Source organism: Sorex araneus, chromosome X (assembly GCF_027595985.1).
Source record: "Sorex araneus isolate mSorAra2 chromosome X, mSorAra2.pri, whole genome shotgun sequence".
Classification (NCBI taxonomy): domain Eukaryota; kingdom Metazoa; phylum Chordata; class Mammalia; order Eulipotyphla; family Soricidae; genus Sorex; species Sorex araneus.
Window position 1 is genome coordinate 324,150,966 of NC_073313.1, and position 108,702 is coordinate 324,259,667.

Genomic DNA, 108,702 nt, shown 5'->3' on the forward strand with positions numbered 1-108,702 from the left:
AGCATGAACTGAGAACATGAAAGCAAGGCTCCAGTTTTTCTTTATAGGCTTTTTTATACTTCATTTGTATTGTATTAATGTATTCTGAGTTAAATGAATTAACTGATATTTGCTTTTAAGCAAATTTAGGTAAAACCTGTAATGGCTATGTCATTGGAAAACATATTTTCTTATTATTTTTTGAAGCACATGGGTCAAAGGGACCCCTAAGGGGTTGTCTAGGGCTTCTTGGAGTTTCTTAGATTTGTATGAAAATCAAATTTCTTTAAAATGCTAAGTTGGGTGGAAGGCAGTTGAAGTGAGCTTTCAAGGTATGGGAGATTCTCTACATTTTGTACTATTTGAATCCATACCTTTAATATTGCTTATCATTTGGACAGCTCTTCTTTCTTTTGTGTCCTAAGTCTGTGATCTCATCCAATTTTGTACTACCAGTTCCTAATTTTACTGTTAGCTTGTACCTGTTTGCTGAAGTCCAGACTTGGAGCTCATTTTATATATAAGTGCGTATTTGACATCTTATTACACCTAGAAATCTAAATTAAAGCTCAGCTTCAACATATCTGAAACCAAGTTCTTGATCTTTGCTCCCAAACTTCTCCATCAGCCCATCCCAACTCAGTAATGGCAATGCCATGCTTCTAGTTTCTCAGGCCCCAAACCTTGGAGGCATCCTTCCTTTTTGTTTTCTTTATTTTATCTTACATATCTAATCCATCAGCAGGTCCAGGAGATCCTACCCTCAAAACATATTCAAAGCTGACCACATCTTTTGACCTCTACTATATCCTGTCTGGGTTAAAGTGATAGCCAGTCAATTTTAAAACAAGTCAAATCCTATTTCAAACCATCCAGTGCTATTTGAAGCCATCCAGAGCCACCATTCAAAACCATCCAGTGGCTCCCTATCTTAAAGATTAAAATTCTAAAACTTGGCAAAATCATACTCCCTCTTCTCTTTCACCTGCATTTCCCCTGTGGCCTCGGGCTCCTTTTTAAAAACACCAAGTACATTTCCTGCCTCAGAAGCTTTATACTCTGTTCTCTTTGCCTTGAATGCTTTTCTCAGAGAGATTTGCAGAGAGCATACTCCTTGCACCTTTCTATCTCACTCAACTGTGACCAAATCAATAAATAACACAGCACTTCATGTCCCCTTCCTTTACATTTGTTTATAGCACTTAGCATGATCACATTTTATTTAGCTTTCGTTTTTTTGTTTACCTTTCCGAGAATATAAGCTCCATGAAAATGAAAATTTTGTTTGTTGTATCCCCTGTTCTACATAAAAATGTCAGTTGTCCATACTTTTTGTCTTCTACATATTAAGTACTCGTAAATACAAAGTAAACACAGATAATAACTAGTAAAATCTTGTTTTTTGAGAGTATAGCTTTCATTTTTAGAAGTTTATGATTTTTATAATTTAACATGGCATTGGATCTATGAGAATCATATATATTTACGTCAAGGATTAATGATGGTAACCAAATTGAAAACAAAATAATCCCACTGGCATGATGATTTGAACAGTAACTTAATTGTGATAGAACTGAGTTGACATAATTAATATACTAAAGACAATTTCATAACTAGAACCTACCACAATTGTTGAGTGTATTTCTAACTAGAAACCTTATGTCATTTTAATAGCATACAACCAAACCATAAATCTGTTGGAATAATTAAACTTAATAATTAAATTAGTCATAGTGTGAAGCGTATGAATACCATAAAACTGACATGGGGAAGTGGAAAGAAAAGCAAGAGGTGATTTGGAGTGAGATTAGTATAGAAAGAAAAATTAAAGACACCTCACTACCATGATATCTCACAGTTTCATGGATACTTCATAATTTTAAAATGAATCACTTATTATATAATTTTAAAAACAGTACACACATAGCATACATTAGGAAAACTTACTAGGAATAAAGAAAAACCTCAAGGCATAATTTCTTTCCTCTTCTTTAAAGTAAAAACTCAGAATCTCTCTAGTGACTGACAGCTGTTTAATTTTTTTTAAAAAATACAGAATCCCATAATCTTGTATTGACTAGCTCTGATCAATTTAAACACTGCTATAATAACTTAAATAATTAAAAAAATAATCAATTGACTGTTTTACTGTTTTTCTATGTGAAAAAAAATTATGGTAATCTGAGTTTAGATTATCTCAATAGATCTTTTTTCCCTTTTCAGGTGCTATTTACTGATCATAGAATCTTATTCTTTAAGAATTTGACAACTTGCTACTTTTCATTCTCATAGCACATTTGTATTTTTACCTGTTTGTGAAACACTTCACTCTTGTTCTGAGGGAAAGCTGACTTCTGCATGTACACTGGATCCACCTCTTCACTTCCTCTCTCAATACTTACATCATCATTTAATGATGCCTTTCTTTGATCAAATGTGGCAGATGTCTTCTTTAAGAGGAAAAAATACCCTTTATGCTACTTTTTTCAAATTCATGTTTATAAAATAATTTTAATCTCCATTTCATTATTTCTGTTCATTCTCTTGACAATCTTTCTCTTCACCTACTATTACATCTTGGGATATTCTAGGGAAAGTGACCATAGATATTTTCCCTTATCAGAACAGTGCTTTCCTGTTAGTCTTCACACTGCTTGTCTGGGTCCCATCACCTTCTCTCCATCTCTCTCTGTGTACCCCTTCAAGATCCTGTGGGTGTTGAACAAGATTCCTCTCTAAAGTGGTTTTCGTTTTTTGAATTCAACTCCAGCCTTCAGATGGTGCTATTTTTGCTCCTGATCACTTCATCACCACCCATAGCTCTAGCTTTCTCTCCAGCTACCTGGAAACCTTAAAAAACAATGCTCCTCCTTTCATGTCTGCTTTCTTTTATTAATGGCATTACCATGTACCCTGCCACTCAAGAAAATAGGAACTTGAAAGTCACTTTATTTCTTTTTCTCTCTCATACTCATACTCAGTCATCAATCCTTTCAAATCTGTCTCCCAAAGAACCTCTTACATTTGCCTCTCCTTCACTGCTGCCTTTTTTTTTTTCTTTTTGGGTCACATCCAGCGATGCACAGGGGTTACTCCTGGCTCTGCACTCAGGAATTACTACTGGCGGTGCTCAGGGGACCATATGGGAGGCTAGGAATCGAACCCAGGTCGGCCGCATGCAAGGCAAATGCCCTATCCGCTGTGCTATTGCTCCAGCCTGCTGCTGCTTTTTAAGTTTATGTCTTCTTTCTTTTTTTCAACAAGAATCATTCCCCTATGCTTTGGTTTAAAATGATCATTCCTTCTTACACTTTATGACATAGTGTTCCTTATAAAAACTTTCTCTGGACTTCCATGCCTTGAATATGTTCTCCAGGGAACTGGCTTAAAGGGCTGGAGTACATGCCCTGCCGTGTGGGAACCCGGAGTTCAGTTCTCAGTACCGCATAGTCCTCCAGTGCCACCATGAGTACCTGCACCCAATCACATGCTAGCCCCTAGTCACCCTTGGGTGCAGCCCCCAAACAAAACTTTTGCAACTGAAAACATATTCTTTAAAACAATGTTTGCCCCAATGTTTGTACATGCTTCTGTTGGGAAACTATTTGTACTGAATTTTAGCGACTTAGGATTCTCTCATTCATCTTTAGGATTCCATCACTTAGAAAACTCCCTGACATAATTTGTGCTGAAAAAAAAAGGTAGCTATTATAAGATAAGGGTTGATTACCAAAATTTGGGAAAATTTGTTATTAAAGTATACCCTTAAACTGGCAGACTTGTGAAAACTTTATCCTCTGCCTTCTGTATTAGGCAGAACTAAATTAAATAGAAATTTAAGATTACTATGATTGATTTTGTCACTGATTTTATTTCCTTGTCACTTTACCCATGCACACACACTCCAATATTTCTGTAACCCATAACATTTCCCATTTTTGAATGTGTAAAGTGCAAAATATTTTAGGTGCTAGAAATGATAAAAGGTCAGTGAAAGCTTACTCTCAAATATGTTCATTTAAAAAAAATAAAGTGGATTACCTTTAACTGCACAGAGTGTTCTCTGTACATGTAAGTTATCATTTCCGGCACCTTTTAGGTTTTCTTTTTATCCTTCTAGTCTGCCTGCTCCTCAAAACCATTATTCTCATTTCTGTCATCAGAAGCTACTATCTTAATGGGCTTTCATGTTGGAACTTTGCTTCTCTCCGCAAAACTCTAGTGAACAGGAACATCAGGGTTGTCAATTTCTAGCCTAATGCTTCAGAAAAATGAAATAGACATTTCATGCTAAATGTCAAATAATTTGCTATTTCACAAATTAGTTTGTTGAGGGATTAAAGAAATTCCCATGGGATATTGAATGACATAAAGAAATAGATTAGGGAATTTTTAGCCAAAAAGTCTAGATTTAAATCATCAGCTCTGCCATTTCATAGTAATATGTAGTAAATCATACCTTTTGTGCACATACAAAGTGCAGGTAATACTGAATTTACCTACCTCGCAAGGTGTGTTAACCGTATAAAAAGTAATACTGCCAATTACATAGTGTTAATCTAATTTTGTGCATAAATCAACATCTCTATATAGCCTCTATCCAGTTCATCTCTAATCCAAACATTCCTTCCAGTTGTCTAATTCAAGACAATCAAAAACAGTATCTATGGAAGAGGAAAGACTTGAGATATATTTCTTAGAGTGGCTATTGCTGAGACGTAGAAGATAATTAGCCTATTTTTTCTAGTGCCATTTTCTATTCTAGCAAAAGTATTGCCAGTCAATACTGTCCAGTTCTGTAATTCTGACAGAATTTCTTTGCCAAAGTTGATTATGAATTGAAAGTAGTTTGACTATTTCCTAAAAGGGAATATTAGCATAGCTAGTAAAGTTGCCCCAGAGATTTCTGATGTTTGGGCTAGAAAGATAGCCTTGCACCTGATCAGCCTGTTTGGTCCTCAACTTGGCAGCTGGACCCAAGTACCCAAGTACTGCCAGGAGTGATCCCTGAGCATAGAGCCAGGAGTAAGCCCTGAGCACAGTCAAATGTGACCAAAAAGAAAGAAAGAAAGAAATTTCTGATGTTTCATTTTCAGAGATTGAATATGAAAAGCTCAAAAATTAGAATGCACATAATAGAAATTTTTTGTGCTATTTAATATAAGCTAAGGAGTAGGTAGCTAGTCAGATAAATGTGTGAGGCATCTGTATTCATTATGGCATTGTTTGTCTAGGATTTAGCTTAACTAATATTTTAACAAATACAGGTTAGCAGTTTAGTTGAAACCTAACATCAGTGGATAAAACTGAATCTCAAAAGCAATCAGTCTTTTTTTTATTTTTTATTTTTTTGGCTTTTTGGGTCACACCCAGCGATGCTCAGGGGTCACTCCTGGCTTTGCACTCAGGAATCACCCCTGGCGGTGCCTGGGGAACCACATGGGATGCCGGGGATCGAACCTGGGTCGGCCGTGCGCAAGGCAAACACCCCACCCGCTGTGCTATCACTCCGGCCCCAAAAGCAATCAGTCTTCTTTTAAACATACAAAGGCACAGGCCCCACTACTCTCACCAATAAAAAAATATATATACAGATATAATTTTAAACAATTAGTTTTTCTGAATATTTTTCTATCCTAAATGTGTTGTTAGAAAAAAATACCACCTTAAGTAAATAAGAGTCAGAATTTATTGTATTCTAATAATATTACTTCCAAAACTTCACTTTACTATTGAATTTTCAAAAATCAAAATAAAACAATATTTTTGTGTATGAATAATAATCCTAAATTAATACAAAGAGTTGGTGCTTACAGAACTTCTGATATACAGGTAGATATAATTTTTTTTTTTTAGAGCACATGGATCTTGTGCTATTTTTCTTCTTAAACTTTATTGTCTCATCAACTATTGCAGCTTTGCATAAAAAGTAGTTAAAAAACATGAATATGCAGCTGAAGTATTTGGGAATCCATTTGTGAGATTCAGTCCAGGCAACTTCACTGGTGGTGCACTTGGTTGTACTGGCTAATTAGCTGAATGTCAGTCTATTGCACAGTTCAGTTAGCTTTTAGACATGATGTAAAGAAAAACAATGTCTTTGGGTAACGCATTCTTAAAGCACAGTGCAGAATGAATGTATCCTACGGAGATGACTTCTGTTTTAAAGGAATTGATTTAAAATTAGTGTTGACTTTGATGAATCCAGATCCCTGAAGAATGGGACTAGTCTATATTTTGACTATTTTAAATATTTTTATATGTTTCATAATGACAAATGAATTTCAAGGCCCAGAAGAATTTTCAAAGTTCTCAGGTACTGTTCAATTATTAAATGTCAAATGTGGTATCATGAAGTCATTTTTAAAATGTTAAAATGCCTTTTATTGTACATAATATTTTATTACTTTTGTGATATCTTTATAAACTGATTTTTGCTTGATAATACAATAAATAATAGTTTAAAAATATATAGTCCCTAAAATTTTATTCCTGTTTAAATACTCAGAGATTATTTTGTGGGGGTGGGGTTTGGGCCACACCTGGCAGTGCTCAGGGCTTACTCCTGGCTCTAAACTCGGATTACTTCTGGTGGGGAATGAGGGACCATATGACTGGTGCCGGGGGATTGAACTTGGGTTGGCCACATGCAAGGCAAGCACCCTACCCACTGTAGTATCACTCCAGCCCCAATATACAGATTTTAAGAGAACATTTTGGAAGATACTTATAATCTCTCCCATAGAGTAAAACATAGAAACAGTAGGTATTTTATGTAGTACTTGAATATGCTTGCATATGTAACTCTTCTTTGACAGTTTTGTAAAGTACTAATTCTGTAGGGCAAGACATTTACAAAATGCTCTAAACATTCAACATTTTTACTGACTTCCTGCCTGCCCTTCCACCTTTCTGAATGTAAGATGGGCCATTTGCTTGGTGTGCATTTGGCATAGATACCTAGTACCACAGTGGGGAGAGTGGGTGCTGGCCTAGCGTGAGGTTATGGTGTGGAGACTGAAAGTGTGTGAATGCAGTAGGGAGATGGGGAGTTTGAATGCTTTGACATGAGGGTGCTGTGATAGGAGCCTGGTTACTTATAAGAAACTGATGTATCAGTATATTAAAGTTGGCAGGGATCTGGCTCAGAGGTAGAGCATGTGCACGTGGTATTTGTGAGGCCCTGCATGTGATTTCCATAGCCAGCAACATCACCACAACAAAGAGCTGACGGGAATCAGTTCTCTCTGTCAGAGAAAGAAATTACAAGTATGAATAGGGAGAAAGAAAATAAGCCTGGAATTGAAAGCACTAGCATGAATTTATAACATTTGATATACTAGATACTTGCCTAGGTGTATATGTGCATATTCATGCATGTGACATAAGAGAGTTTGGGTGAAGCAGCAGCCATGAACATGCCTTCATACCCACTGGACATGTATTGATTACTAATATTAATTTCCACTAATTGGAGGGATGGATGTTTGATCATCAGATGACTAAAACTCAGACATGAAAGTTTTGTAACTGTAGGTCTGGAGCGATAGCACAGCAGGTAGGGCATTTGCCTTGCATGTGGCCGACCCGGGTTCAATTTCCAGCATCCCATATGATCCCCTGAGCACCGCCAGGGGTAGTTCCTTAGTGCAGAGCCAGGAGTAACCCCTATGCATTTCTGGGTGTGACCCAAAAAGAATAAAAAATGTTTGTAACTGTAGCTCATGGTGAGTCTTTAAATAAAAAGAAAAAAATATTAATTTCCACTAACTAGGACCAATTTTTATTGAAAATAGCCCTTTCCAGGACTGATGCAGATAAAATACAAGATATGCCTAAATAAAAGATATGCCTCTACTGCATTAGAAAGTAAGACTATGCTCTAAGACTGATGGGTGCCTGTGAAAGGGACACAGAGCCCAGTTAGAAGAGGCATGCACCAGCCAAATCAACACTTGGAAATCCAAATAAATGCTTGGAACAAAAAATAAAATAGTAAATCCAAGGAAAGTGGCAATAGCTCAGTGATAGAGGGCCAGTCTCTCAGGCAGGAATTCATTCTCCCACACCACCGACATGTTAAGTGCAATCCTGGCAGCTCTACCTTTGGGATTCATAGGCCACACACACACAAGCGCACTCTCTAACACAACAAAACTGCAATGCTCAGCGAGCACAACAGTGTGAGGATCTCAGCCAAGTACATGACCCCCTGGTGAGCACCACAGCCAAGTGTGTGTGTAATCCATCCCCCCAAATGCCCCTGTCATCATAAAAGCAAAGGGAAGGGAAAAGGTGTCACAAGTCCACAAGAAGGGGGAGTCCCTTCCAGTGTGGAATGTCAACCAACAAATGGCATGATGGCATTGTTAGTTTTTGATAATCACTGTAGTAATGACGCTGGTGAAAATCTGCAATGAGGGCTGGAGAGATACAGAGGTTAAGGCTTTGCATGTGGTTGACCCAGGTTCAATCCTCTGCACCACATAGGATCCCCTGACAGGAATAAGCCCTGAGTACCACCAGGTGTGGCCTCTCTCCCCCTGAGGGGAAAGAAATCTTCAATGAATGCTAAAATTGGTGAGGGAAAGCTTGGTGGTCTTTCTACAAGACACTTATTAAAGGGGAAAAAGAATAACTATACCAGAGAAGAAGTTTGGCAGACACAATCATCAATTGGCCGAAGTTTTCACTGGTAACCTACACAAATATAAACTGATACACTGCAAAAAGATACTATTCCTGGCATCACTGAGGAAATACACAACCTGGATCTAATAAGAAAAGGATAGATGAACCAAGAGCCGCGGCACGAGAAGCAGAGCCTCCCGCCTACTGACTGTGATCCTGAGGTCTCCTAACCCATTTTGGCACCAGAGCAGATTCTTGGAGCCATGCATTTTGACTGCGAACTGAACTACAACCTCGTGCAGCCCGGGGAGGGATTTTTTTCCCTCTCCACCCCATTTTTCTGAGCGAAAATGGCGGCAGCGGCAGCAACCACGCGGTGAGAGCCACCCTCTAAGACCCCTACACCAGGAGGTAGGACTTTCTTTAGTGACGTAGCCTGTAGGTGATCCTGGGAGGGGAGGTGTTCCCGGCGCGCCTTCCGCCCAGAGATGAACCAAGAGCCGCGGCACGAGAAGCAGAGCCTCCCGCCTACTGACTGTGATCCTGAGGTCTCCTAACCCATTTTGGCACCAGAGCAGATTCTTGGAGCCATCCATTTTGACTGTGAACTGAGCTAAAATATTAGAAACCCAAAACCGCGCGGCCGCTATCGCGGCCGCGCTTACTCAAAATCTTCACCTTTACCAAGGAAGAGAAATTATTAGATGATGCTTATTCAGCAGGCCTGATTGTTGGGGAAAATTTCCAATCAACAATAGTGAGTTCTGTATGGAAATATGAAATGTACTCAATATATAGAGAGAATAATGGGAATATCATCAGCTACTTAGATGGGGGGTGGGGTGGGAGGGGGGTGTATTGGGGTTTTTGGTGGTGGAACGGGTGCACTGGTGAAGGGATGGTGGTTTAATCAGTATTTGACTGTGACTTAAACCTGAAAGCTTTGTATTTTTTTTTGTTTTCACGGTGGTTCAATAAAATATTTCTTTAAATAAAAAAAAAAAAAAAAAGAAAAGGATAAAGCACTGAAAGTCAAGGAAAGAGCATTTATTTCAGATTAAGACTAAAGAGACATAACTAAATGCAAACTGAGATCTTTTAACTACAAAGGACCTTCGTTACTGACTCAACTGGTAAAACACAGGGTCTGTGGATGAGATATTGGAAGACAGTGTTAATTTCCTGGTTTTGTTATACTATTGTGAAATAGAGCACCCTTTTTTAGGAATCCATACTAATGCATTCAAGGTGATGAGACATCACTGGCTCAACAGTTGCGGGGACAAAAGGTTCTATTTACTTTCCTCCTTTCTTTATTCCTGTTATTTTTCTTTTCCGTAAAACTTTCCTGAACATATGAAATTATTTCAAAATAAATTTCAATGTCTATAAAAATACATTTCCATAATAAGAATACCATTTAAAACTTTATTCAGAAAAGCTTTCATCAAAGTATAAGTGTTATTAAAAAGGTATTTAATCAGTTATCAGAGATCACAATTTGAAAATAATTTTACATAACCAAAAATGAAGCTATATATATGACTCTCATATAGTAATGTTCTCAGTTCTGCATAAAACTACATAAAGACTTTTCTTTGTTTTGAAAAGTTCATATCCCAATTATCTGAATGTTTGAATTAAATATTTACAAGTTGTTTGAAATCTTGCATAATCTGAGAAATAGCGATACAGGTCTTGAAGTGTAAGTATGCCAAAGTCTTATATTTTGCAGATTCATTGAATTCAAAGCTGAGCCAAAAGGAAACATGCAAAAAAGTGATTTCCAGATTAGCTCAGCAGGGTGGGGCCCAGGCTTTGCACAAGTGAGGCCAGATTTCATCCTCAACACCACGTGGTCCCTCTACAAACAGAGGGGTGCGGTCCTAGCTGTTACTGTGGTTTTGATGGCCCCAAGCACCACCAAACTAAGGCCTGCAGTGCAGGGACAAGTATTGCCAGGAGAAGCCTCACAGCCTCTGACTAGCTGGGGAGAGCCTTATTTTTTTTTCTACAAAAGACTATATCCAAGATTATGTAAATATCTTTTGTAGCATAATATCCCCAAATCTGAGAAATAATCACACAAAAGTCCTTATCTTCTCATCAAAAGCTGATTTCTATTGTCCCTTTCTCATTTTCTGGTATTGAAAATAGTGAAACAATGATTTACTATTATTCACACATATAAAATGAAATGCTATGCCATTTTCCTGATTGTTAAAAAGAGTAATTTATCTTAGCATCTATGAACTGTGTTACAATACAGACAGGAAAGTTGAGTAATCTAATACTATCCAAATCACATGTGTTCTAAAGCTCAAACAGCTGAATCAAGGTGATGGAAACTATACTTAAATCTGAAATTTGTATGAGATTTCTAAAACTTTTAATGATAATGACCTAATGTCCCGTTTTGTTTCCTTTCTTTCTGTGCTGGGGATCAAACCCGGGGCCTCACTCATGCCAAGTATGACTCCACCACGAGTCACTCCCTGGCTCCTGTTTTCTTTGGGTTTAGATTATTCAATGCTTTCCTTAGTCACTGTACTAATGATTACTCATATTAACACATGGTAATCATAGTAGATCATATGAAATACAGCAGGGTACATTTTCAGTAAGTTCTTTGATTTGGTATTTAATTTTCAAAATCAATTCTCATGATTGTCCACATTTAAATGACCCCCAATACCCTTAGCTACCATCTTCACACAGCAGCTGTTCCAATAATCATCTTGAGTAGAAAGAAACTTCAGATCTCACCCTAGCTATGGAAATAACTAGCAATGTGAGATCAATAATTGAACTTCTTTGGTTTTCATATTTATAAAATGGAAGCAATAACATCCTGTTTACCAGATGGGGAGGTTAAAAGCCAGATAATAGATCAAAGCACACTGGAATAACATCAGTTTACCTTAATAATCTCAATTGTTCAAAATCTCCCCTGGGATGAGGTTATTGAAGGCACTTGTGTTTTGTTGTTTAAAACATTAATGAATATTTCTTTGCCTGGTATTCCTAAAGTTTCATTTTTCCCTCCCTAGGAATTACTGACAATCTGGATTGTCAAAATAGTAACTTGAAGTGATTAATATTTGTGACAGATTAAAAATAATTTCTCTTGGCAATACCTTGGCTTGAAGCTTAGTGGGAAAATATAAATGATGTCACAGATTTGCATTTGATATCATCTGACATAATAGCATGCTGTGCTACATAAATCTAGACATACCCTTTGTCAAAATTATTTTTAAAATTTATAAAATGATTGTAAACATGGTCTGTCTTGTAAAAATATTGCTGAAATTACAGGTTTTCATCACTTCTTGGCCTTTGGCTAAGATCAAGTAATGAAATCACAGCTTTTCAGAAAATATATCCTGTTTTGTATACCTCTTTAAATGAAAGAATAAGAAAAAATTGATTTTATAATTTGACTTATGAGAACTGGGAAAGGGAACAAGAAAAATCATGACATTCTTTAGAACGGTACAACGAAATATACACATATGTAGATCCTGAGATGTTATAACAAATTAAAAAAATATATACAGATCAACATGATCCAGATAGTTTCCAAGACACTGTGAATGATGGGCAAACAGCCATTTTATAGTCCATACTCAATGGATGTCCACAGAGTTCCAGAAAATACTTCATTTCTGTGTCTGAAAGCTAGTCATCCAGAGCAGGCGGCCAGTCGACATCTACAGACTAGAAGGAAGAAAACTAGTCAGTAAAACACATTACTTTTCTAGTAAACATTTGCTGGTGATGCTATATAATTTTAACCATTTCAACATAACAAAGAAACTGCATTGGAAGGAAGGAGCCATTGAATACCATAATCTAATCTTAAAATCCATTCTAGAACTTGTTCCTTAAATTCAGTAAGTCTTTGGTTTTTCAACTGGTTATTAGTTGTGCCTCTTAACTGATAAGAGACAAAACAGAATATAACTGAGACTTAAAAAATATTATCTATTGGAGCAACCCATATGATGCCCTAATGCCAGGAGTGATTCCTGAGAGCAGAAGAGTCAGTTTAAAAGCAGCCATCTACTATGGCCTGGAGCTTGTTAAGATGCACTTTTCCTTAAGAGGGCATCATTTCGGAGAAAGTTAGTGTTTTTTAATTCACTGTGCCTATATTGGTTTTTGAGACTTAAAGTCTAAAACCTGAAATGATTTCATAAAAATGATTTTTAAACTAGAGCCGAGAGCAAGTACAGAGGGTAAGGAACTTGCCTTGCATCCAGCCAACCCTGGTTTCATCTCTAGTACCACATGTGGTCCCTGGAGCCCCATCAGCACTCGGTCCTGAGCACAGAGCCAGGAGTAGCCCCCAACACTGCTGGGTGTGCCCCATGCCCCTCCAAAAAGATTTCTCTATGTACACCAACTAATTGTTTTATTTTTAATTTTTTTTTAATTTAGAGGTATAGCTGTATATCCAAGCCACAGACTCAACAACAATAGAAACAAAGATCCAATGACAACCACAAAACTATATGGTGTACCTGGCAAGGTGGCAGGCTGTGGGGGTGGGGAGGGTATGGGAGGGAACATAGATATAAAATTGTTTTTTAATTTTTTAACAAACTATTGAGATACTGGGATTTACAATACTGTCAATTACACTCTTCATATGCATATATTATTCCAATACCACATCTACCACCAAAGAACCTGCTTCCCTTTACCTGTGTCACAATGCTCCACCCACCCACCCATGTGTAATCTCAGCTCTATAAACAAATTCTCTAGTTCTAATGACTTTCACCATTTGTTGTTCCCTTACTATGCTTCCTAAAATTTTTTTTTAATTAATCTGTGTCACTTCATGTACCATATTTTGAAAAAGCAGCATTAGGAAAACCTAAAAAGTGTTTCTATTATATATAAGAACATAGTTACATACTGAAAGGCTTTATTTTATTGGGCCTACTCACTATATGTTATATGTCTCAAGTCTGAAAATCAAAAATTGCTTACATGCTCTAGGACAGGGAAGTAGGCACGGTTGCAGTGTTTAAAAAGCTCCATCTGGATTCCAATAGACAGGTGGGTAAGACACTGCTCTGCTTTGGGTAGAAGCAGGTGGGTAGAATCTCCATTTCTATCGTATTTTAAGAATCAGGATCAATGGATGGATTTTCCTCTAACAAAGGTCGTCGTCCTCAAAATGACCATCTCAGGGAGGCCAGCTTCGAAGATGCCCCCACAGACTGTTCCACAGGAGCTGTGTAAACTTTCATCTGAAAGCACTCAGCTGTTTTAATAATAACTTTCCTACTCCTTTTTGCAACTAATATTATTCCAAACAGCAAAATGTTAGATTTTCCTACTTTTTTTTTAATTATAGGGTAGAAAGGGTTGAAAGAGAAGATTATGGGGGTCCTTAAGGGAGGAGAGATGTTGGTGATGGCTATGGTGTTGGAATTATGTGCATGAGAAACCATAATTAACAGTATTGTAAATCACAGAATCTCAAATAAAAAATAATTATCATTAAAATATTTTTAAATAATAAAAATAAATCATGGGGTAGATGGGCCTAGAGAGGAACTCTTCGTAATCAGATCAAGCAGATAATACTACTTTATCTTTAATACTTAGTACCCTTTACTATCTTTTGATGTCTAAATGAGAAAAATATATATGGGGCATTGTCTGAAAGATTCAGTCTATCCATTATTTTCATGAAGATTTTCCTTGTTTCCATTTGGACAATAATAACAGAGAATTTAGATCACATCATAGGGATCCATAATAGAGCAGTATTTTATTAATGACCATCGGCTAATCCCATTTTATTTCTGAATAAGCTGCCTTAAATTCTTTATAAAATAAAACAGACACAAACTCTCTAGAGTCCAAAGAAAGAATGTGGGAAGGACATCTTAACTTAATTTTTTTTGCTTGGGTCCTGGATTATGAGCTCATGCCATATGTAAATACATTTAATATCTTAGCTGTATATTTGCAAGAATCATAATGAGATCAGATTTAAAATAAAAATTCTGAAGAAAATTCATTCCTACAATACAATGCTACTATGGATTTTGACCATTTTCAAACATGTGTTAATGAGAGCACTATTATTTAGCGTAAAGCCAAATGATAAACTTATGAAAAGCTGAATTAAATATGCAAATAGGTACTGCCACAGTAATATGCTTTACCTCAACATCTAGCTCAAGTATATCTGCGGTGACCTTCATCAGTGAGCCAATGTTCGGCTTCGTTCTCCCAAAGTCTCCATGCACAAATTCTTTAATGTAGCTGAGATTTGTTTAAGGAAAAGCAATGCTACTATGGATCTTAACCATTTTCAAATATGTGTTAATGAGAGCACTATTATTTAGCGTAAAGCCAAATGATAACCTTATGAAAAGCTTTGTAACTTTCCACATGGTGATTCAAAAAATAATAATAATAATAAAAAAAACTATGAGGAAAAAAAATGAAGAGAGCCCTATGGTATCAGCTTTTTGCTGAGATTTTATAGCTGAGAAGAAAATGACAGACAAAAGCAAAAACAGTTTTTTAAGAAGTTATTTCTGGGGCTGGAGTGATAGTACAGTGGGTAGATCCCTGCCTTGCATACAGCTGACCAGGTTCAAGCCTGACCATATAGTTCATGAGCACCTTCAGGAGTAATTCCTGAGGTCAGAGCCAGAAGTTACCCCTGAGCACTGCCAGATGTGGTCCTAAAACATCAAAATAAAAAGAATATGTAAATCTGTATCTGTACCCTCATGGTGATTCATTAATAAAAAATTAAAAATTTAAAAAATTAAAAAAGCTTTCAGACTTAAGTCTCAGTTATACAATGCTCGAACACCCATCCCTTCACCAGTGCACATATTCCACCACCCTAAGCAGGCCTACTCTGCTACTTTTTCCTCAGTTTCACCAACACACAGTGCTGATGCTCCCCCTTCACACCCTTCTGCTCCTGTTTCCAGTCACAGTAGCAGGTGTCTGTCAGGTACTGGGTTTCCTGACAACGGGACAACAGTGTGACAGTGCTACTCAAGACTGATTTTCTGTCCCAGAATATTAAATTATTTAAATAAAATTTAAAAATTAAAATCTGTGTACAGCTAAAAAAGTCAATGATAGAGAACTTGCTTTGCATGCATAACTAAAATCCATTCTAGAACTTGAATCATCTCTCTAGCTAACTCTCTTTTTAAAGGGACAATTCTGCATTTTCTCCATTGATCACTAGTGATTATTATTATTGTAGCACTGTCATCCCGTTGTTCATCGATTTGCTCAAGCGGGCACCAGTAACGTCTCCGTTGTGAGACTTGTTGTTACTGTTTTTGGCATATCAAATATGCCATGGGTAGCTTGCCAGGCTCTGCTGTGTGGGCAGAATACTCTCGGTAGCTTGCCGGGCTGTCCGAGAGGGATGGAGGAATCAAATCCAGGTCAGCCGTGTGCAAGGCAAACGCCCTACCCGCTGTGCTATCATTCCAGTCCGATTATTATTATTATTGTTATTTATTTTTATTTCTTCTGCCAGGGATAAAACCCAGGCCTTCAGGCCTTAGACATATAAAGCAGGTTTTATACCACTGAATCACACTCTGGCTTCAACATGTCTTCCAATGTCAAAGTTAATTACTTTGGGAACTGTTAGTTACATGGGAACATGAGAGAGCTCAGAGAGAAAAATGAGTAAAGTCCTGAATTTGATCCCTGGAGCTGCCTCTAGGACTGCCAAAAGTGCCCTTAGGGGTCTTTGAACAACTTGGGCCCCAGAGCACTGATGGGGAGGAGGCTCTAATTAGAAAAAGTACAGTAGGTAGTACACTCGCCTTGCATGCAGTCAACCTGGGTTTGATCCCAGCACCCCAAATGGTCTCTGAAGTTTCGCCAGTAATGATCCCTGAGTGCAGAGCCAAGAGGCATCCCAGAGCAGCACTGGGCGTGGCTCTCCCACACCTCCCCCGCAACAACAACAACAACAAAAACACGCGCGCGCACACACACACACACACACACACACACACACACACACACACACACAAAATACTGAGCCAGAGAGACAGCATTAAGGCAAATGATTGCATGTAGCAGATCCTGGTTTGATCCCTGATAGTACATGGTCTCCCAAATATTGTTGGTTGTGACCTTGGAGGTCCCCAAGAACCACCAGATGTGTCTCTAAAGGCCCCAAACACCACTGGGTGACTCAGCATTGAGGGGCCCTTGTATTAAACCGCTGGTGTGGTTGGCTGAGAATGCTGGGAGCAGCCCCAGGCCCTGAGAATCACTTGGGAGGCCTAAATACTAATAACTGGCCCCTAAATACTAATACTAAAGACCATGGGACTGGTAAAGCACTGATATAAGGTCCACGTTCCATCCCAACTCTGCCATAACCAAGAGTGTGTGGGTACAAATGAAGTGTGAGAATACCACAACCCAGTATTGCAACATGGACAGCAAAGGGAGGGAAAGGAAGAAAGTCAATGACTAATTCTAGCAATCACTGTAGGTCCTACGCAGGACTCTGCTCAGCCCTAACAATATCTATAAATGTGTTATTTTGTGCTCCACAAACCACTTATTATAAAATTTTTTTTATATAATATAATAGGAAAAAGAAAATATTCTAAGATGACAAATAAAAATGCATACCATAAATCCTGGTTTGAGAACCCTCTTTTCTTTCTCACAGTTCATAATGCTCCCTTCATAAAGTGTTCTGATTCAGGCGTAAGACATGTAATTATCTAATAACTGGTTTCTTTGCTAATCACTGCACAATAATTCAACAACTGTCATTCTTCCCTCACTTTAGAAAATACTACTTATGAGTAACAATGCCAAGGGAAGATGACCAAAAAGTCTCTGAATAACCAGTAAAAAAGCCCAGAGGGTCTTTTATTCATAGCCTAAGATAAGTAAAATAAAATTGAGTAATAAAAATTCATATACTTCTAAGGAGCTGTGAACATGAAAGAGAGTCTCTTCAACAAATGATGCTATGAAAACTGAATAACTACATATAAGAAATTAAAGCTGGATCCATATCTCACACATTACACAAAAGTTAATTCAAAATGGACCCAACACCTTGAGATCCAACTGAAAACCCTAAAGTTCTGAGGAAAAGATAGGCAGAATGCTCCGAGATTTGGACTTCAAAGGTATTTTCAATGATCTGATACCACTGGCAAAGGCAACAAAATTTAAAAAATAAACAAATGGAACTAGATCAAACTAAAGAGTTTCTGCATGGCAAAAGAAACATGGGCTAACCCTAAAAGATAAAACTAAAACTGAATTGGAAAAGATATTTGCGTCCAACACATCAGATAAAGGATTTGAACCTATCTTCTAATACGCAACTCTTCTAATATGATTCTGGTTAAATTACAGTAAAAGGTGAAAGGATACGTTCCAGCTTGAGTCTTAAGGTAGAGGCGAAAATGGTGCTCGTCCACGTAGTGTGTCTCCATGGAGTGGATGACGCGCACTCTCACAGCCAGGGGCCGCCGGTGAAGGACACGGAGAGGGGTTTTCTGGTCAATCTTTAAGTCCTAAAAGGGGATAAGATGCACAATCTTGGAGTCAGCACTGGTGCCCACTGACACCTGTCATGTGTCCTTGGTGGCTCACCACACGTTTTGGATTCTATCACTGTCAGTAAGGAACAACTAATCCCCTTCTGTTCAAATTCTAGGACTTGTCTGAACTTACCCTTTAATCTCTCAGACCTTGGAGTAAACAGTACTCAATGTCTCTGCTCCAAATTTTAAAACAAATTGGTTAGGATCCTAGAGCTCACACAGCATGCTAGGGACAGAAGGCACAGCCTTATGCATGCAAAGCCGGTGTTCTATCACTGCCCTTATAACTGTCAACCTAACCCTTTAACGCAACTCTAGAAGGCATGTTCCTGCCATTTCCCCCTAACCCATCAGAGTGACCCAAATACTGGGAACTTTAGGCCAAGGTGAGAAGTGTTTCGCTGTGGGTGAGAGAGACATCACTGTCATGTGTGTGAGCAGTTTGCTGATTTTAAAGAGTCAAAAGTTGTCTTCCTGCTTAATCGAAGGTACAGATAGAAAGTTAGCAGTTATATGACTGCTTAAAGTGGCATTTTAATATAAAATTCATAAACAAGTATAGAGTAATAAGCCACAACCCCCCAATATTAGTCGAGTTTAAGTTATTTGCGACAATTCAGATTTTTATGGGGGCAAAAGCTTATTTTTCTCACAATTAGAGACTTTGTTACAAGATATAAAACAAGAAGCAGAGGTTAATAATGTAGTTAACTGATTTTAAGTTTTAAAAATATATATATATTGGACATAACTAGAAATATAGGTTCATAAGAACTTTGAATTCTTTGTTATTTCTTGTTGAAACAACTCCTTTCTAACATACATGAAGCATGAACGCCTGAAGCTTTGCTAAGGAGAGAGAGTTTCTGCCTGGCCTCCCCTCTAGCAAGCTCTCCACGCAGAAAGAGCAGGTTCTGACAAAGACACACTTGCAAGAGCGCGGCTCCTGCTTTCATCAGAGCTGCAAATCAATGGTCCTCCCAACGTGTGGGTTTTATGATCCTGGGATTCTTTGATTTTAGAAGCACTTTGTTCTGATGAGATAAGCTGTCTCCTTAAGACTTGACATTTCATGTCTCCGGTCCAAAATAGCTCCAAGAAAAAAAGAAAAAAAGAGAGAGAAAAGAAAACTAAAGGAAAAAGAAAGAAAGAAAGAAAAAAGACAAGGCTGGATTATGCAGGAATCTGTCAAGGTATGGCCTTCACCTTTGAGTACAGAAACGGCCGGCTCCTGAGTGAGGACTCCAGAGAGCACTTCTGCCCTGTCCACCTCTGCACCCCCAGGGCTCCCACTCTGAGGCTGTCCATGGAAATATTGAGTGACGAGACCCACCACCGTGTCCAATATAACAACCAGCTCCACATTTTCTGGTCTGTTGGACTCCGGCAGACAGAAGGAAACCAGTTCCCTTAATATCACACAGCATTCTGATGTTCCCATTCTGCCAGCTTATCAGAAACACAGGAGGGAAAAAAGATGACGCTTCCCTTCTGATAGAATTGGGCTTTATTTTAAAAAGAGGAAACCAGAGAGATAGGCAAGGTGCTTGCCCTGAACAGCCCACCCGGGTTCAATGCCTTAGCCCTTGTACTAGCTCTCCAATGACCTTTGAACTACAGAAAGAGAAAAAAAAAGACCCCTGGGAATGATTAGTCTATTCCTTTATTTGATAGATGAACTTCTCTAGCAGTTGAATAAGGTGTATCTTCAATAAACACTCATACTACAGACATCATTCCGTCCTTCCATTTTTTTCCACATAATGTATAACCATTCCTACAGTAGATGTAGACCTATCTGTTTTTCCCCCTCAACATATATATGTATGTAATGTGTACACACATACTAACAGAAATTAACTGGGATCATATGTTGTTTAAAGTTTTTCAGTAGTTGTATAATATTCTAACTTGTTCCACCATTTCCTTATTATTATTATTATTATTATTATTTTGGCTTTCTGGGTCACACCCGGTGATACACAGGGGTTACTCTTGGCTTTGCACTCAAGAATTACTCCTTGCGGTGCTCGGGGGACCATATTGGATGGTGGCCCCCACCATTTCCTTACTGAAGTAAATTATTTCCAATTTCTTTTTTTTTTTTTTTTTTTTTTTTGCTTTTTGGGTCACACCCAGCGATGCTCAGGGGTTACTCCTGGCTTTGCACTCAGGAATTACTCCTGGCGGTGCTTGGGGGACCATATGGGATGCCGGGGATTGAACCTGGGTCGGCCGCGTGCAAGGCAAACACCCTACCCGCTGTGCTATCGCTCCGGCCCCTCCAATTTCTTTTTTTAATTTCCAATTTCTTATTGATTTTACCACTTTAAACAGAGTCAATAAATATCCTCAGGCACACATTATTGTGCTCTTGAGTTTTTGTTTTACAGGCCAGACTATCAATAGTGACAATATAGTCCTGGGTAGAAAACCAAAACATTTTAGTTTTTTTCTTTTCTTTCTTTTTTTTATTAGTGAATCACCGTGAGGTACAATTACAAGCTTATGAACTTTCATGTTTGCAAAACATTTTTCAGTTTCAGTTATTTCTTATTGTTTTCCATAATAAATCAACAATTCATTTCTACTACAATGTATGCAATTAACATTTTCCTCTACTTCAAAGAGCTGCAATTGTTATGAGAGAAATAAAGTACTGTTCCATTGTTACGTCAATTTGGAGGTAGAAGAACTTTTAAATGATTCTTGGCCATTTGGAATCGCTCTTTTCCCACTGCCTGTTCATAGCCTTTGTATATTATTCTCTATTGGTGTATCTATTTTTGGTAAGCATAAGTCCTACTTATGATATCTTTTGTCATGTAATTTGATTTTTTCAGTTGTATGTAGGAATGTTTAATTCACAATATTTCCTCCTCTATATACACTTAAAATTTGTTGTCACCCCCCCCCCGCCCCTTAGCATTTATCTGGGAACATTTTCCTTTGTCATTAAGTACTCATCTCCCACATAATTTCTAATAGGTGGCTAGCAATATTTCATTATACTATTACTGGGGCCAGAGCGATAGCACAGCGGGTAGGGCGTTTGCCTTGCACGCGGCCGACCCGGGTTCGATCCCCGGCATCCCATATGGTCCCCCAAGCACCGCCAGGAGTAATTCCTGAGTGTAAAGCCAGGAGTAACCCCTGAGCATCGCTGGGTTGTGACCCCCCCCCAAAAAAAAAAAGCATTATACTATTACTAGCCACAACATTCAAACAAATCCCTCTAGTAAGTAATCTACATTATTATAAACAATAGCCCATTTAAAAATATAATAACAAATATATATGCATATATATAAATATAAACATACATACATTTATGAACATCCTTTATGCACATCCCTTGTATTTGAAAACAAACTGCTGGAAGAGATATGGCAGGAAGGAAGAAAGATGCAAATGAACAGACAGACTCTACAGTGACATGCTTCTCTGAAGGAAAACCTAGATCTACCAAATTACATGTGCTTTCTGTATACTGGCTTATTTTATTTATTTATAACATGTTTTACTTATGCAACTAATCCTAGCATCAAATCATTCAATAAGTTCTGTTTCATATTTCCTCTTTATGGATGATCAAATAACAGTGCTGCTATTCTTGGATGTGTATGTATGTGTGTGTATGCACATGTGTAACCACTGAGCACCACATGCGTGCTTTAGCCCACCTCAGTGGTGATCAGTGGTTGGGTGTGTGGAGTATGTGGCTGGATTCGAACCCATATGGGCAGCATGCAAGGTCAGGACCTGCTGTACTATCTCTCCAGTGTACTGCACTGCTCTTTTTTATGTATCAAAGTCTTCAAAGTACTTTATATGATTAGTTTATTTAATTCTTTTTTTTTCTTTTTGGGTCACACCCGGCGATACACAGGGGTTACTCCTGGCTCTTCACTCAGGAATTACTACTGGCGGTGCTCAGGGGACCATATGGGATGCTGGGATTCGAACCCAGGTTGGCTGCGTGCAAGGCAAACGCCCTACCCGCTGTGCTATCGCTCCAGCCCCTTAATTCCTTTCACTAATTGTATAGATAAAGAAACTGAAGCATCAAAGAGGGTAAGTACCTTATCCAACATCACAGGAGCTAACAAATGCAGATTCAGGACTTGCCTCAGGTAACCCAGTTAGCCTCTCTGTCACTGGCTGCACTGCCTCTCCAATGCGGAAAGGAGCTACCCTGTTCAACTAGCAAATGGCAATGCCAAAATTTGAAATCAATACCACAACACCTAATTAGAGAGAACAAAAGGGAATACCCTGCCACAGTGGCAGGGTGGGGTGGGGGGAGATGGGATTGGGAAGGGTTGGAGGGATGCTGGGTTTATTTGTGGTGGAGAATGGGCACTGGTGAAGGGATGGGTTCTCGAACTTTGTATGAGGGAAACATGAGCACAAAAATGTATAAATCTGTAACTGTACCCTCACGGTGATTCACTTATTAAAAAATAAATTTAAAAAATAGTGATTTAATAATTTTAAAAAATCATGGTAACTATTCTATATCAGCTTATAAAATATATTACATAAGTATATTCACAATGAAGACATTACTGGTGCCCGCTCAAACAAATTGATGAACAACAGGATGACAGTGACAGTGCTATATTTTTTACTGTCAGTTTTTTATTATTTCCCATTTCCCCCTGTTATCTATGTTTTCTGTTGGAAATGTGTGACCAGTTCTTCATTCCACTCAGCCAGTTGGGCAGCATTCTATTTTATACCAAACTTAAAATATAGTACCTTAAATAATCTGAAAAAAAAAATAGGTAAAATCAGAAAGAAGAGTAAGATGAAAAAAGAAATAGAACACTTAAACTACCTTTATTTCATTTAAGAATTCAATATCGTTCTTCTGTATGACTTTATTTGTCCATATTAAGGCACTATAGGTCTTGGTCTTTTCCTCTTCACCTTCTTTCATATGTCCTATTGCTTCTCTAAACAAAAATGAAAGAAAATGTCTGAATACATGAAATATGCACCTTCATTTCCTTAAAATGACTTTACTGAGATACAATTTATAGTTCCTCTGTTTTAACTACAAGACATTGACTTTTTTAGTATGTTTACAGAATTATGCAACTAGCATCACAGGCTCAGTTTCAGAATACTTTTATCATTCCCGAAACACACTCCATACCTTCCGTTTCTATATTTTCATATTTGCAGCCATCCCCTCCCCGCTTCCCTCAGCTCCTGACAACCAGAATAGACAAATTGCTATAAATTTAATTTCAACCTCTATAGATTTGATTCCTATCTCTCTGGATTGCTCTATTTTGATGGAGTCATACAATACATAGTATTTAGTATTTGGTTCCTTTCTCTTCATGTTTTCAAAATTTATCCACATTATCACGTCAATACTTCATTCCTTTTTCTTACTAAATGTTTTCTACTTTTTTGGCTACTTGAACAACAATACTATAAATATACATGTGGAAATCTTTATATGGATTTACATCTTCATTTCTCTTGGATATATATCTAAAAGTGCAATTGCTGAGTAACTCTAACCTTTTGAGAAACTGTCAAGCTATTTTTCAAAGTGTCTGTATTAACCATCCCACCAGCAATGGTTGTGGGTTCCAATTTCTCTTTCTCCCTCTGGCACTTGTTAGTTTCTGTCTTTTTGATTACAGCCATCCCAGTGAGTATGAAGTGAGATATCAGTGTTATCAATGTGGTTTAGGCCTGTACTTATTTAATGACTATTGATATTGAGCTTTTTTCTCCCCCCTCGTGTATTCAACAGCTACTTAGAGCTGTATCTTCTTAGAGAAATGTCCACTTAATCATGTCTCCATTTATAGTTGAATTGTCTTATTATTACTGAGTCTCAGAGCTTTTCATAATTTGGAAGGCAGCAGTATTCATCAATATACCACCAATGCTCTTTTTTTTTGCTTTTTGGGTCACACCCAGCGATGCACAGGGGTTATTCCTGGCTCATGTACTCAGGAATTACTCCTGGCGGTGCTCAGGGGACCATATGGGATGCTGGGAATCAAACCTGGGTCGGCCACGTACAAGGCCACGTACACAGCCCTACCCACTGTGCTATCGCTCCAGCCCTGACCAATGCTTTTTATATGATCGGGACACAAGTTCCTTATCAGAAACATCATCTATAATCAAAACTTTCCCTTTGTTCTCTGGTGGTTCTACACTTACCTTGTGACAAGCTGCAAGTCACGAACTTGGATTTTGTTAGACGAACTATTAATTTTCTGTAGTAGCAGAAAAAGAAAAATAATCAATGGCTCTGATTCAGGTACAGAGTTGCAGAAACATGACGAGTTCCATGTCATGAAGTGGTTTACCTGCTGAAGTTCCTTAATTTCTTGTGAAGTGAAATGTACTCTATGAGGATTCATCAGCTCAATTGCAAAGGGCCTTCCTGGCAGCACACACCCCGTCATGAAACAGAAACGTGTTGATGGAGTTAACATTTGGGCTAATGCAAGAGGGTTAGGAGGTGTGAAAATGAGGTGAGCACTAGAGGACTGGAATTTAGTGACATAACTACAACTGGGGAGGAAAGAATGTGTGAAAAAATCAAGGGAATTTCATGGGGCTGCTAACCCTCCAGTAGAAGCGACATGTACAAGTAACTGCTCTTTCTCAGGGTCCAGGAACAATTCTGTTAATTACATAGCAAACTCCTAACATCCATGGACTTAGTTGCAGCTAAATGCCCAGGTCTCCTAAGTTGAACTCTATCTTCTTGGCCTAATTCACCAATGACATGGGAAAACCAAGATTCCATAAAAGGGAGAGACTATAAATTTCAGTTATCTCAGGATTACTTCTCATCTTTATTGTAAATAATAGAAAAAATTGAAATGAAAGGCAAGTGAGCAGAACTGCTTTTTAAATGAAGATGTGCATTTGACAACTGTCCTGATAACTACTAAATGTTGTTAAGTGGAAATATTAATAATAAGCTTTTAGGGGGAAATCAGATATCACCTTGCTAATGCACATTAAAGACCTTTATATCTATATGCAACAAGGATAGGGTCTAAAGAAATGATTTCTGCCACAACAAACTAATTCTTTATGATGGTAGTTTCAAAATCCACAAGCCTTCTCCCTAAGATAAGCTCTGGGTTCTGCCCACTTTGGTTTGGACTAAGTTACAATAATAAACCCGCTGTCTGGAAAAGATGCCAATCTCAAAGTCAGTTATAATCAAGTAATGTTATAATCTTACCATTTCCTAAAGTCCTCACATCTACATCTTCTCTTCCAGAGGATGAAAAATTAAAACCTTTAGAAGATAAAGAAAAAAAAAAGAGAGTCAGGCATAACATCCCTAAAACATTAGTCCCCACCCCATAGTAGAAAATTTATTCTGAATGATCCATAGGAATCCCCAAAGGATAGTGGTCATCATCCCCCACCCTCTAATTTTGTCTCTAGTGAAAATAACAATACTAATAAACATCAGTGACTGATGTTTGAGCTAACATTTTCATGTTCATTATTTCATTTAACCCTTATAAAACCTTATGAAGTAGTTAACAAATAATTATGAAATTGGGGCTGGAATTATAGTGCAGTGTCTAGGGAGTGGAGTGATTCCTGAGTGCAGAGCCAGGAGTAAGGCCTGAGCACAGCCAAGTGTGCCCCCATCCACATGCACCCCCCAAAAAAAAACACCACCCATAAAGTTTCTGAAAGGTTACATACTTTCCCAAGGCCACACAATTAAATGTTAGGGCTAGGTGTCTGAACGTCAAAATAAAAGTTTGTCATCCCACACCACATCTCATGGGAAAGCCAACACCAGAACACTGCTTAGAGTTCCACCACTACCCAGACCACAAACTATTGTTGAAAACTCTATTATATTTCCTTAAAGCAAAACAAAGCAAGGCAAAAACATTTGTTTGAGCATGAAACTGTATGAAAGGAGTTGGAGGAGAGGATTGCCTCTAAAAGCAAATTTATTATGCAAGCAAAACTTAGCTGGAACTATGACAAAACCAGTGTACATTCCAAGACAGATGAATCATCAGAAACTAAAACTGCAAATATTGGAAGGGGAAATGATTCTTCTAAATTGTGTGCATGCTAATGATAACTCTGGTACGCAGAGAACTTACTGATTACATCATAACCACAGCAAATATTACCAGAACAGGCATTAATGCTTTCTATGCAGACTATTATCATCCCTACTTTATCACAAAGGAAGGTACAAGTGAGACAGGAAAAGTAATTTGCCTAAGCGTCAGATCATTGGTAAGAGGTAGGATAAAGATTTGAACCAGGTAGTCTGGCACCGGAATCTCTTAATCATTGTCTATCCCAGTTTTCAAACTTTTCATAACTGTGAATGGGCAGCAGTCCAAAAATCATGGTCAATCCTACACCATCGTAGAGACACAGCCAGAGAAATTCAGACTCATGTCCACAGGAATAAACAAGACCATACTTTTGGGAAAGGTTGAATATCCAGGGAGTCCTGGCCAATCATCAGAGTAACTGTAAAGTAAAAGGTCTCCAGGTGTAGAGGCTGAAAATTGAGGATCACCCCGTTATTTACTCATTCAGAGGAACATTATCTACAGGCTGCAAATGTGAGGCACAGAGGAGACAAAGGCAAACAAAATGGCCGCAGGTTTTCTTCTTTCTTCCCTCCCTTCTTCTTCCCCCTCTTTCTGTATCAGGAATCAAACTCAGGCTCTCATGCATGCAAGGCAAGTACTCTACTCCTGAGATACACACCAAGCCCATGACAGGCACAGTTCTTACCATAACAGAACTTCCTGTTTATAGATGGGAGTAGGCTATCATATAGGGGGTAGGGCTAGGACAGGAAAAGCACGGGCGCACTCCTGCACACAACGATCATGATATATATCATGGGATCTGCGTTTACACTTCAGTAGCCCAGCCACTGTGGAAATGACAGGATGGGGAAAGCAGGAGGGGAGGAGAGTCATTTTCCTCCAAGGAGAGATTCTAAATGCAAAGGCCCCATTTAGATTTTAGAAAGAGGAATCTAGAATCAGGGATGTATTCTAGATTCCTCAGCAGTACAGAACTTGCTTGGTATGTATGACCTTGGGTTTAGTCTACAGTATTACAAAAAGAAAAAGAAATCTAAAATTTAGGCTTGAAAAAACAATAGTGAAAGAGTTAGGCCCCTTTCTAGAACATTTACTTGTAAGGAAAGTGATTTCACTTTCATTCACCTGTAGAAGACCCTTTAGTAAAGTCAAAGTCATACCAGGCTACAGGCTTCCATGCTCTGCAAGCAAATCCCTTACCTATAACTAGTACCTTACTCATGTGCTCATGTGCTATTATGAATAGCTGACAATAAAAGAATAAAGAAGTCAGGACCTTAAATACTAGGAAATGTATGACTAAACTTTAGTAGTATTTTCTAAACTCACACTATGCCTCGTCTTCTCCTAATCCAGAGAGCTCTTTTGTTACAGAGAATCAGATGCAGGCACCAGAGAGATTAGAGTGAAAGCCAAGGTTTATTTACATATGTGGACGTGACTTGGCTAACACCAAAATGAATCAAGTCATGAGCATAGTTCACATGAAGCTTATAGTTAGATACAGAATACACCAATCCTATAGGAACAATTTTCTCTTCTAATGCACACAATGGATGCTAACAGATGTAATGTTGGGTACAATCAGTGATTCACACATTGTCTTTGGTTCCATATAGACATTTATTACCTGTTTCTGTGACCTTATTCCATTCCTGCTCAAGCAACCTGACTCAATTGGCTTTTCTGCTTTGTCCTGGTCATGACTTTATGAGTTATACCTATTCATTTTTGCTCAGCTCCTAGAATAGGTCACTTGGAGGCCCTGCCTCTAGTTCTCTGCTTCTGCTCCTAATTTTCCCACAACACTTTGAGCAATTTGCTTGAAGGAACCTATATTCCAAGAACAACAAAATCAAGGGCGAGAAAAATCATGAAACTATCTGTACAGATAATTGGCAACAGTCCTCACACCCAGGACAGGCCAAAATGGAACTGAAATATAGCAAGAACCAGATGGTGGAGCTTCAAAACAGCAAGTTTAATCATTTGGACCTGACTGCCTATAGCCAGACATGGAGTTTTCCACAGGGCACTGACAAGGCAAATATTCTGTTAGTGAGGTAATAAAATTTATACTAAGAAAAATTTCCTAGACATTGATCTTGAGCGTGTGTCAAAGCTCATTTCTTAATAATTAGTGAAGAGGCAAGCAGATAACATGCTGCAACAGTTTGAAATCACTGGAAGTAAGGTTGTATCTCTCGAGTAGGGGAAGAAACTTTTATATAAGTAGCTATACTGTTTCCCACAATATTGATTTGTTTCCATAAAAGTGTAAAACAGAGCTGTAATAATCAGAACCATCTTCCCAGACCTCTCAGACGTGAATCATTACTCAGAAGTAGCAGTAACGCAACTGAGGAGCACAGTCTTATCAAACTGATGCTATTAACCAGGCATCTCAAACAAGGTTCTTGTTGGGGGGGAGGTGGGGGCAGGAGCAGCACATCTGGCAGAGCTTAAGGCTAATTCCTGGCTCTGTGCCCAGGGATCACTCCTGGTATACTTGAGGGATCATAAAAGTGCCAGGGATTAAACCCTAGTCAGCTGTGTGCAAGGCATATCTGCACTCTCTCTCTAGCCCCTCAAAAAAGTTTTATACCTGGATAAGGAACCAGTTTGGAACAGGGGTCCATGTCTGTTTTTTCCTCAGTGAATTTCCTCAACACATAAGTATAAATGCTCAACACAGCTTGTTTTAGTTTTAGTTTAGGGACAATTTCTCCGCCTTGTATGGGAAATGACCACAAACCACCTTCACAAACAATCGTGAGGGGGAAACCCCTGTTACAGAACCCCTAAGCAACCCAACTTACTATAATGGGGGCTTCTTTGAAACGGAATTAATCAGAATGGAAAGTTTCTTGAATCATATATAGTAAGGGTGTTGGATGACCCCAAAGAATTTGGAAGATATTTTTTGTGTGTGTGCTAAAATTTCATTTCACTTCTTCCTAAGCTTAATAACTCTCAATGAGATTTAAGTATCAAGTAAGCATTAAAATTAAGTGCAGAAGAAGCTCAGAGCAATAACCCAGTCTTCACTATTAAAATTTGAGAAAATACTATGTTGCTAGGTTACTCTCATCTCTGTTCAGTAAGCAATTTCTTAAAGACCCTTGCAGTGCGGGCCCACCTACTGCTAGGCAACAGTTTATACAGAAGTGGTTTCAAGGGCTTTCCTTTCCTCTCAACAAAGCACAGAACTAGAACAGACAACCTTATCTCATCTCAATCATCTTGCCTTTCCTAAATCGGGCTTGTCTGACAGTTTTTCAGAGAGGGCAAGTTGTCTGACTGGTCCCTCAAAAAAAGGTGTTGCAAGTATGCTAAGGAGACTCATTCCAAAGAGTAATATATTTATTCACTGCTTATAGTTTTTCCTGATGTGCAACATGATTTTCTATGATTTAAATTGTAGTCCTTTTCCTCTAGTCTAATCCTGAGTGAAATCACAAGGTTTACACTGTCTTTGACCTGACAGGCTTATTGAGACAAAGAAAACAGCCTGACAGGATCTGACTCATCCAACAAACCGAGGCTCATTCATACCTAGAAAATCAAAACAGAACAAAACTGTTATTAAGTCTTTTAAAATAGAAACTGTTGATATGTTTTCTCTAGGCCAGAACGTTATCTGAAAACATTTTAGCAATGAAGATGGAAGGCCAATACTGGCCAGTGATTAATCTTGAACAGGTATTGGACGTGGACTTTTGTGTTTTAACTTCCTCATATTCCTTGCAAACAGCCGAGGGCATCAGTGCATTCATTTACAGTAGTTTCAAGAGGCTGGAGAAATGAGTGGCAGGTAAGGCATTTGCCTTGTATGTGCCGTATCATGACTCTGGGTGGATCCCTGGCACTGCAAGTGATCTCCTTAGCACCACCAGTGGTCAACTGCTGAGCAGAGCTAGGAATAGCCCCTGGGCACTACCAGATGCAGCCCAGTGCCAACTCACCCAAATAAGTAATTAATTACACTAAATAGTTTCAGTCGTTTGAAAATAGCCCAGGGAAGAGGGTCATCTGAAAGAAAGAGGGAGAAAATTTTGCGGCATCTTGGTGCAAATGGAATCCAAGTCCAACTTGCTCAGGACCCAACAATCACTAATCACAGGAAACTGGCAGGCGATTTGCTGGTGATTTACAAAGTATGAAAATCCTTCCAGCCATCTCTACGAGAAGACCTTTTTTGAATGACATGGCAGTTAAATAAGAACACTTACTCTCTGCTTTGAATACTGTCAAAAGATGATCTGAAATTAATTCTTCCACTGAAGATTCCAGCTTTCTTTCTCCATCAATTATCCAAGGAGTTTGTGGTAGATTCCTGGAGTATTTATTGTATCTTCCTGCCAAAGAAATATCAGGTTGCCTGAATGGAATGATATGACTGACACAAAAGGATTTAAAAAAAAAGTGACAACTCTTTATTGAGTGCTAATAGCCTGGAATACTAAAACATAAAACAAGATTTAGCCTTCAATGAATGTGCAATCTAAAATGAGGACCCAGGAGCCAGAGCGATAGTACAGTGGGTAGGGCATTTGCCTTGCATGTGGCCAAGCCAGGTTCGATCCCTAGCATCATATACGGTCCCCCGAGCAACACCAGGAATAATTTCTGAATGCAAAGCCAGGAGTAACCCCTGAGTGTAGCTGGGTGTGACCCAAAAAGCCCCCTTCAAAAATAAATAAATAAATAAATAAATTGGGGACCCAACACAGAGACATATAGATAAATAGGAAGATTTATGGTAACAAAAAGAAGCTAGAGATATATTCTCAATCATTAAATGAGTTCTAAGAGAATGCTCAATGTCATTAGTAACCTGATCAACTGACAAAAATTAACAGTACTAGAGAAAGATCGTTTATACAATACTTAATAGAGTATGTACAAAATAGAGTATGCATGAAAGATCATTTCTTTAAAAGAACAATTAGTACTTTTAAGCTTGATCAATACTACTTTCAATGTAGTACTCATTGGTGATAGTTCCCAGTAGTTCATATATAGGAAATTCTGAAATCTTTGTAAGTGAAAAGAAAAAACCCAAAAGAACATGACTCACTGCTTATGAAAAACAACAACAGAAAACCCACATGAAGGCAGGTCTTGCTTAACTACCCCAGGGCAGGGTACTCTAGTCAAGACTAGAGAGCAATTTCAGGGAGCCAGAACAGTAATACTGAAGCTAGGGCCTTTGCCTTGCATGCGGCTGACCCGGGTTTGATCCCTGGCATCCCATATGGTCTTTTGAGTACCGCCAGGAGTAATTCTTGAGTGCAGAGCTAGGGGTAATCCCTGAATATTGCTAGGAGTGACTCAAAAAGAAGGGAGAGAGAGAGAGAAAGGGAGGGAGAGAGAGAGAGAAAGAGAAAGAGAAAAAGAGAGGAGAGAGAGAGAGAGAGAGAGAGAGAGAGAGAGAGAGGAAAGAGAGAGGAGAGAGAGAAATTTTATTTCATTCTTCCTAGGAAGCTGTAGCTTATAAAACAAAAACTGTCTACTCTTCAGAAAGTCAATTGCAGCCCTTTTTCTTCAGGCAGAAGTCAAATGTTCAGTCATTTTTAAAATGATAAAATTATTTTTCAGGTTTGCTTTCATATTATAAAACATATTCTACATAACTGTGCTTCTTCTACCAGGTTTTGATCTTCACCTTGAGCTACCACATCTCCACTTGTCCCTGGGAAGTGGTATGGAGTTTCCTTCTCTTTGGTGGGACATTTTAAAATAACAAATCTCCTGAGTTATTCAAAAGAATGCCTACAGAACCTAAAATAAGTTAGGTTATCAGTTTTCTGGTACCCCAAAGAGTTAATTAATTAGAGCCTAATAACAATAATTAGAAAGTTTACATTCGATAGTAAGTTGCTAGTTAAGTATATTTGAGACTAAATATATTACCAGCCACAAAAACAGCACCATGGGCACATTCGATTCCAAGAACAGAGCAAACAGCCTTTGGTGAACTCGGAGGACAAGGAAATTGTCTGCAAAACAAATGATTTTGTTTGTTTTTGGCTTTGGGGCCACCTCACAGGTGCTAAGGGATTGCTCCTGGCAGGGTCTGGGGAACCATCTAGGGTACAAGGGATCAAATCAGAGTCAACTGCATGTAAGGTAAATGTCTACCCATGGGGCTGGAGAGATAGTACAGCAGGTAGGGCATTTGCCTTACATGTGTCGGACCCGGGTTCAATCCCCAGCATCCCATGTGGTCCCCTGAGCACTGTCACAAGTAATTCCTGAGAGCAGAGCTGGGAGAAACCACTGAGCATTGCTGTGTGTGACCCATAAAAAAGCAAAATAAATAAAAATAAAGCAAATGCATTAGAAAAAAGAATGTCTACCCATTGTACTATCACTCAGGTCCCCAATATGAATTTTTATAGATACTATTTTCTAGAAGTGATACTCGGGCTGGAGGTATAGTATAGTGGATAAGGCAATTGCCTTGCACAAGTCAACCCAGGTTCCATCCCTGGCATCCCATCTGATCCCTCAAACACCGCCTGATGCAGAGCCAGGAGTAGCCTCTGAATAGCACTGTGTGTGACCCAAAAAAAGCAAAAAATCGAAGTGATACTGAATCACATAACTACACTGAATGAGCACTGTCTGAGACACAGCTTGAACCTGAGTCTCTCAAGAACTCAGCCTTTAATCTGGAATCTAAGGGTCCCTTGGGCCCCGGGAAAAACATGTTTAACATATGAGAGAGGCACTATAGAAGTTGGGGTGCTGCTGCACCATGTGGCCCCATATTCCTAGATGATAATTGCCTTGAGTCTTGGGAGAGAGAAATCCACCTATAGAAAATGAGAGACACACCTGCTTCTTTGACCTTCCAGCGATCCAAAACACTTGCTGCTGGTTTCGAAGTCCTTAATCATTTGAGGAAAAAGTGCTTAGTGAGAGAGTAAATGCCACTGATGGCAGCTGGAGGTGGGGAGGGGGTACTCCATTACTTTTCTCTCTTTACCCTTCTTTGGAGTCAACTTATAAACAACTAGCTGCCATGGATTTAACCCCAAATGTGAGGCTTGCAAAGCTGCTCTAGTTCCCCGATTTAATTAACACAGAAGTTAAATTCGGGAAACACTGCTTATAGAAAGTAACCATCTTTTGAAGCCAGGCAAAGTGCTCAAAGGGCTAGGGAGCCTGTCTTGCTTGCCCAAGGCCCCGAGCTCAATCCCTGGCATAGCACGACCCCAGCACCACAGGATGTAGCCCTGTGACACCCAGCATGGCTGAGTCCAAGCACTCCACGGCCAGGCTCTGGTACTGAACCCTCCCCTCAGGGGCTCCTGAGCAGAACTGGGATGATCCCCCCAACCAAACAAAAAAATAACATCTATATCACTGTCACTGTCATCCTGTTTCTCATCGATTTGTTCGAGTGGGCACCAGTAACGTCTCTCATTGAGAGACTTATTGTTACTGTTTTTGGCATATCCAATACGCACGGGTAGCTTTCCAGGCTCTGCCATGCGGGCTCCATACTCTCGGTAGCTTGCCAGGCTCTCCGAGAGGGGCGGAGGAATTGAACACGGGTTGGCTGCATGAAAGGCGAAAGCCCAACTGCTGTGCTATCGCTCCAGCCCATCATCTATATATACATATATATATATATAATTCTTTTTAAAAATGATATCTGAGGCACCATGATTTACAATCTGTCTCTAGAGGGTTTCAAGAATACCACATTCCAACAGCATATCTCCTCCAAAGTGTTCCCTTCTCTACACCATACTTTAAAAAGTTTCATTAAGGTAGTTCAATTCTGAACCTCTTTTTTTGTCAGTCATCCCACTGCTCGTGGATTTGCTCGAGCAAGCACCAGTAACGTCTCCATTGTGAGACTTGTTACTGTTTTTGGCATATCGAATACGCTACGATAGCTTGCCAGGCTCTGCCATGGGGGCAGGATACTCTTAGTAGCTTGGCAGGCTCTCCGAGAGGGATGGAGGAATCGAACCAGGGTCGGCTTCGTGCAAGGCAAATGCCCTACCCACTGTGCTATCACTCCAGTCAAATATACAAATCCCTCCTGGTGTTTGAAGTGTATTAAAAAATATTCTAGATGAAAAAAATATTCTAGATGAATATCTAGAATATTTTACTAAAATGAATACCATGAGGATTAAAATATAAGGTTTGCATCACAATTATAGGGGTGTTTTTTGGGGGGCTTACAAGGGAGCACATTAAGTATCAAAAAATATATATTTAAGGTTTATTGTATTTCATCATAACTGAACAAATGCGGAGATATGAGTCTTTTCATTCCTTTTCTGGAGCTGGAAAATACTAAGAAATGCCAGATTAGGGATATAATGGAACTGTCACTGGGTTAGAGTGTCAGGAAAACTGTCTTAGATCTGTTCTCCATTAACCCATAAAAATATCGTGAAGATGGCGCCAGAGATACAGTACAGTGGGTAAGTTCCTTATCCTGCAGATGGCAGACCAGGGTTCAATCCCTGGCATTCCATATGTCCCCCAAGCACAACTAGGAGTAATTCCTGAATGCAGAGTCAGGAGTAACTCTGAATATTGCCAGATGTGACCCAAAACCCAAAATCCACCCCCTCTTCCCTATAAAAAAAAAAGAAAGAAATATCATGAATTTGGACTTCATTTATAAATTCAAATATTAAGCTGACATCTAGTGAATACCACTTCATGCTAGGGACTGTGACAGGGATCAGGAACTAACAATGACTAACACAATCCTAGTCCCGGATATAAGCCAGTCCACTGAAAATGCTGGTCTAGATTAACTTTATTAAATTCCATGGTTTCCTCGTTTTTAATACTTATACTTACTTGAGGAAATCCTCTTCTTTTATTTTATTCAAAGCTTTCATAACCGCCATTCTAGTGAATACTGACTAAATAAGGCAAAATAGAGAAAAGACATTTCTTTATCATCTAACCAAGAAAATAATAAATGTGAAAAACATTAACATAAAAAATTGTATTATTTCAAAATCATAGTTATAAGCCTTCAGTGTCTACAAAAATTAAAATGTTTTCATAATGCTGGTTCTGCAATCAGTATACTTCAATTACCCTTCTCTTCAAACCAATCTGTAACAACCGGTAAGAACATACAATGCTAGAATAAGCCTTTACTGCAATATCCCATTTCCCTCAAATGTAGTATTCTTCAAGACAAAAATCATGACACCAAGTGATGGACATTGTAGAGTAAGTAGGGTACTTGCCTTGCACATGGCTGACCTGAGTTCCATACCTGGTACCCTATATAGTCCCCAAGGCCTGTCAGGAAAAAATCCCTGAGCACAAAGCCAGGAATAAGCCCTGAACACTGAGGATGTCCCAACCCCCTGCACTCCTGCACACACACCCCCGCCCACACACACAAAATTAAATGTCATTCCTTTAGTTTACAAGGGGAGCAGGACAAGGTTGGGGATACCAAGAAACTTCATGACTATCACTCTCAACTTCGAGCAGTTTCCCCTGTTAGCCTGAGAATGCTAACAATACTGTCTAGCTGAACCGTGTTAAGGGAGCAATGGTTTAGCCTTGGTCTGCATTTCTATTTCTGGATTTGTTACACATTCCCTCCCCTCCTTCAGTTCTAAGAAGTCCCAGCAATTATCAAGAAAGAGGAAAGGCCAATGGATGTATCTTTGCCAATAAGTTTATATACTTTTTAACAACTACTTCAGCAAAACAGATGTCAGTAAACCTAGGAGTCACCACTTTTCACAAAACCAGTTTAGTAATGAGGGTGTGAAAGATTCCCAAAAAATAACCTGACATGAGATTCATCTAAACTGCGTAATTCTTGGCTCATTAAGAGAAACATCAGCCAATATTAGAGAGTAAACAGGAACTCACCAATGTAAATTAAAATAGACTATGTTAACTAAGGGCTGTTCTAAATAATCCAGTTTGGATTATATTTTATAAACACCAGTTTCTACTAGATAAAAGTTTGGAATGCTGAAATAACATGGATTTTCCAAAATGATGTCATTTGGAAGATTAAAATCTTAGAAGCTGAATTTCCCCAAATGGATATGAGAAATACCACTGAAACAGCAATTTTAAATTTAATAGTAGGGGAACAACTCAGACAATGAAATAAACATGAGCATGTTTGTGTGTTAAAACTTCCTAGTGAGAGGCAAAGGTATTGAGAATTCAGAGGAAAACATAAGATGATTCTTAATATAATAGATGATCACATTTCTAATGTATATCCTTTTTATTGGTAATTTGAATATTCAGTTCAGAAAAAACTCACTAAAGAAGCAGCAAGAGTCCTTACCTGTTTGTTTTTGGCTGGCTTGAAGCAATCAGGGCATAATGCACGTCTAAAGTAAAATTTAAGTTAATATAAAAAGTTAATATATTATTTGGAGGTGATATAATTAAATATAAGTTAGACAACATATCTACTGAGGATAAACTCAGGATTTCAAAAGCAGAGAAAATAAAGTCCTTTCCTAGCTACACTGGTATGTCTACATTAAAGAACACACTTTAAACCTAGTAAGACATAACAAGTATTGTTTCCATTAGAAAGTGGAGCAATACTGTTTTCATAAAAGCCAAAATCATTAAAATATTACACAATTGAGTTTTATTTACGTGGCAACTTACAGAAAGTAGCAATCCTCAACTGTTTCTGGGTGAGCAAAGACCACACTGACTTCAAACAAGCTCTAAAATTATAAAGACAGTTTTAAAATGAGCAAAAAGAAACCAACATTAACAACTTATAAATGGAAATAGAAGTTAGTAATTCTCAAAGATTGGCTCAGAAAAAAAGAGTGAAAAGGAAACTGGAAATACTATTATTCTCAAACCAGCTTGTTCTCAGGGCAGCCGTGAAGAAAAGTTCTTTTTTTTTTTTTTAACTTATAAAGCTCAATCTTTAGTGATTTTACCAAAAAAAAAACCACCCTAGAGCACATTTAAAATAAATTTGTATGACTTTAGACAAGTGCATAAATTAGGTGCAGAGGGGGTAGGAGAAAGTTCATAGAGCTAGTGTGTATAATTTGCATGCTGGAAGGCCCAGGCTCAATTACAGGCACACACACAAAAATGTTAAATAAATAAATTAGGTGTGGAATATGTGGAATAAATTCAGGGAATTAATAAAAAGTAACTGAAAAAAATCAAAAGAATTTGCTTCTGACAATATTATGATTAAAATTATTTACAAGACAAAAGTACTTTATATATGTGCAAAACTCTACATGAGGCAGGGGCTGCAGACATAGTAAAGCAGGCAGGCACTTGCCTTGCGTGGGCCCAACCCAGCTCCAACCCCTGGCACCTCATATGATCCCCAAGCTCCACTAAGAGTGATCCCTGAATGCAGAGCCAAGAGTAAGCCTTGAGTACACCCAGGTGTGCTCCCAAACCAACTCTACATGAGGCTTTTTAACATAGTTTCAACCACACATACACATACACACACAAAGTACTCATGGGTCCAAAAATCTAATACAGGACTACAGTGCTTGCTTCGTACGCAGCAGTCCAAGGTTTGATTTCCAGCTTCACATATAGACTTCTCCACCGCCACGAGTGACTACCTGAGCACAGAGCCAGGAGTAAGGCCTGGGCACTGCCTGGTGTGCCCTGCAGCCCCTCAAAAAATAAAACAAGCCAAAAAAGTACTCAAGGGCCTCAGTGGTAGAGCTAATGCCCCACCTATTATGTCCCTGGGTAAAATTAATCCCTAATATCACCAAAAAATATACTCAAACTTCCTTATAAACTTTAGTTTTAAAAAAGAGATCTAGACTTTTTGAGTTATTACAAAAGTGAGACTTACAAATTGAAAAACAAACATGAAATGATTTTTCCATCCCATACAACTGAGGCAGAACCAGTAATTGTTTATGCGTTCTTCTAGCCATTTTTATAGATACAAACATATACTTCTTGGGAGATTAATTATAGCCATCTTTTCAGTTCTAGGGACTATCTGTCATTTAAGCTAATAGATAAACATTTAATATAATAGATGATCACATTTCTAATGTATATCCTTCTTATTAGTAATTTGAATATTCAGTTCAGAAAAAGCTCATTAAAGAAGCAGCAATTTTTTAGAAATAAAAATTTATTTTTATTTTATGTGATTTTATAAATATAAAATATTATTTATTTTATTTTATTATATATAAATTATATATGATATATCCAATTAGAAATAAAAATCTCTAATGGGGAAATTTAAGCTGTACTAAGTTTTTCTTCTAATTTCAGAGATAAGTTCAAGGGGCTGAGCACAGGCTTTACATGCAGAGGGCCCTATGTGCAGTCCCAAGTGCCTAAGCAATGAGCTAGATTTAGCCCCCACACAGGGATAGGCCAGAAAGAAAAAGGGGGAAGAAAACTGAAACAAAAGTTTTTCTCTCATTAAAAAGTTTTACAGAGGTCAGTGATGTAGCTCAGTGGTAGTGCCTCATGTGTATGAGTCCCTGACTTCTAAAATGAATATATGAATGAATAAAATAAAATAAAATAAAATGTTAACATTATAAAAAAAATCCACCTACATAGAAAAAGCACTATTTTATATTCTACATACATTTTTCTTCATGGAGAATACACAAAATTTCACACTGAGGAAAAAAACAGACAACATGTTGTAATTTTGTCTTTTTTTAGTTTGGTTTTTATTGTTTGTTTGTTTGATTTTGGGCCACACCCCTGTAAGCTCAGGAATCATTCCTGGTGGGGATAAGGAGATCAAATGTGCCAGGAATCGAACAGAAGTCAGCTGTGTGCGAGCTAAGTGTACCCGCTATACTAGCTTTCTAGCTCTTCATCTTTTTTTCTAGCTTTGTATTTACTCATTGCATTGGATGGTCAATAAACTTACTAGCGACTCTATAATAATAATAATAATAACAAAAATAGTAATAAAATTTCCCCTCTCTAATCTACAAAATGAAATTATAATTATGATGCATTACTTTTACACAAGAAAACGTCCATATATCCTGAGTCTATTTAGTCATTATTGCATCATTTGTTTTCTGTGCTCATTGATTTGACATGAAAACAGTAACCCACAAAACTGAAATCTGAGGGGGTTGGAGAGACAGGTACTATTGGCAGGGCACTTGCCTTGCATGTGGCTGATCTGCCTTGCATGGGGCTGAACCTCAGCACCCCATAAGGTTTTTGAGCACCGCCAGGAGTAATTCCTGATTACAAAGTCAGGAGTAACCTCTAAGCATTGTTGGATGTGCCACCAAAAACAAAACAAACAAAAAACCTTCAAACTGAAATCTGAGGTGAAAAATAGTTTGCATTGAAGACTGAGCAAAGCATAGCAGGTAGAGTGCTTGCCTTGCACAAGGCTAACCTGGGTTCAATCCCCAGCACCACATACAGTTCCCCGAGTGCTGCCAGGAGTGATTCCTGATTGCAGAGCCAGGACTAAACAACACCAAGTGTGGCACAAAAAGCAAAAACATGAAACAAAAACAAAGAAACAACTTGCGCTAATGACTTCTCTAATTTCCAAAGTACTTTTCTTTTTTAACCTCTTTTCCTCTTCATACTATCTGTGAAGTGACTGTGTTTTCGATTCTTTTAGTACTGAGTTTAAAGGAGAGTTTATTCTTAGGAACAGGGGTAAATAGCTATATAAATCAGAATGAGGGGAGGGGAAATTTTAACTATTTAGCTTTGGGAGGTGCTTTTGTGATTTTGTTTAAATAGGAGTATGTCTAATATTCAGGGAATTTCTCTCGCACAGAAAATGAAGCAACTGAGGTCAAGCTATTGGAATCTCATTCAAGATGAGCTGATGAGTTTCCTGTTTATCCGGAAACCTGTTCTGTTCTTCCCTGAATCAAGCAACTGGGGTAAGTCTGCTCTGGAATGGAAGAGACGGCTTAGTAGACTGCTCTCCAAAGCAGAGGTTATCTAAAATCAAAGACATCCAGCTGCCACTAACGTGAGGTAAACAGAACCCATGCTCACTGCAGTAGAAGAAGTTGCAACTGTGTATCTGCAAACAAAACTAGCCCAAATAACAAAATTAAATCATCTAGAGTTGGCTCACTTGTTCACAGTTATTTGTGAGTTCTTTTGCACTAGTCAACCTGTCTCTTTGATTAAACTATAAATATCTTAAAAGGTGTATATTCATTTCCAACCTTTTAAAGTCAATTAAAGTGCATGGCATCTATCATACTCCTAAGTGTCTTGAATCACAAGAGAGAAAATTTCAATTAAAGATTGAGAAATTATCATTTTAAATCCATAAAAATCCCTCATTGGATTATTAAAAGAGAAAATTCTTTTGACACCCAAAGCTCTGCCATATAACAAAGTGAATCCATTAAAATTAGAGAACGGAATCAATAATGCTGATGACCCAATACCTTTCCATCAATGGGAATACCCAGTTCCTCTGAAAACAGGGGGTGAGTTATCCACTTGTAGGCTTCTTTTAGCTGAACTATATCATTTCTTCCCAGCGACAGACTCTGCTTTCTGAATAACATAAAGATTAATTTGCTGAGTGAAAAACTTCACTTTTTCTACTAAAGACAAGATTTTATGCAATTATTAATATTTTAAAGTGTCTCCTACCTGCCAGGCTCTGTTGCACATCTATAGAAAGAAGAGAACAGAGAAGACAAAAATCCCTCGGCTTATGGGCCTTATATTCTAGTTGTATCAAGGACCACATTTTAAAATGGCATATAAACAGGGTTGGAGGTAAGATGTGTCAGGAAAGGGACCACAATAACAATGATATGGAGAAATGGTCACTCTAGACCAGGACTAGGTGCTGAAAGCAAGTGACATGCATGAGGCCCTCTCAGTAACATTATTTTAAACCAGAGTGCCTAAAAGGTGAAAAACTGGGAAAAAAAAAAAGTGCCTGCCATAGAGGCAGGCTTCATGATGGAAAGAAACCAGAGACACTGATGAAGGGACAGTTATAAAGGGATTGGTATTTAAACACTGTATCCCTGAAACTCAATCATGAATAACTATGTAACTTAGTAATTCATGGTGATTCAATTTAAAAAATTTTAGATGAAAGGAATACAGGTATATAAGGTAGTATATAAGTAGTCTTAAAACTTCAAATACTTACACACTAATAAGTTTTTCTGAGTTACCACTGCCAAATTCCAGAATTTATACATCATAAACAAAAAGATGAAAAGAATCGTACAACTACAAAACCGTATAATAATTTAATCTGAAATAAAACTGTTTCTCTTTTTCAGAATAGGTTCTTAATTTTGAGAAATCTAAGTAAAAGCTGGACTTCCCCACACACACACCTTCATTGCTGAAGAAGAAATACTAAATCCTAAACTATGAGTGTTCTAAAAAGCTTATCAATTTAATATGGATAAATATTTAGAAAGAAGTCTAACATTTCCCAAACTCTAACAAATTAGTTTGGGGGGAATCCCAATTAAAAATTCTAGCTTTTAGTTGGTACCTTAAATTGTGATAGAAAGGAATTGAAGTAAAAAAGAAAGAAAACATGATATGTTATTCAAACTGCTCTATTCCACTGAGAACAAAGAGACATTACTAATAAACTGAAAAGTTTACATCATTCAAGTAATGAAAATTTCAAATTAACCTTATGGCTATTTTCAGAGCTGCTTTTAACAAGACATGTTAGCATCAGCTTATGAATCATCTCTTTCAAGGTCTAATTTTCACTTAGAGAAATGGTTACTTAAGAGTCAATATTCTTTGATATTTAATTTTTCAAGATGAAAGAAACTACTAACTGCAGGTAGAAAACAAAAAATAGATTAGCTTAGTGGCTATAATTAATTGATCTAAAAGGATAGATATAAAAACCACTGGTCCTCCTTGAGTGCTTTCATAGGCTCTGGGATTGCAGTTTAATAATAAAATTCTCAGAAGCCCTACAACTGAAAAATAATCTGATAACTTTTCTACATTCAATAGCTTATTAAAATAGTAAAATATCTGAGTTTCCTAAACTTTTCCTAACTCTATGACTGTTAGAAACATTTTCATTTTTTAAAAAGACTATCGTGAGGGGCCGGAGTGATAGGACAAAAGGTAGGGCTCTTACATTGCATGTGGTTGACCCAGATTCAATGCCCAGCACCCAATATCACTCCCCAAGCCCCACTAGGAATGATCACTGAGTGCAGTCAGGAATAAGCTCTGAGCACTGCCATGTGTGGCCCAAAAACCAAAACCAAAACCAAAGCAACAAAAAACAATACTATCATGATATTGTCTATCACAATATTGTATCAACATTTTGATATTTGCAAAATAAAAAAGATAAATGAAAAGTAATTACTTGTGTAAAAACACTTTAAAGAATAAATATTTTTAAGAGAAAAGCACAAAAAGCAACAAAAATTAAAATGAAGAATATTTTGAAACAGACAACATAAGAATGGGGAAGGAGAGATAGCTCAATGGGCTGAAGTGCATGTTACATATACAGGAGGGCCAGTTTGCACTACACAGTTCCCCAAGCATGGTCTGGAATGATCCCCAGGTATGCCAAACACCAGGCCAGCGTAACCTCTAAGCAATATGGGTATGGCCCCAAAACAAACAAAAAAGAAGAAAATACCCACAAAAAATAAAAATGACTTAAAACTGTTTAGCCTGTTGCAAATGCAAAGCCCTGAATTTGACCCCGGACCCCAAATCATCCGCAACAATTCTGCTGGTCTAGTCCTGACAGACCCAAGCAGCGCAGAGTGGCCTCCACAACATTTTTTTAAAAATTATTTTAAAAATGATTATTTAAAAAATGTTGTATTCCAGAGAATAAAAAAGGTTGTAGCGAAAGCCAACTCTAAAACTGGGTTATATATTACTGACTAGATACATAAGAAAATCAGTATTATAAATCCTTCATAGTCGCTGAATTATAATTAGCTCATAAAAAACTCCAACTCCAGATATCTTTTCTTTCTAGATCAAAGAGGTCAAGGAAAGGGTTAACAGACATCTTGGAAATTTTGTCCTTAAATATAAAGCAAAAATACTTTAAAATGTCATCTTTGGGGCTAGAGCAATAGCACAACGGGCAGGGCGTTTGCCATGCACGCAGCCAACCCAGGTTCGAATCCCAGCATCCCATATGGTCCCCTGAGCACCGCCAGGAGTAATTCCTGAGTGCAGAGCCAGGAGTAACCCCTGTGCATCGCTGGGTGTGACCCAAAAAGCAAAATAAATAAATTAATTAATTAAATAAAATGCCATCCTTTCAGTCCTGCAATTGAATGCAGCTAATAACTTTTCCAATATAACTTAACAATAAATGTTTTTGGAGAGAATCCAGCATATGCTTGGTTGTCCTTCAGAACAATATTGATCAACTGTTTCTCAACCTGTTCCCCACTTCCTTACCATTGCTCCCGTGTCCTACTGGTTGGCTCCCTAGACTCATTAATGCAACTTTCACCTGTGGCCCTCTTAGAATATCCTGGGGGCCCTTCAGGGGCCATGTGGCTCCCAATTGAGATATATTGCTTTAAATGACCAGTAATTTAGTACTTAGTAACTGTATTTCTTACTCTCCTTTGTCAGATAACTATGAGGATGTCAATAGTATCATCTGCACTCTTGACACACTTTTTTTTCTATATTCGTTGGGTCAATTCTTTAAAAAGCAATCTCTTTGTAATCTTTTGAACACAGAATGAAGTAGGAACACTTGGAAAAGATTTGTGCATTTGTATCAGTTTCTCTGTGTTGATCAGGACCCTTCAATGAACGAATCTCCTTTTCTATCCTTTGATAAGGAGTAACAACCAGAATTCACTGTCAATGAAAACTTAAAACCTTTAGAAAACAAAGCCAGGTCACACCAGCAATGTTGGTACTCAGGGGTCTCCAAGGTGCACCGACGGGGGACCATGTGGTGCCAGGGATCAAACCTGGGTCAGCCACATGCAAGGCAAGAGCTTCAGTACTATCTCTCCTGCCTAAACATTTAAAACAAATTTGGTGCAACTCAACTAAACTCTAAAACCTTTGAAATATGTGGTAGTTACTTTTTAAAATACAGACATTAAATACAAAAGTCAAATACTTTTTCTGAAAATCACATAACCAAGTATAAGATTCAAATATAGAAATATACACTTTTTCCAGTGCTTTTCTCTGCAGACGATGGAGGAACCAGTGTCTCACGGCCATTTTTAGACCTATTCTGATTTTTACTTTCAAATCCAAAAACCTCTGCAAAATTAGGCAACCAAACCATGATTTGATCATGTGCAGTTACTCAAAGATTTTGTTTATCTTTTATTTTATTTAGTGGTACTATTTACGTTGCACTGAAGAAATTATTAATCTTGTAACTATTATGAAATATAATACACTATCAATTACATAGTGCCATCCCAGAACCTAAAAGGGAAGAGTATGTTATACATACAATTTAACACCAGACAACTTATAGGAATCTAAAACTTTCTAATTTCCACAGCACATAAGGTCTCTTATAAAGACCTTTGGGTCTTTATATCATTTTCTTTTTGTTTCTTTGTTTGTTTGTTTTTGGGTCTCCTCTAGTGGTACTTAGAGGTTACTCCTAGCTCTACACTCAGGAATTAATTTTCCTGGCGGCGCTTGGGAGACCATACGAGATGCAGGGAATCGAACCTGGGTTGGCCCTGTGCAAGCCAAGTGCCCTACCTGCTTTGCTATTTCTCCTGCCCAAGTTATTATTCTCTTTGTATAATCTCATTGTGTTCTGCCTTCACGAGGATTTTATATTTTAAAACTCTTATAGCATAATTAATTTTACAATTTACTCTCTACAATCAATATAAAATGTATTCTTTAAAACAACTTTCCAAAGTACATTATTTAAATACCTGATGCATATAAAATATATAGTCACGTTCCGTCTAAAAAATAGGTTTTGCAAATAAACTCATTAAATAAGCCTTGACTACTTTCACATAATTAAAAATTTCTCAGTGCCAATTTCTCTAGTGATGGTGAACTCACTCTATAAAAAGAAATAGTAGTAAGAGTACTTTACAAGTCAAGTAACATATTTAAATGGTTGTAAAAATTCCCTACCTAAATTACTTACCCCATTTCCTGTTTTACCAGCAACCATACTGCATACTGTAGCAAGTTAGTCACACCCAGAAAGAAAAGAACAGAGAGAAAATGCTCATTGAAATTATGTTCCAATATCACCTCTAAAACACTTAACTCATTTGCTAATCAAACTCTTCTTTTTAGCAGTGAGGTTAATATTCAGAAATGTGGCAGAGAACTCCGTCACTTAAACAAGGATAGGGTACACTTTCCAATGATGGGGTGTAAGAATTTAAAAGGGATATTCCCCCTCCTCCCTATAGATTTTTAACTCTCATTAATAAGGCATTAATGTTTTATTTTCTATCATATATGTATCTCATGGTTTATATGAAATGTCTTATATATCTTACATCTTAAATATCTTATATATTATCTTATAATATATTTATCCCATGGCTATATTGCCTTTTTAAAATATTTTACTACATCATTAGGGGAATGTCCAAAATGACTAAATATAAACTATGTTCAGTAAGCCTCATTTTTTGCATTTTCTTAATAGAAATAACATATTTTAAACTCTAACTTATAACACCTACATATAAATTATTTGTTTGTGGTACCAAAGACTGAATGCAGAATCCCACACAGGTACGTATTCTATACCCTATAATCATATAGGCATATCCCTGCCTATAACTCACTTTGGATGACAATAAAAAACTGAAAAAGTTGGAGCCCAAAGAAATGGCTCAAAAGACTGGAGCACATGCTTTATACTCCAGAGACCAAGGTTTGATTCCTGGCACCCAAAGGTCCCCTCAGCACTGAGCTGTGAGTACCCTCCAAGCTTCAGCTGGTATGATTCCTCTCCCCCCTTCCCCCAAAAAAAGAGCTGAAAAAACTGCTAAAATGAAGGTAGAAACACTTACAAGTCACAGTTGTTATAAGAATTAAATTAAATTTATGAAAACTTCTTTGTAAAGTAAGTCTGTAGCAATTTCCTATTAAACTTCCACAACTCTCACCGTAAAGACATAATTTCTTAAAACATGTCTCCTTCAGGATGAGGCGATATCACTGGAGCGATAGCACAAAGGCTAGGGCAACTGCATTGCACAAGACCAACCCGGGTCTAATCCCCAGCATCCCACAGTACAGAGCCAGGAGTAACCCCTGAGCATAGCCGGGTATGGCCCCAAACAAACAAATAAACCAACAACAACAACAAAATATGTCTCCCTTAGTAGACAGTATTTTATGAGCATGAAGGAAGCGAAGAAATCTAAGTGAATAAAACATCATTATGTAGTCTCCACTTCTACTTGTTACAAGACTGGCCACATTCACTTACAGATCTGGGCATATTTGTATTGTGTATAAATGTTTGCGTGTGTTATCTGTCTAGTGTAAATGTATCATTTTATTTTTGGTTTTGCTTTGGGACAATACCCAGTGGGGCTCAGAGGCTACTCCTGGCTTTGTGCTTGGAGGTTGCTCCCAAGGGTGCTTAGCGTGGGGATGGGTGGGGTAGGGCCTGGAGATTAAACCCAGAACTCCTGAAGGCAAACCATGAACTTCAGTCTGTTGAGCTATTTTTCTAGTCTGAATAATCTTATTTTCAATGGATATTTTCAAGGCACTGGGAATTTTGAAGACTCATGACCTCTGAGCATCGCTGGGTGTGGCCAAAAAACAAAAACAAAACGATTTATAGGACTGATTCCTTTGCCTTGAATCCCAGTTCTGCTCTATGTAGTTCTGAATTTCCCTAATCAATGAAATCTGCAGGGGTATATGAGCTATAGAGAACTTGCTGTTCCTTTGGGGGGGGGGGGGAAGAGACACACCTGGCAGTGCTTGGGGCTTACTCCTAGCTCTGCACTCAGGGATCATTCCTGGCAGGGCTTGGGGACCGTATGGGGTGCCGAGAATTGAACCCAGGTTGGTTTCATGGTCCCTTGTTTGTCCCTTCATTGTCCCTTTTTTAAAGGGACTTTCTGTTTTGTTTGGGGGCCACACTTAAAGGTGCTCAGAGTTTACCGCTGGTTCTGTGCTCAGGGATCACTCTCTTTTTGGTTTTTGTTTTTGAGCCACATCCCATGGTGCTCAGGGGTTACTCATGGCTCTGCACTCAGGAATCACTCCTGGCAGTGCATACAAGATGTCGGGGATCAAACCCAGGTTGGAAGCATGTAAGGCATGTGAGTTACCGGCTGGATTATCTCTCTAGCTCTGAAACTCAAGGCATTTTTGTCCTTTTTTTAGTGACCTTCTCTTCTCCTCTTTTAGGGAAAACTCAGTTCTCTGCAGTCACTTATTCCAGGTGATACCATCGTGTCTGCAATGCATGCTGCCATTCTCTTATTATAAAGCAGAGCAGAACTGGAGGTTGCCAAGGGAAATCAGATTACCACGTGCAACATGTAAAATTAGATAGAACATCTTCAGTATCTGAGACTTGCTAGAGGGCTTTCCTTCCTAATCTTCTGCACACTCACAGCTCAAACATGCCAGCAGGTTAGTCCAAACGAATCACACAGCAGGGGCTGTGCTAGTAGGGAAGGCACCACATCTGTTTTCTTCCTCTCATCAACATCTCATCATAGGCTGTCCCACACTGATGTAGCAAGGGAATTCCCCACAATCCCTCTGAACGCCACTCTGCAATGCTGTCCCAGAGAATGGCAAACCAAGGAACAATTCCACACACTGTGGAAAGCTGAATTTCAAAGAAGTCAATGTTTCTCATTATTTAATTTTCACTACGTGCAATATTGCCCTGGATCTATTTCTGCCTAGGAAAAAGCAGTACATTGCTTTCAGATAATCAAGATAATTTTAATAAATATTCTGTTTTGTACTTGGTCTAAAAAAGATCATTCTCTAGAGAAAGTCATTTAACTCTTCCTCCCTTAACAGAACTAAATAGCATTAAAATTATCAATTTTAGAACTTAGTCCTATACTAAGTACCTCCCCACTGGGGGAGCTCCTTTTCTTTTCTCTACTACTTTCCAAAAAAGAAAAATTATCCATTTTAATCAAGTTCAATACCAATACCAGTGCCACCTCCTGAAAATTCAGGACCACTCAATTTAACCTGAAATTTGGCTTTTACTTTATTAGAGAATTCTAGGAAAGATCTAAGTGAGGCAATTAAATACTTGAATAACATGCTTGTTGGGGCTGGAGCAATAGCACAGCGGGTAGGGAGTTTGCCTTGCACGAGGCTGACCTGGGTTCGATTCCCAACATACCATATGGTTCCCTGAGCACCGCCAGGGGTAATTCCTGAGTGCAGAGCCAGAAGTAACCCCCATGCATTGCCAGGTGTGACCCAAAGAGCAAAAACAAAAACACAAAACAAAAACTTGCTTGTTAAAGTCCTTTTTTACGTTGTCACATATACACATATACACATGCGCACACACACACACACACACACACACACACACACACACACACACACACACACACGTGGAATCTATTTTCTGGGAATGGAAGTCCATCCAGCACCGGAGTATAGAGTCAGGTACTAAGGCTGATTAAAGCAAAGTTGGCAGAAAAGAAGGGCAGAGAAGCATTTAAAAAAATGCATGCCGGGAAAGTACAATTCAGTTCAGTTAGAGATTAGGGTATATGTGTTTAGGGTATATATACAGAGAAAGCGTTTTGATGGTTTTTTGTGTAGAAATGTCAACAGGAAGTCATTCTGGAGAAGAAAATGGAAAGGTCAGGAAACCAAATACTGAAACCCTAAGATGGCAAGTGCCATGTTTAGGTGTATATAAAAGTCCCACGGCAAGCACAAAGAAGGAACATTTTATCTCTGATCCAGCAGATCACAACAGAATCATGATCATCAAACTACTTTTTTTCTTATGTGGCGGCTTTTTCTTATGTGACTTCTTACATGGGAACAAAAATAAAATTAAGAGTAATACAGCAGTAGGGGCCATAACAGGAATATCTTTAGAGGGACAGGTAAGGCACCTTTGGCTCAGTCTTGAAGTAATAATTGCTAATGTGAATTCTGAGAATTAGTGATTTAGAGTTAATTGGGGAAAATTTGTTCCAAATAGAGGAAACCATTCTTGCACAATGGCCAAAGAGCCTGATGGCAGTACTAAAAATTACAGGTCAGTAGTCCCTGAAGAGCTGAGTATGTATGGCTAGAGTGTGCAAAAGAGGAAGCAGGACTTAAAAGCACAGAATCACTTATCCGTAGTAAGGGGGTTGGATTTTACACTTAAGGGTAAAATAGTGTCACTGAAAGATTTTAAGCACTGGCATGGCATGGTCCTACTTATCTTAGGAATGTTCACTCTGATTGCAGTGTGATTTATGAAGGCATTCAGTAAACCAAAGCGGCAATTCAAGCATGGAATTGTTAATCTGTTACAGTAGTGTTGTTGAGGAATGGACAGGAATAGGCAACTTTAAGAGATAGTGAAGACACAGACCAGCAGATGTGGTGATCAGCAGTGATATTTAGGGTTTCTGATTCCACTAATACCTTTAAACTCTGAAGTCTTTTAGATACCATACATCTAGAAAATTTATGAAAACAAATTTAATGCAAATATAGAATTGTGATTATTTTGTTGGAAGGAAGTTCTATAAGGGTGAATAGAAGAAATAAGGAAGAGGATCAGAAAAGACAGAATGGAGGCAGGAAAGGGTGGCCAGAGTGATAGTACAGTAAATAAGGCATTTGCCTTGCACGTAGCTAGCCTGGGTTCAATCCCCAGCATCCCATAAGGCCCCCAAGCACTGCCAGAGTAATTTCTGAGTGCAGAGCCAGTAGTAACTCCTGAGTATCACCAGGTGTGACAAAACAAACAAACAAACAAAGACAGAATGAAGCCTGGAGAATAGAATAATGGCCTACTGCACCTGCTCGCAAGTTACGGCAACAAATTCAAACGCCCTGCCCCAAGTGCCAAGCATGGACTAGCAACTCTGTTATTCACATACCTCCACTAATTTTATACATTATGGCACCAAAATAGAAGCTATAATTAATATATAAGGTGTATTTTCAAGAGATGAAAAGTTAATTGTTAAACACACAGATGAATCTAATAGTAATAAATTTTTCTTTTTTTTTTTTTTTTTTTTTTGCTTTTTTTGAGTCATACCCGGCGATGCACAGGGGTTACTCCTGGCTCTGCACTCAGGAATCACCCCTGGCAGTGCTCAGGGGACAATATGGGATACTAGGAATCGAACCCGGGTCAGCCGCATGCAAGGCAAATGCCCTACCCGCTGTGCTATTGCTCCAGCCCCTCTCCTTTTTTGTTTTATTGTGAAATAGTTTTAAATTGTTTTGAGGGGAAGGGGGCAAATCCAACAGTGATCAGGGGTTCCTCCTAGCTCTGTACTCAGGAATTACTCCTGGTGGGCTTGAGGGACCATATGGGACAAAAGAGATAAAACCCGGGTCAGCTGTGTGCAAGGTAAGCATCTTACCTACTCACTGTACTATCTCTCCTGGCCCAGTAATAAATTTTTCTTACACATTTTTTCCAATTACTACTCCTAGGTTACAAACCTCAGCCTTTATAAATATTCTATTAGGTGTGACCATTATTATTCATGGATTGGAAAATATAATGTCAATTTTTTTATATATAATCTGCAAATTCAGTACAAAACTAATGAAAATTAAAACAACATTTTTTAAAGAAAAAGGAAATTGACAAGCTGATTCTAAAACTTAAATAAAAGTGTAAAGTACTAGAATAGTTAACAGAAATCTATAGAGGAAAAGTATTTTAATGGATTACACAAAACATCAACTTTCACTTTGTAGTATGTATGAAAATTAACTGGGAATGAATCATAGATCTAAATGTGAAAGCTAAAAGTAAGAAGCATTCATAATAAAACATAAGAAAAAATCTTTGCAACATGCACTATACAAAGATTTGTTACCTAGGACACAAATAATATGCGTCATGAGATTAAAAAGTTGATGAATGATTGTCAAAAGTAAAAACTTCTCTGACAGATATCAATAACAAAATTTTAAAGTGGGGCAGAGATAGTATAGGGGTTAAGACACTTGCCTTGCATAGACCAATTACTGTCAAATCCCCTGCATTGCATAAGTTCCCCTGAGTATCATGAGGAGTGACCCCTGAGCATAGAGCAAGGAGTAAGCCCTGAAAATAATCAGGTGTGGCCTCAGAAAAGAAAAGAACAACTAAAAGAAAATTAAAATGCAAGCCACAGTATTTGCAGCACACACATATGTAATAAAGAATTTTTATCTGGATTATAATAAATCTTAAAATTCAATAAAAAGAAAACTAACAAATCAATTTTTATAACTAGGTTAAAAAATGAGACTTCACAAAATCAAATGTGAAGAGACATGAATAGCAAGTAAGTACATGAATAGATGCTCAACATTATTAGTCATCAGGAAAACAAATACACATCCCTGACATACTGAGAGACCAGTTCAGATGAAAGAGAATGACAATAACAAATGTGGAAACGATGCAAAGCAACTGGAACAGTCACAATCTGTGCATTAAATACAAATTAAGAGGGGGTGGAGCGATAGTACAGCAGGTAGGGCACTTGCCTTGAATATGACCAACCCAGGTTTGATCCCCTAAACCCTATATGTTACCCCCACAACACCGCCCCCATCCACCAAAGCCTTTCAGGAGTGATCCCTGCCAGGAGTAAGTCCTGCGCACTGCCAGGTGTGGCCGCCCCCACTCCCAAAAAGAAATGCAGATTAGATTGGCAAATTCATTTAGGAAAATTGGTAATTTCTCATACAGCTGAACATGTACTGACAGCTTTACACAGTCCAATCACAGGTATTTAACCAAGAAAAATGAACACATTTATTTGTACAAAGAATTGTATGTAAAAGTTCCCATCAGCTTTATTAATAATAGTAAAAAATCTGGGCAACCCGGGTTTCTATCAACTGGTAACTGGATAAATGAATTATATTGTATACATAAATGCAACTCTGCTAAACAATAAAAAGGAACTACAGATATATACAATAACATAGGTAGCACTCAAAATCATTATGCTATGTCCGAGTAGGCAAAGAGAGAAGAATATATTCTGTGTGGTTCCAATTATGTAAAATCCTTTAAAATGCAAACTTGCAGAGAGGGGGTAGTTGGAAGGAACCTTGAAGTACCAGTGGAGGGAATTTGATAATGATGGTGGGATTGGTGCTGGAACACTGTATGTCTAAAACTGTTATGAAAACCTTTGTAAATCATGGTGCTTAAATAAAATAAAATACTTAAAGTTTAAAATATTTTATAGAGAATGAAAAATTAAAAAAAATAAAACTAAGATATAAGGAATAAAAAGAAGATCAGTAGCTGGCTGGAACTGGGAGTGAAGTCCTGTAATAGGCAGAAAAACTCCAGCAGTGATATAAGTAATCTATACTTTGTAGCAATGTTACTTGGACATACACATCTGTGAAAATCTGTTAAAATACTCAATCAATGGTATACCTTAAATAGTTGCAGCTTATTGCTCATAATTATAACTCATAAACTTAAAACACACATATATAATGGCTTTAATACTCACTGAAATACTTATATTGAGAAGACTTCCAATACTCTGATTTAGTAATGAAATAAAATTAACAGTAACTTTCATACACTGTTGATGGGAATGAAAAATAGCACAATCACTTTGACAAAGAACTTGGCATAATCTAGTAAATAAAAGAAATGTATTCCTTATGACATGGCACTTCTACTCCACACCATATACCCTAGATTAAGTCCTGCAACATATACCCTCAGATACAACTACAAGAATGTTTATGGTTTTACAGGTGAAAGTTGTCAAAACTAGAAATGACTATTCATTAATAGTAATATGAAATGCAATATATTCAAGCAACTGAATACAATAGAACAATAAAAACAAACTACAGTTCCATGTAGCAATATCAACAAATCTGTAAAAGAAAATCAAATGAGAGGCCAGGGAAACAACACAAAGGGCAAGTATATATGCTTTGTATATTGGAAGCCCAGGTTCCGTTTCCAGCACTGCCCCATTCCAGTACTGCCCGTCAGTTTCTACTGTCCCTTAGCACTACAGGGAACAGCCCTGAAGCATCGAGCTGGGATGGTTCCTGAGCACCACTGGGTGTGGCACAAAGCAAGCCAAAAATTACATAATCAAAGGAAGTCAGATGCAAAAGATAAATCAAAAGATAAATCACATTCTGATTCTGTTTCATGTAAAGTTGAAAATTGGGACCAAATGCACTTAGTTTAAGGAATAATGACATGTCTACTTATAATGAGAAAGATTTAACTAGCGATGAATATAAAAACCAAAATATATAAATTAAATAAAATAAAAATTTCAATTGAAGACAGATTTGAACTGCAAAGCTCACATCAAGTCCTCTGCTCTTCACTTGAAATGTGAGAAACATGAAAGACCAAGCAAGTTAGAAAAAAAATCTTACTTAAAATAACAAAAAAAAAAAATAAGGAGTGCATTTCCAAGGCTAACATGACAGCTAAAAAGATGAGCAACATGTATAAACAGCACAATAATAATAATAATAATAATAATAAAAAGACAAGCAACGTGTATAAGCATCACAAATGAGCAGGACACAAGTGAGCAGATGTAACAGTGTATCGTTACCTCAACAAAGTGGACAGGCCCCATGAGCGTATGCCAACACCACAGTGTCAAGAGAACAAACCTCGGTAAGCACCAAAGCCAAGGATATGAGCACCACAACCTGATGGGAGTTCCAAGGCAAGCACCAGAGCTAATATGTGCAAACACCACAATCAGATATGTGTGGTCAACTCTCAGTAACTGTAACATCTACAACATCACTGAAACAACAACAGGGACAAGGGATAATTAATAAAGCAAAAGTTATGTGAGTGCCACAGCCAAGAAGTACAATCCTTATCAAGCATGTGTGAGCCCCAGTGAGCACACTCCATAACTTGGTCATGCACTTCAACCAAGAGTGGAGCAACAACAAGCCTGTGTGCCAGCACCACAACTAAAGAACTGCAATCATCTGGAAGCACCACAGCCATGTGTGCTAGTACTGCAACCTGGTGTGTAACCCAGGGAGCACCATGGCGAAAACTATGTGAGCACCACAACCAAGTTTAGGTTAGCAAACCTAATCACCCCAACAACATCAACACAATGAAGAGAAGAGGGAAAAGGAATTTTTTTTAAAAAAAAGCTTATCTGAACACTCATCTCCGAGTCATTATACTATACCTGTAATGAATGTGATTAAAAGCTCTTTAGAAAATGTGTGCAGCGCATCTTAATCTTATTTACAAAATAACTCAGGTTACCTCTTGAAGTAAAATGTTATCCAACACAAGTACCCCCGAATGCATGTTGCTTGCATAAAGAAAATCTCTGGGAAGACCAATTTAACATTCATATGTGAGGACTGATTTATTCAACGGGGCTTTGAGCATACATGCCCACTTCCTTTGGTAAAAGATTTTTGTGATACTTTCAGCAATGATCTAAAGTCTGAATAAATCGCCATCTCATGATCTAATGCAAATTTAGTGAGATCACCAAACTCTGAGAATCTATACACACCCTAGCTTCATCAGAAAATTAAATCCTAGAATTTGATCGTTCTTGTTTTAGTTTGATGTGGTTTGGGTTTTGGCTACAACCAGTGGTGCTCAGGGCTTACTCCTTACTCTGGGTTCAGGGATCACTACTGGCGGGCTAAGACTTATGGGGTACCAGAAACTGACCCGGGACAGATGAGTGCAAGGCAAGTGCCCGATCCACTGTACTATCTCCCCAACCCCTCATGACCACATATAAATATTTTCTTTTTTCCCCACCTAATTTAGTGCCCCTAAATTATCTTGGTACAGCAACTCAGTGACGTGTTTCACCCACTTCAAAGATAAACTGAAATTCCACCAGAAAAAAGAATCAAGTTTCTATCATACCAATATTTCAACAATTAATTATATTAATCAACTTTTCAAGTAAGAGTTAATAAAATTATTATTTAATATGGCATACATTACAGATGCATGTATATGTAATATTAAATAACCATAATTTTTAATTTTAAAAATAAGCATATTTTTTGCATTTTTTAAAATTTTAGTGAAAAAATCTGCCTCTTTCTTCTACCAGTAGCTGCTCTGGACATTCTTGGTTGCCATGTTGTAGAGCCTGTCACATACCCAGCATTATCTCTGACTCACTTATCACACATCCAGCCCATCTCTGACTCATGAATTATTTAACAAAAGTCATGAGCAAATAAAAGGAAGTAGCAGGGTAGAGCTACAGTACAGCAGGTAGGGTTTGCCTTGAACACAGTCAACCCAGATTCAATCCTTGGCTCACCATATGGTTCCCCAGGAGTGATACCCTGAGTGTATAGCCAAGAGTAAACCCTGAGCACTGCTGGGTATAGGCCCTCCCAAAAAAAGAAATAGTTGCAAGAAAGACAGTATAGGGGAAAAAGCACTTGCCTTATTTGCTGCTGAGCCTGGTTCAATTCCAGGCACCCCATATAGTTCCTGAGCCCCTCCAGAAGTGATCCCTGAGGATAGAGTTGGTTAGGAGTGAACTGGGTATGACCTTCAACCCCACTGTGATATGATAATTTAGTATTCAACTAAAATCTCTGGGTAGAGTTTATAAATGATCTGTGCAAACTGGTCAAAAAATATTGTCACATGTTAAAAAACTAGACAACTCTGCACAATGAAAAAACTCAATACAGGGGCTGGAGCAATAGCACAGCGGGTGGGGCGTTTGCCTTGCACAAGACCAACCCGGGTTCAAATTCCAGCATCCCATATGGTCCCCTGAGTACCGCCAGGGGTAGTTCCTGAATGCAGAGCCAGGAGTAGTAACCCCTGTGTACCGCCGGGTATGACCCAAAAAGGAAAAAAAAAAAAAAACTCAATACATTTTGCACATGGGGAAACAGTCAAGTTCTCCTTAGGACAAAAAGTTCTAATATTCATTTCTACCTGGATTCTGGAGAGGTATCTACTATAAAAAAAAATAGGGTCCAGGGCTAGAGACATGGAGCAGGTAGGACGTCTGCCTTGCACAGACCCTACCCAGGTTCAACCTCTGACACTCCATATGGTCCCCCAAGCTCACAAGGAGTGATCCCTGAATACAGGGCCATGAGTAAGCCCTAAGGATGGCCACATGTGACAATGTGATTTTAAAAAGCACGGGGGCTGGTGCAATTGCTCAAAGTGCACCTCCTTTGCATACAGGAACCCCAGGTTCTATCCCCGGCACCACATGGTTGTCTGAGCACTGCTGAGAATGAGCCCCCCAAGCACTGCCAGGTATGTTCCCCCAAGTGAAAACAACTCCCCTGACAAAAGAGGTTTCTGATGAGCTGATAATGAAGTTGGATGTGCCTAGCTTCAGGGCACTTGCCACTAGTTTCCTTCTTCTGGGTATCTGAACATATTCATGATGAAAGGACATGATTGAAAGCCACACTGGCATTCCCATTTCTATTTATTAAGGAACTTTAATGTAATTCATTAGACTCACACACAGAGACATACACAGATACATACCTTCCTAAGATAGGAAAATCAAAAATATCTACCCACAAAATGATTTCTAATTCCTCTGCTTTAATATATTTATTGGGGCTGGAGAGAGAAGTACAGGAGTAAGGTGCCTGCTTACATTCAGCCAACCTAGTTTGATCCCAGGCAGCACATATGGTCCTCCAAGCCCCACCAGAAGTGATCCTTGAGCAGAGCCAGGAGTAAGCCCTGAGCACCACCAGGTGTAGACCAAAATTAAAAACAAACATAATAAAAACAAAATAAACATGTTACTATTATATATGAAATGACAAAACCCTGAACCTGCCCCGAAGTCTAGTTCTATGTTCTTAAAAACACATTAGCTCTGCCCAGATTCATCATTCTGGGCATCCGATCTTTCATTATGTTCTTAAACATATGGCTTAATAAGTGGAGTAATTAAGAAAAGGCAATGCCCACAGAGTCAAGGTAGTTAGGTAAGTAAAACAGACAAAAGTACCAGAAACAGTGCAGGAAAGACAAAACAGGAGTTAAGGCACTTGCCTTGTATGCATTCAATCACCAGTACTGCATATGATTTCCTGAGCACTGCTGGTAATGACCGAAAAATAATTTACAAAAAACAGAGAAATGGCGTCATTCAAAAACAAGCAGAGGGGCTGGAGTGATAGCTCAGCGGGTAAGGCATTTGCCTTGCACACGGTCAACCCGGGTTCGATTCCCAGCATCCCATATGGTCCCCTGAGCACCGCCAGGAGTAATTCCTGAGTGCAGAGCCAGGAATAATCCCTGTGCATCACCAGATGTGACCCAAAAAGAAAAAAAAAAAAAAACTAAACAACAACAACAACAAAACAAGCAGAGAGGCACACCCATATTTCAATACACATAATACACTGGTTAATGGAGTAAGATGATTAGTGAAGTGGTTGCAGTCAGAAAAACTGCAAAAGTCATCCAAATAGGAGGCTAGAGCCGTAGTACAGCAAGTAGGTTGTTCGCCTTGCATGCGGCCAACCCAGGTTCAATCAATCCCCAGCATCCCATATGGTCCCCCGAGCACTGCCAGGAGTAATTCCTGAGAGCAGAGTCAGGAGTAACCCCTGAGCATCACCAGGTGTGACCCAAAAAGCCTAAAAAATAAAAAGATAATAATAAAAAAAAAACTCATCCAAGTGTATGTTCTTTGCAGTGCACAGACACTGGGGATCCATTAGACTTTCTGAGGTTAAAACCTTATACACAAAGGTTAGACACTCATTCAGAAATTCTTAAGAGGCATAAATAGATTTATAATTAGGATTGTAACATGGTAAGAGTAAGAGTTCTATCAAATCACAAACGTGTATCTACCATTTTCCAGAGATTTCTAAAAAAAAAGAAAGAAAAATACATAAGGTTAGATGTGCTTTTCAAGGTGTCAGGCTGGGAGTGTGGAAGGGAACTTGGGAATGGAACAAAGCTGACACTAGTAAAGGCATTGGTTTGGGAACATTATATGTCTAAAATTCAACTATTAATGACTCTGTAAATCATGGAAGCCTGCCTTATGAGCAGGGGGGAGAAGGCAGCTGGGATAGAGAAGGGATCACTAAGTCAATGATGGTTAGAGGGAATCACTCGGGATCGGAGATGTATGCTGAAAGGAGATAAAGGAGCAAACATGATGGCCTCTCATTATCTGCATTGCAAACCATAATGTCCATAAATAGAGGGAGAGTAAGAGGCAAACTGTCTGCCATACAGGCGGGGGAGGGTGTGACAAGGTGGGGGAGGGGGTTCTGGGGACATTAGTGGAAAATATACACTGGTGTTTGATCACTGTATGACTGAAACTCAAGCAAGAAAGTTTTTTAAGTACAGCTCACAGCCGTTCAATTAAAAAAAAAAAATCTACAGCTTTTAGACTGGCTACTTTTCTAGGGGTTATGGATTAAAAAATATTGAGTGCAAAGCATGGAGATAATATAAAATATAACAAATGGAAAACTGAATTTGATAAATAAAATTCCAACTATATCAAACTGTACACCAGTTTGTGTTTCATACAAGCAAAGCAATCTTTAAAAGACAATTTTTCATTCAAACTCAACAGGGTGAGAAAACTTTCCCACACTACCAAACTGACAGTACAATATTGCCCTCTACTGGACTCAATAAATAAAGAAAAACCCTGAAGGAGTGGAACTTCAAAGCATTTTCTGTTTTTGTTTTTGAAGTATTGAAGTATTTGAAGATTGAACCCAGGGCCTCACTGAAATATGAAAAAAGTATTTTTTTCTGGGATAAGTATTTTTAATAACACAGATGATCAGGCTGAGTCACCTAGGTAATTCAGGATATTATCTCTCAGGACTCTAAACCATACTCACTTACACTTGCAAAGTCCCCCCCTTTCACAGGAAGTAAAGTAGTCACAAATTTCAGGGTTTAGGCTAAGACTGAGACAAACTGCCTTCCCATTTGTCTTCATTCCTGATAAAGAATGCCCCACCTGAATGTCACTCACAGAAGACCAGCACTGAGTATAAGTTGTCAGTTTAATCTTCTCAGATACCACACATCTAATGTCTGGACTAAGACCGAGAGAGCTTATTCCGATTATAACCCATATTCTTTTGGGGTTAATTATGAAAACCTCTAGGCCTTGGGTATAAAGATAGCTTTTAAGGCACTTCCATCACACCCTTTGCTTGGTAGCTGTTTCTAAACCTAAGAACTTATCTTCATTCCTGTTATGTCTCCTCTTGCTTCCTCATTTACACTGCTGGGATCAAACTCAGGGCCTCACAAATGCTAGTAGGCAAGTGCTCAACCACTGAGCCACATCCCTGGCCCTGGTTTCCCCATGTTTGAGCCATACTGTCATTATATGATAACTGATCACATTTTCCCATATTATCATTGCTATTAAAACTTGTGAACAGGACAAGTCACTGTCACTGTCATCCCGTTGTTCATCGATTTGCTCAAGCAGGCACTAGTAACGTCTCCATTGTGAGACTTGTTGTTACTGTTTTTGGCATATCGAATATGCCACAGGTAGCTTGCCAGGCTCTGCCGTGTGGGCGGGATACTCTCAGTAGCTTAATGGGCTGTCCGAGAGGGACTGAGGAATCAAACCCAGGTCGGCTGCGTGCAAGGCAAACGCCCTACCCGCTGTGCTATCGCTCCAGTCCGTGAGCAGGACAAGGTATGAAGAAAATCCTACATCAGAAAAATCCCTGAATTTCTATGATTCTTGCATCTCATATGTATACAAACCACTAAGGGTCTTTTATGTCCCATGTCTAGAGATTCTGATTTAAAAGGTCTGAGACCAGAGGGAGGCCTGAGGTAAAGCTCAGCAATTTGCAATGCTTGCCTCAAGTGATCTTTGTTTTGTTGTGATTTGTTTCATTTCAGGTGATTGATCTGCATTCCACGTTGGGAGAGAGACGATGTCCAGTTCAATACAAGTCATTAATCAGCACCTTTTGTGTGAGGCCAATCAAGCACAGGCTGCCCAGTTATTTGCATATCCTGCTCTTGTTTCCTGCCACTTTGAAAAAATTATTCCGAGAAGAAACCTGATTACATTATCAAATGCATTGCAGTATTTCCCTGCTCTACCGGTTCTGCTAGCCTGTGAGAGGAAGAAATGATGCATAAGTGGTTTTCTTAGGACTGTATGAGGTCAATCTATGATAAGTCGAGGAAGTAGGGGCCAGAGAGATAGTACAATAGGTAGGGCATTTGCCTTACATGCACCTAACCTGAGTTCAATCCCCGGCCAGGGTTAAGTCCTGAGTAAAGAGCCAGGAGTAACCCCTATTGACAAGGTGTGGCCCTAAAACAAACAAAAAGGAGCCTAGGATGTTGTCTTACAGTGCCTGATCTTCCCTTCCTAAAGGAATGCAATGTTAAAAGGTTACTTATTTTTCACTTAGGACTAGATTTGTCCCCTTAGATTTGTCCTCCATTATCCCTTGGACCTGTGGTTTTCAAGTGTGGTCCTTATACAAGCAGTACCAGATAACCTGTGAAAATCTCGGCAATATAATTTGTGGATCCCATCCACCTTCTGTATCATAATCTTTCGGGGACACGGCTTAAGAAATGAGTCCTGTGCATACTAAAATTTGAGAACCACTATTTAGGAGAAGCTTCTAATCCAAAAGATGTCAGACAGGGCTGGAGAGATAGTACAGTATGTAGGGTGCTTGCCTCGCTTGCAGCTGACCCAGGTGTCACATAAGGTCCCCCAGGCTCCACCAAGAGTAATCCCTAAGCACGGAGCCAGGAGTAAGCCCTAAGCACTGCCAGGTGTGGGGGAAATAATAAAGTCAAATGATGTACTTTTAACCAAATGCAATTTCTAGCAAAAGCTTAAACACTGTGAGTTCCTCAGGCAACTAATCACATTAGTACTTTGTGACTATCTTGTGTCTCCAATTCATCACCTCTTCCCTCAGCATATTTCTATTCTATTTCTCTTTTTAGTCTCCTCTAGAAGAATTCAAGCATCTCTCTACCCTTGGTGTCTCAGATCTCAATATATATACATATATATGTAAATACATACATATCACCATATTACACCACTGTGTTCCTCTGTTTAACAAAGATGAGTCATAAGAAGATTTAATCTTCCATTATTAGATTAAAACATGAACCCAAACCCAGAAAGTCATCATTATAATCATGAAATATTTATTACTTTCCCTTGTAATCTCAATATTATTTATCAAATTTTGCATACTGTGCTCAAAGATCCAGAGATTCTAAGTTTTATGTACGACTAGTCTCCATACTATTGCCTTCTTTAAAAATTCCTGAACTGGGGCCAGAGAGATAGTACAGTAGGTAGGGTATTTGCCTTGCATACATCTAATGAGGATCAATCCCCAGCATCCCATATGATCCCACAAACACTACCAGGAGTAATAACTGAGTGCAGAGCCAGAAGTAAGCCCTGAGGAGAGCTACAGTGATCTCCCCTTGCAAATAAGTCTGAAATAATACTTCCAGTAATTTTTAGAAGGTCATACTTGGCTATCTAACAGGGTTTCATCAGTTAACCTGCTTATTTTTCACCTTTTTAGCATAGTGTTCAGTCTTAAACTGTCCGGACTAGATCAGTTAGTTTCTTGAAAAACACATTCAGAAGGTAAATACCTCCTCTCCCTCCTTATAATCCCAAACTCAGGAGAATATGGTGATTATAAGACCTGCCCCTCACCACGCCCCCCCCCAAAAAAACCCTTCAAATTGGCGCCTTTTTTTTAAATAGTGAAACATGTTTAAAATACTAATTAATTCAAAAGGATATTTGAGCAACTATGTTCTTTGTAGTGCTATTATCACTAGTCAAGATCAGGAAACAACCCAAGTGACCAGCAGATGGAGTATAAAGAAACTGGTATAAGCACACAATGGAATACTACTCAGCTGCCTAGAAGGAAAAATGAAATCTTGTAGTTTGCGGCAATATGGACGGAAATGAAGAGTATTATGCTAAGCAAAGTGAGTCAGAAGCAAAAGGACTGAGATCATACTAGATGATCTCATTCATTTGTGAAATATAAAGAAAAAGCAAGAGACCAGACAACAGCCAATCAAAAAAAACAGAGCTCCTGTCTATGGAACTGAGGCTGCCCTGCCCTTCTGCTTGCTGCTCCACCATCCCAGGTGAGGCCTGCCTCCAGCTGATATCACTGAACGTATTCCAGAAAGGGGGAGAGGGGGCACAGGGGGCACAGAAGCAGAACCTCTCATTACCAGGTGGGCCCTAGCAGCATCCAAACACAACCTGCACCATATTAAGGGGCTGCATCACAGAGATATCTACTCAAAAACTTACATGCTGCTCATAGTTATTCTTCCTGTCATTTAGTGAGGATGAGCAGAGAAGACAGAGGGCAATCTTTAATCCCTCAGAATGTTCAGGAGTGAGGGGGATACTACAAAGACCCCCTCCCAGCACAAGAAAACACTAGAAAACCAATGGACGTAACATGTACAAGCCCACGAAGCTCCCCAAAGACATAAATAACATCAATAACATCAGTAGATCCTCAGGCAGTGCTTTAGTGACACTATGATGAGAATGTTTTAACAAGTTCAAAGAAACAATAGCACAGGCAGTCAGCAAAGTACAAGAAAGTATGCATTGAAATGAAAAAACTACACAGACATAAATGACAGAAATGAAGAACATGTAAGTGATATAAATTTTTTTTATATTTTTATATATTTTTATATATCAACAGAACCTCTGAATAGCAGAATCACAAAAGTTGAGCAAAAGATCGAGGAGCTCCAAGATGGGAAGAAGAAAGCCACTAGGAAACAGCAGAAGCTGGAAAATAGTCTGAAAAGAAATGAATGCCATACCAGTGACTACAGGATTAGTTCAAGAGAAACAATAACTACAGGATTAGTTCAAGAAGAACAATAAAAGAATAATCGGGGTTTATTATTTATTATTTATTATTATCGGAGAATAAGAAACAGAAAGGTAAGTGTGATGAAGAAATAATAGTTAAAAAAAATCATCAATAAGAACTTCCCAGAGTCTCATAAGAAGATCTAAGAGAACCAAAGAAACCCAGTGAAAACAGACCCAATTAGGAAATTTCTGAGACCCAGTATACTCAAAACGACAAAATCCAAAAATAGAGACAAAATACTGAATACAGCAAGATCAAAAAAAAAGAATTTATAGACAAAGAAAAGTTCATTAGATGTACAGCATCTATCAAATGAGATTCTATAAGCCAGAAGATGAAAGGATATAGTACAAAAACTCAATAAAATGAACATCTCACCAAGAAGACTCTATCCAGCTAGATTATCATGCAGATTTGGCAGAAATACAGAGCTTCACAGACAGGCAACAGTTTAGGGAAGTCATAGCCTTGAAACTAGCTTTTCAAGAATCATTAAAAGAGCTCCATTAAAGGACAGGAGAAAATTCCCTTTATGTGGTATTGAGTATGGCACTCACTAACAGTGCATATAGTACTCCTCTGCTAGATTAAGAAAGATTAAAAACAGAGAGCATTCATCATCACAAATTGACTTTTATTGATTAATTTTGTTATGATTCTTTTTATTGGACCAAGTAATAGGAAATAAATTTGTTATTTATTTCCAAGTGGGTAGACTGGAGGGTGGGAAGAAACCCGAGGATACTGGTGGAGGGAAGGGGTCACTAAGACTGGGGTTGCTGTTGGAATGTTGTATGCCTGAAACAACGATATTATGAACAACTTTGTAAATCAGTGTCTCAACAAACATTCCTGGGGAAAAAAAACCCTGAGTCTGCCATGGTAGGGAGAACTGGAGACAGAAAAGGACTTTTAGAGGGGCAGCGGTAGAGGGATACTAACTTGATGCAGCAGTCTAAAATACTAACATAAGCTGGAGAGGTAGTACAGTGGGTAGCACTTGTGTTACATGAGGCCAACCCAGGTTCAATCTCTAGTACCCCATATGTCTTTGGAGCCTGCCCAGGAGCAATCCCTGAGCACAGAGCCAGAAGCACTGCCAAGTGTGATCCCAAAACCAAAACAACAACAAAATATTAATATAAATGAAACTGTAAATGATGATACCTTAGTACAAATTTTAATTAAATAGTCTGATTTTTTTAATCCACTGACTGAGGTTAAGTTCCTTTCCTTTGGCTCTTTTCTAGCATGAATATTATAAATACCCATATTGGCAAATAACTACATGTTGATATAAACTACTTGCTCGTGAATGTTAATAACTACTTGCTTTCAATAAATAGGTGTGATAATAATTTTCTTCCACAGAAGTAGAAAATATGGAACATTCAAATGGACTGAATTGCATATTCTACTCTGAATGAGATAATTATTATAATCAACTAATTCCACGTATAATGATGTTTATTCTACACATAGGCAAATAAATTCTAACTTTTATACAGTCTAGGTTGAAAAACCACAATACAGAAGACATGTGGTACCAGGAAGTCACATTTCATATTCAAAATGCACAAATATTCTGAACAGATAGAAAATTCATTTTAATTAGATGTGGAACTAATAAGGTAACTAATTTGAAAAGCAAGTTACCTTCTTCTTCTCCTGTATGTTAGGTACCAACCCTAATTCTTTCATATTCTTCCACCAATTATTTTGTTGTCAACAGAAATACTATTTAAAATGACTAGGGTGGGGTTAGAGTGATAGTACAGTGGGTAGGGTGCTTGCCTTGCACACGGCTTACCCAGATTCTATCCCCAATACCCCATATGGTCTCCCAAGACTGTCTGGAGTAAGTCCTGAGCACAGCTGGCTGTAGCCCAAACATCACCCCCACCTCTAAAAGTATATATATATGACAGTGATACAGTGATATATATATATAGTATGTATATATATATACACAGTGATGTATATATATGTGTGTGTGTGTGTATATATATATATATATATATATATATATATATATATATATCACTGTTCTTTTCCACTTTCCAGCACTTTTCTACCACTCACTTCAGTTTCAATAAGTCTTAAATCAGTCTTTAGACTTTGGGGGACTAATAAACATGCTCAGGAAGAAAATGAAGGCAAACAGTTTAATGTGCAGGTGACACTTCGGTGTTCTTAGGGCAGAAGATGCCTCACAGATGCAAGTGGATTTCCTTAGAAGTCATTGTTGATACTTCTAAGAGTATCATTTAACAGAATTAAAGTTTTATGTTTTGTCAATTTTGACACTCAATGTTACAGTACTACTGTATTCAATTTTTTTAAACTAAAGGAAGGAAAAAGTCCATACAAACATGAACAGCTTATCCTCTTCCTTTTTCTACACTAGAAGAGATACCCTCTTTTTACATTTTATTCCAGAAAGCAAGTTTTATTATTGAGATGTGTCTCTCCTTCTAGGAACATTATAAAATGCTGCATCTGCCCCAAAGGTCTCCGGATTCCCAGTTAAATCTCTTTCTCTGACCAGTGTTCCTCACACAGAGCTAATACTTAAATATCTGCTACCAAGCAAGGCAATCGTGTGAATAAACCAACTTGAGCCAATAATTTTTTTATTCATTGCTCAACATTATTCAGCAGTGATAAGTTGCTTTCAATTATTCAATAAACACACAAATTATGAAAACCGAAACAAGGCAAGGGATTGTTTCTATGTCCCCGTTGTTGGAGAAATATCTGGCACATGCATTTTATGAAGTTTTCTGTGTGTAAGGGAAACTTACCTCTCTGACTGACAGCTGTGGTGGGAAGGAGACAGAAAACACCAAGTTGGTGAATTCAAACCCAGAAGCCTCAACCTTTTGGCACACCTAAAAAGAGTGTTACAGTTACATGAATTCCCAGAAATTGCTGACATTTTTACTTAACTAATTTTCATAACATGAATTATCAGAAAACGGAATGGCAAAACTTCTAAATTTTCAACTCTGAGTAGTGAACTCTCACAGATATTCTGAAATCAAATATTTGCTCACATGTCTCAGAATACTGCTGTGTCACAGGGTGCCAGGACCAGCCTGTGGTATTTAGTGAATATCAAAGAATTTCCTAGTGAGTTACAAATGATTTTAAAATAAATAAAGCCAAATATGGTTGTCCTGATAGCTGGAGATTAAAGGCAAGCCTACATTCAATCATGCTTCTGCAAGACTTTATTTTTTTTTCTAGATATTTAAATGTATAAATGAAAAACAATTATTCTCAGGTTAAGGAGATAGCTCAAAGGACTACCATGCATTTTTTGCATTCTGGACACCTGGGTTTGAGCCCCAGGAGCATTGGAAGTGGGCCCCCAAGCACCATGGCAGGCAGAGCCTCTGAGCATCACCCAGTGCACTCCCAATCAAAAAAACAAAGATAAAGAAAAACTCTCTCAAACTCCTTAGCTATGTTAAACAAACAGCCCACCCTGCCAGCAAAAAAAAACCCAATATATTTTGGGGTTTTTGACCACTGAGCATAGAGTCAGGAGTCAGCTCTTGAGCAATGTGGGATGTGCCCTTCCCCCTCCCCCAAAAAGAGAAAATTTCTACGCAATGACACTTATAACATAAACTAGATTATTTACCTGTTGAATGAACTCCTTTTCACAGAACCCTTGAAGAACTCCTAGGCATACATTACATACATTTAAATTTGAGTTTTGGGAAGCAAAACTTCCATCTTCAACAGGGGAGATCCTTCCCTCTCCGTTTTGACTCAGATTATCAATGCCTTTGGTCCCATCTTCTAATTCTTGAAGTCTCATTTTCTTGGGAGGTGGGTTTGGAACATCCAAATTTAATTCATTTTTTTCAGTTTCCAAAAATTTCTGTAGTTCATTAAGCAACTCCTAGAAAATTAATTTTAAAAAAGATTTGACAATGACTTTATGAGTAAAATAAATGTGAAAAGAGGAAAAAAATTATGAGACCACCAATTTTTATCATTAATTTATATAAATTCTGGAGCAATCAAATAATTTTATTAGCCAGCATTAGCTTTCTGAGAAATAAATAAGAATTAGCTAACATAACATGTATGTGAATGTTTCTTTAAAAAGTTTAATCTAGCCTCTTTAACAAGTGGTGTTGGCAAAACTGGACAGCTACATGCAAAAAAAATGGACTCAGACATCTATTTAATGCCATGCAAAAAGTCAGATAAAAATAGATTAAAGACCTCAACATCAGACCCAAATCCATAAGAAAATGTAAGCAAAACCCTCCACGACACTGAAGCTAAAGATATCTTCAAAAATGAAACACCACTGACCAAGAAGTGAAAGCAAAGATAAATAAATGGGACTGCATTAAACTAAGAAACTTCTGTACCTCAAAAGTAACAGTGACCAAGATACAAAGACAGCCTATGGAATGGGAAAGGATATTCACCCAAAACCCTTCTGATGAAAGGTTAATATCTAAGACATACAAGGCACTGGTTGAACTCTACAAGAAAAAAAAAATCCCACCTTACCAAAAAATGGAGAGAAGAAATGAACAAACTTTCTCGAAGAAGAGATTTGAGTTAGCCAAAAGGAACATGAAAAAATACTCTTCATCACTAATCATCAGGGAGATGCAAATCAAAATGACAATGAGATATCATCTCACACCACAGAGACTGGCACACACACAAAAGAACAAAAGCAACCAGTGCTGGTTCAGATGTGGGGAGAAAGGGACTCTCCTTCATTGTTGGTGGGAATGCAGACTGGCCCAGTCTTTTTGGAAAACAGTATGGATGTTTATCAGAAAACTAGAAACTGAGCTCCCATTTGACCCAGCAATACCACTTCTGGGAATATACCCTAGGGGTCCAAAAAACACACAGTAGAAACACCATCTGCACTCTTATGTTCATTGTAGCATTATTCACCATAGCCAGAATCTGGAAAAAACCTGAGTGCCCAAGAACAGACGAATGGATTAAAAAAAAAAAGAAGAAGAAGAAGAAGAAGAAAAAAACTTATGCACATCTACACAATGGAATACTATACAGCTGTTAGGAAAAATCAAGTCACGAAACTTGCCTATAAATGGATGGACTTGGACAGCATCATGCTCAGTGAACTGCATCAGAAAGAGAAGAGCAGATATAGAATGATTGCATTCATTTGTGGTATATATTAAAATATATATATACACACACATATATATATATGTAATAGAAGACATATCCATAGTCAGGAAAAACAGGGATTAGAAGAACTGGTCAATGAGTGGAATCAACCACAAGTGTGTGAGGGGTGGAGGGAAGGTATGATAGAGAAAGGCAGATTGACAATAGTTAGAAATGATCACACTGGATAAGAACTGAGTGTTAAAAGTAAAGAGATATACAAGATAATCTTTCATTATCTGTATTGCAAACCGAAATGCCTCAAAGATGAGAAGGACAGAGAGAGAGAGAGAAAGAGAGAGTGAGAGAGAGAGAGAAGAGAGAGAGAAGAGGGGGGGAGAGAGAGACAAGTGCCTACCATAGAGGCAGGCTGGGGGGGAAGCGGGAAGGAGTGATGAGAGGGAACCTGGGACACTGATGTTTGGAAGTGTACACTGGAGGAGAGATGGGTGTTGGAATACTGTATGACTGAAACCTAATCATGAACATCTTTTTAAGAGTATATCACAGTGATTCAACAACAAATTTTTAATTAAATAAATAAAATAAAGTGCTAGGGAAAGAAAAAAAAGTTTCATCTATCAGAAACGCTCAGGAGGAGGCCCAGAGTGATTGTACAGTATGGCATTTACCTTGCACATGACCAACCCCAGTGCCACCAGGAGTAAACCTGGCACACAGAGCTAGGGGGTAATCCCTGAGCATCAACAGATGTGGCCCCAAACCAAAAAGAATATAGGGTCTGGAGAGATAGTAATGTGGCCTTGCATGGGGCAAGTCAGGGTTCTATCTCCAGCACTGCCAGTTCTTATCTGAGCAAAGAACCAGGACTAAACCCTGAGCACAGCAGACTGTGGCTCAAACAAAAACAAAACAAAACAAAAAGAGAAGTACTTAAGTTCAAATATGAAGCATAAAAGGCCCTATTAATAATTCATTTACTTGGAGTTCTATTATAAGGCTCATTCACTTAGTAATTTCAATTACATTTTTCAATTCTGGAACCAAGAAGACAGTACATTGGGTTAGGTCCAAACCCCAGTTTGATCCCCCACAACACATGGTCCCTTGAGCACCTCTGGGTGTAGTCCTGGAGGGCCGCAAGCATTGCCTGTAGGGAACAAGCAGCAAGTCCCTAGGAGGTAGCATCAAACAGGAGCATCACTAGGAGAGTCCCCAACCCCTTGAACATTGCTTGGGAGGCCCCTCAAAAATAAAATAAAGACCTTAATTCTAATTATTAACAAAAGAAATGCAAGGAACAGAGGCCAGAGAGATAGAAGGTAAAGGGCTTGTCTAGCAAGCAGCCAACCTGGATTCCATCCCCTGCGCTGCATATCATCATCTATTACTGCCACGTGTGACCCATGAGCACAGAGGCAAAACTCAGCCCAGATTCGGTGTGGTCCAAAATTGGAAGGAAGGAAGGGAGGGAGGGAGGTGCAGAGGGAGGGAGGAAAGAAAAGAGAGGAAAGAAGGGAAGGAGGGAGAGAAGAGAGGAAGAGAAAGGGGAGGGAAGGAAGACAGTCTGGACGAGAGAGACAGCAGAGCAGGGCAAGGTGTTTGCCTTGCATGCAGCTGACCTGGTTCAAGCCCCAGATCTCATATTATCCCATGAACTAGGAGTGATCTAGATCCTGTAGGTACAGAGTCAGGAGTAAGCCCAAAGCACCAATGGCCCAAACCACCCCAACCACCCCACACCTCGAAAAATAAAAGAAATACAATCTGAAATTTTACCCTTGCTAGATAATTTAATAGCCTCACAATTGCTAAAAACTCCAATAATATGATTAATAGTTATTTCATGTAAAGTCTGAAAAATCACAGTCTCAAGTAAAACTGATTCTAAGACAAATCACTAAATAAAACAAATGTATCATTTTGTACCATGATAAATAAATCACTCCTATGTATTAACTGAAAAATGCCATTACCTTATGATTTACCTAATTTCAGTCCTTTTTGTATTAAAACATAAAAAGTGGCATTCTTAGGAAACCATTCTCATATTTTAGACACTCCACTAATTGAGATACTCAGAGGCTGTTTATTGTTTTGCCTAATTTGTACAGATTTTATTATTCAGTTGCTGAATAAATACTCATGAAATTCACTCAGATTACAATTACTGAATCTAAAAGGAAAAAAATCTTTTACTAAAACTTAATTGATTTTATTATTGCTTTCCTATTTTATTTTAAAGAAACATTCATATATACACCTATAAATATATATCATAACACACAAAGATGTCTATTATTATCTAAAATCTACAATATCAGTGTAATACATATATGTGTCCACATGGCTATATGGATAAGTCAAAATTCAAGTAAATTTACCATAACAATGTTTTTAAAATATTTCCATATTTAAACAAAATGATACAAACAAAATTTGGTAACACCTTATAGCCTCTTTATGTAATACATATTTTAAATCTTAGAATATCTTAGAACAGCTGATAATATATTTCAAATAATGTGAACAAATAGTTACACAGAATCAGTGTTGTAATTTTATAGTTACAGCTGAGTATAAATGAACATACACACATTAATCATCATAACATACACACCATTTCCAATTTTCAAAGTATTTTCACATACTTTATCAGTTATTTTCTCTTAAATTCTTGTGAGATAGATGCTATTCCTTTTTACTTAAGTTGGAAAATGAAGGAACTGGGATTCAAATCCATGTCTTCTAGCTGAAAATTCTAGGTCTTGAATTCAGAGAGACAGTTCACATTCCAGTTTGCTCACTTAATAGTTGTGAAACTTTAGGCAGGTTACTTAACCTCTCTGTGCCTCAATTTCTTCATCTGAAATAGTGACAATCATAGTATGTACTTGCCTAACAGGTTACTAAAGGATTATATAAAAGCTTGCCATAGAATTCTAAATGAATATTGGATATAATTATTAGCTCCAAAATAAGAGAAATAATGAGGGGAAAAGTTGAAAAATGCTCTCATCAAGTTCTGGGCAACTTTAAATTACAAGAAACTGAAAATGTTTATATTCATGAATATCTATATACCTATAGAGATGCCTTCATTTATTGTTGACAACAGGTTCTCAGAAGCTATGACTTATTTTTATTTATTTTATCAAGTCAATAAGACTGTAAGATTTTATTTGTAAGATAAATGTTTCAGGGTAATTTCATACCTCTTCAAAATATATTGTACTGGGCCAGGAGGCAACACAAAGAGCTGACTGCATGTTTTAAATGCTGGAGCCCTTGGTTGGATCCCCCATTTGATCCCTGGCACTGCATGGCCCTGAGCACTGCTGGGAATAACCCCTGAGCACTACTAGAGACAGAAGATGACCAGGTGTGATCTGAAAACCAAGAAGAAAACAACAACAACACTGTGGGGCTAAAACAAGGGAGTAAAACAAGAGCTTTACCACACATCCAAAAGAACAAAAGCAACCGGTGTTGGCAAGGATGTGGGGAGAAAGGGACTCTCCTTCACTGCTGGTGGGAATGCCAACTGGTTTAGCCCTTTTGAATAACAGTATGGACACTTCTCAAAAAATTATAAATTGTGGGGGCTGGAGCAATAGCACAGCGGGTAGGGCATTTGCCTTGCACAAGGCCGACCCGGGTTCGGTTTCCAGCATCCTGTATGGTCCCCCGAGCACCGCCAGGAGTAATTCCTGAGTGCATGAGCCAGGAGTAAACCCTGTGCATTGCCGGGTGTGACCCAAAAAGAAAAAAAAAAATTAGAAATTGAGCTCCCATTTGACCCAGCAATACTACTTCTGGGAATATATCCCAGAGAGGCAAAAAAGTATAGTAGAAATGACATCTGTACTTGTATGTTCCTGCAGCACTGTTTACAATAGCCAGAATCTGGAAAAAACCTGAGTGCCCAAGAACAGATGACTGGTTAAAGAAACTTTGGTACGTCTACACAATGGAATACTATGCAGCTGTTAGAAAAAATGAAGTCATGAAATTTACATATAAGTCAATCAACATGGAAAGTATCATGTTAAGTGAAATGAGTCAGAAAGAGAGGGACAGACATAGAAAGATTGCACTCATCTGTGGAATATAAAGCAACAGAATGGGAGACTTACACCCAAGAATAGCAGAGATGAGTACCAGGAGGACTGCTCCATGGCTTGGAAGCTGGCCTCACATGCTGGGGGAAAAGGCAGCTCAGATAGAGAAGGGACCACCAAGTAAAGGGTGATTGGAGGGTCCACTTGGAATGGGAGATGCGAACTGAAAATACACTTTAGACCGAACATAATGGCCACTTGATACCTCTACTGCAAACCACAACACCCAAAAAGAGAGAGAGAACAAAAGGAAATGCCCTGCCACAGAGGCAGGGCCGGGAGGTGGGGGGGTGAACAGGGGGAGTGGGGGGGTTGGTGGTGGGAGGGATACTGGGATCACTGGTGGTGGAGAATGAGCACTGGTGGAGGGATGGGTACTCGGTCATTGTATGACTGAAACGTAAACACTAAAGTTTTGAAGTCTGTAACTGTACCTCACAGGGATTCATTAAAATATTTTTACTTTTTTTTTTTTTTAAAAAAGAGCCTTACATGTATAAACCTTCTGTGGTCTGAGTCCCATACCACATATGCCACCCCCAGCACTGCCAGGAGTGATCCCTGAGCACCGGGTCAGGAGGAAGCCCTGACTACTACCTAGTGTGACTTGAACTAACTCCTCTTCACCCCCCACCACCACCTCAAATATTTGTCACTATACCATTCTGACTACAAAAATACCAATAGCTCTCCACAGTCCACTGGAACCCCCCCCACACCAGTTTATCAACTCTTCCTCTCTGGTAATCTCAAGTCTAAGGTCAGAGTAAAGAAATACTTTTCCAAATGTTCCATGACTTTGAGACAAACAACCTACAGTGAAAGCAGGTCACTGAATAACATTGTTTCCTTCCAGTCAACTACACTGTACATTGTTCTTTTATCAATATGTAACTAAATAACATTGAATGAAACACTATTCAGAGATATGTTGCAATTCCAATCTGCCTCTGAAAAGAACATCACTATCAGAACAAATCACATTCCAAAACTACATGCCATATAAATTTTATGTGTAAGTATTCCATTCAAGGTCAAAGTTCTCTGCATGTAACCAAGGATGTCAAAAATCTCTACTTCTTTTGTTTTGTTATTAATAGTAGTAAATGATGGTGATAAGTACTAACTTTCGGGGGCTACAGATGGCAGTATAGGAAAGAAAAAAAAAGGCAACCAAACCCACAGTGCTTCCACTGAAAGGAAGACCACAGGACTATCACCTACTGGTTCTGTCACATCTTTCTAGTCTCCAGTGAGAAACACTAATTTCTGATAATCTGTCTGGAAACTCTTTTGAAAGGTCACAAGAAACATTCAGTGTACAAAGATGCACTTCTTTAATTCTTAGAAATAACTGCCTAAGAAGGCACTTAAACTTTTCAGACTTGTTTTATTGCAGCAATTACAGCTGCTTTTTAGTTTTAGTTATATAATGATGTTGTGGATAGAAACTTTCCCTTAGTTACACAGGTAGCACTGAAGCACTGTCGTCCCATTGTTCATCGATTTGCTCGAGCGGGCACCAGTAACATCTCCATTGTGAGACTTATTGTTACTGTTTTTGGCATATGGAATATGCCACAGGTAGCTTGCCAGGCTCTGCTGTGCGGCTGGGATACTCTCGGTAGCTTGCCGGGCTCTCCGAAAGGAACAGAGGAATCAAACCTGGGTCGGCCGTGTGCAAGGCAAACACCCTACCTGCTGTGCTATCACTCCAGCCAGTTACACAGGTACTTATGGAGAACTATAGAACTTTTTAATGTAAAGAGGATCAGGAAGCTAGCTCTAAGGGTTGGAGTGCAGGAGACCTGCTTATATCCCGTCACCAGTGTCCTCCAGTTTGGTCTCCTAACCAGTTCCACATGATTCCCAGGCCAGCACAGCCAGAAGTAGCTCCCAAGCACCGCCAGATGGAGCCCTGAAACAAAACAAAACAAAACAAAGCAAAAACAAAGGAAGTGCAGTACCTTGTGGCTAAGTTTGTAAGGTGCATGAAAATCCACACCACAGAATCTGAAGATACATCTTGGACAGGTACCAGTACTGTATAACAACTGGGCCACTGGTTTATTTTCCGCAGTCAGTGGAAACATGCTGGATTGCTAACTAGAAAGAAAGAAAAGAAAGCAAATGAGCATTTCTGGTGTTTTATTTCCAGAAAAATGTTATCATCTTTAGGGATTAAAAATTTGCTTTTGTTTTTCAAACTTTTTTTTTCTTTCTGGGTCACACCCAGCGATGCACAGTGGATATTCCTGGCTCTGCACTCAGGAATTACCCTTGGTGGTGCTCAGGGGACCATATGGGATGCTGGGAATCGAACCAGAGTCGGCCGCGTGCAAGGCAAACGCCCTACCCGCTTTGCTATCACTCCAGCCCCCTGGAAAACATTATTTTGCACTCTTCAAAAAAATTCCTTGGATGCACAATGATACATAAACTTGAGGGAAATTCAGAGCATGAACCAGGCAAAGTTTCTAATATTCAGGGGCCAAAGCTAATACAGCATGGAGGGCACTTACTTTACATGCAGCAAACCCAGATTCGATTCCTTGCACCCCATGTAGTCCCCCACGCACTGCCAAAAGGGATCACTAAGTAGAGTGAGGAGTAAAGCCTGAGCATCACTAGTGTACCCCCCAAAAAGAGCTTCTAATACTCAAGAAACTGAAACATTTTGGATTATGATTAAGTACATCAATATAACTAAAAGAATTAAAATAATGCAAAACATGAATACAGAGCAAATTTTTGTTTGTTTTGTTCTGGGTCCACATCCGGCAGTGCTCAGGGCTTGTTCCTGGCTCTGAGCTCAGAGATCACAGCTGGCAGTGTAAAAAACTAAAGAAAGCCGAGGGGCGAGTGCACTCTCCGGGCGGCTCTGTCTCACCACCCGCGTTCGGTGCCCTGGAACCGCAGTGTGTGGACTGGATCAGGACGGCCTGTGGTCAAGGACAGGCGAAGGAAGAACGAGGACCAAGCTGGTTGCTGATTAGTTACCGTTTGTTTATTCAATCTTTCATCTTTCTCATCTCCCACACTCCCAGCTCCGGCCTCTCTCAGGATCTACTGCTCAACTGCTGCCTCTCTCTGGCTTCTCTCTCTCCTCCTGCTTGTCTCTCCCACCTTGCCCTCTAGGCTACAACCAGCCAGGTAGCCAAATCAACATAAGAAAGCCCTTCCTGAGGGCAGGGCACTCCAAAGCCCTTCCTCACTCTTAAGGTTTTTTTCTTTTCCTTAGTCCAGGAACTTATTAACATCTCAATACTAGTTATTTTTGTATGGACATAGCAAGGGATACATTGAGGCTTGCAAGGCAGCTCTCCTGGCAACATCTTGCCACAGACTCAGACCACAGCACTCAGGCCAGATTAATCATTCCTCACCCTAGCAGGGTCCAAATCTAGTATCACTGTTTGGATCATGACAGCATTTGCCCATGATCAAGCTCTTAACTTATAGTTAAGCATTAGGCACTTTGGCCAGGCCCATCTCGATGCCAGGGTAGCACACAACTCACCACTTGCCCTGGGTCCTTCTTGTCCCACATCGGGACCGTGCTTTGGGGGTGCTAGGAAGTAAGGGCAGCTGAGGCTTAGGTCAAGAGAACAGATGCCCTGGAGGAAAATATCATGTAGAGTCAAATGACTCCCAGGTTACAAAAGCATAACATTTGTTAAGTCTTCCTGTGTCCATACAAAAAGGACTTGCTCTACTAAGCAATCTAGTAAAAACAGAGATCAACAAATGGGACTACATTAAACTAAAAAGCTTCTGCACCGCAAAAGATACAGCGACCAGAATACAAAGACTATCTACAGAATGGGAAAGGATATTTACACAATACCCATCAGATAAGGGGTTGATATCAAGGGTATATAAAGCACTGGTTGAACTCTACAAGAAGAAAACATCCAACCCCATCAAAAAATGGGGCAAAGAAATGAACAGAAACTTTACCAAGGAAGAGATACGAATGGCCAAAAGGCACATGAAAAAGTGCTCTACATCACTAATCGTCAGAGAGATGCAGATCAAAACAACCATGAGATACCACCTCACACCACAGAGACTAGCACACATCCAAAAGAACAAAAGCAACCACTGTTGGAGAGGATGTGGGGAGAAAGGGACCCTTCTACACTGCTGGTGGGAATGCCGGCTAGTTCAGCCCTTTTGGAAAACAGTATGGACGATTCTCAAAAAACTAGAGGTTGAGCTCCCATTTGACCCAGCAATACCACTGCTGGGAATATATCCCAGAAAAGCCAAAAAGTATAGCCGAAGTGACATATGCACTTATATGTTCACCGCAGCACTGTTTACAATAGCCAGAATCTGGAAAAAACCCGAGTGCCCTAGAACAGATGACTGGTTGAAGAAACTCTGGTACATCTATACAATGGAATACTATGCAGCTGTTAGAAAAAATGAGGTCATGACATTTGCATATAAGTGGATCAACATGGAAAGTATCATGCTAAGTGAAATGAGTCAGAAAGAGAGAGACAGACATAGAAAGATTGCACTCATCTGTGGAATATAGAATAATAGACTATAAGACTAACGTCCAAGCATAGTAGAAATAAGTACCAGGAGATTGTCTCCATGGCTTGGAGGCTAGTCTCTCATTCTGGGTAACTCAGGGAAGGGACCACCAAGTAAAATGTGGTTGGAGGTCATGTGGGGGAAGGGTGATGCGGGCCGAATACAGACTAGAGACTGAACACAATGGCCACTCAACACCTTTATTGCAAACCACAACACCTAATCAGAAAGAGAGAACAAAAGGGAATTCCCTGCCATAGTGGCAGGGTGGGGTGGGGGGAGACGGGACTGGGGAGGCGGGGAGGGATGTTGGGTTTACTGGTGGTGGAGAATGGGCACTGGTGAAGGGATGGGTTATCGAACTTTGTATGGGGGAAACATGAGCACAAAGATGTATGGATCTGTAACTGTACCCTCACGATGACTCTCTAATTAAAAATAAACTAATAAAAAAAATAAAAAAAATAAAAAAGAACTCAGCATCATTCCAATAAAAAAAAATAAATAAAATTTAAAAAAATAAAAAAAAAGGACTTGCTCTGAATAAACTATGCAAAGGACTCAAGGAAAAGAGAAAAACATTATTTACAAGTCAACAGAACACCAAGAAAGAAGCTACAAATAAACAAAGAGGAATAGGAGCACTGTAACGGGAGTAACCCAATAAACCTAAACTACTGAGGCTATGTTATCCTACATGGCAGGAATTAGGCTATGATATGGGGTTCCAGAGATCAAACCTGGGGTATATGAGTGCAAGGGAAGTATCCTGCTTACATACTATCTCTCCAAACCTAGAGTCAATTTTGCATTTTATTTTGTACCATTTAGCATTATTTGGGATCACAGAGTAATAAATTCAATTAATTTTTTCCACTTGCAAGAGGAGTTTGCTAGGGGAAAAATCAGAATTGTCTATATTATGTAACATATAGACCAAAGCAATAACATCTGTTCATCTTGGGGCTAAGAATATAGTAGTGCTTACTGAGCTAGTAAGAAGACCTGGGTTCAATTCCCAAAACACACACACACACACACACACACACACAAAGTTTAGCTTATTATGACAAAGAGTTAAGCATTTAAAAGAAATTGATCAGTATTTCACAAACATCCACTTTACTCTGGTGAAATAACTAAATGACAACCAACTAGTAGTAAAATAAGAAAACTATGCTCCTTTTATGAAAAGTGAAAGCTCTAACAAAATGAAATTAGCTTTAAAGTACTTCAGAGTGACTACTTGTCTAAAATAAGTTCCTAACTCTTCCAGATTGAACAAACTTGTAAGGAATACTAAGAAAGGAGAAACAATCCAACACAAATCTCTTATTACCAGGACAGAAGATGATGTAGTGATATCTGGAGCTTTGCTGATGAAAAGGATTGATTCAACAACAACAACAAAAAAAAAGCATGTAGCTGCCACAGAGAGAGTGCAGGAGGGAGAGCACTGGCTTTGCATGTGATTGTGGCTGCCATGACCTTGGTTCAAATCACCAGAAAGGAGAAACAATCCAGTATAAATCTCTTATCACCAGGACAGAAGGGCATTATATTTTAAATTAAAAAATCATTTCATTTGGCAAAAAAAAAGTTCTGAATAATTAAGTAGTCCATACTACTTCAGATGAGAAACATGTTGGGCCAGGAAAATAACTCAAAGGGCTGGAGTGCATGTGAGAACTCAGGGTTCAATTCCTAGCAATCATATGTTCCCCCTGAGAATCTCCTGGAGCAAACCTCCCCATCCCCAAACACTGCTCCAGGAGTAGTTACCAAATGTGGCCTAAAACCCATTAAAATAATAGAAGTAAAAGGAAGAGCTGAACAGTTTATAAAACAACAACTGCACAACAATGTTGCAGTATGGCACAACTGTGGTTATACAGATATAAGACAGCGGTACTTCTTAATATCCACAGTGTCATAACTCAAATAAACCTCCTTTGAAAATTGTGAATGGGTGAAGCTTTTACCAACTTCTCACTATGAAAATGTTTCTTGGAATTAGTTTGTGTTTTGCAACTCTTCAAACCTTGCTGTTTCCTGGCAAGATTTTTTTTTTATTATTATTAGTCACTACTTAAACAGAGAAGTGGATCTTTGACACAAAATAATGAGAAGATAGGTATGTAGTTTGTTTGGTTTTGCATGGGGCCTCAGCCAGCAGTGCTCTGTTCAATGCTCAAATGTTCCTGGTAGTACTTGCAGGACCACATAGTACTGCAGATCTAACCCGGCCACGCCACCCACATCAAACCACGTACTAGTCCTCCAAACTATCTCTGGCTTCCACAGTTTTATAAAAACTCTTTTTAATCTTAAAAATCAGCTCAGGGGCTAGGGAACTAGAGAGCTAGCACACAGGGCAGGGTGCTTGCTTTGCACATAGCCAAACTATTCCATCCTGGGCATCCCCTGGGCTCCCCTGAGCCCTGCTGAGAGTGCTTCCTGAGTGCACAACAAGAAGTAACCCCTGAGCACCACAGGCTGTGACCCAAAAACAAAAACAAATCAGTTCAGGAACTGGAGAGATAGAACTGAGATTAAGGTGCTTGCCTCAATGTGGCCCATCCCAGTTCAGTGCCTGGCACGTGTACATGGTCCCTGAGCCCTCCAGGAGTGAGCCCTGAGCACAGAGCCAAAAGAACTGAGCACAGATCATATAGCTCAACTCATACCCCTTCAAAAAAGAAAACATACCAATAATCAGTTCAGCTGCCAGGATTGACTCTGGCTGAATAGGTGAGATGACGGGGAAAAAAGAAAACCAGGCTTGTATGGACACACCAGTGAGAACATTTAGACACCAGGATTCGGAAACATTGATTCCGGGTTGCCTAGTGAAATATGAGCTCTAAGCTGTACTAAAAAACACTAGAGGATTTTGGAAAACAATATAGACATGCCTTAAAAAACTAAAAATTGAGCTTCCATACAACCCAGCTGATACCAGTCCTGAGAATACACCCTAGGGGATCAAAAACACAATTTAGAAAAGCCATCTGCATTCCTATGTTAATTGCAGCACTACTCACAATAGCTAGAATCTGGAAAAAACGCAAATGCCTGACAACAAATGGGAAATTATGGTACATCTACACAGTGGAATAATATACAGTTGTTAGAAATAATGAAGTTATGAAATTTACTTATATATGGATAGACCTGAAGAGCATCGTGCTGAGTGAAATAAGTGAAAGGGAGAGAGTAGGGACTGGAGCAGTAGTACAGTAGGCAGGGCATTTTCCTTGAACGCGGGTTCAATTCCCAGCATCTCATGTGGTCCCCTGAGCACCGTCAGGAGTAATTCCTGAGTGCAAAGCCATGAGTAACCCCTATGAATCGCCAGATGTGATCCAAAGTGAAAAAAAAAGGGGGGAGAGGGATAGACATAGAATGATTGCACTCATTGGCAGGATATTAAAAAAATAGTATGAGGCTAATACATAGCACTGCACTGTAGCACTGTTGTCCTGTTGTTCATCAATTTGCTGGAGCAGGCACCAGTAACATCTCTATTGTGAGTTTTATTGTTTCTGGTTTTGGCATATCGAATACGCCACAGGTAGCTATGCGGGCAGGATACTCTCAGTAGCTTGCTGGGCTCTCCAAGAGGGACGGAGGAATCAAACCTGGGTCGGCCAAGGCAAACACCCTACCCACTTTGCTATCGCTCCAGCCCCAAGGCTAATACATATCCAATAGAAATGGATATGACTAATCGAAATGAGGGCAGAAGGACTTGGAAACTTGCCACAAGTGGGGGGAAGGGCAGTTAGGACAGAGAAGGGACCACTATGACAGTGATAGTTGGAAATGATCACCCTGAAAGCAGAGTGATATACATAATAACCTTCCAGTACCTACATAGTCACCTGGTTGACCTTTCAGTACCTTCATTGCAAACCATAATGCCCAAAAAGAATGATGGGGAGAGGAGAGCAGAAAAGTATTCCACACAGAGGTAGGCTGGGGGGTGTGGGGTGGGAAATAGACATTGGTGGTGGAAACTACATAAGTGGAGGGACAAATATTGGAACATTGTGTGACTGAAACTCAATCATAAACAATTTTGTAACTATGTATCTCAAGGTTATTAAAAAAATTACAGAAGGGTCAGAGTGTGACAACTCAACACAGAAGTACATGCTGTGCACAACAGGGCCAAGGTTTGTTCTCTGGTACTGCGTAACTCCCCAGAGCACTGCCAGAAGACCCTGAGCACTGAAGCTGGAAGTAGCCCCGATCATGACCGAGTATAACTGCCACACACACAAACTTCACACAGTTTGAGGACAACTAAAGTGTGCATGTCCCTCCCCCACCCCCGGTGATGATCACAATCAAACACATGCAACACAACCACTAAAATAAGGGGAGGTAAAGGGACAAAAATCACAAAGTGTGTAGTAAGTCTTCAATAATGAAGCTTTCTATGGTCATTATTGTTTTCCAGTGGTATCAATCCCATTCCATTTCCAACTTAATCAGCTAGTTTGATACTCAGAAGGGATTAAGAGATTCTATGATGGGCTGATAATCAACATTAAAAGTATATCCATGATAGGGCTGGAGCAATAGTACAGTAGAGTGCTTGCCTTCCACATGGCCGGCCTGGGTTTGATCCCCGGCATCCCATATGGTCCTCTGGGCACCACCAGGAGTAATTCCTGAGTGCAGAACAGGAGTAACCTCTGAGCATCACAAGGTGTGACCCAAAAACAAAAACAACAAAAAAATGTATCCATGAGTACTGTTTCTGTCTCAGTATCTTTTCATCCTCTTTCCATTAGCTAAGGTCCAGGATTTTATTTCATTCAAAATTCATATTTAGGGCAGGACATAGCTAAATGGCCTAAATAACTCAATGGGCTGAGTTGGATCCCCGGAAGTCCCTACAGTCCCCTGAGCACTGCCAGGAGTGATTCCTAAGTGCAGGCAGAGCCAGGAGTAATCCTGAGCACTGCCAAGTGTGGCCCAAAAACTTAAAAAACAAAAGCCTCCTATAAATAAATTAATATGTGCTGAAAGAGACACTTCGCATCAAAGATTTTCTTACTGACTTAAATATTTTTTATTAAAATGCTTTGTTCGCTTTCCTTTTGGCTTAAAGACTCAAAAAGTTTATTTCTTCAATTCATGCGAAGTCAATAAATGAAAGACTGCAATTTCTTGGCTCTGAAAAGTTTCCAAACCTGTTAGGAATGAGGAAATCACCTGTTTTGAGTATTACAAAGAGGACTTGAAAAAGAGAATAGAAGAAAACCTCATGTGTGCTAATTTAGTAATTTAACAGAATTACAAACTTCTAAAGATCATTTCCTCTAGCAACAATCTAGCAACTTCTCAAGCAAGATAATCTTAGAAGGAAAAAAAATGTTTTGAATTTGGTTGCTTCACCTTGATATACAGCCCTGATGTAGTATCCATAAGCCAGCAGAAACCAGTTGCATATGAGATTTATGATCTATGAAAGTAAGCCCTGAGAAATGTAATCCATGCCATGTTAGGATTTTTGCTTGTCAAACAAAATGAAAACAAATTTAGCAACGGGGATTGGAGAGTGTAAAGAGAGTCAATTAACTGGTAAAAAGGGTCTATGTATGGTGGTGAATGAAATGACTTTTGATGGAAATCATAACGTAGCATTTACAAGTGTCTAATGCTATACACATAAAACCAGTGTTATAAGCAATGTTACTTCAATTAAAAAAATTAAAGAAGCTGCTGAGATAGTATAATGGGTCCAACGTGCTTGTTTTGCATGAAGCCGATCCACATTTGATCTCCACCACCACATATAGTCCCCAAGGGCCACTGGGAATGACCCCTGCACACAGAGCATAGAGTCAGCTCTGAGCACAACTGGGCATGACCTATGACCCCCCCCAAAAACAAGTCCAATATTCAAAGTTATAATACAAGATTTATTTTTAAACAAGAGGAAGGGGCTGGAGCAATAGCACAGCGGGTTGGGCATTTGCCTTGCATGAAGTCAAACCGGGTTCAATTCCCAGTATCCCATATGGTCCCCAGAGCACAGCCATGAGTAATTCCTGAATGCAGAGCCTGTCCACCTCCAGTGTTACCCAAAAAGCAAAAATAAATAAACAAATAATAGGAAAAGTTAAGCAATTGTTAATAGATTGTGATGTCTTTTGCAAGAATTGTCTTTAGGGGTTAAGAACAGCTTGTACATAAAGTACTACATAAGCAAATCAACTTATTAAAATAATGTAACAACAGAAATATAACAACAGACCACTTAGCAGCAGCCCGATATCTTATAGCCTACTTCTCCCTCTGGGAGAACCTGGCAAACTACTGGGAGTTTCCTGCCCACATGTGAGAGCCTCGCAAGGTCCCCATGGTGTATTCATATGCCAAAACCAGTTACAAGCTGGGTCTCACTCCCCTGACCCTGAAAGAGCCTACAATGTGGCATCGTTGGGAAGGACCAGTAGAGAGAGGCTTCTAAAATCTCAGGGCTAGGACGAATGGAGATGTTACTGAGACCGCTCAAGAAATTCCACGATCAACAGGATCAGGATGATGATGATGATGATGATGATGATGATGAACAACAGAAAAACATGGCCATCAAAATATTGTTTGTGTCAGAAGCAATTTTTCATACAGCCCAGAACATAAACTCAAAAGAGCAAAAATAAAATGTGTTAGTGCTGAAAATATGCCTTTTAAGTAGAAATCAGAGAATTAAGAGACGAAGCCAAACATATTCAAATAGATTAACCTAATAAGAGGATCACAAATAGGACAGGGGCTAAAGGATTTGCCTTGCTCTTGACCAACTGCTGTTTGATTCCCGGAACCATTCATGGTCCCAGGAATGATTCTTCAGCACATCCCAGTGTGCCCCAACCCATTCCCTCCCCACCAAAAAAAAAAGCAAAAAATGTTGATTTATAAATATACATCAAACTCAGTTTGAGAGTGACCTGCAAATCAGAAGTTTGATCAGATTTCCAATTTTTTCAGGTTTATTGTTAAACAATAAGAGGAGAATTTTGCAGAACATATAGAACCCCACCAGAATAGGCAAAAAAGCGATATTAAACTCAAACTACTGTGATAATACTGGAAAGACAAAAAATGCTTTAAATATAAGACATCATTTTGAACTTTGAGAGCACAGACTTCATGATAGATTTAATATTGGAACAGATACCATAGAACGGGGAAAGAAGGGGTGTCAAGTTTATTAAAGCCTAGGATTTTAGTTCGAATCTCTGAGTTAAATCACAGTGATTTAACCATTGCAAAATGTTAAAAAAAAAAAAAAAACTAAAAGGAGAGGTCTGAAGAGAAAGAAATCCAAACTTGTGTGCATGTGCATGCAATAAAAATGTAAAAGGAAAAAAAAAAAGTTTTGCCCTTCGTTTGCCAATGTTTGCTTTAGAGAAGGAACTGTGAAACAAGTCATTGCAACAGAACCTGCGCCCACGTGTCAGGATCCCTACCCGGGGTGCGTCTCTTCCTAGCCCAGTATTCACGAAACCGGAGCAGGGGGCGGGCTCCCCGCCCCCCTCTCCCCCTCCCCCCCGACTCAACGACTACGGAATATGACTCGTTATCAGAGGGAAGGGGAAGGGTGATTTCTTTCTTTATTTTAACCACCAAGATGACCAGGCTGTGTCAACACTCCCGTGATCTTGTAAAACTCATTTCTCTACAGATGGGCGTCGCTCCTCTAATGGAACGGGGTGGGGGTGAGTTTCCAGAGTGGGTGCTCACAACTTCGGGGCGCGACGGAAAGACGCGGCGATGGAAGGAACCTACAGTCGCCCCCGGGAAAGTTCACCCCCGCTCGAACCTCCACTTTTTTTGCTTTGACCAAGCAAGCCTTTACCTTCTTCGATCCGGTCCGAGAAACTTCCCCCTCCTTGCTAACGGGGCGGATCCGAGCGGAATGACACGGTCCCGTCCCTCCACACTCGCTCTGCACCCAGTCCGCATCCCCTCCTTCAGACCTCCCAGCCTCACCTGCTCCCACGACGCCGCAGCCTCGGATTTAACCCCTTCCGATCCTCGGAGGGAACGGGGAAGACTAAAGACAACGCACCCACGGAGCCTGGCAATTCTGTTCCCAGAGGAAACTAGAACTTTAGAACGAAAGTACCACTCTCTCCAAAGGAATCAGTGAACTGTTCCCTACTTGATTGTGAGGGAGCCAGAAGAACTGCCTGGCCCGTAGCCACACGCAGATCTCCGCCAGTGTGTAATAGACCAACAGTGCGGGGGACCTGGCTCCCGGCCAGAGCCTGACCCGGCCCGGAAAGAAAAAAAAAAAAGAAAGAAAGAAAGAAAAATCTCCGTAGGGCTCCGAGGTCTAGGCCACCGTAGTCGCTGACAGAAATATCGATGAGCCTTTACTCTCAGGTTCTGGGTGAAAATGCATTCTGAGGCAAATAAAATGGAAGTGTCTTCCTTCCAGGATTCGTGGTCTCTCCGGTCCCCGGTGGCGGGAGGTGGGAGCTCTGCTCGGCCCGGGGTCCCTCTCGCGGGGGCTGAGCGGGGTGGAGGTCTCGGCGCTCTGCTCGTTGGGCCTGGCGCTCGGGGTGCACTTACACCCCGGCCGGGCGAGTGCCACAGCCCAGGGAGCTGAGCGGAGGCGCTGGAGATGGCGTCTCAGCCGCCGCCGCCCCCGAAGCCCTGGGAGACCCGCCGAATTCCGGGGGCCGGGCCGGGACCAGGACCCGGCCCCGCTTTCCAGTGAGTGCGGGATTCATCAGGCTGCTGGTGTGGCGGGCTGGAGCGGGGACCTGTCTGGCGGGCGGTTGAGGCAGTTGGGGGGCGCTGTCCCCTCCCCCTCTCCACCCGCCCCCGGGCCTTGAGGGGGCTGAGGTGCAAGCCCGGCGCCAGCGAGAGGAATTTTACTGTCAGAGTAGTGATTTTTTTTTTTTTTTTTTTTACTTGGCGTGTTTCACAGGCGAGGTTTTCCGGAGACCTGGGCGCCTCGAGTGTCAGCGTTTGAAGCGAAGGGTGAGGGGCGGTTTCCTGCGCTTTTCTATTCGCGGGGCGCCCAGGCCACAGCCCGCCCCCCCAACCCTTCTTGAAAGCATCGAATTTTCCATCTCTGGTAGATGACAGTGGAATTTGCTCTGCCCCAGCTCGCCAGAGAGCAAAGTCTAGCAGAAGCTTTTTTTGTTGCTGTTGTTTTTTTAAACATTTGGATAAGTTGGTGAAATCTGCAAAGGTCGCGTCTGCAGCTCGTTTATATATGCTTATTGTTCTTTCCACAATAACTTAGCAGTAGTTGGGGTAGATACTTGGAGAAGCTGTATTAAAACGATTATTTGCAAAACTGAGGCCTGGTCCTTATTCGTTCGCAAAAAAAAAAAAAAAGTGTGATCTTTCTCTCAGGCCTATAGTTTTGCATTAAACACATCCGCAATTCAGAGAAGACTTAGAGTATAAGAGCCCTTTCGACTTGGTTCAGGTGAGAGACTCAGTGTCCGATCACCTACTGTTGTTTTCGTTAACAAAATTCCCCTGACACATGGGAAAATATTATTTTAGCTGGGTTTTAAAATCTAGGCTATCTTTAAACGCTTGAACACAGTAGCAATTTAATTTGATAATAATAGATATTTAACAAGTTCGTTTTAATTATGCTGGGAGATGGGGATGACTATGCTGTTGTTTTTATGAATGATTTTGACTGTCTGGGGAAGAAAAAAAAACAATCCGTACCGTTCTTTGGAAGAGAATCAAGAGGTATTGTACTTGATTGTTTTAAATATTAGCCGTTTCCCACCTTTTTTTTTTTTGTGGGATAGTTTAGACGTGTAAAAACTGTCAGTCTATGAATACTTGTGTATTCACTCCCACTGTAAGAAATACTAACATTTTGCACTGGTGGAGAGATGGATGCTGGAACACTGTATGACTGAAACCTAGTCATGAACAGCTTTGTGAGGGTCTATCTCACAGTGATTTAATTTAAAAAAAAAGAAAAATATTAATATTTTGCTTTGCTAGATTCGCGGGGTTTTTGTTGTTGTTCTTCGGGTGGGGGCAGGGGAACATCCCGCTATGCTCAGGACTTACTCCTGGCAGAACTGGGAGAGCATGGGACTGGACTTCAGAACCGTGTGTGGTGCCAGGAATCAAACGTTTGTCGAATTTGTTAAAGGCAAGCTCCCTACTTGCTGTTCTCTCTCTCTCTCTCTGGCCCTCCTTTGTTTTTAAATCAAAATTAGATGACCCAGGATATAACTCAGCAGTAGAACACATGTCGCGAATGTATGAGACTCTGGGTTTCGTTATCTGGCACCAAAACAATAAAAATTAAATTTACTGAAACGTTTAAACACTCACATTCAGTTTTTCTGCAGTAACTTCTATCCTTATTTGGTGGTCAGTCTGACAGATAATGTTTTTATATTTTCTTATTTTACACTTTAGTACTTTCATTTGTGTGTACCTTTTGTGCGTACATAAAATAATTTCAAACTACCATTTGCATCAAAACTTGATGGAAATTTTTCCCACCAGGTATTTTTTCAGATTTATTTATACATAAAGCTGTAGATCATTTAACTGCCAGGTGATATTTTCCAGTATAAAAATAAAATATTCTGTTATCGGTGTTAGGGCTTAGCTTTTGTATATTAAAAGCTGCTCTAGGGGTAAGAGAGATAGTACAGCAGGTAAAGGTGCTTGCTTGCCTTATAGGGGCTGACCAGGGTTCAAATCCCCCACATATGATTCCAGAGTACTGCTGGGAGTTACCCACACCCCCCTCCAAAAAGCTGCTGTAATCATCAGTTGTGCCCTTTTCAGTTGGGCCTTTTTGCAAGGGGTTTTCTAACTAGTTACTGATGAGTGGAAATTGATGAAAAGGCCTTCTAGCACTATTGCCAAATTGCTCCCCCAAGTGGTTATATACCAATTTTTACATTTTTGCTGGAGAGAATTCTCAGCAGTTGATGTTATTTTTAATACAGTTTTATTTTTATTTATTTATTTATTTATTTGGTTTTTGGGTCACACCCGGCGATGCACAGGGGTTACTCCTGGCTCTTCACTCAGGAATTACCCCTGGCGGTGCTCAGGGGACCATATGGGATGCTGGGATTAGAACCCCGGTCAGCCGCGTGCAAGGCAAACACCCTACCGCTGTGCTATCGCTCCAGCCCCCTTAATACAGTTTTAATCATTCTTTACATTGGTTAGTAGTAAGATTGAGCATCTTTTTAAATATTTATTGGCCATTGAAGTTTCTCCTCTATCTTTTGCTGACATTTCTGTTGACTATTAGCACTATGAAATTCATTTGTTTTTGTTTAATAGCTTTATATTCAATTTCTTTTTTTTTTTTTTAGTTATACTGGACAGTGTTAGGACTTACACCTGACTTTGTTCTCAGGGGTCACTATGGTGGTGCTTAGGCAACCAGGTCAAGTCAGGTCAGTTGCATACAACACAAGTTTATAAACTTGTATCCACTGTAGTCACTCTCCAACCCCTATACTGGATTTCTGTCTTGCCAAGTGTTTTATTTGTGCGGTAGGTGGGGTCGGGTTGGGCTATACCCAGCAGTACTCAGGGACTATTTCTGGCAGTACTGTGGGATCCATAAGCAGCCCTGGCCACATGCAAGACAAACACCTTAACACCCTATACTATCTCTCTGGTATTGCTCTCTCTGATATTACAAAGTAGCATTAGATTTTATAAGTGATATTTCTGCATCTATTGTGAGATAATACATGTATTTTTCCTTACAGTTTCCCCCTCACTATTTAAGTAGAAAATTCCTATTTGGAGCCAGGGTGATGGTACAACAGGTAGAGTACTTACTTAGCTCACAGCTGACCTGGGTTCAATCCCTGGTATCCCATATGGTCCTCCAATCAACAGGCGTTAATTCCTGAATACAGAGTCAAGAGTAACCCCTAATCATCTCTGGGTGTGGCCAAAAATACCAAAAATAGGAAAGCACTGTAGCACTGTCGTCCTGTCCCATTGTTCATCGGTTTGCTCAAGCGGACACCAGTAAAATCTCCATTGTGAGACTTGTTACTGTTTTTGGCATATCAAATATGCTACGGGTAGCTTGCCAGGTTCTGTCGTGCGGGTGGGATACTCTGGGTAGCTTGCCGGGCTCTCCGAGAGGGACGGAGGAATCGAACCCGGGTCAGCCGTGTGCAAGGTACATGCCCTACCTGCTGTGCTATCACTCCAGTACTGTTGAATAATAATGTTATTATATATTATTGAATTCTTTTCTCAGCTTTTTTGTTGAACACCCCACATGCTATGCTGTTCAGATCCAGAGGTGGTGCTCAGAAACCACCAGGGCCACACTTGTGGGCAACAGATGGCCATGCTGGGTCAGGGATAGAACTAGGGGCTTAGTGTCTGCAAGTATACACTCCAGTCCTTTGAGCTGACTTACCTCATCCCGAATTCTGTATCTTAAGACCTTTGCATGTATGTCCCTAGGTATAATTAGCCTATAACAATTATAGGGTTTTTTGGTATCAAATCTAATTTTTATTGCTTTCTGGTAGATAGGTTTCCTTTTAGTAGCCCTTAAACTATGGAGGTGTGAAAGTAGATATGGGGCCATGCAATAACTCAGTCTTTAGAGCACATGCCGTACAAGCATGAGGCTGACAGTTGAAGCCATTTTCTTCCTTCATACGCCAACCATGATCCTGGCAACTCTGTTGTGCTTGGCAGTTCTGCTGTTTTTTATCTCCAGCAACATGAGTGATTTCTTGCCACATCTCAGCCAAGTCTGTGCAAGCATCTCAACTAAATAGAGTACAAGCCCTGGCAAAAACTACAAGCAAACTTGTTTGATCTGGTCATTGCAAAATAGGAAAGGATAGTGGGGAGGTAGAAAAGGGCAAGAGGTAGTTAAACCTTCTTAAGAACACAAGCCGACAAAAAAAAAACAAAAATGGGGCTGGAGCGATAGCATACCTATGGGTAGGGCATTTGCCTTGCACGTGGTCAACCCAGGTTCGATTCCCAGCATCCCATGTGGTCCCCTGAGCACCGCCAAGAGTAATTCCTGAATGCAAAGCCAGGAGTAACCCCTGTACATCACCGGGTGTGACCCAAAAAAGCAAAAATAAATAAATAAATAAATAAAAGAACACAAGCCGAGCTTCAAATCATCTCAGTTCCTTCAGTTATATTTTGGACATCATGAAGAAGCACTATTCAAAACAGAACTAGTATTAGTGCTTCTCCAACTATCTATTTTGTAGGTGAGAATCTGTGGCTGCTTGTTCTTAAACTATATGTTAAGTAAGATGTAAATAGATATGAGGACCAAAGAGATAATAGGGTGCTAAAGAGTTTGCTTCGTATCTTGCCAATCCTGGTTCCCTTTATGGTTCCCCAAGAACTATCAGGTGTAGTACTAAACCTCTGAATTAGTTAATAAGTAAATAAGAAATTTATGACAGAATGTAGACACTGAACACACTTATTCAACTGGAATTTTGTTAGCAAAGCTTTCTCTGTGAAGAAATCATTTGTTGGCTTTTATTATGGTGCAAGCTCTTTATTCGGTTCCAGATTGGCTCTTAGAATACCAGTGACCTACAGCATAGTTAGAAAGAAAATGTCCATGTCCTGGAGAGATAATACAGCGGGTAGGATGTGTGCCTAGCACACGGCCGACCCAGGTTCAGTCCCTGGCATCCCATATGGTTTCCCCCACCCCTAAAAAAGAAAGGAAGGAAGGAAGGAAAGGAAGAGAGAAGAAAGAGAAAAGAAAGAAAATATCCCATGTAGGGGGCTGGAGAGATGGTACAGTCCTATATTAGCTGTACATCTGGCCAGAGGCTAGCTCAAAGGTCTAGAGGACATGCTTTACATGCAGAAGAATGGAGTTCAGTCTCTGCCTACTGTGTGATCCCTGAGCACTGCCAGAACAACCCCAAACACTGAACTGAGAGTCATCCCTTAATACTGCTGCCTGTGGCCCCAAAACCAAAATAAATAAACATGTAAAGCAGTACTTCGCGATTTGTGTTCATGACCAATACTTTTACAAAACAGTAAAAATATAGCAGAGTCAAATTAAACAGTTTCATTTTCTCACTAGAGAGTGATAGGAAGAATTCATAAACTAGCACTGGTCCATTAGCATAGTTCTAAAGAAATCAGTTTCTGAAAAATTAAGAGCTTTCCCACTAACAATTCCAGGCAATCTCATATGATTTTTTTGGTAAAAAATTAAGAACAAGAAGCTAAGATGATAGTACAGAGGGTAAGATGTTTGTCTTGCACTGACCCAGACAGTCCCCAGCATCCCATATGGTCTCCTAGCCCCACCAGAAATAATTCCATTATGCAGAGCCAGGAGTAGTTACCCCTTAGGAAAATGGTGACCAAATAGCACAGGATTAAGACACTTGCATTGCATGAAACTGATCCCAGTTTGATCCCTGGCACTGCATAGTGTCTCCTGAATACAGCAGGCCCTCATCCTCAGGACCAATGGGTTGTGTCCCAATTTTTTAAAAATCATGAAAAAAAATCTTTAAAAGACTCATCTGTTGATCTGTTGTAATATATATATTATGGGTTAAAACCCAATATAAAGAGGTTGATTGTTTCAATTTAGTCTACAGAGTTAATGTAGATTAACAGAGTTAGTGTAGGTTAATCCCTAACCTCCCACTAGTACTGACTTTTGTTTTTAGAAGCATGTAAAATTCCAAGCTCTCATTCTCATACACAAATAGATAACAGAGACACTCTTAAAGGGGAGAGAACATTCTTTGGACATTAGCAATCCTTAATAAAACTATTTTAACTAAGATAGTGCCATCTAGGTACAAGGATAGACAAGTATTTTATTGTAAATAACCCTAGGAAAATGAAAAGTGAAATTTTTTGTGTGTTAGTAATTGAACCCAAAGCCTTATATGTACAGGATAAATGTTTTACCAACCACTTACATTGCTAACCTCATAGATGTAGATGTGTCTTTTAACATTGTTTTTGTGGTGCTGGAGACGCACACAGCAAACTTAACCACTGAGTTACATCCCCAGCCCTGGATATGTCTTTAAAATAAACCACAGGAGGGACCAGAGTGATAATACCACAGGTAGGGCATTTACCTTGCACGTGACGAGAGCCACGTATGGTCCCCCAAGCACACCAGGAGTGATCCTTATGGTCAGACCCAGGAGTAAGCTCTGAGCACCACTGGTTGTTGCCTCCCCACCAAAAAATAAGTAAAAGAAATGAGAGGATCTGAGAGAGAGCTCAGTGGGCTGTAGCACATGGTCTGCATGGAAGTTGAGGGGAAGTGGGGGGGAGGAGGCAGATTTGTTTCTTGATAGCACTTAGTCCCCCATGCATAGCCAGGAGGGATCCCTGAACATTTTCCTTAAACAAAAAAAGAAAAAAATGTTTTTATTTAAAAGAAGAAAACAAAATTTAAAAAAAAACACAGATTGCTGAGGAAACTGATAATGCTAGCATGGGTAAACAGGAAAATAGTAGAATTCTGTTACTTTGTTGTAACACTGAGATTCTAAGCATCTAGGTATTGGGTACTATTAAAACATCTTCAGTAGAATACATCAAAGTGTTGATATATAGAAGCTGTTTAATATTTACTTTGAGTTAGTATGCTTATGTGTCTATTTTGAATCTTTTCTGTTTCAGATCTGCTGATTTGGGTCCCACTTTATTAATCAGACCAGGACAACCAACTCTTACCAGAGTGCCCCCTCCTATTCTTCCACGGCCATCACAACAGACCGGAAGCAGCAATGTGAACACTTTCAGACCTGCTTACAGTTCATTTTCTTCTGGATATGGTGCCTATGGAAATTCATTTTATGGAAGCTATAGCCCTTATAGTTACGGATATAATGGGTTGGGTTATAATCGCCTACGTATGGATGATCTTCCACCTAGTAGATTTGTACAGCAAGCTGAAGAAAGCAGCAGAGGTGCATTTCAGTCCATTGAAAGTATCGTGCATGCATTTGCCTCTGTTAGTATGATGATGGATGCTACCTTTTCAGCCGTCTATAACAGTTTTAGGGCTGTGTTGGATGTAGCAAATCACTTTTCCCGATTAAAAATACACTTTACAAAGGTGTTTTCAGCTTTTGCATTAGTTAGGACTATAAGGTATCTTTACCGACGGTTACAGTGGATGATAGGCTTAAGAAGAGGCTCTGAAAATGAAGACCTATGGGCAGAAAGTGAAGGAACTGTGGCGTCCCTTGGTGCCGAGGACAGAACAGCTAACTCAGCAAAATCTTGGCCAATATTCTTGTTTTTTGCTGTTATCCTTGGTGGGCCTTACCTCATCTGGAAATTGCTGTCTACCCACAGTGATGAAGTAACAGGTAAGAGAATGGGTTTTTAAAAAAATTATAAAATAATTTTAGATTTCAAGAGTAGCACTGAGGTCCCATTGTTCATTGATTTGCTTAAGCAGGCACCAGTAATGTCTTCATTGTGAGACTTGTTGTTACTGTTTTTGTCATATCGAATACTTCACGGGTAGCTTGCCAGGCTCTGCCATGCACGCGGGATACTCTGAGTAGCTTGCTAGACTCTTAAAGAGAGATGGAGGAATCGAATGCCCTACCTGCTGTACTATCGCTCTAGTCCTTCTAGAGTAGGCTTATTGAATAGTACTATTTTTTGAGGGAGGTAGTGGTCCTTTTGGATAAAACCAATTGTTTTTCTAAAGCAAAGTATAGTTTGGATATGCATTTGAAGGCAAAATGAGCAAGGTAGATCTAGAGAAATCACATGGAACAACTGATTTTATGAGAAATTTTTATTCTTTTTGTTATTGACTTTTATTTGCAACTGAGAATTTCAAGTAGAACTTAAGTTTCAGAAAGCAAAGTATAAGATAGAAAAGGGTTTTAGGAAAGAGTTAAAAAAGAAATATCTAAGAGTCATCCACATAAGTCAGAAGAAAAGGAATAGATACCAAATGTTCTCTCTCATGTGAAACTTAAGTATACACACCAAAGCAGCAACAAAGGTCTAAAGGCAGCATAATGGGAGAACTGAGCTATACAGTTGGGGGAGGGGGCATAGGAGGGGTGTTGAGAAGGAAAGGTTTCCTTGGAGGAGGAGGGGTGAGTACATTGTGATGGATATGGTGTTGGAATTATGTAATGAGAAACCATTATTTACAGTGTTATAAACCACAGAATCTCAATCCATAAAAACTTTTTAAAGAATCATTCACGGGGCCAGAGTAATAGCACAGCAGAGAAGGCATTTGCCTTGCACACAGCCAACCTGGTTTCAATCCCCAACATCCCATATTGTCCCCTGAGCACCGCCAGGAGTCATTCCTGATTGCAGAGCCAGAAGTAACCCCTGAGCATCACCGGGTGTGACCTAAAAAGAAAAAAAAAAAAAAGGAATCATTCACATAGACATAATCATTAAAATAGTGTAAATGGATGATAGTGCATCACTCTTCCATAGAAATGAATGCTGGGTATCAGGAGACACAGAGGTAGAGCTTTATTATTCCTCTACTGTAGAAGTGAAGGTGGAGATAGGAAGTTTCAAGAAGGGGAAGGATAATGGTTGGTGTCAGATACTATAATAAGATCAAGAATTAGAAAAGGCATTAGATTTTGCATTTGGAGTTTATTATCTCTATCAAAAACTAGCAAGTAGTTTTAATAAAATGGAGATAAACTTGTGGGAGTAAGAGGTAAATAAAGCCAGAAAACATAAGAAAGAGATTAACAAATAGCTGTTTTTTAAAGTAATAAACAGCTGAAGCAATAGTACAATGAATAGGGTGTTTGCCTCACATGTGTCCACCCAGGTTTGATCCCTGGCACCCCATATGATCCCCAGAGCCCCTCCACAAGTGATCCCTGAGTGCAGAGCCAAGAGTAAGTCCTGAGCACTGCCCAGTGGGACTCAAAAACAAATAAAAAAAGTAGCAAGTTGGATTAGAGCAAGTTGATGTGGAGTTGTTTGCAATTGCCATTTTTTGTTTTGCTTTGTCTTTTAAGAAATGAGATCTGAACAGCTGAAGAGATAGTGCAGTGGGTGGGGCACTTGCTTTCTATGCAGCTGACTCGGGTTTAATTCCTAGCACCCAAGTGGTCCCTGAGCAGAGCCAGGAGTAAGCTCTGATTATAGCCAGGTGTAGCGCCTTCTCCCACCCCACTCCCCCAATAGAAGTGAGATCTGAGAACGTCTTTAATCTGAAAAGAGTCAATAGAGAAAGATGGTGGTAATGGATAACAAGAGAAGTCAAATGATAAAGAAGCACCCTATAGCAGCTAGGATATGAGGAACCAGGTAAAAGGAGGCCCAGGTGGTGGTGGTTATAGAATTTAAGCCTGCTGTAGAATATTGAGACAAAGTCTTAAGGAAGTAGTGTCAGCCGTATCATTTCTTAGCATATTTAGAGCACAGATTGGCAAAATCTGGCCTGTGAGCTAAACCTGGCTTGATCCAATCCACAAGCTGAATACTGATCCATATTTTAATAGTTTGGGTGGGAAATGTAAAGAAAATTGTTTTTCTTTATGTGAAAATTACATGAAATTCAAATATTGATATTCATTAGTAAGTTTTACTGGAAAACAGCTACATTCTGGTGTGTTACTATGACTGCTCTTGCACTACAAGAGCAGAATTGAGTACTTTGCAGCAGCGAATCTTATCTGCACTATCTAACCACTGTCATTGCTGTGCAGTCATTGCCTCACACTTATTCCACACAATATAAATTTCAGTAATTTGTAACTCAGAAACAATAATTCAGTAACTACAGAAGTTAAATAACCAAATACACTGCAGTATTTTTTATTGTGAGCACATAGAAACTACACAAGAAAAGTGCATTTTGAATATTACAATTTAAGGCACAGTAAAATATGGATTATTTTATAATTGAATTAGGTCATAAAGCATTGCCTTTATCATGCAATGACATTATAGTTATGTTAAATGGGTATTGTGTGTGTCTGTGTGTGTGTCTGTGTGTGTGTGTGTGTGTGTGTGTGTGTGTTTGTTTGGGGCCTGGAGAAATAATATAATAACCTAGAGCACCTGCCTTGCAAGTATGTGCCCACAGGTTCAAATCCCTGGTGTCCTGCATGTACTGGACGTAATTCTGGCAATTCAGCTCTTTGAACCTGACAACCCCGCTGTCTGTGATCCCCTCATACCACACAGTTTGTGGCTTTATTCATCACATCCATTTATGTGTAAGCACAAAAAAAAAAAAAAAAAAGGGTGTAAGCCCTGGCAGGCACCACAACTAAACAGATGTGTAAGTCCCATAGCCAGGAAGTGTGACCTGGGTGAGCACATGCTCACCACAGCAAACCCCAACAAACACCAGAACTCCTGGGTCTCAACCAAGAATGTAACCCCCGGAGAGTTACATATGCAAAGACCATAGCAAAAGTAATGCGAACCGCAGCGAACACTATGGCCCAGTATGCAGGCACTGAGACCCCTGGAGACCTCCACGGTTTACAATTTGGGAGCATTAACCGGTCAACACAAAAGAAAGGAGGGATGTATCAAAAAATTTTTTTAAGTTTGACATTATTAGACTGAATAATCATCAGAAACTTCACAACTCTCAGGAAGTCAATGGTCAAAAAAATAGGGGGCTAGAGCGATAGCACAGCAGGTAGGGCGTTTGCCTTGCACGTGGCCAACCCGAGTTCGATTCCCAGCATCCCATATGGTCCCCTGAGCACCGCCAGGGGTGATTTCTGAGTGCAGAGCCAGGAGTAACCCCTGAGCATTGTCGGGTGTGACCCAAAAAGCAATAAATAAATAAATAAATAAATCAGAAATTCAAAAGAGTATCTCATGACCAGAAATTTATCACCAGAAAAAGGAAATCACAAAGGGGATTACAAAGGGTTGAAAGGGCTGAAGCTAATGCTTTGCGTGCATAAAGCCCTGAATTAATCTTTGATTCTACAAAAGAAGCTTATGACCAAAGTAAGTTTTTGAGACTCATTTGTTAGCTATGAAAGGAAATCTTTTTACTAATTATAAATGTGTCCAGGGAAAAGACACTTATCTCTCAACCTTTCATAATGAACAGTTTTTTGAGAAGAGCAGGACGTCTAGTTTATAAGTGAGACCCTCCGTCATGTGATAAAATAGTGATTTTAAAATGAGTGGTATTGGGCCAGAGAGCTAGCACAAGGTAAGTTAAGGCCCTTGCCTTGTACGCTGCTGCCCCTGGTTTGATCCCTGATTCCGCAGAACACTGCCAGGAGAGATCCCTGAGCAGGTTCAGGTTGTGAGCCCTGAACACAGCCAGATGTGCCTCCAACCCCAAAAAATGCATAACCCTAGAACACAAAATTACCTTCATGGGCATAAAAGGACAAAGTTGACAATTTAATTCAGAAAAATCTACTAATGAGTAATAGTTTATATAGCCTTATTACAAATTTCTCAGCTTTTCTATCTGTAGTGTATTTAAACTGATCTCATTTACCAGATTCAGATCATAAATGGGCAATAGAATGTTTTTGTTGGATAATCCTCATTTAAATGAGGTTGGCTTGTTTAAAAAATACCAGCTTTTTAAATTTTGATAGTGACTTCAGTTAAGCAAGTGCTAAACCTGAGACTGGACTTGCTTAGTAATGTCCACCTTTTCAGAGGTAGTGAATGCCATCTCTGCGGGAACATTGGAGAGAGAGTACAGGGCTTAAGGCAAATGTCATGCATGCTGCTGACCCTAGTTTGACCCCTGTGTCACATGGTCCCTGAGCATTCCTGGATATAGCTCTGAAGGCCCCTGAGCACTACCAAAGTGGCCCCAGAATCCCCAGGACCACAAGACTGAAGCATCGCTACATCTGCAGGCCCTCACATTAAACCCCAATTCGGTTTACCAAAAGTTGTTCAGAGGAACCCTTGGCATCCTGAACACTGCTTGGAAGACCTTGCCCCATCCCACAGCCCCCCCCCAAATTCCACAGATTAGTTTTTATTTTTATGTAACTGGTTATATTAATGTATCTAAATATTGAGAAAATCTCTTCATTGTCTCCTGGAACAGAGAAAGGTTTACCATGTTTCAAATTATGTTCATTAATCTGGTAAAAGTGAGGTCTAAAATTATAAGCTGGCAGTGTCCCATTTACATTTTTATCTTTGTTGTTGTTTGGGTTTTTTGTTTGTTTTGTTTTTAATCATCCCCAGCAGTAATCATGGCTTACTCCTAGCTCTGCACTTGGTGCTTGGGGGACCGTATGCAGCACCAAGGATGGAACCTGAGTCAGACACCTGCAGGGCGAGCACCTTACACTTCTTACAGCCTCTCCATCCCTCATTTTGGTCTTAATTATAGCAGTATAATTAAAATTTGCTTCTCTTACTGAATGACTCATTTTTGTATGACTTATGTCTAATATAGGGCAAAATATTTAACACAAATTATCTTAAGGTCAGATGCTTTTAAAATTCAGTGTGATAAGATATAGTAGCAATTTTTGCTTATCAGTTGTTCACCAAGTCAGACTAGATATAATTCAGAATTGTCTTTTAAACAGCTATTCAAAAATATCTTTATACTACTCTGTAAATGTAATTGATAATGGATCTTTGTCAATTCATTAAAATAAAGGAGATATAACATTTGTACAATTTGTAAATTAGCTGAATATTACATTACTCATCAGATGTATTGCTGAAAATATTTGAATGTATCCTGTTATCAAACTAGTGGTGTCAAAGGTAAAAAACTGTCACCCTTATTACGTAACTATTGTTCTGTGGATTTTGTCATATTAGAAGTTGAAGATCCTGACATACTTGCCCTGTCACATAATAGTGTGATGACTTAGTGGTGGCTAAATTTAATTAATAGGTTTTTTTATTGAATCAGGGTGAGATACAGTTACAAAGCTTTCATGATTGAGTTTCAGTTATACAGTGTTCCAACACCCATCCCTCCACCAATGTACATTTCCCATCACCAATATCCCCCATTTCCTTCCTGCCCCCTCCCTGAAGTCAGGTATACTCTCTTCTCTCTCTCTCTCTCTCTCTCTCTCTCTCTCTCTCTCTCTCTCTCTCTCTCTATCTATCTATCTATCTCTCTCTCTCTCTCTCTCATCCTTTTTTTCTTTATCTTTTGCAATACAGACACTGAGAGATCATCATGTTTGGTCCTTTGCCCACTTTCATCACACATCTCCGATCCAGAGCAATCCCTTCCAACTATCATTGTCATAATGGTCCCTTCTCTATCCCAACTGCCCTCTCCCCCAGTCATTGAGGCAGGCTTCCAACTGTGGACCAGTCCTCCTGGCCCCTTGGTTCTACTGTCCTTGGGTGTTCATTTCATACAGGGGTGTGTGTGTGTGTGTGTGTCTGTCTGTCTGTCTGTCTGTGTGTGTCTGTCTGTGTGTGTGTGTGTGTGTCCCACAAATGAATGCAGTCGTTCTATCTGTGTCTCCTTTTCTGACTTAGCTCACTCGGCATGTTGCTCTCCATGTCCATTCATTTATAAGCGAATTTCATGACTTTTTTTTCTAACAGCTGTATAGTATTCCATTGTGTAGATGTACCATAGTTTCTTTAATCATCTCTTCTCGGGCATTCAGGTTGTTTCCAGATTCTGGCTATTGTGAACAGTGCTGCAATGAACATACAAGTGGAGATGACATTTCTGCTGTGTGTTTTTGCACCCCAGGGTTATTTTCCCAGGAGTGGTATTGCTGCATCATATGGAAACTCAATTTCTAATTTTTTGAGAAATGCTCATATTGTTTTCCAAAAAAGCTGGACCACATGGCATTCCCACCAGCATTGAATGAGAATCCCTTTCTCCCCTCATTCGTGCTAGCACTAATTGTTCTTATTCTTTTTGATGTGTGCCAGTCTGTGTGATGTTAAGTGATATCTCATTGTTGTTTTGTTTTGCATCTCCCTGATAATTGGATATAGAGAGTTTTTAATAGTTTTTTTTTTTAATACTAAGATTAAGACTTGAGTTTTTCTGAACAAAAACTGCTGTCAGCTGTTCTTACTGAGAAACACATAATGGCTTTGGAAATCAGCTTTATCAGTTACTGGGTAACTGATTACCAAGTAAATGTTTCAATGAATTCATTTTAAAACCATAAAACAAAATATTCTTTTGTAAAACTTAATATTGGACTGGTTATTTGGCCACAGCTATTGTTATAAGTACAAGTAATGTTACATTGTTACACTCTGTACACCTCCCAAACTGTCTAAAGACAAGCACGAAATTTTCATTTCTGTCTACGTTTGTAACAGATGTATTTTCCAAGCTCAAATTCCAACGCAGAAGTATTATTTTGACACAAAAGAATTTTTTTTTTGAGGTCCAGGATGTGGCTTAGTGGTGAGCCACCTCCTTGCATATGCCGGACCACAAGTGCAATCTCTCTAGCTGCTCCACGTGAGCACAACATCCTCACTCAGCACAGCAGCCAAGTATGCTAGCACCCCAGGTGTGTATTTCAAAGTCTATTTAATTTTGCAACTGAAGAACTTGCCCTTAGTCTTTTATGGAAGTGATTAATCTCTAATGACAAGATAAAAATACATATCAAAAGAAAGACTTTAACAGAGTTAGACTATTCATCTTCATATGCCCAATTAAAACCATATGTTCAATTGATCAACCTATGATAGAGCCTAACAGTCAAAAATACTTCTCCATAAATGAAGTACCTCAAACCTCATTACAAATTAACATTAATAGGTGAACATTTGCACTTAATATGTATAAAAACACTCCTTTGGAGACCCAGTTGTGTGGAATGTTATCCTACCTCCCAGATTCTCATTCTTCTTAGTTGTTACTATATTTTAAGTTTTTTTCAAAAACTAAGGGGACAAAATTCTCTTCAACTGTACATTTACATAAAGAGGTACATGATATCTTCAGCTTTTCTTCATGACATGCAAAGCCTAAAATATTTACAATCTGACCTCTTTCCACCTTCTTTTGGTTTTGGGGCCACACACATCTGTGCTCAGAGCTTATCCCTGGCTCTGCACTCAGGGATCACTACTGGGAGTGCTCAGGGGACCGTATGTGGTGCCAGGGATCAAACCTGGGTTGGCCACATGCAAGGCAAGTGCTTATCCACTGTTTTATCTCTCAGTCCTCTCTTTCTTCCCCTTTTATTTTGTTTTGTTTTGTTTTTTGGAGGGGGGGAGCATGCCAGCACTGCTTTGGGCTACTCCCAGTTCTGTGCTCAGGGGCATGCCTGACAATGATGCTTTTTAACTCCTTATAATCCCTACGATCAGAACTTTTACAGAAAGAAAATCACTGTTTTTCCAAAAATTGGTTAGAAAAATCACCAGGATTTAGCTAGAACATGGAGAAAAAGGTTCATTATAGATATCCTGGTGAACATATTTTTGACTTTTACACTTGATTATAGGATTTATTGATGGGGCAGTCACTTTCTTTTGAATATTTTATGCAGTTTGCAAACCATACTGAAGTTACATTATCTGTTTGTAGGCTTTACTAATCTAATATTCTTAATTTGGTTTATAGATAACACCAACTGGGCAAATGGTGAAGATGACCATGTAGTTGCCAGAGCAGAATATGATTTTGCTGCTGTCTCTGAAGAAGAAATTTCTTTCCGTGCTGGAGATATGCTAAACTTAGCTCTCAAAGGTATAATTAATAAATCAGAATTGTCTATAAATTTTTAGAATGTGTTAATACTGTATAAAAAACTGCAACAAGAGATCTTGGTTGTTAAGTAGCTAAGAAGGAGTTTAGGATTTCTCTCAAGTGTCCTTGTAGATCTTCCATATCTGGTGGAAGGAGAAGAAGTGTTGTCCCATAGTTGTCTGAAATAAGTATTTCATTTGTATGATCTTTTCTAAACTCTTCAGAATACTCATAGCTCTGTGACATGACACATGATTGAGGATGTGGATTTGATTTCAGGCATGTAACACTTCATTCATCCCTTCTACCAGCCCCTGGTAACAAGGAAAAACAAAATACTGATTTCCAATCTCTGTTAAACCCATGGAAAAACATAAGGCCAACACTAAATGTAGCAAATCAAACCAAAGAAATTATATATTGTCATCTAAGCATCCCTGTCAGTCTATAAGATTAGCATTGCTTTTTCACTACAAGTGTTTATTGTAGGAAATGTTCTAAAGTTTTGGGGGGAAGGACCAAGTAGGTAGGACACTTACCCTGCATGTGGCTGACCTAGGTTCTGTACCAGCACTTTATGTTTCCCTAAATCCCTCTGAAAATGATCCCTGAGCCTAGAACCAAAAGGAAGTCTTGGGCACTACCAGGTGTGGTCCAAAAACAATAAAAAGTTTTAGGGGCCAGAACAATGGAACTTGAGCAGGGCACTAGCCTTTTATGTGACTAATATGGGTTCAATCCCTCACACCCACAAGCCAGCCAGGAGTAGGTCCAGAGCACTGCCTGGTGTGACCCAAAAACAAAACAAAACAAAAAACCTCAGCTTAAGATTGTTTATATATATATTACATAGATATAAAAGTTTTTACTTAATATTTTTCTATCACTGTACTTTTTGACCTACAAAGTATGTTATGACAAAACTGTCTTTTCTTCCATCAGACCAGCAACCCAAAGTGCGTGGTTGGCTTCTGGCTAGTCTTGATGGTCAAACAACAGGACTCATACCGGCTAATTATGTCAAGATTCTTGGTAAAAGAAGAGGTAGAAAAACAGTGGAATCCAGTAAACTTCCCAAGCAGCAACAATCTTTTACCAACACAACACTAACAAAAGGAGCCACAGCTGCTGATTCTTTGGATGAACAGGAAGCTGCCTTTGAGTCTGTTTTTGTTGAAATTAATAAGGGGGCTGTTTCACCTGATTCCACTGGGAAAAGTGGAGATAAACAAGATCTTTAATCTTTTTTGTTTGCCTGCAAACTATAGAGTACTTTTAAACATTACTTCTTATAAAAAAAATTATCAATTTGCAATCTAATTAAAATACTGGTTTTTGGCTATTCCAGGTGTTTTGCTGCTAGAAATTATTAAAGTTGTACACTAATATATTGGTCTAGTGACTTGATTATATTTTACAGGTTATTGAACCATGAGATTGTTTGGATCACTAGATTTTAAGATTACGGACATTGCTATCATCTTCATCCTATTTAAAATCCTATGTTAAGTGAAAGAGTAAGATTGATGAACTATAAAATACACAGTTTGCTACAGTAAGGATCATTGATGTGGGGAGTTTTTGTGTGTAATTTTTTTTTTTAAGTTCTAAAGTAATTTGAGTTCTCAGAAATTGGGTGGTAACAAACATGAGAATAGGCAAAAACTATTTTTACACTAAACTGAATAATAAAAATGTTCTAATCTGAATTATGTCTAGTGTTGGGTTTGATTTAGCCTGTAATATTTTTTAACTCATCATCAACTGACACTATTACCTTTTGTGTTTTTAAATTTTATCTTAAGAAAGTCACTAGAAGTACTGTAAAGGATGTGGGCTGGAATGATATTTAACCCTAATAGTTTTCTCTGAAAGTAAAAAACCTGAAATTTGTCTTTCTTACAAATTATTTCCACTTGTTCTTAGGATCATATAACATTTTATCCCATTGCAATATGACTAGCTTTTATCTTGGAATAATTAAAATATGTTAAAGATTTATTTTATTTGTCTTTCATTAAGACTCAAATCTTTTTAGTTTGTACTTAATGGTATAACTAATTCTAGCAGTAATAATATCAGTCTTTTCATAGATTCTCTGCTTCTACCTAATATTATCACTTTTTAAAATTCTGTATTAAAGCTATCTTTAAACATTCAAAATGTTCATTGAATACACTCTTCTTTTGGGTATAGTATTTGCTACTAAGATTATAAATAAAATGCTCATTTGCCAATTGGAATATGATATTACTATGTGACTTTATTTTGGTAGTGAATGATTTTCAGTACAACTGAATTTTAGCATACTGAATATTTCCCACAAAATTGGATTATTTGTATACTTGCTCAATCATATATAATACTATCATAAATGTGTATACTAATACATTCGCAAATATTGTTAAAAACTTGGAATTATTCGAAAAATTTTTAAGTATTTTATCTTTTTTTTTTCTATAGACTTCATGTTCACCAAATATGTAATTCTGTAACATAAGACTAAGCAAAACATAAAGGAAACAAGTATGTGCTCAGCATAAAACTTTATGAAAAGTTTCTTGGAGCCTCTTTTATTTTTTTATAATAACTAAAATTATTTAAAGTACAAATCTTGATTCTGTTCAGAAAATTTATTTTAGTCCAAGTTTTGTAATGCAGTTCTTAGTCCTCAAATAGAAGAAATTAATTTTCTTGTATAAATTTTTTCCATTTGTGTTCAACAGTCATACTCAGCTTTGATTCCTTGAAAGTCATTAGAGAAAATTTTGTTCTTAAAAAATTTTTTTCATGGGCCTGAAGCATTGATACAGCAGGTCGGGCAATTGCCTTTCAACCTGCCAACCCAAATTCTATTTCCAGAACCCCATATGGTGTCCTTGAGGCCATCAGGAATGATCTCTGAGCTCAGATCCAGGAGTAAGCCCTGACCGTTTCTGGGTGTCACCCCCCCCCCCGCCCAAAATTTTTAAAAAAAAGAAAGAAAAGGGTTTTTTCTCTGAAATACTATATTGTCCAGAGAGAGAGAGAGAGTACAGGGGCTGAGGTGCTTACCTTGAATGCAGCTGACCCTGGTTCAATCCCTGGCTCTTACTATAGTCTCCTGAGCACCACCAGGGGTAATCCCTGAGTACTGCCAGATATGATCCAAAATCTTAAAAAAAAAAAAAAAATAGTTGGACTCCACAGTAAAGGAGAAGCTGCAGGGGCTGGAGCACTAGTACAGCCATGAGAGTGTTTGCCTTGCACACAGCTAACCCAGGCTTGATCTCTGGCATTCCATATCATCCCCCATGCACGCCAGGAGTAGTTCCTGAGTACAGAGCCAGGAGTAATCCCTGAGCATAACTAGGTGTAGCCAAAAAAACTGAATTTCAAAAAAAGTAAGGAAAGGAGAAGCTACAGAAGCATGTAGAGTTTGTGATGAGATTATGAAAGGACCATCCAGGCTACAAGGTCTTCCCTCTGACAATGCCCAGATTATCTTTTATGTATGCTGAGAACTCTAAACCAAGACATTTGGACTTTTGGAGGGATTGTATTGATTCCTTTCAAACATCCTTCAGTGCTTGCTCTTTTAGGACCATGTTCTCTTGAACATCTCTCTCTGTCTCTGTCTCTCTGTCTCTCTCTCTCTCTGTCTCTCTCTCTCTCTCTCTCTCTCTCTCTCTCTCTCTCTCTCTCTCTCTCTCTCTCTCTCTCCCACACACACACACACACACATTTCTCTAAATTTTTTTAAATGAAAAAATTATTCACTAAAAACAACAACAAATGGTGTGCTGAGATATCTAAATTGAATGCTAGAAATGAAGTAAAGGCAATCAATTGAGTCAAAGCTGTTTAGGTTAGAAAAGGTGCCATGAATCAGACCCCGGGCCTCATACAGCCAAGGCATGTGCTCCACCACTGAGCCACACACCTGGCCAAGGTATTCTTCTGCACAGAATATGGCAAAACTTTTACTGTTTTTAGGTTATTTTGTGAGGGTCAAGTGCTAAAGTACAATATATATATTATCTGGTAATAAATTGTGTCTGGAAATTCTTTTTTCTAAAATTTTATGACCAGAATGGTAGATAAACTATGTAACCTTTTGTTGTGATAGTATAGAATAATTTGAGATTAGATGTAATGTTCAACTTATTTAAGGAGTACTACTTATTTTGAGTGCTTTCATAAATTTCTATATAAATTACTAAAACCAAATATTTTCAGTTAGATATTATAATTATTGGTTACAATAATATATCACATTTTTTCTTACTGTATTTTATCAATTTGGAAAAGTAAGAGAACTATAGATTTTCATGGTTTTGCATTTAAATGTTTGGCTTGTCTGTCAGTGTGTCATAGTTATACTTGAATACGTTTGCCCTTTTTATTGTGCTTTCTTTAGTGGTGGGGAAAACATTTTTTGAAAATAAACTGTGAAGTTACCTTTATTGGGCAAATAAAATATGTTAAACTCAATTGACTTTTTTTTTTAAGATAAACTATTGCTTTTTGCAGTATTGGGATATAAAAAAGTTCTTCAGATCATTGTGTATATCAGCTATCCAATTGTTCTGCTTGTAATCTAAAGAAAAGTAATAGAATTACATTTATATAAAATGCATCTGAAGGTGCGTTCAATAAAAAATAAGACCTCAAAATTCTAGTTTGAGTCAAAGGAAGGTTTTTGGTCTGGTGTTTGTTTGTTTTGGGGGGCGTCACACCCAGCAGTGCTCAGGACTTACTCCTAACTCTGCACTCAGAGATCACTCCTGGCAGGGCTCGAATACCTAATATTGAACCCAGGTCAGCCACGTGCAAGGCAAGGACCCTATTACTCCCACGCATGTGTGAAGTTCTAATCTGGGCGTAACAACTCATTGGAAGAAAAAACTCATTATTTTTCAGGTTCTTCCTTGTTAACACTGAGGATTGCTACTATATCTTACGAATGCTTTTTAAAACATGCAAAATTCAATCAAAAAATGATATGGCAATTACATGTTTTTGGTCATTTACATTTAAACTCATATTCAGGAGCCAGAATGATAGCACAGCGGGTTGTGGCATTTGCCTTGCATGTGACTGACCCAGGTTAGATCCCCAGCACTCCGTATGGTCTCCTAAGTAGGACCAGGAGTAATCCTGAGCATCACTGGGTGTGACCATGCTGTTCCCTCCCCCTCACCCCCCAAAAAGAAAACTTATTCTTTAAAAATTAAATCTCTCATTCACACATACTTAATTTAAGAATTAAAAGTAGCTGCGCCTCAGGCGTCTCCTCGGAGGACTCTGAACCACCCCACCTCCCCAGCACCATCCCATCCACCCCTGAGTCACCCTCCTACACCGCTCCCAGTTTTCTCCCTCTCCCAGATTTCTGCCCCCCTACCCGGCACCCCACTCACATGGTGGTAGTGGGCATGGCCTATTTTGGAGTGGCTGCAGTTATTTTCCCCTTTCCTGGCACTCGGAAATCACATCTTCATTTCCATCACCTAATTCTATGGAGATTATCCTGACCATCTCAAACATCTTAGGACAGTAGTCCCATAGCATATTCCAATTGCACCATAATACTGACGTCACTAGAAGCTCTACAAGTCCAATATAAAAAAAACACATCCTCCAGAGTGTTACTAGAGACCTTACCTAAGCTGCTGAGGAGCACCTGAGAGGAAGAGGGTAATACTGATAGTGAACTGAAGGTTCCACCACCACACTACTACAAAAAACATGAACAAACAACGAAAATTCCCACCACAAGGAGAAGATGATGAAACAGGTCCAGGCGCCTCAACAAGCATTACCCACAAATATGATCTCTCCAATAAATAATTCAGAGATGAAATATTGAAGATGTTCAATAAACTAAAAGAAATGGCTCAACAGACATCTGAAAAATTAAAGGAGGACATGAAAGAAACAATGGAATGGACAGCCGAGAAAATACAGAAAGAAATGAGCAGAAATATAAAAGCTACAAAATGAAGTGTCACAAATTTAGGATTCTGTAGATGAAATTAAAAACTCAGTGGGTTCCCTCAATAGTAGAATGGCCACAGCCAAAGACAGAATCAGCTTAAAGATGAGCTGTAAGAAGCTTACAGGCAACAACAAGAAGCAATGGGGAAAGAACTCAAAATAGCTCTTAGGCAAGTCAGAGACCTAGGAGATGATTTCAAAAGGAACAACATTAGAATCATCAGAGTACCAGAAGGACAGGGAGACAACCCCAGTGAAAAAGCCACAGTTAAAAATATCATTGATGAAAAGTTCCCAGAGCTGGAAAAGGCAGGCATCCAAATCCAAGGAGCCCAAAGAGTGCCAGCTAAAAGAGACCCTAGTAAAAAGACTCCAAGTCATATCATAATCAGAATGATGGATGCCACAGATAGAGACATAATACTGCAAGCAGCAAGGTCAAAGAAGGAAATCACATGCAAAGGAGAACCCCTTAGATTTACAGCAGACCTATCAGAGGAAACCCTTTAAGCCTGAAGACAATGGGGGGATACAGTGAAAAAACTCAATGAAATGAACGCCTCACCAAGAATACTTTATCCGGCTAAACTCTCACTCAAATGTGAAGGAACAATACACTATTTCATAGATAAACAACAGTTCAGGAACATCATAGACTCAAAATCAAACTTAAAAGAAGAACTAAAAGGGCTAAGACAAGAAAAAAAAAAAGGCAAGCATAACAAACCCCAACAGAAAGATGGCACAACACCCATGACAATAATCTCCCTCAATGTCAATGGCCTAAATGCACTAATTAAGAGACACAGAGTGGCAAATGGATTCGGAAATAAATCCCAACA

At 39.0% G+C, this 108,702-nt stretch overlaps 2 protein-coding genes across 2 annotated transcripts; one reads left to right on the top strand and one right to left on the bottom strand.

The window, feature by feature from the left end:
• Positions 1 to 9,642: 9,642 nt before the first annotated feature.
• Positions 9,643 to 85,209, bottom strand: PUS10 (pseudouridine synthase 10). The gene is made up of 19 exons (XM_055121037.1): positions 85,082 to 85,209; positions 74,622 to 74,760; positions 67,038 to 67,301; positions 66,193 to 66,279; positions 45,423 to 45,457; positions 40,934 to 40,954; positions 40,723 to 40,834; positions 36,965 to 37,026; positions 36,630 to 36,675; positions 35,153 to 35,217; positions 32,228 to 32,313; positions 30,544 to 30,669; positions 25,447 to 25,503; positions 24,554 to 24,630; positions 24,405 to 24,460; positions 23,050 to 23,167; positions 18,037 to 18,179; positions 14,802 to 14,901; positions 9,643 to 12,330 (listed from the first exon to the last, which is right to left on the bottom strand). Exons 2-19 carry the CDS (start codon positions 74,745 to 74,747, stop codon positions 12,292 to 12,294), a joined length of 1,620 nt encoding a protein of 539 aa, XP_054977012.1. The 5' UTR covers positions 74,748 to 74,760; positions 85,082 to 85,209; the 3' UTR covers positions 9,643 to 12,291.
• Positions 85,210 to 85,648: 439 nt separating this feature from the next.
• PEX13 (peroxisomal biogenesis factor 13) lies at positions 85,649 to 106,539 on the top strand. Its single transcript, XM_004609199.2, has 4 exons — positions 85,649 to 85,944; positions 92,881 to 93,575; positions 101,756 to 101,881; positions 102,824 to 106,539. The coding sequence occupies exons 1-4, from the start codon at positions 85,853 to 85,855 to the stop codon at positions 103,120 to 103,122; spliced, it is 1,212 nt and encodes a 403-aa protein (XP_004609256.1). The 5' UTR covers positions 85,649 to 85,852; the 3' UTR covers positions 103,123 to 106,539.
• Positions 106,540 to 108,702: the final 2,163 nt, after the last annotated feature.

What these genes read in the sequence shown, in the direction of transcription:
- PUS10 (XM_055121037.1), bottom strand. Translation starts at nt 74,747, where the DNA reads ATGTTTCCACTGACTGCGGAAAATAAACCAGTGGCCCAGTTGTTATAC. An exon ending in CACAGCTGTCAGTCAGAGAG is followed by an intron (nt 45,458 to 66,192) that starts GTAAGTTTCCCT and finishes AACTTGCTACAG; the next exon opens with TATGCAGTATGGTTGCTGGT. An exon ending in TGGTGCTGTTTTTGTGGCTG is followed by an intron (nt 30,670 to 32,227) that starts GTAATATATTTA and finishes TTTCTTTGGCAG; the next exon opens with GAAGATACAATAAATACTCC.
- PEX13 (XM_004609199.2), top strand. Translation starts at nt 85,853, where the DNA reads ATGGCGTCTCAGCCGCCGCCGCCCCCGAAGCCCTGGGAGACCCGCCGA. An exon ending in CCACAGTGATGAAGTAACAG is followed by an intron (nt 93,576 to 101,755) that starts GTAAGAGAATGG and finishes TTTGGTTTATAG; the next exon opens with ATAACACCAACTGGGCAAAT. An exon ending in GCTAAACTTAGCTCTCAAAG is followed by an intron (nt 101,882 to 102,823) that starts GTATAATTAATA and finishes TTCTTCCATCAG; the next exon opens with ACCAGCAACCCAAAGTGCGT.